The sequence below is a fragment of the Bos indicus genome, chromosome 28 (assembly GCF_029378745.1).
Source record: "Bos indicus isolate NIAB-ARS_2022 breed Sahiwal x Tharparkar chromosome 28, NIAB-ARS_B.indTharparkar_mat_pri_1.0, whole genome shotgun sequence".
Classification (NCBI taxonomy): domain Eukaryota; kingdom Metazoa; phylum Chordata; class Mammalia; order Artiodactyla; family Bovidae; genus Bos; species Bos indicus.
In genome coordinates, this window is record NC_091787.1 from 45,818,548 (window position 1) to 45,962,726 (window position 144,179).

The following is a 144,179-nucleotide window of genomic DNA, read 5'->3' on the forward strand; positions in this document are numbered from 1 at the left end:
AATCCACCTCATTAGAACTGATTCAAATATATTCTTTTTAATGGCTGTGTAATACTCCATTGTGGAGAAGGAAATGACAACCCACTCCAGTGTTCTTGCCTGAAGAATCCCATGGATGGAGAAGCCTGGTAGGCTGCAGTCCATGGGGTCGCACGGAGTCGGACACGACTGAAGCAACTTGGCAGCAATCCTCCATTGTGTATATGTACCACAGCTTTCTTATCCATTCATCTGCTGATGGACATCTAGGTTGCTTCCATGTCCTGGCTATTATAAACAGTACTGTGATGAATATTGGGGTACATGTGTCTCTTTCAATTCTGGTTTCCTCGGTGTGTATGCCCAGCAGTGGGATTTCTGGGTTATAAGGCAGTTCTATTTCCAGTTTTTAAAGGAATCTCCGCACTGTTCTCCATAGTGGCTGTACTAGTTTGCATTCCCAACAACAGTGTAAGAGGGTTCCCTCTTCTCCACACCCTCTACAGCATTTATTGCTTGTAAACTTTTGGATAGCAGCCATTCTGACTGGCATGAAATGGTACCTCATTGTGGTTTTGATTTGCATTTCTCTGGTAATGAGAAAACACTCCTAAATCCAACTTTTGAAGGGAATGCATTAGCTTAGGTTCCTATGAGAAGATAATTTAAAAGTCACTGACTGTCAGTCATAGCTGTAAAGACACAAAGTAACATAATAATCATTTATTCTTTGATAGGACTTATTTTTTCAGCTGAGTACTATGGTATGAGCTACCACAGTAACAAGTTCAGTTACTATGACTGATTATGAATATAATATCCTATTTAATTTAAGTAATTAAAAATATGCAAGCAGGTAGGAATTTAAAATGAAACAGTCACTTTGTAAAACAGTCTGGCCGTTCCTCAAATGATTAAACAGAGTCAACACAAAATTAGTCAGTCAATTTAAAAAAGAAATGAAACTTTTTATTTGAACCGAATTTGAGGCTTATAAACCGAGAAGAACATCTTTAAAAGCGTTAAGAACTGTTCTGCCCAATAGCAGTCCAGGCATAGTTATATAAGTTTTCTGAGACAGAGGGCTGGACATCAAATGACACATTGACAGTTCACACAATAAAGATCTAAGTGGCTCCTTAAGAAACAGAGAAAGGATGCTATCTTTAAGGAATTGTTGATACTGGGAGGATGTTGCTCCTTATGGTTGGGCAGGCATTTCTGCCCATGGAGGGGTGTTTGGTCAGTGCCTGGTGCTGGGAAAAACCATGGACAGAGGAGCCTGGTGGGCTGCAGTCCATGGGGCCACAAAGAGTCAGACACGACTTAGTGATTGAACAACAGACAGGCACAGAATGGCGAGAGGAGGTCAAAGGGCAGAGAAGAGGTTTTATGATTAAATTTTGCTTCTCTTGCCATGAAATGTGAGTTTTATTTCACAACACGTGCTGTATAACCTGGAATTTCCACTCCTAAGAATCGTTGTTGTTGTTGTTGCTCAGTCACTAAGTCATGTCCATCTCTTTGTGACTCTGTGGCCTGCAGCATGCCAGGCTCCGCTGTCCTTCACTATCTCCAAGAGTTTTTTCAAATTCATGTCCACTGACTCCATGATGCTATCTAACTCTCATCCTCTGCCACCCCCTTCTCCTGTTGCCTTCAGTCTTTCCCAGCTTCAGGGTCTTTTCCAATGAGTTGGCTCTTGCATCAGAGGACCAAAGTATTGGAGCTTCAGCATCAGTCCTTCCAATGAATATTTAGGGTTGATTTCCTTTAAGATTGACTGGTTTGATCTCTTTACCATCCAAGGGACTTTCAAGAGTCTTCTCCAGCACCACAATTTGAAAGCATCAATTCTTCACTGCTCAGCCTTCTTTATGGTCCAACTCTCACATCTGTACATGACTACTGGAGAAACCATAGCTTTCATTACAAGGACCTTTGTCAGCAAAGTGATGTCTCTGCTTTTTATTATGCCATCTAGATTTGTCATAACTTTCCTTCCAAGGAGCAAGCATCTTTTAATTTCATGGCTATAGTCACTGTCTGCAGTGATTTTGGAGCCCAAGAAAAGAAAATCTGTCACTGCTTCCACTTTTTCTCCTTCTGTTTGCCATGAAGTGATGGGACCGGATGCCATGATCTTACTTTTTGTGAATGTTGAGTTTTAAACCATTATTTTCACTCTCATCTAGAGGCTCTTTAACTCCTCTTCACTTCCTGCCATTAGGGAGCTATCATCTTTGTATCTGAAGTTGCTGATATTTCTCCCAGCAGTCTCAAGTCCAGCTTGTGATTCATCCAGCCAGGTATATTACATGATCAGCTAACTAAGTTGCTCAATCATGTCTAACTCTTTGTGACCCCATGGACTGCAGCATGCCAGGCTTCCCTGTTCAGCACCAACTCTTAGAACTTGCTCAAACTCACGTCCATTGAGTTGGTGATGTCATACAACAATCTCATCCTCTGTTCTCCCCTTCTCCTCCTGTATTCTATCTTTCCAAGCGTCAGGGTCTTTTCAAATGAGTCAGTTCTTCATATGAGGTGGCCAAAGTATTGGAGCTTCAGCTTCAGCATCAGTCCTTCCAATGAATATTCAGGACTAATTTCCTTTAGGATTGACTGGTTTGATCTTCTTGCAGTCCAAGGGACTCTCAAGATTCTTCTCCAACACCACAGTTCAAAAGCATCATTATTCAGTGCTCAGCTTTCTTTATAGGCCAACTCTCACATCCATACATTACTACTGGAAAAACCATAGCTTTGACTATATAGAAGTTTGCAAAGTAATGTCTTTTTTTAATGTGCTCTCTAGGTTTGTCATAGCTTTTCTTCCAAGGAGTAAGCATCTTTTAATTTCACGGCTGCAGTCAGCATCTGCAGTGATTTTTGAGCCCAAGAAAATAAAGTCTCACTGTTTCCATTGTTCCCCACTTTTTTGCCATGAAACGATGGGACCAGACGCCAGGATCATCATTTTCTGAATGTTGAGTTTTAAGCCAGCTTTCTCATCTCCTCTTTCACTTTCATCAAGAGGCACTTTAGTTCTCCTTTGCCTTCTGCCATAAGGGTGGTGTCATCTGCATATCTGAGGATATTGATATTTCTCCTGGCAATCTTGACTCCAGCTTGTGCTTCATCCAGCCTGGCATTTCACATGATGTACTCTGCATAGAAGTTATATAAGCAGGGTGACAATATACAGCCTTGACGAACTCCTTTCCCAATTTGGAACCAGTCCATTGTTTCATGTCTGATTCTAACTATTGCTTCTTGACCTGCATACAGATTTCTCAGGAGGCAGATCGGGTGGTCTGGTATTCCCATCTCTTTAAGAGTTTTCCACAGTTTGTTGTGATACAGTCAAAGGCTTTAACATAGTCATTAAAGCAGAAGTAGATATTTTTCTGGAATTCTCTTCCTTTTCATGATGTTGGCAATTTGATCTCCAGTTCCTCTGCCTTCTCCAACTCCAGCTTGAACAACTGGAATTTCACAGTTCACATTTTGCTGAAGCCTGGCTTGGAGAATTTTAAGCATTACTTTGCTAGCATGTGAGATGAGTGCAATTGTGCAGTACTTTGAACATTCTTTGGCATTGCCTTTCTTTGGGATTGGGATGAAAATTGACCTTTTCCAGTCTTGTGGCCACTGCTGAGTTTTCCAAATTTTCTGGCATATTGAGTGCAGCACTTTCACAGCCTCATCTTTCAGGATTTGAAATAGCTCAGCTGGAATTCTATCACCTCCACTAGCTTTGTTCAAAGTGATGCTTCCTAGGGCCCACTTGACCTCAAACTTCAGGATATCGGGCTCTAGGTAAGTAATTACTCCATTGTGGTCATCTGGGTTATTAAGATCTTTTTCATATAGCTCTTCTGTGTAGTCTTGCCACCTCTTCTTAGTATCTCCTGCTTCTGTTAGGTTCATACTGTTTCTGTCCTTTATTGAGCCCATCTTTGCATGAAATGTTCCCTTGGTATCTCTAATTTTCTTGAAGAGATCTCTAGTCTTTCCCATTGTATTGTTTTCCTGTATTTCTTTGTGTTGATCACTGAGGAAGGCATTTTTTCCCTCTCTCTTTGCTATTCTTTGGAACCCTGCATTCAGGTGGGTGTATCTTTCCTTTTCTCCTTTGCCTTTCACTTCTCTTCTTTTCTCAGCTATTTGTAAGTCCTTCTCAAACAACAATTTTGCATTTTTGAATATCTTTTTATTGGGGATAGTTTTGATCACAGACTCCTGTACATGACGAACCTCCTTCCATAGTTCTTCAGGCACTCTGTTTATCAGATCTAATCCCTTGGATCTGTCACGTCCACTGTATAGTCGTGAGGGACTTGATTTAGGTCATACCTGAATGGCCTAGTTGTTTTCCCTACTTTCCTCACCTGAAGTCTGAATTTTGCAATATGGAGTTCATGACCTGAGCCACAGTCAGCTTTGTTTTTGCTGACTGTGTAGAGCTTCTCCATCTTTGGCTGCAAAGAATATAATCAATCTGATTTCGGTTTTGACCATCTGGTGATGTCCATGTATAGAGTCATCTCTTGTGTTGTTGGAAGAGGGTGTTTGGTATGATCAATGCATTCTCTTGGGAAAACTCTGTTAGCTTTTTCCCTGCTTCATTTTGAACCTATCAGATTGACTCTAGTGTTAGGGAAATTAAATAGATAGTCTTGTTTAGGCTTCAGAGACAAGCAGAGCAGGCCTCTGACCTTGCTTCTAACCTATCTGGACACTGCCCTGACTACTGCTATAGGTGCCAGCCGCACCTGCTATGAGTGTCAGGAGAGAAACACAGTAGATAGATAGGGATCTTGGAATTTTTTAAGTCCCTGGAGGAGATCTGGCCAATGACTCCCTGGACTTAGCGACATTCCAAGATTTCAGAACAAAGCAAACAACATTATAAAAAATTAACATAATACCAGAGCTGCAGTTTTGCTCAAAGATTGATGATGATATCCGTTTGCTTCCTGGGATTATAAATGGGAACATTGAATGGCAGTCTTTGAAGTCTCACCCACAGAGTGGAGTCACTGCCTGGGACCTTTTCCCAGTTGGAACTCCAGATGTGCTGTGACACAGCACTTCCCAAAGCTGATTGAGTCTGGATGTTGGTCAAAACCCAGTTTGGTGATGTATCCTCTGCTGTTTCTGTTTCTCTTTTCTTTTCCTGTTAGTATATTGAAATTAAGCTAAATAATTCTATGATAAATACTTGTATTATTTATTTGTATATCAGTTCAGTTCAGTTCAGTCACTCAATCGTGTCCTACTCTTTGTGACCCCATGAATCGCAGCACACCAGGCCTCCCTGTCCATCACCAACTCCCAGAGTTCACTCAGACTCACATCCATCGAGTTGGTGATGCCATCCAGCCATCCCATCCTCTGTCGTCCCCTCTCCTCCTGCCCCCAATCCCTCCCAGCAACAGAGTCTTTTCCAATGAGTCAACTCTTCGCATCAGGTGGCCAAAGTATTGGAGTTTCAGCTTTAGCATCATTCCTTCCAAAGAAAACCCAGGGCTGATCTCCTTCAGAATGGACTGGTTGGATCTCCTTGCAGTCCAAGGGACTCTCAAGAGTCTTCTCCAACACCACACTTCAAAAGCATCAATTCTTTGGCGCTCAGCTTTCTTCACAGTCCAACTCTCACATCCATACATGACCACTGGGAAAACCATAGCCTTGACTAGACGGACGTTTGTTGGCAAAGTAATGTCTCTGCTTTTGAAAATGCTGTCTAGGTTGGTCATAACTTTCCTTCCAAGGAGTAAGTGAAAGTGAAGTTGCTCAGTCATGTCTGACTCTTTGCGACCCCATGGACTGTAGCCTACCAGGCTCCTCCCTCCATGGATTCTCCAGGCAAGAGTACTGGAGTGGGTTGCCATTTCCTTCTCCAGGGGATCTTCCCAACCCAGGGATTGAACCTGGGTCTTCTGAATTCCAGGCAGACTCTTTAACCTCTAAGCCACCAGGGAAGCCAGGAAGCATCTTTTAATTTCATGGCTGCAATCACCATCTGCAGTGATTTTGGAACCCCAAAAAATAAAGTCTGACACTGTTTCCACTGTTTCCCCATCTATTTCCCATGAAGTGATGGGACCAGATGCCATGATCTTCGTTTTCTGAAAGTTGAGCTTTAAGCCAACTTTTTCACTCTCCTCTTTCACTTTCATCAAGAGGCTTTTTAGTTCCTCTTCACTTTCTGCCATAAGGGTGGTGTCATCTGCGTGTCTGAGGTTATTGATATTTTTCCCAGCAATCTTGATTCCAGCTTGTGCTTCTTCCAGCCCAGCATTTCTCATGATGTACTCTGCATAGAAGTTAAATAAGCAGGGTGACAGTATACAGCCTTGACGTGCTCCTTTTCCTGTTTGGAACCAGTCTGTTGTTCCATGTCTAGTTCTAGCTTATTTTGTCAACAAATCTTTTGAGCCTGAGACAAAAGTGAAAACTTTCAGCAAAACAAATAGTTCACCCACCAACCTCAAGAAAATTTCCATGCCACAGATACTCTATAAAATGTTACTCAGCCCCCAACCTCTCAGGCATTATCTTGATTCTAAGAAACCCAAGACCTAGGCAAAGCTGTTCAAGTGCATGTAAAAAAAACTGGATGAAATTTTCCCTTCTGTCTTGTTCTATGTCCCGAAGAGTTTGACTGGTTAGCCAGGGCGGATCTGGCTAACTCTCTCTGGTCTCTGCCATCTAGAAGGTGCATTTAGAGGGGGTGCATTTCATGGCCAGTTGAGTAGACTGGGGTTCTGAGACACAGGCACAAGCAGCACTGTCTGTGTCCAGCCATTCCAGCTCCCACAGCTGGCTCCTGTATGTTTGTTGTCTCAACATTTGCTGCTTGTTACTGCTGGAAATGTCCCATTCCAGTAGAACCTGCCCAGTGCCATAACTTAGCGGCTTTGTAGGCAGAGGTACCCCACATTTGGGGCTTTCCTGGTAGCTCAGATGATAAAGAATCTGCCTGCAATGCAGGAGACCTGTTTGATCCCTGGGTCAGGAAGATCCCTTGGAGAAGGGAAAGACAACCCATTTCCGTATTCTTGCCTAGAGAATCCCATGGACAGACCATGGGGTCACAAAGAGCAGGGCATGACTGGCTAACACTCTTTACCCCGCATTTCTGCTGGAGACCAGGGGAACTTTTCACTATGCCACCCTTACCACCTATGCAATGGAGGCCTTTACTTTGTTAGGCTGTTTCTGGAAGTGTACCTTTTTGAATCATAGGGTCTACCTCTGCCGCCTCACCAGGGATGCCTCTTGCATCAGTGGCAAAGATTTATTCTAAACCTGGAAAATTACCTCTGCTTATTTTCATAAATAGGCTTATTGAAATTGATCCTGAAAGCTCAACCTCTGTGCAGTGGTGCTGAATCAAATCTCAGAGACAGAGTTTTAGCTGAGGTAGAAAAGGGTAGCTTTATTGTTTTGCCAGGCAAAGAGGGGCACAGCAGGCTTGTGACCCTCAAACACTGTTTCCTAACCTGGGAGGTTTTGTCAAGGAGTTTTATAGCAATAGTTCAAGGGTGGGATTGCTGATGATATAGGGTATGTGGGTATGCGCAGAGCCTGTACTCCTTTAATCTGGTCTCAGGTGGTCTCCAGATAAACTTCTCTTGTCCTCAAGATTATCAAGCTGTGACCTTCTCTCTGGAATGAGAATTGGTTCATCTTCCATTCTCTGGGGTTTTTAGTTCTATAAATAGCCCAAAAGTTTTTCCCTTGAGGAATATGCCTTGTGTATATCCCTTGAGGTGGAAACAGGACTCTGCCTCAAGGCTGCAGTATTGTTTCTTAACTGTTCCTCCCTTGTTTCTGCATCCCTTCCCTTCCCTGATTAGCGACTGTTCCAACCTGCCCTTTGGAACTCAGGAAAGATCATGGAAGGTGGAGTCTGTCCCCTACAAACAAGTAATAGGGGACACAGAAAGGCTTCCATGCCCAGGAGCCCCGTAGGGCCTGGCTAAGTTTCAGATTGAGTTGCTATTGGAATAAATACTCTAATGGAGCTCTTACTCATCAGTGGCCAAAAGAAATTGGAAAAGAAACTGGAAAAAATTTCAGGGTTAATGTGAAATAAAAATTTATATTTTATGGCAAGACAAGAAAATTTAAACATAAAAAAATCTTCTTTACACTTTGGCCTCCTCTGTCTCCATACTGTGCTGTGTATCTGCATTAGGCATTCACTAAATCTCTCCTGTGGGCAGAAATACCCACTTAACTATAAGGAGAAACATTCTCCCAGCATCAACAAGACAACTCCTTGAAGATTACATTCCTTCTTGATCTTCTAAGGGGCTACAATGACCTTTAGATCTGGATTGTGTAAACTGTCAGTAATATGTCATTTGATGTCCAGCCTTCTGCCTCAAAACACTAACAGAACTGTGCCTGGACTGCTAATGTGTAGACCAGTTCCCATGGCTTTCTGAAATGTTCTTCCCAGTTAATAAGCCTCAGATTTGGCTCAAATGAAAATTTTCCATTCCTCTCTTACATTGACTAACTAATTTTCCATCAACACTAAGCAGCTGCCTTACTGGTATTTTGGGAGGACCAAATTGAAAAGAAAACCCAAAGAAGGGCTATAATACCTAGGCTCAGGGACTCCCTTAATAAAATGAAAGAACACAGTCAAACTTAGAACAAAATTAAAAACTAAATCTGATATAAATCCCCCTTTTCAACAGAAAACAGCAAAATTCTGTAAAGCAATTGTCCTTCAATAAAAAATAAATAAAAAATTTAAAAATCCCCCTTTTCCTCCTTCCTATACTCCCATATGTTCCTAACTCCCTGATTCCCCAGAAGTTCTTCTGGATCTCTGGGTCCCTGGTTTAACCCCCATTGCAAAATCCTCAAACAGTTCCCTTAGATCCTAAGACCCCAGCTTCTACAGAAAACGTCTAACTGCTAGTTTCAACCTCCTTTCCTCAAGAAGACTTGCAGAGGGCATTCAGGCTTGGCCTCTAGCCAGGGTCACAGAGGTTACCTGTGTCAATGCTGAAAGTCAGACGTGAGCTTAGCAGAAGTAACCAAGAAGAGCAGGGCAGCTCCTTTGGCTGTCCCTGTGATTCCTCCTACTCTCCAAGGCTCTGTGGTCATGCCCTGAAATGTTCCCCACGCCAGAGAATTCGAGTCCCCTGGATAGCAGTTGACTTTGAAAATCTAAAATGCTCTTACTGCCACTTAGAAGATCCAACAAAATTCATAGAGGAATTGGAAAGATTAATTGCTATTCATTATCCCACCCATAGACCCCTTGACTGGCTAATAGCCGGCATTCTTTCTGCCCACAACTACACTGTAGCTTGATGGTGCTTGTGGTAAAGAATCTTCCTGTCAATGCAGGAGACCCGAGAGGCACAAGTTCAACCCCTGGGCCAGGAAGATCCCCTGGAGTAGGAAATGGCACTCCATTCCAGTATTCTTGCCTGGAAAATTACATGGACAGAGGAGCCAGGTAAGGTACAGTTCGTGGGGTCGTGAAGAGTTGGACATAACTGAAGGACCGAGCACACATCCTGTAGTTATCAGACAGTCTAGGCAGCCCCCTGAAGAAGCCCTCTACCCAACCAGGGGTAATAGATGGCCACACCCTCTTCCAGGCCCTTTGTCAATGACCAGAAAACGACTTTAATGTTAGTTGCATAGTCGTGTCCAACTCTTTTGTGACCCAGTGGACTGTAGCCCACCAGGATCCTCTGTCCATGGGATTCTCTAGGCAAGAATATTGGAGACAGTAGCCATTCCCATCTCCAGGGATCTTCCTGACCCAGGTATTGAATCTGGGTCTCCTAAATTGCAGGCAGATTCTTTACCTTCTGAACCACCAGGGAAGTCCAGCAATAGCTTTACTGCAAGCTAATATTCAAGGTTTCAATTCAGTTCAGTGGCTTAGTCATGTCCGACTGTTTGCAATCTCATGGACTGCAGCACACCCGGCTTCCCTGTCCATCACCAACTCCTGGAGTTCGCTCAAACTCATGTCCATCTAGTCGGTGGTGACATCCTACTGTCACTCAAGTGTATGTTCCTCGGTACTTTGTCTCGTCACAACAAAGATTTGGAGCAACGGACATTAAAGCCCTCGGCACGTCACAGCTCTCTGGTCTTGGACAAACCGTGCTACAGCTCTTAGGCAAATCAGTGTTACAGCTCCATTTTATTTAGAAGATAGCAGGAGAATCCAAGACTCGAAGAGAAGAGAGTGGAGGAGTGCGTGGGGAGGGAGGGAGAGAGAGAGAGAGAGTGAGAGACAGAGAGAGTGAGAGAGAGAGAGACCGTGAGAAAGCGCTTTGGCTCCTCCTTTTATATGTTTTTTTTTTTTTTTTTTTTTTTCTCCACCTGGGCCTGCCCTATGCAAACTGGGCTTAGCTTGGAGTGCTGTTTGTTCTGCCTGAAGTCTTCACTCTGGTCCTCGGACCTTCCTTTGACCTTCCTTGTCTTTTAGCCACCGCCATTTTGGACTCCTTTTCCCTATTCTACCTACCTAACACTACCATCTCATCCTCTCTTGTCCCCTTCTCCTCCTGCCCTCAATCTTTCCCAGCATCAGGGTCTTTTTCCAGTGAGTCAGTTCTTCACATCAGGTGGCCCAAGTATTGGAGTTTCAGCTTCAGCATCAGTCCTCCAATGAATATTCAGGACTGATTTCCTTCAAGATTGATTGGTTTGATCTCCTTGCAGTCCAAGGGACTCTCAAGAGTCTTCTCCAACACCACAGTTCAAAAGCATCATTCTTCGGTGCTCAGTTTTAATTATGGTCCAACTCTCACATCCATACGTGGCTACTGGAAAAAACCATAGCTTAGTAGGGGCAATTTCAGAGGCATTTCCTCCTGAGTTAATTGGTCAGAGATTGAAATTGTGCACTCTGAAAAGAGAACATCCAAAAGCCTTTGTTGAACTTTAAAAAATTTTATTTGTTGAACCTTTTGTACAAACTTTTCAAAGTCTCACTGCATTTAAATCTGGAAACCCTAGCAGAGGCTTCAGAAATTAGTCTCCTAATTTCTACTTAGTAGGAAATTCTCTCTTTGATAATAAAAAAGCAAATTCAAAATAGCATGGTTAATTAGTCAGGACAGCCATTAAACATAATAGTGGAGGCTATCACGTAATTCTTTGGCAACAACTTATAGGAAAGCAGGAAGGAAAGGAAATTAAAAGCGACCATTCTTGCTTTGCTTTCAGGTGGCTTCCCAGGTGGCCCTAATGGTTAAGAATCCTCCTGCCAATGCAGGAGATGCAGGTTTGATCCCTGAGTTGGGAAGATCTCCTGGAGAAGGAAATGGAAACCCACTCCAGTATTCTTGCTTGGGAAAATCCCATGAACAGAGGGGGCTGGCAGGCTGCACACAGTCCTTGGGGTAACAGAGTCAGAGACGACTGAGCACACAAACACACACGTTCCTGCTTTGCAACTTGAATCCTTAGGAAAAATAAGTATGACTCTGAGGATAATTTAAAGGTCAGGCAGTGCCTTCTCCATGTACCTGCAGGCAATTGCTGGTTTTCAAGAAGGCAGAACCTTGGGAGAGAAACTGCCCTGAATTTACAAGAAAGGAAAGTTTAAAGAAAAACCCTCCTAGGCCTCAGCATCCCCAGAATTTTCATTGTCTCCACCTGAGGGACAGTTTTCTCCAAAGTGAGGATGTCAGCAGATCCTCGGTCAAACCCCAGGGCCTGCCGTTCGATTTAAGATGGAGGCCCGGGGACTGGATAGTGCAGTTGACACTGGTGTGACTTTCTTTTTGCTCAGAGGATTTCTCTCTACCTGTCACTTCTGATACGATCTGACCTGTGGGAGCCTCTGGGCTGGGTCCCCGCACACACCTCAGCTCTTCCCCACAATGTCAGGTCCTCTGAGCACCCACCTTTCTACTTTCTAATTGCTCACCAGCAAATCTTTTCAGCACAGATTTATTGTGTAAATGTAATGCCACTGTACATTGTAATGAGAAAAGCATTTTTTCATCCTTGCTCTCAGACCAAATCTCAAATCTTCTACTTTCCTTACTAGAAACTCATCTTGACTTAAATGTCTCTGAAGAGATGAATTCTTTAAAAATAAAAAAAAAATTGTCCCAGTTAGACTCTGAGCTTCACAAGCAAATGAAGTAGGATTGTTACCGAGTGTAGAACATATTTATGCTACTGAAAAAAGAAGAGACCATTTCCAAGTGTAGTTCAATGCTCCTCTCTAGGGATGCAAAGCCAGGAATTGAATCTATATAGACTTCCCTCTCCTTTTTTTTTAAACTGAAGTAGAGTTGATGTACAATATTATATGTTACAAGTGTACAGTGTAGTGATTCAGAATTTTTAAATGTTAGTAGCCATCAGCAGTGGCTATTGCTGCCAATGGAATTGTAATTTTGCAGCCTTTGCTAAGCTTCTGTATGGATGCCTCCGCAAGACCACCCCAGAGCCCATTTCCTGACCTCCAGAGACATGGACCTCCTTTGAAAACTTAAAATAAGCTTTATCCACACCCCCAGCTCTCGACTTACTTAATTTTGACAAACTTTCTCATCTGTGTTGCTGTTCAGTTGCTGAATTTGTCTGATTGTTTGCAACACTATAGACTTCAGCGTGCCAGGCTCTTCTGTCCTTCAGCCTCTCCTGGAGTTTGCTTAAGTTCATGTCCACTGAGTTGGTGATGCTATCTAATCATCTCATCCTCTGATGCCCCTTCTCCTTGTGCCTTCAATCTTTCCCAGCATCAGGGCTTTTTCCAATGAGTCAGTTCTTTGCATCAGGTGGCCAAAGTATTGGAATTTCAGCTTCAGCATCAGTCCTTCCAATGAAATTCAGAGTTGATTTCCTTTAGGATTGACTGGTTTGATCTCCTTGCAGTCCAAGGGATTCTAACAGTCTTCTCCAGAACCACAATTCAAAACAGGAATTCTTTGGCACTCAGCCTTCTTTACGGTACAACATCACATCTGTACAGGACTACTGGAAAAACCATAGCTTTGACCATACAGACATTTGTTGGGAAATTAATGTCTGCTTTTTAATATGCTGTCTAGATTTGTCATAGGTTTTCTTCCAAGGAGCAAGCATCTTTTAATTTCATGGCTGCAGTCACCATCTGCAGAGTTATTGGAACCCAAGGAAATAAATTCTGCCACGGTTTCCATTGTTTCACCGTCTATGCCATAAAATGATGGGACCAATGCCAAGATCTTAGTTTTTCTAATCTTGAGTTTTAAGCCAGCTTTTTCACTCTCTTTTTTCACCTTCACCAAGAGGCTCTTTACTTCCTCTTCACTTTCTGCCATAAGGGTGGAGTCATCTGCATATCTGAGGTTATTGATATTTCTCCTGGCAATCTTGGCTCCAGCTCGTGCTTCATCCAGCCTGGCATTTCACATGATGTCCTCTGCATAGAAGTTAAATAAACAAGGTGACAATACACTGCCTTGCCGTACCCCTTTCCCAGTTTGGAACCAGTGCATGTCTGGTCCTAACTCTTGCTTCTTGACCAGCATACAGATTTCTCAGGAGGCAGGTCATGTCATCTGGTATTCCCATCTCTTTAAGAATTTTCCACAGTTTGTTGTGATCCACAGAGTCACAGGCTTTAGCATAATCAATGAAGCAGAAGTAGATGTTTTTTCTGGAATTCTCTTGCTTTTTCAATGATCCAAAGGATGTTGGCAATTTGATCTTCGGTTCCTCTGCCTTCTCTAAATCCAGCTTGAACATCTGGAAGTTCTCAGTTCATGTACTGTTGAAGCCGATCTTAGAGAATTTTGAGCATTACTTTGCTAGTGTGTGAGATGAGGGTAATTGTGCAGTACTTTGAACATTCTTTGGCATTGCTTTTTTTTGGCGATGGGGATGAAAATGGACCTTTTCCAGTCCTGTGGCCACTGTTGAGCTTTCCAAATTTGCTTGCATACTGAGTGCAGCACTTTCACAGCATCATCTTCTAGGATTTGAAATAGCTCAGCTGGAATTCAATCACATCCACTAGCTTTGTTTATAGTGATACTTCTTGACTTTTCACTCCAAGATGTCTGGCTCTAGGTGAGTGATCACACCATCGTGGTTATCTGGGTCATTAAGATCTTTTTTTGTATAGTTCTTCTGTGTATTGTTGCCACCTCTTCTTAATATCTTCTGTATCTGTTAGGTCTATACCGTTTCTGTCCTTTATTGTGCCCATCTTTGCATGAAATGTTCCCTTTGTATCTCTAACTTTCTTGAAGAGATCTCTAGTCTTTCCTATTCTATTTTTAATCTCTATTTCTTTGCACTGATCACTTAGGAAGGTTTTCTTATCCCTACTTGCTAGTCTTTTGAAACTCTGCATTCAGATGGGTATGTCTTTCCTTTTCTCCTTTGCCTTTACCTTCTCTTCTTTTCTCAGCTATCTGTAAGGCCTCCTCAGGCAACCATTTTGCATTTTTGCATTTCTTTTTCTTGGGGATGGTTTGATCATGACCTCCTGTGCAATGTCACAAATCTCCATCCATAGTTCTTCAGGCACTCTGTCTATCAGATCTAATCTCTTGAATCTATTTCTCACTTCCACCATATAATTTTAAGTGATTTGATTTAGCTCATGCCTGAATGGTCTCATGGTTTTCCCTACTTTCTTTAATTTAATCTGAGTTTGGCAATAAAGAGTTCATGATCTGAGCCACAGTCAGCTCCTTCTCTTATTTTTGGTGAATCTATAGATCCTCTCCTTCTTTGGCTGCAAAGAATATAAACAATCTGATTTTGGTATTGGCCATCTGGTGATGTCCATGTGTAGAGTCATCTCTTGTGTTGTTGGAAGTGGGTGTTTGCTATGACCAGTGCGTTCTCTTGACAAAACTCTGTTAACCTTTGCTCTGCTTCATTTTGTACTCCAAGGCCAAACTTACCTTGGAGTATCTCCAGGTATCTCTTGGCTTCCTAATTTTGCACTCCAGTTCCCTATAATGAAAAATGCATCTTTTTTTTTTTGTTTTGTTTTGTTTGGTTTAGTTCTAGAAGTTCTTGTAGGTCTTTATAGAACCAGTCAGCCTCAGCTCCTTCAGCATTAGTGTTTGGGGGCGTGGACTTGATTACTGTGATACTGAATGGTTTGTCTTGAAAATGAACAGAGGTCATTCTGTTGTTTTTGAGATTGCACCCAAGTACTGCATTTGGACCCTTTTGTTGACTACGAGGGATACTCCATGTCTTCTAAGGGATTCTTGTCCACAGTAGCAGATATAATGTTCATCTGAATTAAATTCACCCAGTCAGGTCCATCTTATTTCGCTGATTCCTAAAATGTTGGTGTTCACTCTTGCTGTTTCCTGTTTGGTCACTTCCAATTTATCATGATTCATGGACCTGACATTCCAGGTTCCTGTGCAGTGTTGTTCTTTACAGCATCGGACTTGACTTTCACCATGAGACACACCCGCAGCAGGCGTTGCTTCTCCCTTGGCTTGGCCTCTGCATTGCTTCTGGGGCTGTATCCCCGCTCTTCTCCAGCAGCATGCTGTGCACCTACCGACCTGGGGAGGCTTTTCTGTGTCATAGCTTTTTGTGTGCATGCATGTATATCATATCTATTTTTCTGTGTCATATCTTTTTGCCTTTTCATAGTGTTTGTGGGGTTCTCAAGGCAAGATACTGAAGTGGTCTGCCATTCCCTTCTCCAGTGGAGCACATATTATCAGAACTCTCCACCGTAACCTGTCTGTCTTGGGTGGCTGTGCCTGTCATAGCTCATAGTTTCATTGAGTTAGACAAGGTTGTGATCCATTTGATTAGTTTGGTTAGTTTTCTGTGATCTGTAATACTCCAAATAGGGAACATGAATTGATGTCTTTTGAACTAGTATTTAGACAACCAATGCCTTCTGGCATCTGTAAACCTGCCATTCTGGGATTAAATATGCTATGACTCACTAGATATAAGAACTAACAAGTGTAGCTGAAGCCTAACAGTGCCAGCAGGTAAATGGGGTGTGCCTTCCACGGACTGCCCAGGCTTCCATCCCTTTAGACCAGGAGCCTGGGTGTACAGCAGGGTCTTTAGAAGAAAACTCACTCCAGGAATGGTCCAGTGTCATGTTTTGTCTTCTCTCTGGAGTGTCATTTGGGCCCCAGAAAACTCCACAGAAGCCCTAGGGCGGTCTGTCACTTACTCAGATAAGGACAATAGAAACTTTCCCTTCTCACTGAAATGGAACCTGTGACATTCCAGGACAACATTGCAATCAAACTCTGCAGTTTGAGCCATGGGTGGCATCCTCAAACCTCTCAATAGAGATGTGAGCAACTCCAGCACCTCCCTTTTTGGCACAAATGTCTGCCAAATCACATGTTCCGAAGGGCTCATAAACCATCCTTGTACGACCTGGAGGAAATGTACCTACCGTGCATAATTAAGCTGACCAATACCCAGACTATACGTGGGTGGATCACAAATCTGGACTTACTTGGTTAAGTGAAAGAACCAAACCATACATTTACCAAAACCAAATGACAGGCCTCCTGTACCAGCTATTTTGCAAATATGTTTTGTTCTCAAATATTGGCAGAAGCACATGGGAAATGGAGGTCTGGGGACACCAACGACAATGGCCATAGAATGCTCCAGATCCTGGAAATTACAGATTCCATTCTAAATCTGTTGACAAGCCACACTTTTTGTAAAAAAAATTTTATGTGGAAACTATTTAAAGCATTCCCATCTCAATGGTCTGGACAGCATAGACTTGGGCACTTGGTTGCTTCTGTCACCAAATTCTTCACCCCAAATGCCAACCAAGTTACAAACCTGGGCTTCTTTGTTCATGACATTGGTGCCATATAATTGTGCCAGTTAAGAAATTGTAGAGAATCTGCTTGTGTATCACGACTCCGAGTTCTTTTCAGCTTTGAAGATCTTGCTCCCAAACTTCAGAGGTTATTAATTGGAAAAAGTAATCTTAAATCTTTCCATAGTAACAGAACAAGAGTTAAAAACCAGTATGCAAACTGAAAATACTCCAGTTCGAAGTTAACAGCCTGGCCTCTGGGGTGCCCCAAAAATAGCTTGCCCCAGGTACACTGTCCAGCAAAGCACACCCTCATAAGCAAAGGAACTGAGATTTGAGTAGTGAGGAGCCCCTGCTTCAGATCCAGAAAGAAACCTTGCCGTGGTGGGTTGGGGAGGGGCACAGAGGGGTGGGAGATGGGCAGCACTGAGATCCTGTGTTCAGGGGACAGAGGAAGCATGGCTGGAGTCCAGAGGACAGGGATGGGCTCAGGGCGAGGCATAGAGACAGGCAGCAGCTGGCTCGTGGGGAAGCTGCCTGTGGGGGACTTTAACTCTGGGAGGCTCGATCGCGCAGAGCTTTTGTGCAATAGTTTTATTAAAGTATAAAAGGGACAGAGAAAGCTTCTGACACAGACATCAGAAGGGGGCAGAAAGAGCACCCCCTTGCTAGCACTAGCAATGGAGTTGTATACTCTCAGTCTCTGATGTGATTTGATTTCCACTGAGAGCCACATAAATAATAGATGGAAGGGGCAGCAGGGGAAGCAGGAAGCCTGGTCAGAAGGCCTGTGGAAGGAGCCACGCATTTGTCAGACAGAGTTATGAGACAGTCATTTCCTAGGCAGCTTGATAGGAAGTCTAGGGGTCCCCAAGGACAGAAGGGTCTGGAATTCTCAAGGAGGAAGAAAGGACACACTATTTTTCCCCTCTACATTCCTTAAGATTATATAACAATAATGTATCCTGCTTGAGGACAGCCTATGGAAAAAACCTTCTGGCTAATTCTGTTATCTCAAAATGTAAATTAGGGGAGTAGGTCTGGTGAGGTCTTTACAACCTCCAGACATTCTTTTGATCCATTGCAATAACTAATTTGAGAGTATATAACTCCATTGCTAATGCTAGCAAGGGGGTAGTCTTTCTGCCCTCTTCTGATGTCTTGTCAGAAGCTTTCTCTATCCCTTTTATACTTCAATAAAACTCTATTGCACAAAACCTCTGCGCGATCAAGCCTCGTCTCTGGCCCCGGATTGAATTCTTCTCCTCCGGAGGCCAAGAATCACGGTGTCTTTTCGTGGGTTCAGCAACAACCTTTCAGTTACAGGGCACTGCTGGGGCCACAGTCATCTCCCAACCCCCAAAATCCTCTCCACAAAGTAGCTGGGAAAGCAAACACTTTTATTACTGAATAAGCATTACCCCAGAATGTTGTGGGTATCATAGGAAATCTACTAAGGGACTGCAAAAACAAGAAGCAACCTTACCCTTTTTCTGCAGACAAGCAAATATAATCAATCCCATGTGTGTTCTCATGATAAACAGTAATCAGACCTCATGTGAACAGGCCTGATTGCCACACAGAGTTCATCCCAGCTTTACTTGGTAATTGGGGAACCATTTGTGTTGGCCACTTGGCCTTGCTAGTGTTTAGGTGCCCAGTCATGTCCGACTCTTCTGAGACGCCATGGACTGCCTCTCTGTCTCTCACCATCTCCAAGTTTGCCCAAGTTCATGTCCATTGCATCAGTGATGCCATCCAGCCATCTCATCCTCTGATGCCCTCTTCTCCTTCTACCCTCAATCTTTACTAGCATCAGGGACTTTTCCAATGAGTCAGTTCTTCCCATCAGATGACCAAAATACTGGAGTTCCAATTCAGCATCATCCTTCCAATAAGTATTCAGGGTTGATTTCCCTTAAGATTGACTGGTTTGATCTCCTTGCTGTCCAGGAAGCTCTCAGAAGTCTTCTCCAGCACCACAGTTCAAAGACATCAATTGTCTGGTGCTCCACCTTCTTTGTGGTCCAGCTCTCACAACCATAGGAGACCACTTGGAAGACCATAGCCTTGACAATATGGACCTTTGTTGGCAGAGTAACGTCTCTGCTTTTCAGCACACTAAGTTTGTCATAGCTTTCCTGCCAAGAAACAAATGTCTTCTGATTTCATGGCTGCAGTCACCATCCGCAGTGATTTTAGAGCCCCCAAAGAGGAAATCTGTCACTAGTTCCACCTTTTCACCCTCTATTTGTCATGAAGTAATGGTACTGAATGCCACAATCTAAGGGGTTTTTTTAATATTTAGTTTAAGCTGGCTCTTTCACTCTCCTCTTTTACCCTCATCAAGAGGGTCTTTAGTTCCTCTTAACTTTCTACCATTAGAGTGGTTTCATCCACATACCTGAGGTTGTTGATGTTTCTCCCACCTATCTTGATTCCAGCTTGTAACTCATCCAGCCTGGCTTTTCTCATGATGAGCTCAGCATATAGGTTAAACAAGCAGGGTGACAGCAGACAGCCCTGTCATACTCCTTTCTCAATCTTGAACCAGTCAGTTGTTCAGGGTTCTAACTGTTGCTTCTTGACTGGCATATAGGTTTCTCAGGAGACGGGTAATATGGTCAGGTATTCCCATCTCTTTAAGAGCTTTCCACAGTTTATTATGATCCACACAGTTAAAGGCTTTGGCATAATCAATGAAACAGAGATAGATGTTTTTCTGGAATTCCCTAGCTTTCTCTATGATCCAGTGAAGTTTCGCAATTTGATCTCTGGTTCCTCTTCCTTTTCTAAACCCAGCTTGGACATCTGGAAGTTCTTGGCTCACATAACGCTGAAGCCTAGCATGAAAGATTTTGAGCATGACTTTACTAGTATGGGAGAAGACTGCAATTGTCCGATGGTTAGCACATTCTTTAGTACTACTCTTCTTGGGAATTGGGATGAGGATCAACCTTTTCCAGTCATGTGGCGATTGCTGGGTCTTCCAGATTTGCTTACATACTGAATGCAACACCTTGATGGCATCATCCTTTCTGGTTTTGAATTGTTCTACTGAAATTCCATCACATCCACTAGCTTTATTAACAGCAGTGCTTCTGAAGGCCCACCAGACAGTCACTCTTCAGAATGTCTGGCTCCGGGTGGCTGACCACACCATCGTAGCAATCTGGTTCATTTGGATTTTTTGTACAGTTCTTCCATGTATTCTTTCCATCTCTTCTTGATCTCTTCAGCATCTACTAAGTCTCTACCCTTTATGTCCTTTATTGTGCCTTGGGCAAAATCTTCCCTTGATATCTCCAATTTTCCTGAAGAGATCTCTAGTCTTTCCCCTTCTGTTGTTTTCTTCAAGTTTTATACACTGACCATTGAAGATGGGCTTCTTGTCTCTCAGTGCTGTTCTTGGGAAATCTGCATCTAGTTGGATATACCTTTCTTTTTCTCCGTTGCTTTTCATTTCTTTTCTTTCTTTAACTATTTGTAAGTCCTCCTCACACAGCCAGTTTGCCCTCTTGCTTTTATTTTTCTTTGGGATGGCTTCATTCTCTGTCTTCTGTACAACATTACAGACCTCTATCCATAATTCTCCAGGCACACTGTTTACAAGTTCTAATCCCTTAAATCTATTCATTACCTCCACTGCATATTCATAGGGGATTTGATTTAAGTTATACCTGGCTGGCCTAGTGGTTCCCCACTTTCTTTAGTTCAAGCCTGAATTTTGCTATGAGAAGCTGAAGATCTGAGCCACAGTTGGCTCCATGTCTTGTTTTTGCTGACTGAGTACACCTTCTCTATCTGCAGCTACAAAGAACATAATTAATTTGATTTAACTATAGGTCATTTGGTGATGTCTATGTGCAAAGTCATCTCTTGTGTTTTTGGAAAGGATATTTGTTATGTCCAGTGCATTCTCTTGGCAGAATTCAGTTAGCCTTGCCCTGCTTCATTTGTTCTCCAAGGCCAAACTTGCCTGTTACTCCTACTTTTGCATTCCAATCTCCAGTGATGAATAGAACATCTTTTTCTGGTGTTAGTTCTAGGAGGTCTTTTAGGTCTTCATAGAGCTGATCAACTTTGGCTTCTTTGGCATTGATGGTAGGGGTACAGACTTGGATTACTGTGACGTTGAATGAATTGCCTTGGAAATGAACCCAAATCATTCGTCATTTTTGAGGCTACATCCAAGTACTTCATTTCAGACTCTTTTTGTCAATTATGAGGGCTACCCTGTTTCTTCTATGGGATTCTTGTCCACAGTAGTAGATATTATGGTCATCTGAATTAAATTCACTCATTCCCGTCCATTTTAGTTCACTGATTTTTAGGACATCGATATTTATTCTTACCATATCCTGCTTGACCATGTCCAACTTACCTTGATTCATGGACCTAACATTCCAGTTTCCTATGCAATATTGTTTTTTGCAGCATCAGATTTTACTTCCATCACCAGACACATCCACAGCTGAGAGCTGTATCTGCTCTGGCCCGGCCACTTCATTCTTTCTGGGTTATTAGTAGTTCTCCTCTGCTCCTCCTCAGTAGCATATTGGACACTTTCAAACCTGTGGGACTCATCTTTCGGTGTCATATCTTTTTTGATACAGTTCATGAGGTTCTCACGGCAAATATATTGGGGTGGCTTGCCATCCTTCCATGAATCACATTTTGTCAGAACTATCAGCTATGACCCATCCATCTTGGGTGGTCCTGCACGGCATGGCTCACAACTTTATCGAGTTACACAAGCCCCTTCACTGTGACAGAGCAGTGGAAAAACAAACTCACATATTTATGACAGGAGGTGGTTTTGCAACTTGGAGCCAGGTGCCCACTGAACTGGGAGGCAGGGTGCTGTCTCATTTAACGTTTATATTTCAAAAGGAAGAGAAAGTACTTACAATGAGGCATTTTCTAAGATGAATGCTCTGAGAAGAAGGATGGGAAGGGAATCTCTTTCCCACCCTTAACAGGAAGGATTTTAGACTCATATCTGTCCTTGCACAGGTTCCACTGTGTGTTGGAAGCCCAGGAGAGCAGAGGGCAGGCATAATCAGGCTTTTGTGGAGTGTAGGTGAAAGTCCAGGGAGCAGGTGGAAAGTGGTGGCCAAAGGGCAGTGGGGTCTGCAATGTAGTTGGTGGAGAAATTGCAGAGGAAGTGGGCTGCAGGTCAGGAGAGTGTCAGCCTGCCTATGCATTGCTGTTGCTGTGAGCCTAGACAATTAGCTCTGGGGGGATCTCCTCTCTTTCCCCAGCTTGCTGGCTGAGAATCAGGCCACCAGCTGACCTCTAATGCGTGAGTGCAGCTCAGCTAATGCTTAAACTACACTCACTGCAAGCCAGGCCCTCTTCCAAACCCTGGCATATGTTAACTAATTTTATCCTCACAATAAACCATGGAACAGGAATTTTTCTCCTAGGGATTTCATGGAATGCCAAAATGCACCAGATATGTTCTTTGACTTTATCTAAAGAATATATGATGCAAGAGCAAAAATAATTCCTGCACCGAAAGAACCACAGTGCAAATAGTACGTGCCACCCTGTGCTGCACACTGTATGATGGAGGATGAAATGAAGACGTGGATGGAAAGTGTTTGATAAAGATGTCAGGATATCAAAAGTGCCTAGTAAATGACAGCATCTTATTAGTGTTGCTAATATTTCACTGGTTATATTTTCATGCGTATAAATATTACCTTTTCAGCTTGGCATAAGACAGGAGAAGGCTGGAGAATTTCCTATTTTGTATGTGTCCTTAGCACTAGGTCAAGACCTAACATAGAGTAGGTGCTCAATAATGATTCACAAAAGATGAGAATTATTGGTTCTTTACAAGTGGAGAGAACTTGTCATTTTTCCACTCCAGCATGGTGTCTTAAAAGGGGAGGATTTTGACTGAATGTTTTATGTTCTGCTCATTTACTTAGGATTTCTATTTCATCTTGAACCTGTATTGATTATATGGATTATGCATGCCACTTAGGTTTTCCCCCTTCATGGCTTAGAGCTATATTTAGAATTCCTTCTCAGTTTTTCTGATTTCCCCGCAACTGTGGTCTGTCCATGTGCGCTCAGTAAATGCTTGTTGACAGTTGATTGATAGTTTCAGCTTATGGCTGTGGAATAACCCAGTGAGCGCTGTTGGATATCTGCATCCTGGTGAAGACATCTGGGATTCCCAATTTGGTTGCTTGGTGTTATGAGATGCTCTCTTTGCCCTGACCTCGTGGGTCACCCAATTGGATTCATATATGAGAATCAGTTCCTGGCACAGGGGATCTCTAATGTCTGGAGCAGAGAGCTAAGGGAAGTTGTATTTTCCTTTTGCCTAGAATCTTGAGGATGAGAGTCTTTTCTGAGCATCAGAGTCACACCTGGGTACCACTGGTATGAGTTTAGGGCTCCCCAAGGCCTGCTGGGGTTCCCCAAACTCCCACCACTCATCGATCATGGTACGGGTATGACTATGATTATGAGATGGCAACTTTGACTTGAGAAGGACACCAAGACATGATTATCTAGAAGAGAGGGGGAAAGGAAGACTTCTGGGTTTTTCATCCAAATTCCTTATTCCTTACTCAGATAGCCCTGGTATCTTCTTGGAAAATATTTTGAGATCCAAGGGAACAGTGAGGTGGGAAGAGAAGGGTCAGGAGCATGGTACCTGGGCTCAGTGAGGCCCTGTTGAGAGCTGGGGAGTGAAAACAATCTGAAACTGAGGAAGAATGGGATGGCTGACCCTGGGTCGTCTGGACCTTTGTGAGTCTTTCAGGTTGAAAAATATATACAGATGACTCTTTATTGAATTATGGAACAAGGATATTTAGAAAGGATGCCAGAAGAGAGTCACATCATCTACTATGATTAAGGATATAATGAAGTAATATAAGTAGTCAATTAAACCTTTTTTATTTTGTTTCATTATTTAAAATATTGCAAGTACAAACCAAATAGAGCTCTCTCTCACCTTGGCTAGTAGTGTGACACGTAAGGCCAAGTCTTATGTCCAGTTAGCTTGACCATCTGCTGTTGAACCAGTTCTAAGGCAGCTGGTCCCTCTTACGGTGAAGATGACCACAGCGACTCTCATGGGTACTTCTCGCACAGATGTTCAGACAGGAGGGGCTATTCAGCTCTCCGCACAAAACTGTGGGGCTGGGGTGTTGAGGGACCGGACTCCTGCTGCTGTCCTGGCAGTCTTGCCCGCAGCCTGGCAGTGTCAGATCCCCCCACTCTGAGTCCTCTGCTTCTTCTCATTTACAGTAGGAAGGCATTAATTTTTCTCTTTCCAAATTTCTCTGCCATGATTCTCAAAGAAGAGAAGCTGACCATTAAATAAATATTTCTGGAGCGTGGTTTTCATAAGAGATAGCGTCTCAGGCCCACAAGCACAGAATTTCTATCGTCACAATGCTGGGCTTCAGTGGGAAAACGGTGATAACATTTTTCCATTTCGACAGCCACTGCTTATCTAAACTTATTAAATGGTGAGCGGATGTCCTTGGTAGACTTTCCCAGCTGCATGAGTGCCAAAGCACACACGTGGGGTTCAGCCGCCTCACTGGCAGTGGTATGAGGGCAAGAGAGTCTGAATGGAAAAATAGACTTGGAAATAGTATTTCTGTATCTGCTTTCACAGCACCTCACTCTGCTGACACAGAAAAGTTTCTTCAGGTCTGTTCAGGGCCATTTCTGAACTAGGGAGGCACCCACGAAACAAACAGGACACGTGAGGATGTGCCATTTTAAGTGACACTGTATTCACAATTATATGAATCCTAATGAATTCTCATTGAAGAAAGCATTTTCTGAAATAAATTCCCTCATAGCTCAATTGGTAAAGAATCTGCCTGCAATGCAGGAGACCCTGGTTCAATTCCTGGGTTGGGAAGATCCGCTGGAGAAGGGATAGGCTACCCACTGCAGTACTCTTGGGCTTCCCTTCTGGCTCAGCTGGTAAAGAATCTACCTGCAATGCAGGAGACCTGGGTTCGATCCCTGGCTTGGGAAGATCCCCTGGAGAAGGGAAAGGCTACCCACTCCAGTATTCTGGCCTGGAGAGTTCCATGGACTGTATAGTGTCGGACACAAAGAGTCGGACACGACTGAATGACTTTCACTTCACAAGCCAATTTAATTCCTTAATTTCTATATACTGTGGTTAAATCATTTTTATTTTTCTAAAATTAATTAATGAAACATTTTCCATTTTTATTTCTCAGAAGTGCCTTTCATAAGGATACATTCTTTTCCATTTAGAGTTTATAATGAAGAGCAGGTTAATCAATAAGATTCTGTCATCATTCAGTTTTCCTGATAATAGCTTCTGCGATTGAAAGTTTTCTTTTATGGCCAGATACACAATTTCATTTCACTTTTCTTTGTTTCCCCACTTTGGTCAAATCCAGTATCCCAGGCTTAAATTTTTCAGCTCTAAATTTTACCAGCTGTATTTTTTTAAATCAAATTTCATCTGGTAACTAAGTTTATAACGTGATGTTCTAACCATTCTCTGTGGATGGGCAATGTAGACTATTGCTGCCTGTCATATTCGTTATGTTATCTGTTTCTTGTTTGTGTCATTCTATTCAGAATTCGCTGGTTAGTAATCTCTTCATCTAGAAATGAAATGATGTGAATAATACATGAAATAAGGGCTATAAATATAGTATACTTTTACAAAGCTAAAAGGAGAGAGTATGCAAGTCTTTTACTGGCAATCTGAATTAACAGATTAGGTTAGAGTCAACAAGTTTTTTCTAAAAAGGACCAGGTAATAAATATTTTAGACTTTGCAGGTCATATGTTCTCTGTGGCAACCAGTCATCTCTGCTGTAGTAGCTTGAAGGCAGTCATAGACTGTATGAAAATTAATGAGCATGATTGTGTTCCAATAAAACTTTATTTGCACATGGTCCAGATTTGGCCCATGGGCTGTAGTTTGCAAATTCCTGGAATGGATGTTCATTCTATTTGTTTTATAAAAGTATCCTTTACTTGCCAGGATTGACCATGCTGCTACTGCTGCTAAGTCGCTTCAGTCGTGTACGACTCTGTGCAACCCCATGCGGCAGCCCACCAGGCTCCGTCCCCGGGATTCTCCAGGCAACAACACTGGAGTGGATTGCCATTCCCTTCTCCAATGAATGAAAGTGAAACGTGAAAGTGAAGTCGCTCAGTCGTGCCCTACTCTTAGTGACCCCATGGTCTGCAGCCTACCAGGCTCCTCCGTCCATGGGCTTTTCCAGGCAAGAGTACTGGAGTGGGGTGCCATTGCCTTCTCCAGGATTGACCATCAGTTCAGTTCAGTTCAGTTCAGTCGCTCAGTCATGTCCGACTCTTTGTGACCACAGAATTGCAGCACGCCGGGCCTCCCTGTCCATCACCAACTCCTGGAGTTCACTCAGACTCACGTCCATCGAGTCGGTGATGCCATCCAGCCATCTCATCTTCTGTCGTCCCCTTCTCCTCCTGCCCCCAATCCCTCCCAGCATCAGAGTCTTTTCCAATGAGTCAACTCTTTGCATGAGGTGGCCAGTGTACTGGAGTTTCAGCTTTACCATCATTCCTTCCAAAGAAATCCCAGGGCTAGATGACTATAAATAGGGAGCTCCTAGAATACACATTAGAGATGGTTTCTTTTCACCTAGTCATTCAGGACGGCAGCTGTGATTGAAACATTGCACACCAACAATGTATGTATCATGAAAGTCATACCTAGCTTTCTTCCAAGAACTCAAAGCCTTGCAGCATTACATTAAGAACCATAACCTCCTGTGAATGGATATGGGGATGGCAATCATTTTCCAATCTTATTGAAAATGGAGGCAGAAATATTGTCCAGACCCTCATCACAGGGCTAATTATGGATGAAGCATATTATATGATAAAATAAAAACTAATAGCAAAGGAAGGTATAACACTAACCTTGTTATTTATTCAAGGTTTAGAGCCATTAACCTCATCCGGGCATAGCAGATTAAGTTCTGAACTTCATTGGGAAATCGCTATACTTCATTATATTTTGCGTGTTCCCTGTAAAATAAAGCCAACTGAAACAATGGAAAATGGAAAGCCCATTACAAAGAGGCTGAAATTTGACAGGAAATAGACTGTATCAATGGAACTGAATGTTTTAAAAATGCTCTTCTGGCCTCTGGATGGAATTAAAATTTTTGTTATTTAATTATTTATGGATGTTTTCAGCTTCATGCAACCATCTAAAAATGCCCCTAATTGTGTCCGGACGAGTGGATGTTAGAGACGAGCGATGTTGGTACTAGCTTTGCAGCTCTACGCGTCGGTCAGAAGCCCAGGTTTCGTCTGTCCCTCCACTCTCGTGTTCTTGTTGGCCTCGGCCCTTAGGTTTGTTGTTTTATGGTTGAAAGATGACCGCTCTGTCTCCAGAATTACATCAATATTTGAGGGAGGAAGAAGGGGTAGATAGAGTCTGAGCCACTGACTCTGCTAATAAAAGGAAAGCAGAAAGACTTCCAGAAGCCCTCGGCAGATATCTGTTTATTTCCCATCGGCCACAAATCTCTTACTTGGCTACTAATGGTTACAGAGGAGGCTAGGAAAGTGAGTGCTTATTTTTCTCAGTTTTTACGTGGATGTGGACAAAGGAGAAAAGTGTAGGAGGAGGATTCAGTATCCATTTGTATTTGGCATAAAGTTTATCACCACTTTTCACAAGACAGGGGAACTGAATTCAGGAATTTTGTCATCTAATGTTAAAATTAACAGGGACAGACAAACCACTTCTTATTTATACAACTGCACTCAATGACCAAGAAAAGCCATCAGTTTGGCTATAACTCCTGAAACATGACCCAATCACATTTCCCAGAACTTGCTATGCCAAATTACTATCTTCTCCAGTCCATGGCTTGCTGCATCCGAAGCAGCAGCCACACTTCTGCCAGCAAAGGCTGCATACAGCAGTCTGCAGGTGCGGCCCCAAGCATCATTATACGGATGATGAACTGTCTTCTCCCCCTACAGATTCCTCCTGGGGAAATGGGAGGCTGGGACTATTTTGTTTTGTTTACCAGAAATCTAAAGCTCGTTGAGCAAACTGAGAAAACTCTTTGTATTAATATGTGAGTGCTCTTTATTGGAAAGATGGACTTTCCCCTGATGAGCCTTTTTTGCAAAGGCAGGCCCTCGGGTCTGTCCCAGCTCACTTGCTGAAGGTGAGCAGCAACAAGGGCTCAGAGAGCGCGGGAGTGTCCTCACCACAAACAGCGAAGACTGGGTGCAGGACAGGGAGCTTCTCCCGCCCCCTGGTTCCAGTAAGTAATGAGTTTAGTGCTTATGTGTCTTGAACAAAGCATGCTCGTAGTAAGACTGTCTGATTCAGGCAGAGACAAATCCTCTGTGAAACAAGCAGCTTTGTCCTGGGTGTAAAAACAGAAGCCCAGTCCTTGTGTTTACCCTTCTTCGTTTCCTTACCTCCTGCAAGCTGGTTCCAAGCGGCATTGCCTCACATGTGTAAATAAATCACTTCTTCTTTCCTGGATTGGCTGTTGTACTTCGCAGTAGTTCTGTGTTTGTCCCATGACAGGATGTTTGGTCAGGAACTGGGAAAGCTGGAGTTCTGGTTTGGATTAAGGCTCATCTCACAAGCACAGAACAGACTTTGATCCACAAAGACCTGAACATCATCAGCCTGAGGGACATCTTTCACCACTACGTCACTGCAGCCCATGACTGCTGACTGGTCCCACGCTGGGTCTGTGGATCCAACTCTAAGTGAAGTCGTCCACAGCCACCACTTACTTTCATTCAAATCCTTATCACCCAGACATAAACTGTCCCTAACGTCCACTGCTGCAGTGAAAGCACAGGAAATAGCACCTACTGGAAAGAAGTTGTCCTAAATCGTGCATGCTAAGTTGCTTCAGTTGTCTGACTCTTTGGGACCGCATGGGCTATAGCCTGCGAGGCTGCTCTGTCCATGGGATTCTCCAGGAAAGAATGCTGGAGCGGGTTGCCATGGCCTTCCCCAGGGGATCTTCCCGACCCAGAGATGGAACTCGTGTCTCTTGTGTCTCCTGCATTGGCAGCAGGGTTCTTTACCACTAGCACCACCTGTCCTAAATCTGCGTCAAAATTTTGTGGTTTGTTGGAACAGGTGCTCCAAGGCGATGGCACCCACTCCAGCACTCTCGCCTGGAAAATCCCATAGATTGGAGGAGCCTGGTGGGCTGCAGTCCATGGGGTCGCTAAGAGTCGGACACGACTGAGCGACTTCACTTTCACTTTTCACTTTCATGCATTGGAGAAGGAAATGGCAACCCACTCCACTGTTCTTGCCTGGAGAATCCCAGGGATGGGGGAGCCTGGTGGGCTGCTGTCTATGGGGTCGCACAGAGTTGGACATGACTGAAGCAACTTAACAGCAGTAGCAGCCAAGGATAATTTACATTCTTGATAAAATGCTGATAAAGTGCTTTAGCAGTTTTCTGATTTACTTTAATGAGTTTAAAAGCCTCACATAGGAAACCCATCCAGCTGATAGTCACCCTTGAAAGTTGATCAAGGGACTTGAACCAATCCTGCAGAAAGTGTAAGCAGATATAATTTATTGTGTTCTACCTGACAATGATTATTTCCTTATTTTTCCCCAATAACATATCATTACCAAGACAGAAGTTTCTTCATTGGTTTAGAGCCTCTCTCATCATGACGAAGCTGGAATGAACTTTGGTATGAGTTGTGATCCCTGAGAAGCTGCTTCAAATATACTAAAAGATGTATGATCATGGGCAGGCTCCCTCCCAGCTGAGAGTGAGCAGGACTCTCCAAGGAGAATTACTCAAGGGTAGGGTTTGCAGAAGCTCCCAGAGGAGATGGAGGTAACCTGGGTGTGGTGGGCATGGCCAAGGCTAGAGATGGGGAGGAGAGCCTTTGAGCTGAGCCCACAAAGGAGTGGCCATCCAGCAGAGTCAGGGGCTAACCTGGGCATGAACTGGGGAACCAGTGAGTTCCCAGGAAGATGGATAGAAGGGGTCAGGACCAGCAACTCCTGGACTCAGGGAAAGACTGGAGAACACAGGAAGGAATTGGATATTCTTTGGGAGTAAACATGGTGTTTATCCCCCTCCAGTTTAGAGAGTACTGGGTGAAAAGCCAGGAGCCAAACACCTGGGTGAGTCGTCTGGGGAGGATGGGCTCACAGAACAGCCACATGGTGTTTGTGTGGGCGGGGAGCTATCGGCCACTATGCCCAGCTCCCCCCACTGCCCACACCCCACCACGGACATACAGACACACACCACACTGCAAAAAGCCTTTACTGCACACCTACATGTGTATACCACATCACACACACACACTCCCCACCACACATGTACATACACACTAAAACATGCATATACATGTACAACACAAACAAACACACTACCTACTGCACATAAACGCACACAGAATACACCACAAACATATATGTATCCCACCACATACATACGGGGCTTCCCCCATAGCTCAGTCGGTAAAGAATCTGCCTTCAGTGCAGGAGACCTGGGTTCGATTGTTTGATTCCTGGGTCGGGAAGATCCCCTGGAGAAGGAAATGGCAACCCACTCCAGTATTCTTGCCTGGAGAATCCCATGGACAGAGGAGCCTGGCAGGCTACAGTCCATGGGGTCGCAAGAGTCAGACACGACCTAGTGACTAAACCACCATCACCGCCACCACATACATACACAAACACTGCCACACATACGTAGATAGATTACACACACACACACACACATGCACATACATGCCACCACACACACACACACACACATATGCCCCATATGTATATACACGTACCCTGTACACCTACATATATACCACACACACGCATCACACCCTACCACACACTTACATACACGCAGCATCAGTCAGTAAGTTCAGTTGCTCAGCTGTGCACCACACACACTCTTCCAATGAGCCAGTGCTTCTCACCAGGTGGTCAAAGTATTGGAGCTTCAGCTTCAGCATCAGTCCTTCCAGTGAATATTCAGGACTAATTTCCTTCAGGATTGATTGGTTTGATCTCCTTGCAGTCCAAGGGACTCTCAAGAGTCCAACACCACAGTTCAAAAGCATCAATTCTTTGTCACTCAGCCTCCTCTACAGGCCAACTCTCACATCCATACATGACTACTGGAAAAACCATAGCTTTGACTAGATGGACATTTGTCAGCAAAGTAATGTCTCTACTTTTTAATATGCTGTCTAGGTTGGTCATAGCTTTTCTTCCAAGCAGCAAGCATCTTTTAATTTCATGGCTGCAGTCACCATCTGCAGTGATTTTGGAGTCTCCCAAAATTAAATCTCTCACTGTTTCCATTATTTCCCCATCTATCTATCATGAAGTGATGGGACAGGATGCCATGATCTTAATTTTCTGAACGTTAAGTCCTAAGCCAGCTTTCTCATTCCCTCTCCTCTTTCACTTTCATCAAGAGCGTCTTTAATTCTTCTTCACTTTCTGTCATCTGGGTGTTGTCACCTGCCTATCTGAGGTTATTGATATTTCTCCCTGCAATCTTGATTCCAGCTTGTGCTTCAACCAGCCCTGTGTTTCACTCTTATCTATTCACTCATGTAAGTTAAATAAGCAGTGTGATAATATACAGCCTTGACATACTCCTTCACCAATTTGGAACCAGTCCATTGTTCCACGTCTGGTTCTAACTGTTGCTTCTTGACCTGCATACAGATTTCTCAGGAGGCAGGTAAGGTGGTCTGGTATTCCCATCTCTTTAAGAATTTCCCATGGTTTGTTGCAATCCATGCAGTCAAAGACTTTGGCACAGACAATAAAACATCAGTAGATGTTTTTCTGAAATTCTCTTGCTTTTTCTATGATCCATTCGATGTTGGCAATTTGATCTCTGTTTCCTCTGCCTTTTCTAAATCCAGCTTGAATATCTGGAAGTTCTCAGTTCACGTACTGTTGAAGCTGAGCTTGGAGACTTTTCAACATTATTTTGCAAGCATGTGAGATGAATGCAATTGTGTAGTAGTTTGAACATTCTTTGGCATTGCCTTTCCTTGAGATTGGAATGAAAACTGACCTTTTCTAGCCTCTGGCCACTGTAGAGTTTTCCAAATTTGCTAGTATATTGAATACAGCACTTTTACACCATCCTCTTTTAGGATTTGAAATAGCTCAACTGGAATTCCATCACCTCCATTAGCTTTGTTTGTAGTGATGCTTCATAAAGCCCACCTGACTTCTCATTCCAGAATATCTGGCTCTAGGTGAGTGATCACACCATCATGGTTATCTGGGTCATTAAGATCTTTCTTGTACAGTCCTTCTGTGTATTCTTGCCACCTCTTCTTAATGTCTTCTGCTTCTACACATACCATACTACATACATATACATGCACAGCCCAGCACACAGATGTACACAAACCATGAGCACATCACTTCCCTCACACACATACACACACACACACCGTGCTACACAGATATACACACACGCACATATACATACATATACACATGCACAGCCCGGCACACAGATGTACACATACCATGAACACACCACTTCCCCTCACACACACACACACTGTGCTGCACCATACACATGCATCACATACACACGCCACCTCATCACTCGTACCACACCACAGCACACACATAAACCATCGCACCGCACTACATCCACACCCAAACATAAACACACACATTACACCATACACACCACTCATCTGTACACACACCACAAAGTACGCACACACACACACCCCACGTCCTGCTGCACACGGACAGGGAGCCAGTCTCGTGCCGGCCAGCAAGAGTGATCTCATTAGTAGACAGCCTTCCTCTAACTGCCGTGTTTTATAGGCACGAGTCTCAGAGCTACTTGGACATACGATCAACCCTGGTACCATTTGAAGAATGTGTGCCCTGAAGGGGAGAGACAGGAACCAGGGACCACCCAGCTCGTGGTCCTCCCACTCCACAGGTCCCAGGAGTCAGAGAACTTGGAACACTTAGAGGAACGTGCCTGGAGAGCGGCCCGTGGGATCTAAAGGTGGAACTTTTGGGAGGCCTTTTCTAGTTCTGGTCCCAAGAGTCAACTCTTCGGGACTCAGTTTCCCCACTGCTGTTGAGCCATTTTGAAATGATGCAGCAAAATCTAGTAACACACATACTTGGGGTTCAAGGCCCTTCCCCAAATTCACTAGTTCAATAAACATGTGTGTGTTATGATTTGTCTAGATAGCAGATATCCCCCCACAACCTAATACTGTCATTTTTGTGAAACATTCTGGCCCTTTTGAGAGCTAGGCTAAGACCCATTTCAATTCTACACTGACGAGCACAATCTAAATTTTATTTGTGATGCCCAAACCAAGTGCCTGAAGGGAAAGCAGACTGCCAAGTGGGAGAGCACCTTTCTCAGCCAAGACCCTCCCCTGGGCTGAATGCGTCTTTTTCTCAAGATGCAGGGCCAGGTGAGTTTATTAAACAGACAGTAAGGGAGTCCTAGGGCTAGAAGGGCACTCATGGTCACTCAGGGCAGAGAGAGGAGTGAGAAAACACTCACAGCCCAGCAGGATAGAGACCGGCCCAGGATAGTATGGGACTATGTCATCCCTTAGTCTGTCCCATCTCTGCAAGAATCACAGACTGTTATCACAGAGAACAAACTGATGGTTGCAGGGCGGGAAGGATGGGGGAAGGGGTAGTTAAGGAGTTTGGACATGTATACACTGCTGTATTTAAAATGGGTAACCAACAAGGATCTACCATTTAGCACATGGAACTCTGCTCAATGTTATGCGGTAGCCTGGATGGGAGGAGAGTTTGGGGGAGAGTGGATACGTGTACAAGAATGGCTGAGTCCCTTCACTGTCCACCTGAATCTATCACAACATTGCTAATCGACTACACCCCAGTACAAAGTAAAAACTGAAAAAAATCGTTGGCTGTTAGATGTGGGTCCAGGTCGACCCGGGCAGTGCGGGCCCAGCCCCACCAGCACTGCTCCTGGGACCACTCCACCCATCCTCAAGGTCTTGTCCTGACTTCTCCTTTCCCAAGTGAGTCTTCCTGACTGTACAGGCTAGACCAGGCTTACTGTTACATCCTCAGGTTGCTCACGATTCTTTTTCTTCCTAACATTTATCCAAACTACAAATAAATCATTATTTATGTGACTATTGATTAATCCTAACACTTGCAAAACTGTAGGTTTCATGAGGGTGGTGATCATGCCTGATTTGCCTCCGGTTGTCACCTCAGAGATGAATTCCTATCTTGGCATGTAGCGGGTTTTCAATAAATAATTGGTGGACAAATGAACAAAAGTGACATGAAAAGAATGGGTGTTGGTTTCAGGCAAACCCGGACTCGTTCTGGGCGACATTTGGAAAGCAGCTGAGCCTCTTTGGACCTGAGTTTTCTCTCCTGGAAAGTGGGTGTGTTACAGGAAGGGGACCCCTTCCAGGGCCCAAAAGTGGGCTCTTGCCCAACACTCAGAAGTGAATTGTCCGAGGAGACACATGCGCTGACAAAGCAAGAGATTTTACTGGGAAAGGGCGCCCGGGTGGAGAGCAGTAGGTAAGGGAACCCAGGAGAACAGCTCTGCCCCGTGGCTCGCAGTCTCGGGTTTTATGGTGATGGGATTAGTTTCCGGGCCGTCCTTAGCCAGTCATTCTGACTCAGAGTCCCTCCTGGTGGTGCACGCCTTGTTCAGCCAAGATGGACACCAGCAAGAAGGACTCGGAGCTGGTTGGACACACAGTGTTAGACCTTTCCTGAACTCCCCTGGTGGGTGGTGGCTTATTAGTTCTGTGTCCCTGACCAGGACCTCCTGTCGAAAAACAACTCATGCAAATGGTTACTATGGTTCCTGGTGGGGTGGGCAGTCAGTGTGCGTCCCCTGAGAGGTATAGTAACATCTATATCATAGCCATGTTGAAAGATTTATATACCCAGCATGTAGCAACCACTGAATAAATGTCAATTCCTTCATCCTTCTATTTTAAAGTTGAAAATACAGAATAATCGTCTTCTTTCATGATCACATTTCAATAAAGAGCAGCTCACTGTTCAATCTACCTGCTTCTCTTTCCGAGGTCTTATCAAACCATCTCAGCCTGGTCCCTCCCTCATCCTTCCCTGAGGCTGCTCTCCAACTTGCCTATGATCTCGACTCATCTCCTCCTGGCCTTTGGTGAGCAATAAAATGTTAGTAAATGATTGATCAAAAATAGTTTGGGAGGAGACATCTCAGTACTAATGACTCTGCCCAAAAGACCTCTTTCAGGCCCTAAGTCCTCACCTATCAAAACTACCTCCTGGCTTCTTGAATACCACTTCCTGTTTCTTTCACTGCCCGCTTGGATCCCTCCTGTGGTGGCCGACTCCTTTCTCATTCCCTCTCTCGCTAGATTTTCCTCTCCCTTTTCCCCTCTCCTCTCCTTGCTTTGACTCTCCCTGGGTAAAACACCTCCTCCCGCAGGCCTTGGATTACACGGTGGTGCCTTTGCCTTCCACATCTGTGTCCCCAGCCTGGATCTCCCTCTTGAGCATCGGAACCATCTAAGCAAGTATTCAGCACTGAGTTCCAATAGACACCTTGAAAGAATACCATCCAAACTCAGCTTTGCACAGTCCTTCGCCAGAGTTCTTGTACCTCCTGTGTCCCTCTTGGGGTTATTGGTTTTATCATTCTCTCAGGAGCCTGAACTTGGAAATGTGGTGCCTGGACCCTCTCCATCTTTCCTCATGACAGTATTGCTATGAGAGAACATTTTTTAAAGCAGAAGTCAACATCGTGCCCCTCACCTCACCCAGGCATCTTCAGTCCCTTTCTCAGCGTTGTCTCTCCCCTCCTACATGGTGTCTGGCACTAATCAGCGTCCTTCCTTCCCTCACTCACTTTACACGGCCCAGACCCAGCCTGGCATCTCGTGCAGAAGCTCTACTTCCTGCAGAGCCCGGCCTGCAGCTCGGCTCTGCGTCTGGGGTCCTCTCGTCATGGCTGGGGAGGCGGGGGGGGGGGGCAGCCCAGAAGCAGCTTTGCTGCTGCCACTGACCTCCCTCTCAGCCCCTGGGCCTGTTGGTGACCCCTAGACAAGCCCCACGCTTTCCCACCTCTGCTATTGCCTTATTAGCCTTGACCTCTGAAAAGCCCTTCTTTAACCCCAAAGAACCAACTTATTTATCCTTCAAGGTGTGACTCAAATGACAGAGAGAACTTTGAAAGCTTCTCCAGCTCTAGCAGACTAAACCGTCTCACAATCTGAAAGCATCTGTGAGCGCCTTCCCGTCTCCCTGCTGTTGGTGTCTAGTGGCCTCCCCGGATAAATCACAATCTCTAGAGTGTGCTTTGCTGGGTTGTGTGTTTCTCCCCATCTCCATCAGAGGCCTCTACATGGAGTGGGTCCCCAATGGCTATTTGGACAACCACTGAGCCACTCAAGGCCATCAGTCAGGTACCCAGGCTACCTGAGTAGGGCTTTCCCCTTCCTGCTGGGCCCGTGAGCCCACATGTTCTTGGGGCCTCTCAGAAGCACACCCCAAGGGGGCTCAGTCTCAAGGCTTGGGTGGCTGACCTCTGGCCATCACACCCGGGGGGAAAGACACATCACAACCCACATGGGATGCTCCCGTGTCCCATAACAACAGCCCCTACTCGAGCAAACTTCAGTAAATGTGTAACTTGACTGTGTACCATTCAGTGTCAGCAGCAACAGTGCATTGATCACCCTGGATTCCTGGAAGGAGGCCCATCCTAAGAGTCGCCTGGCCTGGCATTTGTCCCTCTAGTTGGGAGGCTGCTGAGGCCCCCACCCCCACGGCCTGGCCAAGTCATGTAAACACCCTCCCGCTGGCCTGAGCACAGGACGCTCTGGGAACCGCTCCATCCCCACCCCTCAGACATAAATAGGGCCTCGGTGGCCCAGCCAGAGGAAGAGGCCACCCTGTTTTGAGGACGAGAGCAGAAGGTAAGTGGGGGCCCTCTCCACACACAGCCCTCCCCAGCTCTCTTCATGCGGCTGCCTTGTTTGCTGGTAGGAGAAAGCTGGGTGCTCTGGTCGACAGGTATGGGAGAGAGCTGCTGGAAGTCTGTGGCTAAATTGCACCCAGGAACCAGGGGACAGCGGTGACCTGGGCTGCAGCCGACATTACCACTGCAGACTTGGAGGGTGCCTCTCCCCTAGGCACGGGCTGTCCCTCCCCGGAGCGTACCATGGATCTCACCAGAGGAACTGCTCCCTTCAGCAGCAGGCAGGCTGGCCAGGTCCTCCGCTCTCTCTGAGCAGGACTGGGTCCTAGGCGGCCAGTGCAGAAGGAGTCCCCTGGGTCCTCCTCCAGCCAGAGGACAAGCAAGGCTTGTGCAGGCAGTGGAGCTGGGGAGAAGGGCAGGCTCAGTGAGCCCGGGGCTGCGTCCCCACAGGGCTCAGGGGAGCAGTGGTCTATCTTCCTGCCACTCTTCTGAGGCAGTGCTGGCTCTGGTCCTGGGTTCAAGGCCCAGGTCTGAGCAGTCAAGCTCATCACTCTGTCTCCGGAGCCTCGGTTTGCTTATCTGTAAAGTGGAACCAACGGCAATACCTGGCCCCCCTCTCTCGGGAACTGTGCTATAAATTAAGAGTGCCAGTGCAGCCTGGCAGTGCAACCCGACAGTGCTCCTAAGCTTTAGGGTGAGCTAGGGAGACACAGTCTTGTTCAAAGTCGAGTAGATCAGTGCTTGAGGGTGTGGAGGATGGAGTCAGGGGCTCTGGGTTCAAATACTAGATCTGCCTCTTACCAGCCGTGTGAACTTGAGCAAGTCTCCGAACTGCTCTCTTCATGTGCAGGACAGCATCATCTAGCCACCACTTATTGTATTTTGGGGAATGTGGGACACATCAGTAAGCAAAACAGAGCAAGAACCTCAGTCTTCCAGGATTTGCATGCGTGTGGAAGGAGACAGGTGATAAATGCCAAACATAAGAAACACGAGTAACTCAGTGATCAGAGCTGCAGTTGACTAGCGCCACAGGGCGAGGAGAGGAGGGCAGGAGGAGTGAGTCCAGAGTGCCGGGCGTGGAGGGCCAGTCGCAGGGTGCAGTCGGTGGTGGGGAGGCCCAGACAGGAAGGTGGGCTGCTGTGAGGGTTCAGACTTGACCCCTGACGTCACTCAAACCGTGAGCAGCCTTGCACTTGCGTTTGCTACCGTCCTCATTAGCCTTGAGCACAAGCCCTGAGACGTAAGAAGCCTTACAGGAGAGGCTGGTTGAGGGGGAGCCCAGGTGTAGGCGGGTGGAAGAGAAAACCCAAGGCGTGGCTGTCGGGCTGGGAGGCTGCGTGCTGGCTTAGCACCTAGGCCAGTGAGACCGACCACAACTGAGAGCAAACAACAGCCTCTGTTCTACCTGGTTAATCTCCTGAAACGGGCCTGGGCCTGAAGGCAGCTGGGAGGCGGCTGGCCCAGGCCCCTTAGGCCTGCTCCTGAAGGATTCAGGCCCCGCCAGTCTCCCCAGGAGCAGTGTCAACGGGCAACTTAGGCCTGCCTGACAGGAAGGCCTCTAAAGAGAGAAGTTTCTGTCCTTTTCTTCCGTGTTGTGTAACTCCTTGTAACAGCTTGGAAGGGGAGTAGGTGGGGGTTAAGATCAGAGGTCAGAGTTCCCTTGGCAATTTGACACTTAGAGCAGAGTGAGTACACGCGCATCATCCAGAGGCTCTCGCCAGGCAGCTGCAGTCACCGCACCTGACCAGGCGTGCATGGGTGTGCAGGAACCAGCTAGGCTTCCAGGCGACCTGGAATTGGTGGTGATGTACCGTAGCTCCGAGGAGCCCCAGGCCAGCTCTGGGAAGGCAGGGGAGAGTGAGGAGGGGAGTGGGAAGGCTGAGCCGTTACCTGGTAGTACGGCACTCCCCTCCCCCAAAATGAAGGAGGTGTCATATAAAAACTGCTAGAGCTGAATGAACCCATCAAGGGCATATTCATCTCTCAGCGAGAACCATCGCAGAAAAAGCCAGCAGAGCCGACCCAGGAGCCTTTTCTCCCAGGAGCTCATCCCACGCCTGTTCTCTTGGCTAGAAGTGAGGCTGAGGCAGAGGTACCGAGTCCCACCTCACCTGCCCCAGGTGAGGCAGGCGGAGGTTCTACACTGTCGCACCTCCCCGGACAACTGGACACAGGCCAGTGAAATCTGACTGTTGGTGAATGGGCTTGGGCACAGATGACTTGGAGTCCCTCGGAGATCTACTCCGCAGGGCGAGTGCGAGCTAGCGAGGGGGTTGAGACAGGCAGGGATGTCTGGGCTTCCCCAGCTTGAGTCTATGGTGCTTAATTCCAGCTGCATGTTAGAACCACTGGTAGACTAAAAGCCCTTTCTCAGACCCTTCCCAGGGTCAGTTAATTAGCATCTCTGGAGGTGAGACTCAGATTGTTAGTTTCTCAGGCTTTCTGGGTGAGTCCTGTGAGCACCGGGATGGAGAATACCCTATGAGAGTAAAGTAGGTTGGAATCGGATCTCTGTTACATCCTTGCTGTAACATGAGCTTGGGGATGTTTCTCTGTATCTCAGAACTCCCCTTTCTGTGTCTGCAAAGAAGTGAAACAATCTTAGCTTACATGACACCTTAGACTGGATAATCCATGGGAAAGAGCTTTTGTGAATTGTCATGTGCCAAATAAATATGAGATCTCCATTCTAAACTATACACCTTAGCTGGGGAAATAGGGGAACATTCCCCACACAGCTGGACTATTTTCTTGTCAGGCTAATTTGTAGCACAGGAGAAACCTCTGTGTGAGTTGGTCTTGTATTCCAAAATGATTTACCACCTACCCTAGAGCTTGGAGCCCCGCAAAGACCCCTGCTGCCCCACATTTTGTTCTTTGGGGAAATTTATAGCCTTGAACAGGTGGGCATATTGGTGTTATGGGCTGCCACCAACAGAGCCACAGACTGGAGTCTTACACAGAAGAAATCTGTATTCTCACGATTCTGGAGGCTGGTAGTTCAAGAACAGGGTGTTGACAGGGTTGGTTTCTCCGAGGCTTCTTTCTTCGGCTTGCAGGTGGTCTCCTCCCCATCCTCCCCTTGTAATTTCATGCGGTTCTCCCTGTGTCCTGATCTCTTCTTATAAGGACACCGGTCAGCCTGGATTAATGCCCATCCTAAAGGCCTCATTTAACCTAAATTACCTCTTTAAAGACTGTCTCCAAATACAGTTGCATTTTGAGGCACCAGGGGTCAGGAGTTTGTTAACAAAAATAATCAATAAATAATCTATAAAAGGAATAGACAACTGTTGTATTTGAGCCACACTGAGGCCTATCGCAGAGAGACAGAGATTCAGGAAGCACTTGAGTCGTGTTCCACCAGACAGCAAAACAGAGGAGGCTTATGAAGGCGAAAACCGCACAATTAGGTACGTTGTTTGTCAAGAACTAGGACTGGAACTGGCAAGAAGTAAGGCTGTTTGTTAAGCAAGGATTGGTTGGGGTTCAAAATGGTTGCATAGTTACAAGGGGACACCTTGAGACCAGAAGGCTGCAGCTGGCAGCTAGGACTACGGTCTTGAGTTTGTTAAGGTTCAGTAAATTCAAGTTTTCAGTGATAAAAGAACATATCTGAAACAACATCCACAGTGGCCACCAGCTCCATTTTGGATAAACCAGAATGATTTCTCCGTACTTGAGTATGTAAAAATTTCTTCCATCAACTTTGACATATGAGTTTTTAAATTTCGGCATAACAACTGTCATGATACTTTTTTTACTCAAAGCATTCATTTAAAAATAAATTAAGATGCTTCCATATTTCTCTTTTGTTAAACATGTAATTATTGACTGAAGCATCATACCACTAACTAAGGTAAAAATGGATCAGCCGCTTACATATTCTTGATAAAAACACCTGCGATATTTTATGAAAACATGTGTTTACATTAAAATAACCCCATTTCATATTTTTCTTTAAAATACACAAATGTCTTAATATTCAGACATCCTTACCACTTTAAACTTTAAACAAAATAAAACCCAAACCCAACCCCGAAATAAAGCCCACCAAAGCACAGGTGAGCCCACGATGGTGCACTTGCAACTGGAGCGTATCTGTAGATTCTTTCACAGAGCTTTGAGCCACTTCTTCTCTTTGAAATTTACGAGACAGGGATGGATGTCTCATGTGCTGACTGGTTGCAGGGAATGTTGCTGGAAGACACGTAATAATCCCCTTTAACTCTTCACAAAATATTTCAGGATAGCAGAAGCAAGTGCCTGGTCAGAGATGGCTCCTGCTGGCCTGAGCCTAGGGGCTGCCATCCTTTGCCTCTTGGCCTGGGCTGGCCTGGCTGCTGGCGACCGGGTGTATGTACACCCCTTCCACCTCCTCGTCTACAGCAAGAGCAACTGTGACCAGCTGGAGAAACCCAGTGTGGAGACACCTCCAGACCCAACTTTCACACCTGTACCCATTCAGACCAAGTCATCCGCAGTGGATGAGGAGGCCCTGTGGGAACAGCTGGTTCGAGCCACCGAGAAGCTAGAGGCTGAAGATCGGCTGCGGGCCTCAGAGGTGGGGCTGCTGCTCAACTTCATGGGCTTCCACATGTACAAGACACTGAGCGAGACATGGAGTGTGGCCAGTGGGGCTGTGTTCTCCCCAGTGGCCCTCTTCAGCACCCTGACCTCTTTCTATGTGGGGGCCTTAGACCCCACGGCCAGCAGACTACAGGCATTCCTGGGTGTCCCTGGAGAGGGTCAGGGCTGCACCTCCCGGCTGGATGGCCAAAAGGTCCTGTCCTCCCTGCAGACCATCCAGGGCCTTCTGGTCGCCCAGGGTGGGGCCAGCAGTCAGGCCAGGCTGCTCCTGTCCACGGTGGTTGGCCTCTTCACAGCCCCTGGCCTGCACCTGAAGCAGCCCTTCGTGCAAAGCCTCTCTTCCTTTGCCCCCATCACTCTCCCGCGCTCACTAGACTTGTCCACGGACCCAAATCTTGCTGCTGAGAAGATCAACAGGTTCATGCAGTCAGTGACGGGGTGGAACATGGGCAGAGCCCTGACAGCGGTCAGCCCAGACAGCACCCTGCTCTTCAATGCCTACGTCCACTTCCAAGGTAAGGCCAGCCCTTGGCGGGGCTCTGCCCCTGGCCAGTGCCGGAGGGTGGCAGTTCTTTCTGTATGAACCCACTGTCCAGCATCTCAGCTCAGCTGAGCAGGGCCATGCCTGGAGATGGGCAGGGGGGCAGATGAACAAGTACCTGGGGCCAGCCTTACAGAGTACCAAGTGGCTGCCCCACTGGGCTCCTTGGATGAGCGTTATCTGAGCACTGGCCTCCCCATCTGCCACCCTACTATGTGCAGCTGCTACGCTGAATCCTTTTCCTTTCATCACTGGACCGCCTTGAGATGCAGTGAAGAGGTATGATTGCCCTTGTTCATCAGTGATGAACAAGACTCAGACAAACAAAGTGACCGCTCCTGATGGCACAGCCACAAGCAGGGCCCTGGTTTCCAAACACATATCTCGTGGCCCAGCTCCACACACAGAAGAGATGCGTTCCTGTCTGTTGAGGTCAAGGGATCTTGTCCTTGAGAAGTTCACTGTCCAATGCAAAAATAACCAGTTTGTTTGCTGGGATCATTTTCATATTGGGAGAAAGTTATTACCAAAATAATGCCTAACACACAAGTTGTTCATTCATTCGGAAATAATGATTGGAGATGTATTACTTGCAAGACTCTGAGCTGGTGTCTCAGAGGGGAGAATAGGGAGGCCACACAAGCCCCGATTCAGCTTGCTGACTGTGGTTAACCAGAAAGCTGGATCCCACAGGCCAATGCCTCAGCCCCAGAGCTGAAGGCAAGCTGCTTTGTGCAGGTGCCCGGGGCTCAGAGTGCTTGGGGAAGAATGTCGCCTGGGAGAGAACAGAAGGAAGGCTGGGCAATGCTGCAAGACTGCAAGGGTCAGGACGAGGAACCAGAATAGGGGTGACTTTGTTTGGCCTGAGCTCAGAGGGACAGAATGGGATCAGTGTTAGGCAAGGCCAGAGAGATGGGTCAAGGCCAGGTTTTGAGACTTTGAATGTGCTAATGGGAGGTTGGAGTTGTGGGTGTCTGGGAGCTGGGCGCCAGGCATTCTGCTCAGAGGTCCCTGGCCTGTGCTATGGGGACTGGAGGCAGGAAGAATGGTTGGAAGGTTATGCAATTGCTCAGCAAACGGTTCCAGGAACAAGACTCTGAAGCTCTGTGAATGGATGGGTGGGCCAGGGAAGCTGTGTGTGAGGTCCCATCAATATATGCAACGAGTGGAACTGAGAGACAAGGATGTCGGCGGCCAGAAGGCAGAACCGTGAGGACAGAGGAAGGTTGACCAGAACACAGTTGTTTTCTTACTCTGACAATAACCTGGAAGTCTGAAAAGCTGCCAAGAAGAGGCAGCAGGCTGCCCCCCGGGAGAAGGAGGAAGGTGATAGCCCAGGATCGCACAGATCCCGGCACTGACAGGTCTTGGGAGCAGCGTCCAGTCAGGGACCCCGGAGCTGAGGGTGGCTGCACCCCATGTAGGACCGAGGGAGCCCCTGGGCTGAGCCAAGAGTCACTAACAGGTGCCCAGGAGGAGAGCTCATTGAGAAAGGCCTACTCCCCAAAAGGCAGAGTCAGAGAGAGCCACTGGCCCCAGAAATGGGCCACACCTGTTGTTCTAACCTGGCGAGATGTTCTTAATCTCTGGATGAGGACAGGATGCTGTGCGATGAGATGAGCAGGGTAGGCGGCAGGTACCCTTGTTTCAGCCTCCTGTATCTTTTTGGAGGTAGCCTCCTTTTTCCCCATAAACTAACAAGCCTCCTGTCAGTCCTGTGGGCCAGCTTCTTGTGTGCAGCCCTCCTGTGAGCTGAACTTGCCTGAAGACACAGGGATCCCAGGCTAGAGGACAAGGCAGGGCTGGGGACCCTGTTACTCCTGTCTCCCAATACCTGGGCACCCTTCCCCAGCTCCCTACTCTCGCTCCTCAGAGAACTCACGGCCCTGACTCACTTAGTCACCTCTGCTCAGACCTCCAAGTGCCAGGGGCCACTTCATGATGGGCTCATCCTCAACTTCACCTTGTTCTCCCAGGAACAACCACACAATGGGCCTTTCAAGGGGCTGGGCAGGCTGCAGAGGGAGGGGGTGTGCTTGTGGAGCAGAGGCTGCTATGGAGACCGCCCGAGTGACAGTGCTTTCAACAGTTTGCTCAACAGCTGAGTCAGCTGGCAGCTCAGCTCCAGGACCCCAAGGCCACAGCCTACTGGCAGGGGTGCGAGGTGACAGGAGCCTTGCCCCTCCCCTCAAGGCCCAGCACAAAGGTTTCACACAGCTCACATCCACTGGTCATCCTGGGTCTCTAGCAGGGAGGGGTACCAAGAAATGTGAAGCAATTCTGTACAACGGCATAATGGTGGATACGTCATTGTGTGTTTGTCTAAACCTGTAAAATGTCCAAGAGTGGACTCTGCTGTGAACCATGGACTCTGGGTGATGATGATGTTCATCAGTGTTAACAAATGTGCCATTTAATGGAGCTGGTGCAGGGGAGGCTGTGTGTTGCTGGGGAGTGGTGGGTATACGGGAAATATCTGCACTTTTCCTCTTAATTTTGCTGTGAACCTAAAACTTCTCTGAAAGATAGTGCCTTTTTTTTTTTTTTCTAAGTGAGCAGGGCAGAGCCCAGGCTTGGGGCCAGGACAGCTCTGGGCCTGAGTTTACCTGGTCTGTTAATAGTGGGGTAGGATTTTCCTCTGTGGGCCTCAGGTTGGGGCCTGGCGTGTTCTACGTTTTCAACATTGGCAGTTGGTGGATTTTGCAGGAGGAAGGCTTTGTTGGGTGCCCTGGGGCTGGTGAAGTTGAGGGGCCAGGAAAGGGCAGAGCAGCCTGGGGCGGGGGGAGGGAGAGCCAGGAAGGAGGCTTTGGTGGTGGTGGAGGCTTTAGGGGCAGCCCTCTGCTCCGCCAGAGCCCCGTGCTTTCCCTTACTCTTCCCTTCCTGTCTCCTGCCGGGTCCCCAGGAAAGATGAAGGGGTTCTCCCTGCTGCCAGGGCTCAAGGAGTTCTGGGTGAACACCACCACCTCGGTGCCAGTCCCCATGCTCCTTGGCACCGGCATCTTCCACTTCTGGAGCGACAGCCAGAACAACCTCTCCGTGACCCGCGTGCCCCTGAGCGCCAACACCTACCTGCTGCTCATCCAGCCGCACCACACCCCCGACCTGCAGAAGGTGGAGGCCCTCACCTTCCAGCACAACTTCCTGACCCGAATGAAGAACCTCTCTCCTCGGTATGGCTCCAGGAAACTGCTTGGACCCTCCTGGGCTGCCCCCCCACCCCAGAGAGCGGGGATCTGCGTGGGCAGTTCTGCCCAGGGAGTGGGGGCACGTGGGTGGGCAAGGGCGCCGTGTCGGCTGAGCCTTGGGCGCCCAGCAGGCGGGGGGCGGGCAGGTGGGAAAGGTGAGTAGAGGCCTGGGCACCCCCACAAAGCAGCCCCTCCAGGCAGGGACTCAGCTCTTCTCATCTCCTCTCTCTGGGCGCAGGAGACTTAGGGGAGGACGAATCCACCCGCCTTGTGCTGACACTGAGCTGCAGGGTTGGGAGGCTCACATCCAGCAGGCCCTCTGCTCTGAGACAGGCACTGAGGGGCACAGGGGGCCTCCTGAGGTCAACACTTTTTAAGTCATTCATGTAACATAAAATCGATCACCTGAGCAATTTCTAAGTGTTTATCAACATGACGTCAACACCTTCACGTTTCTGTGCTACCCACCACGGGCTTCAGAACTTTTACCCCAAACTGGAACTCTGTGCCCGGTGAGCACGAACTCCTTATTTCCCCTGCCCGGCCCGACAGCCACCCTTCTGCTCTCTGTCTCCTTATTTCCCCTGCCCGGCCCGACAGCCCCTCTTCTGCTCTCTGTCTCCTTATTTCCCCTGCCCGGCCCGACAGCCACCCTTCTGCTCTCTGTCTCCTTATTTCCCCTGCCCGGCCCGACAGCCACCCTTCTGCTCTCTGTCTCCTTATTTCCCCTGCCCATCCTGACAGCCCCTCTTCTGCTCTCTGTCTCCTTATTTCCCCTGCCCAGCCCGACAGCCACTCTTCTGCTCTCTGTCTCCTTATTTCCCCTGCCCAGCCCGACAGCCACCCTTCTGCTCTCTGTCTCCACGTGCCGACTCCTCAGTGTACCCCAGTAGGGGTATGCCACGTAGTATTTGGCCTTTGGTGTTGGGTTTATCTCTCTTAGCGTTGTGTCCTCAAGGCTCACCCATATTGTATCTTGTGTCAGAATTTCCTTCCTTTTAAGGCTAAATAGTATTCCATTGTGTGCATCTGCCGCCTTCCGTGTATCCATCCACCCACTGATGGGACACTGGGGTCCCTTCTACTTTTGGGGGGCTGTGAATACACCGCTATGGACACGGTGTGCTGACAGCCACGTACAGTCACGGGAAACATCGATGGGCTCTCAGCGATGCCCAGGGAAGGCAGGGCTTCTGGTGGAGGTGACCTGGCCTGACCTAAGTGGCACGCCCAGAGGCTGACCGTGTGCCCCGTCCCTTTCCCTCCCACGGGGAGCTTGCCACTGCACTGGAAGGTAATGAGACAGGACGTTATTTTAGAGGGCAGCATTTGAGGATTACCCACTGAGTGTGCTTTCAATGCAGCCAACCGAAAAAAGGAACAGGAGACAGAACTGACAACTATTCACATCAATCCCTCAGAGCCCCACTGTTGAATTTCGTACCTCCCTCTCATAGTATTTCAAAGAAAATGAAAGCTTGTTAGTGTGTTTATTGCTGAAAGTTTTCCCAAGACACCCTAGCTGAGTGAGCATGGCAACAGGTCCTCGTTCAGGAGCACATGCTTCCCGGGTCTTCTGTGAGCCCAGCGTGCCCCAGGGCCTCACACTGTGAGATACCCTTGGTCACCATGTGTCGTCTCCCCAGGGCCATCCACCTGACCATGCCCCAGCTGACACTGAAAGCGTCCTATGACCTGCAGGACCTGCTTGCCCAGGCCAAGCTGCCTACCCTGCTGGGCGCCGAGGCAAACCTGAGCAAAATCAGCGATGCCAACCTTAGAGTTGGAAAGGTACTGGGCGGGTGGCATCCATGCCTGCCGTGGCTCTGTGTGCTTGTGCAGTGGGAGGCACGGGCGAGGGGGACACAGGGGAGGCGTCACCGAGGGGGTGGGCTGGGTAGAGGCGGTTAGGATGGAGAGGTGTGAGCGCGTGGCCAGGAGGCTGTTGGCCCAGGGTGGGGGAGAAGTGACCAGCGCTCTCTGGGTCTTCCCAGGGACAGCTGGAGAGCAGTGAAACCCTCCCCTGCATGTGTTCGTGGCTCCGCGCAGCCAGGCCTCGCCTTGGCTCCTCTCCAGATCCTACAGCAGGGCCAGGACTAGGGCCTGGCGAGCAGAGCCTCTGGGCTGGCTGCTGGCCCTGGCACTCAGCTCCTGGCTTCAGGGAAGCACACAGCAGTGGACGGACTGTCCCAGGAGCACAGGGGTGATGCAACCCACAGCTGAGAAGTGCCTTAATGCTGGGAGGCTGAGAAGTGGGGGTGGCTCACAGTCCTGGCCTCGGAGCCCTCTGCCGTTAGCAGAGAGGGGAAGCAAGCCCTGGTGGGCCAGGGGCCAGGGGCCAAAGACTTCGCCTGCCCGGGACAGCAGGGGAAAGTGGAGACAGGTGGGTTTTAGGGACACTTCAGAGAGGAGCCGTTGCGTCCCATGAGTTGGGTCAAGTGAGGGTGGGCAGGCTGGAGAATGGTTCCCCCTGGGGCCCAGGCCTTCAGGAGTGACGCCTAGGCTCACTGCTTTGCAGGTGCTGAACAGCGTTCTTTTTGAACTAAAAGCAGATGGAGAGCAGGCCCCAGAGTCCGTCCCACAGCCGGCCGGGCCAGAGGCCTTGGAGGTGACCTTGAACAGCCCGTTCCTGTTGGCTGTCCTGGAGAGAAGCTCGGGCGCCCTGCACTTCCTGGGCCGCGTGTCCCGCCCGCTGAGTGCTGAGTGAGGCCGCCACCCACGTGTTGCGCCCCCGCTCGATTCCACGGGTCCACCCGGAGCTGAGAGCAGCCGCTCCTCAGGAAACGTGCGTTGTGTACCTTGAGCAGCCTTTGGGTGGTGGTGCTGGATGCAGGGCCATGAGCCCCTGTTTTGCACGGGCCACTGCTTCTGATGAGTTTGAACACATCAGCTTGACTTTGAAACCAAAAATGGTTTCCTTTTTCACTGAGAACAAAATTGGGCATTAAAATTAAAACACCCCTTTCTCATTGCCCCAGGCTTACCTTTGGCTTATTGACGGTGAAGATGCCCTGCAAGTGGGCCCCCAATGCCTTCCTTTCTCTGGGTTTCTCTCTTCTCCCTTCCCCTGATACTTGCGGTTTCTGAAAAACACATTATGAAAAAAACACAAGAGTCTGAATGTATGTTAATCCGTAATCCCCGGCTGATTATCCCTGTGTTACTAATAAATGTCTTGCAACAATAAACAAAAAGAAAACTTCTTTCCCTTGGCAGCAGCAGGACAAATATGTGGGAGGTAGCCAGCAGGCTGTACCAACACAAGGGCTTTCTAGGACCTGGAGCCCTGTTTGCATGGGGCTTTCATGGAAGGCACAGGCTGTCCTCAGCCTTGTCTGGAGAAGTTCTGGGCGGTGGTGACCAGCTGCACAGACCCCGCTGGGCACAACTGGGCGGGGGACAGCTGTCACTCGTCCTCCTGGACCCGCCCATGGAGTGCTGTTCACACCGCCTGGAATCAGAAGATGGAGAGAGAAATCTCCACCCATGAACACGGGCACATGTCCCCATCAGTGGGGACCCCACCTTCTAAATCCTGGGAAGGAGGTGGGCCGCTGCTGTTTTCCCCTGACTGTGAAATGAACAGAAGGCACATTCTCTCCCTCCCTTCCATGAATACTCAGAGGACTAAGTAGGCTTGCAGTGTAGCCACTACCACAGGGCTCAAGGCGCAGGGCAGGGGGACAGGGGAGCTGGGAGGCTGGAGGGCTGGAAACGGGTGGGATCGGCGGTCTGCTTGTAGGAGCTGCCCAGTCTGGGCCATTGCAGCTATTCCAAGGGTTTGGCTCGTCCAGAGGGAGCTGTGAGGATGGAGGCAGGGTCTGCAGCTGGACCAAGGCCAGCCCAGGCCAGCATCTCAGGCTCTCTCCCTACACACCCAAGGGCCCCTTCTGCAGCTGAAAACCCTCTGCCTAGTTCTGACGTCAGGGGTGATGGCTGTCCTTCCCAGCCATCACCTGGGAAGCCTCTGAGGTGGGCCTCAGAGGCTTCTAGTCTGCTGCACCTGGCACATGGGGCAGCATGGGATTGCTTAGGAGCAGGGATTCCAGAGACAGCGGCTGGCAGGAGTCCAGCTCCAACTTACTAACCCAGATCCAGTTCTTTAGCCTCTCTGGGCCTCCCCATCCTTATTTGTAAAATGGGAAACGCTTGGGTGAATAAATGAATAATAACCACCAGTACATCATTGGACCTTAGTCCATACAGAGTTCATGACCTCCACCCTGTCTAGAAGTCCTGTTCCACAGAACCACAGCAGGGATTGGGGTGCCCACCTGTGGGCAACTGTGGCAAGCTGAATAATGGCACGCAAAGACAGCCAGGCCCCCGTCCCTAGCATCCATGAACATGATCTTAGATGGCAAGGGGGGCTTTGCAGCTGTGATTCAAGGTCTTGAGATGGGCTCTGGTGAGGCCTTAGCGCTGGCACAGCCATCATTGTTAAGAGGGAGGAACAGAGAGACTGGAAGAGGAGAAAGCAGTGACTCGGGGCCACAGCGCAAGTTGTGAGCACAGCCCCAAGCAGCTTGAAAGGCAAGGACAGGACCCTCCCGTAGAGGCTCGTGGGAGCACTGCCCTGAGAGCCTGTGAGAGAGGCAGGCCCTCAGGCCCCACCCAGACCTCCTGAGTCAGGATGTGTATCTTTACAGGAGGCCCAGGGATCACACTAGAGTTTAGGGAGCACTGCTTTAAGTGATGCTCAAAAGCTCCCCTCCAAACACAGGCTTCTAGAAGGGAATGTGGCCGCAGCCAGTCAGGACTCACCTCTTGGATTTAGGATCTCAAGGGGACACATGTTCAAACCAGAAACATAACCTTTGCAGTGTCTTCTGTAATTTCTAAGACAACTTCAAACATAAAATGGTTATTTTCAAAATACGTGATTACTGGATTAAGAGCTGCTTGCCAAAAAATATCCTCCCAGGAAATAAATGCCTTTCCTCATTTGACATATATTTGTGAGGGGCCCACTGAAAGTCCAGCTTTGTGCTGGGTGAGGGGACCCAGCCGGACAAGAGTTATCCTGAGTCGTAACTGTGGTTCTGAAGTTGTCTGCATAGACCTGGGACAGCACTAGCATGGCAGAGGGAGGAAGAGGAATGTTGGTGTTTTTGACTTTATTTCAGAAAGCAACTGGAAGTAGACTAATGGACTCGCTGTCCTTGTTGCAGAGCTCTTTTATTCTGACAAAACGAAAGTTGGTCAGGACACTCAATAGCAGCATGTTCTAGATAATTCAACACAAAAATATTAATTGTAGAGATTTCTCTTCAATATTTCTGCAGCAAATCCTATGTCTTCCTGGGGTTGCACAGTGCTTATCCAGTAGATAAGGTCATCATCCAGCAGCCACAGTTACCTTCAATCTGATATTCCTGGTGGGCACGAGCCCTAGCCTGAGGACAGCCAGGGGCAGTCATCTCAAGGCCCCATGAAGAACGTCATCAGATCCCAAACCTCTTACTCATTTCACTGCTTAATTTCTGCTCCCTCTTCTGCAGATTGGGAAGAGCAGTGCTGGCGATGAGGGGCTGATACACCTGACTGCTGTCCGCCACGTTCAGGAACGATCAAGAGAGGTCAAGTGGCCGCAGACAGTGCTGGAGCACACCTCCGCCCAAGGCTGGATGGCACAGCTGCCGGGGCAGGCTGTGCTGGTGCAGAGCTCGGCATGGCCTCAGGGAACACGTGTGACTAGAAGGTGTGACGGTGCAGGGCAGGGTGTGCATGCACCGTTACGCTGCTACAGGCTCACCTTGGAGCATGAGGCTGCGGGCAACGCAGGCCTTTCCCTTAGCTTCTTCAGATCCTAGGTCTGTGTGCCAGGCACCCCAGCGCTGAACATGGAGTCCCAGGGCGACCAGTGTCCCACTCAGTCTGCAGCTGCCAGCTCAGCAGCTCTCCACTGTACACCCAGCTCTCTTCCCTGTCCTGCCCCTGCTGCCCACGTGCCCAGCACCACACAAGGAAGCACAGCCCAGCCTGGCGAGCTGGCTCCTCGGAAGAGGGCTCACGCCCTTGGGGTGGATCCCTCCTGCCGTCTCAGTGTTGCTCCTCTCACCAGCTTCCTAAAACTAAGACACACATCTGTCCAAGGGCAGGGCCCTCCCTGCTAAGATGAGAGTACCTGTTCTCCAACAGAGAGCAGAGATGCCAGAGCACGCCCCGCTGGAGGCTGGCAGCCTGGACAGGGCCCGTGCCCCGCCTGCAGTGCTCACTGCTCTCTGGGGCCCCGCTCCTCTCCCTCCCGCTTCTCCAGTTCCATCTCGCCACTCCTGCCAGCTCCCAGGCCTGCTTACTTCCTTCCCTGTCACTGATTCTTTCTCTCCCCTACAGTTAACCCAGAGGAGGAGGTGCACCTGCTCTCATGTCAGTGTCGGGCTGAAGGGCAGAGCCAAAGCCACGCACAAGTGCTCCGCACTCCTGTGTGAATCTGGGAGGAACAAAGCGACCACGTGCTCCCAGTGCCCCTCCCAGCACTCCCCCTCCTCCCACACGCAGTCAGCAGGGGTCCTGCTGACTTCAGTGGGAAGGTATGTTCGGTCACCCTCCGAGAGCCCAGACCTGCCACATACCTGAAGGGCACTCCATGATGACAGGACCCTGCAGGTGCAAAGGAGAGGGGATGTGGCATCTGACCTTGCTGAATTCACAAATAAGAGGTGCATATGTTTTGGCAGACTCTTTTATTTAGGAAACAGATCCCCCTGCTGCTTCTTACTGTTGACAGAGGTCTGGGCGATGAGCCCTGCTCTGAACACCCAGTGGGAGAATGGAGAGCCACCCGTACAGCCCTCTAGAGAGGCAGTGAGTCATCACCGAGAAGGGCGTTGGTACAGTGTAGCCACCCCTCTGCAGCCAGCCACTTCTAACTGCCGGACCAGAAGATGACTTTTTATTCACACATACACATATTTACTTCAATCATATTTTAGAAATCATCTCTTCCACGCTAAGATTTACAGTAAAAATAAAATAATTTGCTCTGTAAACTATAGTAGAAAGTTTCAAACATCTTAAAATTATCTTCCATACAACGGAAAAAGAGTTTTGTATTCTTTTTGGGTGAAAGAAGACCCAAAGACGCTGAGGGAGCTGCCCTGGCGCACTTTCGGGGACGAGTGGACGTGCGTCCTCGTTGCAGCCTGAGAGACAGCAGAGCCGCTTTCTTCCCTGCAGGCGTGAGGTCCAACTTTCTATTCCCCTGGGTTCTTCCAAGATGCTTAAGGCTGCTCCGCCGTTGCCTGGTCCTTGGCGGCAGCAACGAGCTCTGCAAGAGCTGGAAAGCTTCTTATGTCCTTTGTTCGCAGGCCCATCTTTTCTATCTGTAAAGGCCACAGGAATGAATCAAGTTAGCTAAATGTGGAAGAGACCCTTACAAAGCAGCAAACAAGATAGCCACCCTCACCTTACCCTCCACTAAACCAGAAAAAGGCAGTTTCCTGAAGACTGGTACAATAATTTTTTACTTTCAAATAAATGAAGTTAAAAAGTGTACTTATTATAACATTTATTTCTGGAGGTCATTCTAAGAAGTCAGTGTCGATTTATCTCCATTCACTAAATCATACTCTCACCAGGATAAGAGCCTCTCTTATAGGCTGAAAGAGAAAATTCACACTAAGAAAAGGAACTTTTTAAGTGCAGAATTCTCAAAAAACGACTCGCCTGAGGTCTTAATCTGTTGGCATATCATTAACAACTTTTTCTTAGAAACAACTCTGGCACAGCAACCACACGGAAGCAGAGATGCAGCACTGCGCCCGCCACCCTTTATTCACCACCGCCAAGCACGCCCGCACGCATGCGCAGCAGAGTCCGGAGAACGCCAGGCCGACTGTGCAGCCTCTGCGGGCATGCTGCGGCTTGCCTGGGGGCTGGAGGAACCCATCTCCCTGGTCTTTTGCTTACTTGCTCTTCATCTGTTTATGGCCAACTTTTTTGCCCATAAAAAGACTTTAAGTCTCTTGTGAAACAGAGTAAGTAAACAGAAGAAGGTAATAGACTTTCTGCCAAGATGTCCCTGTAAATTCACCTGAAAAGGGAAAAATCTGGATTTTCAGTGATGACGCTGAGCCGTAAGAAAGAGTGACTAGAAAACCAAGCATCTTTTGACGGGAATGTTATGATATCACTTTTTCTCTAGCAAAAAGCTCTTCCTGGTGGCCCAGTGGTTAAGAATCTGCCTGCCAGTGCAAGCGACATGGGTTCAGTCTCTGATCTGGAAGATTCCACACGCCGCAGAGCAACTAGCCCACAGCCACAACCACCGAAGCAGCACAGGCCTCCGAGCCTGTGCTTGGCAACGAGAGAAGCCACTGCCTGCGAAGCATGTACTACGACCAAGAGTAGCTCCGCTGCCACAGCGAGGGAAAGCCCACGAGCAGCAAGAGACCCAGTGCGCCAAAGATAAATAAATAGCAATTTTAAAAAGGTCTTTCTTGAGCATTTATTGCTACAGAAAACCTAAGCACTTGAGAAAGCCAGTTTCTGAACATTCAAGAGTTTGACACAGTAAGGATGGAAGGCCCTGCGTAGGACCCACACTTGCCCACAGGTGACGATGCCTACGTGACTGTCCACCCCTCCACTGTGTGACACCAAAATTTGTGTTTTACAGAAAACCTAAAAACCGCAGGCAGGGAGGCAAAGAAACTGTGCTGAGATGATTTCTCAAGCACCACAAGGAGAAATCAATGGCCTAATGCTTCTCTAGTTATTCTAAAGCCAAACTAACAAATATCTCAAAGGATCCTCCGCCAGCCAGCACCAATGCCATATCAAGCACGGGTTAGACACTGGACCAAAAGGACACCATCTCTGCCTGTGGGCTCATGTCCCAGCAGCTTTGGGAACATAAATGCCAGCAAGCCAACAGAATGTCAATTCACTGGACCTCAAAAACTCTGCTTTTTCCTTCTCATATTCGCTGGGTGCACATCCTTCTCCTTCAAGTGTCTGGGGCCCTGGTCCTCTTTTCTAGCACCGGGAATGAGCTTTTGGTCCCTCCCAGTCATCGCCGGGTGCCTGCTGGGCCCTTGGAACGCAGTCAGGGCCCTTGGAAGCGCAGCGGTGCTCGGTCACCTGCTCTCCTAAATACGCAACGTCCAAGGCCAGCTGCCGTCGGATCTTGTCATCATCGCTCATGCCGCCGCCACTGAGCCCAGCCGGGCTGGCAGGAGTGGTTCTCCTGGCTTGTTTGAGCCTCTTCAGGCTCTCCTCCATCTTCCGCACAGAGTTCAGGACATCCGACACAGTCTCATAGTACCTTGAACATAAGACACAGCGGTCAAAGAGACGTAGTACCAAACACACCCACTGGACCAAAAAAGGGATTTTTTTAGTTAAAAATTCAATTCCAATAAAAGATCAGCCATAGTAAATATTGTTTAAGACTGAAAGAAAAACAGGGTCTCGACTCTCTAGCATTGTATTCCCTCAGAATTTAAGAACTATGTATATGAATTTTGTTTAAAATGTCCGTCCTGAGCACTAAGAGAAATCACAGGCCAAAGTCTTTCCTATATCAAGGCTGAACAGCAGCTCATTTCCCAAATGTAATTAGCAAATTCATTTACAGTCAGTTCTAGGAACAGCTCATCATTTTTAAAGAGTAACAGTATTTCAAAAATTTTAAATAAAACTAATTGCCTTCAAAATGATTTCCAAATTATAAATGAGCTATATTTAAAAATTTTATTTACAAGCTGGTTACCTGGCATTTAGAATACATTTGCCAACAGAAACCGCATTATAACTCGTTGCTGTGTTCTAAATTAACTCACAAATGCTGCTTAATTCATAAGCAGTAGAAACAAAATATTATTGCAAAATTAATAATTAAAATTCAACAACAAAATCAAATAATATATTTTGATGTAACTCAATGCTGGATTCGGGGAAAATAGTTGGTTGAATTAGAACTGAAGAGACATTCAACCAGACTGAAGACCTCCTCTAGTCTCATTAGCTTGAGGCTTTGACAGCAACCCTGTAAGAGTTACAATTACACTCCACAAGGAACATGTTTGCTTCCTTGATTACCCTGGTCTCCCCAGTGCAAGTCTGCTGACTGTCGGCATGACCGGAGCCATTATGGAAAAAGGAAACAGGACCTGAAAGGAGAAGTGTGCCTAGACCTGCAGAACATCCCTACATGGAGTGACATTAAGGACATCAAAGGCAGCGCGCTCAGGGGCCTGTGGGATATGCCTGGGTCCCCAGAGGTGTGTGAGCTGTGGGAGGCAGGGCTGGCGTGGCTGCAGGCCAGGCAGAGCCTTGGCTGGGGTGGAGTGAGCACAGATGGGAAGAGACTGGGTGCCCACATCCAGCCTCGTCCAGTGACGAGGCCACAGACAACCACTTGTGATGGCCCCAGTGACCTCTGACTTAGGACTTTTCTAAGAAGGTCCAGAACAGTCTACTTGTAAGTCACTTACTTATGCGTGCTCTCAGAGAGGGTGGCTTCTAACCATTGCCGAATCGTGGCTTGCTTGAGCTTGTCCTTGTGCCTGCTCTGAAGCTGGTACAATGGCTTCAGAGCGCTGTCCACGTAAGAGGAGGCTGTCACGGGCACCTCCTGGGTAATGGTGGTAGAGGTTAAAGATGAACAGAAAAAGAGAAAGTAAGTTACTCCAACCTCATGTTCAAAAGGACATTACTAAGGTACCAGTTTTGAGACACGTTTAAGTGTTGTCTACAGAAAGACCCTGGAGACCAAGAGGGAGCCACCGAGGACGATGCCCGGAGCTGACCGGACTCAGGTTCCCTAACCTTGTGTTCACACAAATCACCTGCCCACTTTGTTAATTCTAGGTCTGATTTTGTGTGTGCGTACTGGGCAGGAGGTGAGCGGGGCCAAGTTTTGAGACCATGCATTTATGACCAGCTCCGACCAGTGACCATTTGCTGCTGCTTAACAGACCAGCTCTTAAGAAGTGAGGATCCAGTTTGCTTACTTTGGTCTCTTTATCTGTACATCAGGGCACTGGCACTCACTTCATATGACGAAAGTCAGTAGAAAGCGTTTAGCACACTGTCTGACCCACGAGGCGAGCCCTTGGTAAATATAACAACACCCTGCTGATGACAAAGGGAAAGCTGGTAGATTCCTACAGGAAAAGTAATGAATTTTGCAAACTAAAAGAGGTCTGTCTCTCCCACTTCAGACCAGAACACCAGGAGATTAGATACTCTTGCTGATGTTCCCAGAGGTGGAAATTCTGCTGTATGTCCTAGATTTTAAAAGAAAAAGGAGAATAGCCACAGAGATGAGCTCATCTCGTCTCAGGGCGCAGCCCAGCTGCCCCCTGCATCCAGAGCAGGGGCTGGATGGGAGAAGTAGCAGCAATAGCAGACCAGGCCCTGCACTGGGTGTGCGTGTGGAAACTCCAGGATATTCCAAAACAGCACAATGCTGTGGGACATTTTCACAGCTCCTGGGAATAACTTTAGTTGTAAACTAAAATCCAACTTTACAACCAGGAGAAAAGAAAATTAGAAGGAAAATAAGAACTAGCAAGAATGGAATGAATATAAACACTTGAAAATGAGAGTTCAAGAGAAAAACTAAAACACTGCTAAAAACAAATTCCCCAATTCCTATCCTATAAAGTGAAGACAAAGGAGAATTTGACTTTGAATACCAGTATAAGCTCAATTTTTCACTTTATAAATACCTTTAATATCTTTTAATGTAACGTTTTTATACCATATCCAGTAAAAGACAGAAGCAGGTACTTCCAATGGCAATATAAAAGAAATAAGGTAAATTCAGATCTTCTCAAATATAGACTATGAAGACCAAAAGAAGGGCAGGACTTAAAATGTTTTATTAAAATGCTTTCTTTGAAAATACTATTTTCCCTCAAGGCCCAAAGTCCACACTGCCTAAGTCCAGCTACCTAAATTATGTCTGTGCCCAGGCCCTGGCCATCTTCTCACAATTGAATGAGATGGAGTCTCCCCTGGAGAACCTACTTCTGTTCTCGCTTAACCATTTCTTCCCTCTCTGGCCTTCCTGATACATACTTCCCCACCTCAGAATTCTTGTCAATGAGTGCACTGACCTTATTGGTTCTTCGGTACAGCCTGGGAACCTCCAGGGCACTTTTCAGGTGACTAAAGCAAGACTCACTTAAGTCCTGGGTGATTTTCTCACTCAAGGCAGGTACGCAGGCAGACAAAGACAGCTGGGAGTCCTCCAGGGCTGCTGCGGAGATGGAAAGATGTGTTTTATCACTCTATTCAGGCCCAGGCCTAAAGAGAGTATACAATAAACCAAATCAAATCAAATTATTAGAATTAAAATATTCCTTCAGAGAAGTTAAAAATCACAGAACAGAATACAGAAACAACCAAGGATTTACAACTAGAGAAAACTGATAATTAAATATATCCTAGTCTCCAAAATTCTATTTTAAGTTATTTCTTATTCAAAGATTTGCTGAATCTAAAGACTCATTTTTACCTGAGATGGAGGAAAAATTCTTAAAGCCCATCACTTCAAGTTTTGGCTTGATTGTTTCTAAGAGTTCTGGAAGCTGAAATAAATATGCACTTTATATATTCAGTTACTTTTTATTAGTCAAAGGAGGAGGCAATTCTATATGCACCTACAGCTCCAGAATGTTATTAATTAATGATAAAACTAAACTCAGAACTTTCAATAACTTTCATTGGAAGAAAACAAAATTCTTAATTACTGCTTTCACTAGAAAATAATTCAACGACAAGGAAAATCATATTTTCATGGCTATTAACGCTATTCTGTAGCTTCCCTCAATACCAAAAAAACCTTATGATAAAGACCATGTTTTTGCTCAACACATACAGTATTTGTCCAAGCGCCACAAAACACTTAAACCTGAAAAAAGCAGAAATAAGTATCACAGCACTTAAACACATTCTGTTCTTAAACAAAGTTCTGTTAATGATAAAAGCAAGAACATGAAACCTATGTGGAGGAAATAGGAAGACGTTTTAATTGTTCAGCACTTTTAAAGTATAAGTACTGGGTAAGTAGACTAGAAATAATTGGAATCCAACCCATTAAAGACCATGGCTCCACAGAGTAAGCTGAGCTAATGAGGGCCTGGCTTGCTCCTGGCCTGTGGCGTCACTGCTCAGGGGAAGCCAGGGCTCCAGGCAGGCATGCTGTAGACAGGCTGCTACCCAGGGAGGAGAGCATGCCCGTCGGGGTGGAGGCAACACCGGCAGGGAAGTAAATGGATGCTCTCTCTCAGGGGCCCTGGGCCCACAAGTCTAAACCCCATGAGGCCAGACAGTGAGAACACTGAACCCCCAACTTAGAATCCTCTGCAACACAGGCTTACCTGCTCCTGAAGCCTGTGCAGGTCTGTGACCACATAGACAAGTTGAGTGCTGGAAACGGAGACGATGGGCTTTGTTTCAGCAGGGCCACTTGCTTGGTCTTCGCAATTTCCTTGGGTGATAGAAAGATCTTTGCTGCCAGTTACCAAAGGCTTTTTAACATCCTTAGCACTTTCATTAGAGATGGGCCTGAGTAAAAGCTGAAAAAGGATTTCAGTGACAAAATGTTTCCACCTGCAAGATACATGAGCATGTAACTCAACACAAAAGTATTAAGTGAAAGTAACTCGTGAAAGGACACCGCGTCCCGCCTCTCCAGGCAGGTGTGAAAGCAGGGGCAGGACACACTTGGCCCCGTGTGCACCCCTCCTTGACTTACGTGACAGTCAGAAATCGAGCAAGAGGTCCCGAAACTCAAGGGAGATTAAGATCTGGAACCTCGAAGGTTTTAAAAAGTAAACAATTCACCATATTTACCTGATAAATTATCATCATAAGGGTAAAAAATAAAAGTCTCAACCTCAATCATGCTTCAGATAATACAAATGGCATAATGTTCTCTGCATAATGGATTGCTACAAGGGGAAAAACCTAAGGGAAGAGCACTTGCATCGAGAAAAGAATGGAATATTCTAGGTGTGAGAATAATCACTGGCTGGCATCTTGCTGGGGGTGATGAAGCAAGCCCAGGCCTCACAGAATCATATCAAGTCCATGGTGTCCCAGGAACTGCACGATCTCCGCGAACACCTGCACAGGGCAGGGGCTCTACTGAGACTCCTCTGAGTAGAGGGAGGCAAAGGAGGAAGAGGAGAGGAACGTGGATGGAGCACCATTATCTGCTGGGCACCTTCGTTATCAGTTTGCTGGGCAAGAAATCTCTTTACTCCTCACAACAAGCACACGTAGAAGCTGTTTTCCTATTTTACAGACGAAGAATCTGAGATTCAGCCAATTTCCCTAAGACCGTGAAATTAAAGAGCAGCAGGGCCAAGGTCTGAGTTTGACTTGAAGCCTGTGCTTTTTCCACTGAAACACTCTCCTCCAGTTGACAGAGTGCTTTCGTGTCCGTGGATGATGGCTTCTCCATGTCATCTTTCCTAAACTTCTGCTCATGCTCTCTTATACTCATCACCTTGCACTGGCCGGGGTGTGTGTCTGTCCCTGAGCTGTCTGTGCAGGCATCTCTAAGACCTGGAACAGACCAGGTGGGGCCGGGTGCTCAGCACTGGACCACAGGAATGTTCCTGTGGCTTTATGCACAAAAACTAACCAATCATCATGGGCATGTGAATACCTAATACATCCAAGCTGAAAAGGGTTTCTGAAACGAAGGGAAGGTTAATCAGTTTTACAACCTTCTAATCTCAGCCATTTGGTGTTTTTAAATTTCCAAATATTAAGGAAAAAATATGCATATTTTTATCATCTTCATTAGAACGATCATCTCTGTTTTATGGTGCCTCTGTATTGGAGGCACCATACAAAGATTCTGGTTTTCCTCAAGGAAACTAAGGTCAATGCGGTGCTTTTCAAAAAGACGAAGCAATGAATATGCGACGACTGATGCCCCTAAAGGTCACATAAACAAGAGTGAAAAGGATGGAAACTTGGGAATTTGGACTATAGCCCTTGCATCAACCTCTCATGACCACATGGGCTTTAAAAATCTTGGCACGTTTCCTTAACCTATCTTTAATTCATTTCAGTCTTGATTAGGGATGAGCACCAGCCAGCCCTCACCTCCTTGACAAATATGGAGTACCGCGCCAGAATCTGCAGCGTCAGTCTCCACAGACGATGCGCCAGCAGCGGCAAGAACATCTTGTCAGACCAGCACCTCTGAAGGCTGCTCCACGTCCTATGAGAAGCCAAAAGGCGATACGGGCTCCCAGCTAGAGGTAAAAATGCACAGTTAAGGAGTCGCAGCAGAAGGGCTAACAGCTAAAATCTTCAGTGGACAAGCCAAGAGTGAAGCCAGTGACCTTCTGAAGAATCCTATGACGTCAGAGAGAGTTGGGGAGGTGGCGTGCACAGCCAGGACGCCGTAAGGCGGGCACGCCACTACACCTCTCGTGTAATGCTGTTTGCTAATCTTACATGACTCCTTCTCCCAGGCATTTGATACACATTAAACATATACAACAATCAGAAATAGTCAGTTAACAGGTACTCTATAATAAACTGGCAAATGCGAATTGGAGGGCATCACTTGCAAGGGTTTAATCTTTGGTTTTGGACTTGCCCTGTCTTCTCTTCCACTCCTGAACACGCTATTTAAACATAGAGAGTCAATTACACATGGCTACTTTTGCAAAGACAGCTGAAAATAAACTTTTGAGGCTAAAGGAGCTCAGTTTAGATGGAACTTGGCTGCACGAAAGGGAGCACAGTGGAGTGGAGCTTTGTGGCTACAGGAACAGCCACCTGGGTGGGCAGTCAGCAGGGACGCCTAAAGCATGCCTGATGCAAACGTGTCTGGAACGTGTAGGCTGAGCCCAGTCCCTGCCCCCTGTCCCAGGACTGGCCCAAGGGCTCTGGAGGCCTGAGGCAGCAGTCCGGGCTGAGTCATCCTCTGGAGGGAAGGGTCATTCTGATCCTTTACCTTAGCTTGAGAGGGAAGTGGAGGGTGGCCACATGGCTACAAGAAAGGCTGTCACTTAAGCACAGCAGGGGTTATATCCCCTTGACACATTATATTCAGAAACGAAAATATGGTCTCCTTCCCATGTTCTTAAAGCATCCTTTACATTGTCTCTATACAGCCGGAAGCTCTATAAACCTTTTTTAAAAAAGAAGTTAAACTATATCTTCAGGGTCTAACTTACTTCCCTGCTGGCTCTGATGGTATATAACCTGCATGCAATGGAGGAGACCTGGGTTTGATCTCTGGGTCAGGAATGGCTGCCCACTCCAGTAATCTTGCTTGGAGAATGTCAGGGACAGAGGAGCCTGGCAGGCTGCAATCCATGGGGTTGCAAAGAGTCGGACATGACTGAGCAAGTAACACTACTGGAAGACAGCAGAAGTTCAGAGCGCTCCCGGGCGCTCAGGCCGCCAAGAAGACCTGGTGAATGGAATCAACCCGCTTAACGACAGCCTGCGTCACTGTGAGGGTGTTACCTGGTGCGTCTTCCAGGACGTCTGTGAGTGCTGCTTCTAAGGATCCCGCTATTTCTCTAAATCTGAGAGAAAAACAAGAGTGTAAACTGCTGTTTTCTCTGCTTCAGGTGCCTCTCCCCCAACCTGCCCCCACCCCAGGCAATAGGACCCTTCTCCTGCTTGCTCGTAGGGCCAGTGCCTCAGAGATGCCCCAGCAGCCCTGATGCCTGGCCTCCACAGACTTTTCTTCTTACTGAGCAGGAAATAAACTTATGTGAATTACTTGACCAGGAAGCCATTTCTGGCAAGTCCCACCACCTACAATCAGGTAATCACTTCTGGGCCATAAGACTGGATTTTCCAGTCCTCTTACCTCCACACTATCAGAAGAAAGTAAATGTCCCTCAAACTAAGAAATGGAGAAGCTATATTCTGTATCTTTGTTTGCAGCTTGAGACATATCACTGAAAATAGGCAGTTAAACTAGAACAAGTCTCTGCCTGGTGCTCATCAAATATCTGCTGCCCGCATGCCCACCCTGAGGCTCAGGATCTGCTTTCTCGATGGGTTTTCTGTTTTCTCTGCTGGCTATTTGCCATTGCATACCATCTTCTCACAGACTTCTGTTTTAACACCTGATGTGGACACATTTTTATGACTGTGAAATGAAACTGTGTGTGCATTTATTTCCTTAATTAGCTGCCTACGTAGCATCCTCCTTCCCACCTGTATAACCAACGCTTCCATGCTCATACTTTCTTTACCATGCATTCTTCTGTCACCCCCTAGTTCCCTTGCTACCAATAAATTCTGAACATACTTAACATCAATTTACCTAATCGATGATCTTGGTTTTTTCGATAGTACTTATATGCTTTTTAAAAGCAGTTCTGAAACTGATCCTCAGGAAACTGGAGAGTAGACGCAGCAGCACTTCACACAAAGAGCAGCAGCCCTGCCCTCAAAGGCACAAGCGGCTGAGAGCAGAGGGCTTTGGGTCACCCTGACCGCTGGAGCTGGCCGCTCCCCACACGGAGGGAAGAACTCAGCAACTGCCCCGCGAAGCCTGCAAAAGGCGAGTTTCTCCAAGCAGCAGGCAGAGGCACAGAGGGAACAAGTGACAGAAGCGAAGTGGAGGAAGAGAAGAGAGCATTGGAGACCGCAAAGGAGGCGGTGCTCCTGAGCACAGTGAAGGGGAGAGGGCAGGGGCTGCCCTGCAGTGGAGAGAGGCCAGCTCTGCATTAGGCTCAGATCCCTCATCCCACCTTTTGCCCAAATCATTTAATACACAAAACACAGGAAGTAAGCTTCAACATGGAAAAGGCCTGACACTAACGCAGCATTGTTCAGAACGCGGAAAGCCAGAGGCAACCTTCACAGCCCCAAGGAAGGGAGGTTTCTGTAAGATGCGGCACAGTTCCTACTGAATGCAGCGTGAAGAGAGGTCAGCTTGAAGTTCTGTGGCCATCAGAGGAACAGGTATAATTCAGTGTAAGTAAAGACACAGGATAAAACTATTTGTATGCTACAACAATCTGAAAATCACACAAACGAGAAAGTGCAAGAAACAAATACAGCAGACTCCTAAATTAATGCCTTTTACACAGATGTGCAGGTTACGTGTGACCAGGTGTGAGATCCTTAAAACTAAACTGTCCGTGTCGTGCGGCCCAGTCGCCCCCTCGCCCTGCCCTCCAGGAGCCCAGCACCAGCCCCTCAAGTAGCTTTGCTGGCCAGTAACTTCCAGGATTGAAATGTTAGGTTGTACTTCTTAGAAAATAAACAAAGTGAGATGTTACTTTGCTGAAATTTGAAAAGTTATGCTAACTTTTCACATGTATATGGGATGCCATTCTACTCTTGATAGAGGATTTGTAAGAAAGGCAACCCCAAGTACAAACACTCCTCAACTTTTACATTTGGGTATGGGGATGATCTGGAGACACACACCCCCTTCCCCACGCATGGCTCTACTGACGCACGGACACAACTTGAGGAGGGTGGAGGGGAAGGAAGGCACGTTAGTGCCACACAGACTCCAAGCTGTGAAGGAGCTACACCCTGTGAAGCATGTGCTGAACGGAGCAGACAGAGAGCACAGGTGACCATCCTGGGAGCATGGAACATTCTAGCAAGAGTTCAGTCAAAAAAGACATAACACTGCCTGTAGCATTTAAGGGGCTAACACCCAGCTTCCAGGCAGCCACTGACTTACTACCATTTGAGGCTGTTGGGGGCCGATGTGCATTTAATCTCTTTCTATGAAAACTAATTCCTAACCCTACTTTCCAAAACTCCTGTAAGAACAAATGAAGTGCTGGCACAACAGGGCACCAGAGACAGAAGGGGTGCCCGTGTGCTCACAGAATGGTGGTGGCGGGAGGTGTGCCTTCTTTCCTGAAGATGATGGGGATGTAGGCAGAGGGTCAGACCTGGGACTGTCTGATTGCTACTGAGAGTGCAGTATTAGTACTGATACTCCTTCCTAGAAATCTGTTGAAACATCACCACCCTACTGGCATTTAGGCTTACTTTAAATGACCCTGAAGTGAATCAGACAGCAATACAGCTTTGACACTAGCCATGTCTGCAGAACATTCTGTTATCCCAGAGAATAAATAACCCAACCACTGACAAAAATCAACAGAATGGTGTTCTATAAAGTATTACTTGAATTTCTTTTTAAGTGGAAAGAGCAAATGCACTGAAAACAGGTTCCACACTTCGTATCTCAAACGTAACTTTTTAAATTTCATAAATTTTGAATAAAACTATTTACACAGAAAAGTTAAGCAATTCCTTTGAATGCTTATGGCTAAACTCTGGTGAAGATTAAAAATGTCTTTCATGGGACTGGCTGAGTTTCAGCATAGTTTAAGACTCAATTACCAGCTTTGAGAGAACCTGTGATGAGAGGAGAACGGGCTGAGGCCAGGCTGTGCTACCCTGCAGGGCCCACGACTCCGGAAGGCAGAATGACGTGACAGGGCAAGATCACCAAGTTGGGGGTATGGGGCCTGGGGAAACGACTAGATAAGAGGCATGTGGAGGCAGTAAACAGGAGTACAGGCTGTGATGGTTATTAGATATCTAAAGCAATCTAACCCAAAACGTAGACTACAGGACACACGGAAAGTTTAAATATCATTTCTCTACTGCACTCTTACACTATAGAATGATGCTTCACCATTCTAAATTTTTCTCACAAACCAAAAGGGCTTCTTGCCCTGGCTACATCTTGATCAGCACATAACGATTACTTCCCATGCAGTCCATGAGTATCTCAGACAAACAAATCCTTAATTTCTTACCTACATGATAATATAACCTTGAAAAATTAAGTATAAAGCTCAGTATTGTATGTAAAAGAGCACCATACTAACAGTCTGACAGCTTTGATTTCATCATCAAAAGATGATTATATAGATTCTCAATCATGGCAAGTAATTACAAGTCAAGGTATTTAATATTTTTCCCTCTCTGTAATTATTCCTCAGAACTCCAGGGAAGGACTGCATTATAATTAATGAAAGCATCCAGCAATTTAAACAAAAAGCTTCCAAGTCTTTAAAAACCATTCTAACTAATGGAGGAACTTATTGTGATCTCATTCAAGAGAATCTGCAAAAATGGCTATATTATCATCTATTTTTCTAGGGGAACATACATTGTTAAGAATTTATCCTAAATTGCCCCAAATTGTCTACAGGACCACTTACTGACACTGGTGATATCATTATGCTATCCGGAAGGAAAGTGTCACCATTTTCCAGAATACTCACCAAGATTATAAAGGAAGCCAAAATAATAACTACAATTCTTATAAATTGTAACTACAATTCTTATAAATTGATGGTTGGAATCAGCTACAAACAATATTCAAGAAAGAATACTTTTCCTGATTCCCTCTGAGGATAAAAATGTTACAGATGTGCAAAACTACAGATGAAGGATAGGTCTGCTATTTGAAGCAAGTGATGAACGAGGAAAATGGAGAGGAAGAGCTGCTGGGCGACCCTCTTCGTGGCGAATGGAGACATAGCACCTGGGAATGGAGCTGGACCTGGTCTCGCTCCCTTGGAGTCTAGCGTTCTCAGCGTGCTAATGACAGAAGAGTAGAGCTTAATCCTTTTGTCGTATAAGCCAGAACTTGGGCAATCATGATACTTCCTGCGCCTTTCTGCTTTAAGTTGTTTCCCGAGGAATAATATGATGATCTCCAGGAAGGGGCTGTGAGACGGAGTTCAGTCCATCTGAACTGGTGTTCACATTCTATTTCAGAAGGGTGGAGGTGATGGGAATAAATTACTGACCTTATTTGAAAATAAACAGGCAAGTTCCACTTATTATTGAAGCTGTGATAGGCAGGATGTGCTCTTAATCTTTTTACACTGGCCTGTGATCCACATTGCCGTTCAAATGTTCTTACAAAATCCATACTTATGGTATATTTCTAAAATAAGAACAAACAGGTGGAATTTTCATTTTAAGTAAACTAACCAGAATCGGGATTATATACTGAAAAATGGAAATCAGGATAAAGATCAACACACAGAATCATAGGTTTAAAGATCTCATTAGGACCTTGCAGGATCTTCCTTTGAAGATCCGCACACTGAGTAATGCCCAAAGTGGTTCTATGACTTGTTCAAGGTCTTGGGTGGCGAGCCCATCAAGATGCCCAGGTATTTCCAAGGCCAGTGGTCTTCAAGTCACAGTGCTCGCTCATCTCCCAGGGCCCCCAACCGCCCAGGAGCCACAAGAGACCACGGATTAGGTGGTATATTTTCAAGGCCTTTCGAGAAGAAGTAGAAACTTTAAAAAAAGGAAAGAGAGGGGGGAAAAAAGGAAAGAAATTACTCAAACCATGTGAGTAATTACATCATTTTTATAGATGGGACAGCATGAAGACTGACAAGGGGAATCCAGCAACACCACTAAGAGCAGCAGGTAACACTTACTTAACATGTATCATCTGGACACAGTGCTTACAATTGTATTGTTTAATTTAACCCAGAAAACTACACCACTAGGTTAACTGCTTTTATGATCATCTCCTATAGAGATAACACTTCCTCTTCTGCTCAGGCTCAGAGGGAATTTACTCAGAAACAAAGCAAGGAAATAGAGGAACCAGAAGCCCAGTCAGTCAGCAGTGCAAAACTGTAGCCACAACGTCCTTTGGCAAGGGCTCTAAATCCCCAGGCTCTAGGGAGAACACTGCAGGATTTCCCATGTACTTCTCACTTAAGAGAAGCTCTATTCTGGGTCACCAAACCAATCACCTAAATATGATATCTGTGATTACATGGGAACTGTAGTACAGTAAACACTACTATAGTGTTAAATTCCTTTCAGCTGGTTTTGAGCTGCTGCTGCTGCTAAGTTGCGTCAGCCATGTCCGACTCTGTGCGACCCCATAGACGGCAGCCCACCAGGCTCCCCCGTCCCTGGGATTCTCCAGGCAAGAACACTGGAGTGGGTTGCCACTTCCTTCCCCAGTGCATGAAAGTGAAAAGTGAAAGTGAAGTCGCTCAGTCGTGTCTGACTCTTAGCTACACTTACTGAATTCCCTAAGTGTGGTCTAGATGTGAGGAGCTGAGACAAAGAAAAATATAACTCATCCCCTTTGGGAAAAACTACACCCTTGCATATAATGGATATTAAAGGAATGCAAAAATACTTCTCTCTTCTCAAAAGCATGTCCCATTAACACTGAAAACTGAAAGCATTTCTTGCAAGAAATGTAACCACGAACATTAAGTATTGGTTTAGAATTCTAAAGTCAACATTTCATCAGAAAGCTTCACTTCTGAGCTGAAAAATCTCAAGCCTAACATGATCAATATGATTCTCTAAAGAGGGATGTAAAGGGTCTAAATTGCTAATGCTTAAGACCATTACTTCATTCTGCTTATGGTATCTATTTTTAAAAGCTCTACTTTATTTATTTATAAAGGTCTATTTTATAAAGTCACAAAACTCAGTGTCACACAACTTGTTGAAAATCATATTACTTAATTATATGGTTCAACACACTGTAACAAGGGCCAAGAGAACAGATAAGTGGTATTTCTGGGATAATAAAGTTCCAAATTTGGTTTCTTACCTGTTGTGAAGTTATTAGGCCCAGGCTCACCACACTCAACTTCTGCCTCTCTACACTTTAAAAATTAGTAAGCAAAGCAACCAAGCACAATTAGAAAAAGAGGCAAATAGAGCTTCTAGAAATGAAAATAATGATAAATTTGAAACCGGTGAAAAGGAATTTTAGACACAACCGAAGAAGGGATTCTTGAACTAGAAGAAAAGTCTCAAGAAATTACCCAGAATGTAGCACAAAGAGATGAAAAATAAAAAAGTAAATTCAGGAAACATGAAAGATAAAGTGAGGATAATTAATCAAGAGTTCTAAAAGCAAATGATAAAGGAATGAGACAGAAGCACAATTGAGTTAATGAATAAAAATGATATAGAAACGATTTAAAAAACCACCAATCCTCAGATTCAGAAAACCCAACAAATCTTAAATTCAGCAAATAAAAAGAAGTCCACACTAGATATATCATAATGAAACAGCACACCAGTCACTGGGGAAATTTTAACAGGAGCCAGGGGAAAAAGCCATCGTAACTCCCAAGAAACAACAGCAACTACTCCTTTCAAGTGACAAAGTTCAAAGTGCAGAGAATTCTACTTCCAGCAAAACTACCTTTCAAACATAAAAGGTATAACGTTATTTTCAAACAAATATTAACTGAGGGTTTATCATAAAAAAGTGAAATTTATTATCAACAGAAATTCGTAACAGATGAATTTCAGGAGGAAGGAAAATGATCCAAGAGAAAAGGTGTAACATCCAAGAAGGAACAATAAGCAAAGGAAATGATAAACGTGGAATAATTTTGAGAGGAGGATGATGGCCACGTTAAAGCAATAAAAATAATGCCCAACTTGGGGGCATAAAAATATTAAAACAGAAATAAGACCCTGATATATACTATGGAAGGGCATGGTTGGCATCTAAGATCCTGTGCTGTTTGGGAGGCTGAAGAACACCAGTAACTTTAAATTCTGTTAAGTAACCACTAAGGTTACTTAATACACAAATAAATAGAGGGCAGAACTTCCAAATTAGTAGAGGGGTAAAAGAGAATAAATGAGAAAAACAAATTTCCCAAAGTGCAAAATACAAAGAAGGTGGAAAAGAAAAAAAAAAAGAAGAGGAAAGGAAAAGAAGGAAGAAAAATGGGACAAACAGGAAGAAATAAAACAACCGCAAATATATCAATCACTACGATCATTGTAAATTTAATAAACTACCTAATTATAAGACAAAGATTGTCATACTGAATAAAAGAATAAAAAAACAAAAATCAAAATCCAGAGCAGGAAGAGGAGAGGCACCAAGAGGCTGAGCAACAGGGAACTGAGCAGGAGAGCGCGGCAGACTCAGGCCACTTGGCCTCGAGTCTTCATTCTTCTCCAGGACACTGCATAACATCTTTAAAAGCGGAAAGTTAACATATGGGTTTACTTTTGATCTATCAACCACGAAGTCCTTTAAATAAAAAACATGATTTTTTTTTTAAAAAAGAAATATGAAGGCCTCCTAATCTTTCAGATTACAGAGGAAATTTTTATACTACGTTAATAATTATAATATTAATTATATAAATCTCTACAGTTGTTTTTGATGAAAATCAAGTTTGTAGAACTCTGCTATATCACTTTGAAGGAAAACAAGAAGTAGTAATTGGATATAATATATACTGACCCTAATATATACTACAATCCAATTACTACTTCTTGTTTTCCTTCGAAGTGATATAGCAGAGTTCTACAAACTTGATTTTTCATCGAAAACAACTGTAGAGATTTGTTTTCAATGGTCCTTAAGATCTTTTTAAAAATTTAGATAAAAAACATCCATATCTAGTCATAATTGCTTCTCGACTGAATTCTACCTTACATTCTAAAAAATATTCTTAGTCCCCCAAATATCAGAGACTATGACTTGAATAAAACAATGTGTGTATTTTTAAGGTAAATGCTGGCTCCGCAACTCAGATTGTGATTTTCAATAAACCACAGAACCAAGACTGTGTGAAAAAGACATGATTATCTTAACACCGTCAAGAGTCCAGACAACAGAGGGGAAGGTACCTGGTGAAATGCATCAGGATCCCCAGGATTAAACAGCGACGGTAATTTTTCTTCTAATCCTCGTACTATTTCTGGCCAGACAGAATTCACCAAAAAATCATAGCCGGGAACAGTATTGCCCTTTTCACTGTAAGATAAGAGAAAAATTTCAGTCAAATACAGCAGAAACATATACTTACAAAAAGCAAAATTCCATTGTGGTGTTTTATTAAAATAAAAGTTCCTCAGCCTAAAATTTACTTCAATCTTTTAAAAACAACTATATTTGTCAATTATTTTGCTTTTAGGCCCAAACTTCTATCTCACTCCTGATCTCATTCTCACCTAGAACCTGATACATCCCCTGTGTCCTGACTCCTACAATTATCACAGAGCAGACAGCTGGGGTCAAGGATAAAGGAAAACTGTGCGGACTTGCCCTGGCGCAGTCTTCTCCCCTAAAATGGGCTGCCATGTTTATACACTACCCTGAAAAAGCAGCAATCTAATACCACAAGAAAAGCAATTTTTGCATTCAACCTGAACACCACTCAATGCTAAAACACTGTAAATCACACTGATTTACCAGTTACTAACAGCTTTGTGACTCAGCTATCTCTGATTATCTTCAGGTCTAATGTTGTATGACTATTTCATGTAAAATCTGGATTACAAATCTTAATACAAAAACACTGATAACATTCATGGTTTTCATATGCACGTGCTTTATTTTGCATTGTCAGCAAAAAGGCCAAATTCTGAGTTTCTAATTCACACACTTAGGTGAGAGAGAACACTGAGATAAAATCATGCTCTCAGGAGCCACAGCACCTGAGTTCAAATCTCGGGTCATTTAACTTCTCTGAGTTTTGGTTTCCTCATCTTTAAAATCATGGGCCATTATATGGAGTGAGATTTGTGAAGCATTTAGGGTGGTGTACGGTTGGTAAAGCATTCAGCACTGACTAGCATATGGTAGTTAGCAGTGTTATGCTAACTTATGCTATTAGCAGTGTTAAATGCATAGCACATAAATAAAAGGTGGGCTCTGTAGGCTTCTCTGAACTTAAAGATCTGTGAGTACCTTTAGGCAGCATCATCTTACTGACCTACCCACTCTGCTCATTGCTAACATGCTCTATATTAAGGTGATTTTCTTTATATTCAACGAGGGAAAGGAGATGCCTATGTCCCACATACCCAATTCTATGTATCATATCATATACTTTTAATCACAATAAGAACTAGCTCTAATAAGGCATAGGAAGAGAGAACAAAATTGAAGATTTTATAATACAAATGCACTAATATGAGCAACAATGAATTCCAAGATCACCTCATTTCCAAACTAAATATACAATTAAAGCCTCAAAAAGGAAATTTAAATATGCAAGATCAACAATTAGAAAAGCTAATTTACGTTCTCTGGAAAATAACTCCTGAACATCATTGGTGTTGCCGGGTATACAGAGCACCCAAAGGCAGATGCTGAGCAAGGGAGGGTCCAGGGCAACAAGACGATGGGGAGTGAAGCAAAGGCAGATGACCTACCAAGGTACAGTCTAGACACTCAAATTTCTGAGCTTTCTACATGAGTTCTGCCACACTGAAAACTGTGGAAAAGAACAAACATGTGAGGCATGAAACTTGACATTTCAGGACCAAGACTAGGCTTGTGAAATCTAATGATAGGTTGTTTCATTACTGTGGCTTCTTTAATTTCACATGATGACTTCTATTAAATTCTTACCCCCAATCCAACTAAATCTTCATGATTATTAAAAAGTGGCAAAACAAGCCTTCATCTGAAATCATCTAGTGGAAACAGAGAGGGTACTTCACAGTCAATCAGCACATTTATTCCCCAGGTTTCTCCTTTCAAAGAAAAAAATCTTAAGACTAAAAATAATTTTTACTCCATGAAGAAAGGGACTTTATTTGCCTTTCTAATGCTTCAAACTGACTGAGTGTTTCATTTCACAAACACTGGATAGTTGCTGTCTTAAGACACTGTGCCAAGGGTGGGGAGTATGGGTTGTGCAGGATGGGAGCAAGCTGTTAAGATGGAAATTGGTCCTCAACAGAAGTGAAAGCAGCTTGCAATCGCCTGAAGAGAGCAGGATTAAAGCTAGACTTCAGGACGAAAGGTGGTCTCTTGAAGGAAGTGGCATCTGAGTTGGGGCTTCACACAGAATGACAGATCAACAAAAAGAAAGGGAAAGGCAGAGGACTCTGAGGAAAAACACAGGCCTGCCAAATGTGTGCTGGGGACCAGCGGAGCAAGGGAAGCCCACAGAGTGCCGCACGCAAGGGCCACTGAGGCCAGAGCGCGAAGGGCCTCGTCTGCTGCATCAGGAGCCTGGGCTTTCCCCGCTAAGCAACAACAAGTCACTAGGACTTAGGAAGAAGGCAGTGCCTAAAGATCAGAACTGTGGGTAAGTGTGACAGCTGAAGGGCAGAGGGAAAGGCTGAGAAGGGAGAGGGTGGAGGTAGGGAGAGGAGGTGGGCAGATCCCGTTATTCTGGATAAAACTATGACAAACGCCTGGATCAGGCCAGTGGTGATGGTGAAAGGCAGTCAGGTATTTATGAAACAAAGCTAAAAGTGTGGAAATCAGGCAAGAGGAGGGAATACTAAAGATGACTTTAACCACAATTAATATAAAACTTGTTGAATTAAACTGAATTGATATTTATAAACAGATTACAACATTAGAATAATGTAAGGAAACCAACTTTTATTTCACATGTAATTAGGAAAAAGTATAGAAAAGGGGAAAGTATGGGTTGTGAATTGAGAACAATGTTCCCTTCACCTCCGCCCTACTCATTACAGTTTCCTTCTAAGATGATGGCCTTCTGGGGCGATGACCCACGCCCACCTCACAGTGCTATGCTAATAGTTCACCAGGGGAGTGCACAGGGTCCCGACCCACAAATCACCAGGGGAGTGCACAGGACCCCGACCCCAGCGAGGCAGCAGCGATCAGCAGGCACAAGTTCTAAGCACAGCTGCTTAAACTACCTTGAGATGGCTCCTCCTGTGACCTCTCGAAGAAGGCGGCAGTGATGGGGAACGAACTCCAAGAGTTTATCATACATGAGCTGGAGATCACTCAGATGACTATCAACAATCTGCTCTAGGATCACCTATTAAATGAACAGCATTTTTTAAAAAGCATCTAAAAGAGAGATATGAATTACACATTACAGGAATAATAGAGAAAACCTCAAAAGTATGCTTCCTCATGCCCCCTCCTCCCCAGCTAACATGTTTTCTAACAGTAACAGCTATACTCAGAACTCGTTTCAGGATTTGGAAGCACAGCTCTGACCCAGGGGAGACACAGGCTGGGTGAGAGACTGGCCTGAAGCTGGAAAGCCAAGCACATTTGCCTCCTCCCCTCCCGAGATTGAAAACAAAATAAAACGACAATTTCCCATGACAACAGCCCCTCCCTGAACTGACCTCGGCCTTTTCTTCTACTATAATTTAGATCAGGAGAAGGTGTGAGACAGAGAAAGATGGAAATATATATTTTATTTTACTTTATTATTTTATCTTTTGTGTTAAGGTTGAGAGTCAAGAGGTTAATGACAAGATAAGCATATGAATTAAAAAAATTAAAATGTGGCCTTGGTTTATTTAATATGCCACTGAAACATCAAATGTTTCTCTAATTTAGCACATTAGGTTCAGTTCAATGAAAAACAAAGGCATAAGTTATTAACGATTTTCACTTACTGATAAAGAAATAAAGTAGGTAATTTGTCTTGTTCATGAAATATAACAGGATAGGAAGAGAGGAAACTGACAGATCATTTATTTTTAGTAACAAAAGCTGAAAGGACTACTGAAGTTAATCCTTACATTTCATTTTTATCAATGAGATTCAATTTCCTCCATTTATAAATGGGAGACTTTCACCCCAAAGTCATGGTGAACAGGGCTGTGGGCCTACTGCACAGAAGGAGCACCCACACGGACAGCGGACTGAAGGGAGTCTGCCGACACCGAGGATGCGCCTGTGACTTTTATCAGTTTGAACCAGATGAAGCTGCCGTTTTTGTGAGTCAGAAAATGTTGAGTATTGGCAACTTCATATGGTACAGTCTATATTCTGGCTGCTCAAAGGCAGAATATGCTTACTTTCCAAAGTTTAACTGTATCCTTGTAGATGAAGGACACTGGACTTAGGGTATATGCTGCTCATTTGCCTATGAAAGTCCTACATCAGTGACTATTTCCTCCCTCCCACCTTCCTGGCTAAAAGACTCCTCAGTATTCGAGACTTAGAGCACATCTCTGTGAAGACAGCCTTCGGCAGACTCCCACGCTCAGGGTCTCAGCAGGCCCCTTGCCAGGAGCCGCAGCGCTGGTGTCTGCTTACGTGTTCCCTTTTACCCACTAGGCCGGGAGGTAAAGATTCATTTTAAGAATTTAGTGGCAAACAATGTACATAGCATAAAACTGACCTAAAAACGTTTTGATACATTCCTTCTCCCTAGGCAAGACCCTCCTCCCACTAAATTAACATGATCCCTGGGCTACAGCATCAGAAAAAACACTTGAGAAGGTGCCTGACTCCTGCATGCTGGTTGTAACCACCAGGGACGAACCTTTTCTTACAACTGATGGTACTACAGTAACTGAGAATCTTTACAGAAAGGCCTCGAAACTACCCCTTACACCCAGTAAAGCATCCAAAGACAGAGCAGATGCTCTATGAACATCTGCTGAATGAAGGCCTTAGTCGTCAGTACACAAACCTCGTCTACGTATGGTTTCACGAGGACTTGACCAACTAACGCCTCTGCATCCCGGGTCTTGTCAATTGTGGCGTAAGTGCGTAAGCAGTGCCGAATAATATCAACACTGGAAGTCTGAAGACCTTCTAATAGGAGGCCTTCCAGTGACTGCTGTAACATGGCTGTAATACCAGCTATACGCTGCAAGACAGACAGGTTAAAAAGCTCCAGTTGTAATAATTTCTAAAGATCCAAACACACACATAATACATTTCTTATTCCAACAGAAGATATGTAAAATTAAATATTAACATTTTCTGGAGAGTAACAATGAATCTCTCCTCCTCCTCACATCTCTTTGTAAGTTAATCTTTGCTGTATCAAAGGAGGATCTAAATAGCACTTCAGAATGAGGTTCTTTTAAGTTACAGAGTAAATCTGACAAATATCATGATTCTAAAGTCCAGTCAAGAGTTTTAGATAAATTAATTCTGACTAAATCATATAGTGTGTCAAGTTACATGAAATTTACAATTAATTTTACCCTTATAATTCAGAGAATATGCCTGTGTCTTTACACAAAATCTATAATGTGCAACACTTAGGAGGCAGGAGCCTAAAAAACAAAAACTGAAAGAGAAAATTCAAAGCTAGTTTCAAAACCCTGCAGATCAGCAACTGTCAGAACAACACAGGCACACCCTGGCAGTCCTGCAGGCGTGGCTCTAGGCCATCACAATGAACTGACTGCTATCACAATAAAGCCAGTTACGGGGGCTTCTGGGATTCTCAGCAGATATTAAGGGGGTGTTTATACTGTACTACATACAGGATACTGACTTTGCCAAAGCATTATGTGTAAAAAAAAAAAAACAAGATACAGACCTTAAATACTTTAATTAAAAACTGCTTTATTGCTAAAAAACGTAATCATCGTGTGAACCTTCACTAGGCTACAATCATTCTGCTGGTGGAGGTTTGAAATACTGTGAAAACTACCAGAATGAGATACAGAGATAACAGCGCTTGAAGTGAGCAAGTGCTGTTAAAAGGGTCCTAGCATGGTGACAGCAGAGCTGCAATAAACCATCCATTTTCTTAAAAAAGAAGTGCAATACCTGTGAAACACCATGAATCTCAGGGCAATAAAACAAGGTCTGCCTGTACCAGGTAAACTCAAAATTATTTAGCAAATTCCTAAATACTAAAGCGTGAAAATCTCAAACAACACTTACTGGTCTTACTTTGTCCAAAAGAGGCAAGCCTTTGCTTTGAACAGCATGAAACTGTAACTGATTAAATTCTGTGGCAATTCTCTCCAAAATCTGTCCAGTCAAAAGCGGGCTAGTGGAGACAGTTAAAAAGAGTTAATTCCTAAAGGTTTTTAATTCCCAAGAATATATCACATGATCAGCAATCCTGATGCTTTCACTGTGCTTTGCCATAGCCCCCTTGCTATAAGGTAGAAGCTGTAGCATCCTTTGTGCCACGAGCTTCTACAGCATGTTCTAGGACAGCGGAAAACTATAATAGTTAAGCATAAGCCCCTGACACTGCCAGGCCGACCACAGGGCCCAGCCGAGAAGCAAGAGCGGCCAGGCCAGTGTGGGTGTTTGCATCTCCTCCCCAGGCTCTCCCGCTCAGGGCCTTCTTCATTTTTAACTTCCCTTCCCTCTCTAGCTCTACCCTGTTATTTATATTACACTGCCCTGGTTGTCTCTCCTCTACAACTCAAAGTTGCTGATCTGAATTTTTAAAAAGTCCTCAAAGGTGATTCTGAGCAAGAAACAGCATACTATCTATTACATTAAACATGGAATATCACAAAGGAACAGTATTACAGAAAAAGTCATTGTGATGCATTTCTATCAAAGGAAGAGTAGGAATGGACAAAACTGGAAAGAAAACAGGAACGCAGGTACAGTGGATGTCGAGTGAGGATAAGCTGGCAGGAGCTGCCAAGGCAGCTGAGGGCAAGAGACTTGGAACAGTTGGAGACAAACAGCTCCCCTGGATGGGTCAGAAGGGATGACCCATCAAATGGGGTCACAAACAGTCGAACATGACTGACCAACTGAACTGAACTGAGGGCCTACTACTACATGCCAGGTGTGGGCTGACGGTATCTCAGTGTTGACAACCCTGCCAGAGGAGTTCCCATTAGCCTTCCACTGTCAATGACCCCAGGAGTGGAGTTCCATGGCTCAGGCTGCTCCGTAGAATATACAGCACACATCTGTCCACGGCACCACGGTGCTTCCCATGGTGCTGGTATGAGCTGCTCATTTTCTGAGTCACTCACCTACCTGGCTGATTTAAAATTCAGACTAGAAAGATAAGACAGTTGCAGTATGTAACAAAGAAAATGGTCATCCTTTTCTAATTTCACAAGCTTTTTTCTTCTTGTTGACAAATGTTAACTAAACGTGCCTATCCTGTTTCTTAATGATGTAATCCTAGGGTAAGACACTTAAGTGGCAATATTCTGGGCATTACTCTGGTCTAAATGACTTTAGGAAAGAGGAAAGCTATTCATATCTTGAAGATCAACAAAATTTTGCCAGTGCTTCTATAAAGCAATTCCAAAGATAAAATTCTTGCAATAAAAGCACACTCCTCTGATTCCCTGTGAAGTGATGTATTGGAACTGTGGCCCATAACCATAAAGGCTTTATAAGGATGTATTATAAACTTTGCCATCTCACACCCTCCACTTTCCACAAGCTACACTCAAAAACACTGAACCATAGACTTGGCTTTTCTCCTTTTTCAGAAATGAATTTTAACTACAAAAAAAAAAAAAATTAGGCTAGATGTGAAGTATTAATTTATGTAATATTTAGTAAAGAAAATACTTACCTGCTTGCTTCTAGTGCAGATGTTTCTTTAGAATGTTGAGAATTTAAGATTTTTTCAATTTTCTCAACTGATCGAATAACCTGTATAAGCCGCAACACACATATCTATAAAATAATAATTAAGGGAAAAAAAGTTATCACGATATTTAATCTTAATTATCTTATTTCCCCATTCTAAATACAGGGAAATACAAAGCAAAAAGTCAACTTAGGCTATGTAGGGCATTCTATATTTTGAATACTTCTACATAAAACTGAATTCCCAAGGATGCAAATCTTAATTTTAGGTATCAAGAAGCACATTTTCAATATTCTACTATAAGTTTATAGTTAAAAAAAGAAGAAAACTAGACTTCTTGTTTTCTCATTTCCCACACTTTTATTCCTTTCTTTTCCTATCTTAAATGAACCTCTCTATGGGTACTACATTTATTTTCTTATGACCCTTTTTCATGTTATAACTGTAGCTTCTGATCACCTTTATCCTATTTACATGTATATGACACAATTATATGCTTAAGCATCAATTCATTAACAACATTATTACACAACATTATCAAAGAAGTTGAGCATTATAAAAAAATCCCATCCTTAAAAGAACAGAAAGATATAAAGTCACTCATTAAACAAACAGTTACCAGAACCTACTGTACAGCACAGGGAATTCTATTCAATGCTCTGTAGTGACCTAAATGGGAAAGAAATCTGAAAATGAGGGGATATATGTGTATGTATAACTGATTCACTTTGCTGTACAGCAGAAACTAAAACATTATAAAGCAACTATACTCCAATAAAAATTGATGAAAAAAAAGACAAAATAAAATATGTAAATAGTTACTGAGCACCTATTGGACACCAGACACTGTTCCAGACGGGGAGGACACGAGGGGATGGAACAGGCGGGGTCCCTGCTCTCACAGAGCTGACAACCTTTCTAGAAAGGCACTACATGCTTGAAATCTCTGGACAAAAGCTGATAATTGTCTCAAATTCTAACCCTATTATATCCAATATTAATGGATATAATATATACTATATATTATTATTATATATATATAATGGACATATAATAATATAATGTATTATTATATCCATTAAAGTCAGAAAATAAAATCAAAACATAAGACTGCTAAAAATTAAAAGTAGTGCATGCAGAGGTACAGTTAAGAAGCGGAAGCAAAAGAAGTAAACGTGGCAGAATGAGAGAGCAACACACCAGTGTCTCAACCTGCAGCACAACATTCCAAGAGCTGGCCTTACAGGCCTACTTGCTCCCTAATCACTAAAATTTGAATATCTTCTTTACAAGGGTGCTGAGAAATTAGTTTTATGCCTGTTAAACTGTAAAATGCTTCACTGATACCATTATTACGGTTTCTTATTCTGGAAAAATTGAGGAATGCTAATTTTGTGTCCATTTGGGTACCTCTAAAATTCTGCTTTATTTCAAATAGTTAACATGACATTATAAGCACAGAAACAGTTTTGGGAGAAAAAAGAAAAAAGGTTCATATGGTGAGTTGAGAAGACATGAGGCTTTCAGCTGGCGTGTAGCATAAGAAATCTGTATTTAAAACTTTTAATGCTATCATTAATGAAGCACGAGAAGAATATGCAACATTGTCTTTTTCTTCAGTTAGTTACCACACCGTTCTTATTAATAGAACTTTAATCAGCCAAGGAATGAGAAGACCTGGGCCCCAGCTCTGGCTGAACCCCTCAGGAGCCTGGCTGAACGCTGATCCCTAAAGAGAAAGGAAGATCCCACACTCCTCTCTGCAAAGGCACCAAGAGGAGGCCATCACACTGCATCCATGAAAGTGCCGTTAGCTCCCAGGTGCCACCATAAGCCCATGTTTAACAGTCTGACACTCAAGGATACCTTTTTTTTCCTAATGTCCTCTTGTTTAGACAGTCGTTCATCTACTGCCCGAATTCCTTCACTGACAGATGACCGAAGACTCTTTAAAAGAATAAAGAAAACGTATTACACAAATTGTTTTGTGGCATTACGAAACTTATACATTAAATTCCATGTAACTTAATTATCTTGGGGCCAGTATTATGTAGATATTGACAAAAATACATAATATCAAATACAACTGGTGCTGAGGGTACTCATGATTTGAGGGCAAAATGACATATAAAGCCATGATCACAGAGGACTAATGGCCAAAAGAATAACAATATTGGGTTGGCAAAAAAGTTAGTTTACTTTTTACCATAAGATGGTTCTAGTAGTGCTTGGCTGTCTTTAATTTCATTAGAAATAATTTTGTAAGACTGTATTGTGACAGCTGTCATATCAGTGTGCATTAAAAAAAAAAAAAGACTACTGAATTTTTGTGTAGTCATTTTAATATTAAAGGAGGAAAAAAAATCAACATTTTCTGTGTATTATGTTTTATTATTTCAAGAAAGGTAAAAATACAACTGAAATGCAAAGTAAGATTTGTGCAATGTATGGAGAAGGTGCTCTGACTGACTGAAGTGTCAAAATGCCTTGCAAAGTTCTGTGCTGGAGACTTCTAACTGGATAGATTTCGCCACGGTTGAAATGAGCAGTTGAAGTTGACAGCAATCAAATTGAGACCTTAACTGAGAACAATCAATATTATACCATGCAGGAGATGGCCAACATACTCAAAATATTCAAATCAACTGTTGAACACCATTTGTACCAGCTTGGTTATGTGAATCGTTTTGATATTTGGGTTCCACATAACTGAAGCGAAAAAAGAACCTTCTTGACCATATTTCCACAGGTAATTCTCTACTTAAACATAACAAAAATGTTTAATTTTTAAAACAAATTGTGACAGGAGAGAGAAAAGGGGATTGCTGTTGTTCTTCAGTTGCTCAGCTGCGTCCGTCTTTGCAATCGCGTGGACTGCAGCATGCCAAGCTTCCCCGTCCTTCACTGTCTCCCAGAGTTTGCTCAAACTCATGTCCGTTGAGTCGATGATGCCATCCAACCATCTCATCCTCTGTGGATATTGTACAATTATGTGGAATGGAAGAGCTCGTGGGGCAAGCAAAATGAACCACCACAATCATATGTAAGGCTGCTCTTCATCCAAAAGTAATGCTGTGTACATGGTGGGACTGGAAGGGAATTCTCTATTATGAGCTCCTTCTGGAAAACCAAATGATTAATTCTAACAAGTACTTGCTCCCAATTAGACAAACTGAAGGCAGCACTAGACGAAAAGCATCTGGAATTAGTCAACAGAAAACGCATCAGCTTGCATCAGGATAACTCAAGACCAGGTTTCTTTGATGACCAGGCAAAAACTGTTACAGCTTGGCTGGGAAGTTCTGGTTCATCCGCCATAGTCACCAGACACTGCACCTTCAGATTTCTACTTATTTTGGTCTTTACAAAATTCTCTTAATGGAAAATTTTCAATTGCCTGGAAGACCATAAAAGACACCTGCAACAGTTCTTTGCTCAAAAATATAAAAAGTTTTGGGAAGATGGAATTATGAAGCTGCCTGAGAAAAACGGCAGAAGGTAGTGGAGCAAAACTGTGAATACACTGTTCAGTAAAGTTCTTGGTGAAAATGAAAACTGTGTCTTTTATTTTTACTTAAAAACCAGTGGAACTTGCTAGCCAACCCAATACATATACAATCACCGTCAAACGTGGTCAGGGAACAGAATCATCTGAATCAAAGAATCAGGAAAATCTGGCACAGGGGATGGAACTCGAGTCTGACTTGGAGAGCCTGTGGAGGCCGACAGAGGAGGGGAGGAGTCGCTAGAAGACAGAGGGTGGAGAGGCACGGCTGACAGGGCACAGGCGGGGCTGGAGGGTGCACCCGCGTGCCCAGCAGCTGCGTTTTGGACAGAAGTAGAAATAAACGGGTGGGGGGATGATTTAGGAGAATTTTAGACTAGATTCTATCAGGAACTAAACAATCCTTAAGCACCGATACATCACAATGCCATGCTGTTCTAAGGATATTACGAATCAAGGAGTAAGGAACAGAATGGCCAGGAAAAGGCAGCTCGTAGGTGGAGAAACATGTCCAGAAGCTAATAAATTAAACAAAATATGAAGAATCAGGCCAAAACAAAGGTAAAAGAAACGATTAGAATAAACTAGACATGGCAACCCACTCCAGTCCTCTTGCCTGGAGAATCCCATGGACAGAGGAGCCTGGCAGGCTACAGTCCGTGGGGTCGCAAGAGTCAGACACGACTTAGTGACTACACCACCACCACCACCAGACAAATCACAAAAATTTTATAAAAAGTGAATTAATTCATTCAACAAATATGAAATGTCTACTAACTGTCAGCCAATGAGGATACAACGATGAATTAGATAGAAACAGTCTTATCCCTCAGTGATCTTAAAATCTCAGAGAAGCTTCTTGAGTTGAGATAAAAAGGCAGGTGAGGTCTATGGCTGATGAGGAGAAGGATGGTTATAAAGACAGCTGCAGAGTAAGGGATGGGAGGTGGTGCTGGCAGCTGGCAGTGTAGGACAGGAGCCTGAACGCATGAGAGCAGTCGAGGGAGTTCAAGAACAGGTCAGCAGAGTGGAGACAGTTCAGAGGAAGAGTGGAGGGTTAATAAAGGACGGAGCTCAGGAAATGTCATGGCTACACATTGGGAGAAGTAAGAGGAGTCCTGAAAAGGAGGCAGGAAGGCCATGCAGAGGCTGGTGTGGAATCCAGCAGCAGACCAAAAACTTCTTTCTCTTCCATTCCAACAAAAGGCACTTTAATAAGCTTTGTAAAATTCAAACAAGACACAAACTTTCAAACAATCTGCTAGTTCAAGGCATAGCTCACAACTTAACCTCTTGTACGAATTTTTTCTTGCCTACCCTACTCCGGACTTGTCAGCCCTGACATTCCCATTGTCCTGCATGTCCTACAGCTTTTATCCAAGCAGAACCTCTGTACTACGCTATCTACTGAGAGCCTTGCATGTGCCAGGTGCTGTCTCAAGGCAAGGTGCATAAGGCCACTTGGTCTGGCGTGCTCCAGTGCTGACACACGCGGAAGTGACGGTGCCGTCTTCACCGCTAAGGCGGAGTGGAAGGCCAGGTGCCAGCACAGCCTAGAGGGTGAGGCGGACAGGGCGGCACGGCTTTCTGTCAGAGGTGATGCCAAAACTCCCCCTCCACTGTTCTCCCGGATGAAGTCCTTGTTCTCAGGGCTTAGAGGCAGACGGTTCCATTCCCAAGGGAGAGGTTTTCTCAGAGAAACTAAGTATTACATGACATTTATTTTATCCTGCAGTTACATCAGGGGTTAAATGGCTGGTATAAACTGGTCCACGAATCTAACTACATATAAAATACTGTCTGGGAAAACACTTGTGAAATGACAAACTCTAAACTGTAAGTAAGGCAGTTCTAGGCTGGAACCCACCTACACATGGGGAAGGCGGTATCAGCAAGTTTAAATCGGAAACACCCTCTCCTCCCCGACGTTCAAAGTGTCTACTCTTGAGAATTTGCCATCTTCAAACCAAATGTGTTCTTAGGTTGTAATAGCACATGCAAATCATTTACATTTTAAAAGTATTATACTATAATCATGGAACATTGAAAAACACCAACGGCAACAATCGCAACAATATAACAGATTAATAAAAGAATTCCTGGAGAAGGCAAACAGTGTAATATGCCTCACGGTAGATTGTTTACTGTTACTTGGGGACTGGACGGAGGAGCCTGGTGGGCTGCAGTCCATGGGGTCGCTACGAGTCGGACACGACTAGGCGACTTCCCTTTCACTTTTCACTTTCATGCGTTGGAGAAGGAAATGGCAACCCACTCCAGTGTTCTTGCCTGGAGAATCCCAGGGACGGGGGAGCCTGGGGGGCTGCCGTCTGTGGGGCCGCACAGAGTCGGACACGACTGAGCGACGCAGCAGAGCACAGCATTTGGGGACTTACCAGCACCTCTTCTCGTAACTGTCCCAGAGGCACAGAAAGCTGACTGAGGGCCTTGTCCATACCAACCTGAAGGCGAAATCACGTTGGCACAAACACATCAGGGCCAGGATTAACAGTGAAGCCTGTGCTTAATGATCACAGCAGCATTAGACTTAGGTTATTCTTTCTGTACAATTATATGCTGCTAGTAACTACATAACAAAAATGTTACTTTGCCATAAATATTGCTCATTGAATGTGAGAAACCTGTTGATATATAAGAACTATAAAAATAAGGAAAGTCATAATAAATCAAAAATTTCTATGCACAATTTGTCTTTGGATGAAATTTTTTAAATGACTTAAAAAACTAACAGGAAAAATAGCTATCTCTGTTGTTTATGATATGAAAGTCTGATGGACTACATCTCTCCTAAGCATTATTACAACCCTTCAGAAAAATCCAAGTTAAATAGGATGGAAATAAAATTTTCAGGGTTTCTAATCCTACTGGAACATTTATCTTAGTGGTGTATTTCCCAAAAGCAAATATGGCTCATTATTCTCAAGCTTCTTGAAATTCCCATAGAGAGGGCTATTTTCCATACCTCTTTTGACAGACTTAAAAACAAAATATGAACAAGACTTTCACAGCTATGAAAACTCAAGTATTTCTAAACAACTTTTTCCAAGTAATTGACACGCTTCTTATAAACAATTCCTATATTTTTATAAAATGTATAAAAATAGGCTTCTTAATGATCAATACTGGCCAATGTTTTCTCAACCTATCTCTGGCTAGCACACGTACTTGAAAGTAAATTAAACATTTCCTTAAGAGGAGTTGGTATCTGCTCTCGGAAATTAGTCTAAACTGGTGAGATTTCATGGCAATCAATTAGCAACTAACAGAAACAAACACTCTTGGTACTGCTATCCTTTACTTTTCACCACTTCTTAATAAGTCATTCAAAAAATAATCAAACTAAAAACAAGAAAATGTATGCAGGGGGAGGGGCTCTGTAAAAAAAAAAAAAAGAAAATGTATGCAGAAAGTTTAGTTCCTTTAATAATAAGATTAGCAACCCCTTCAAATTTCTGGGGGAAAAAAAATAACTAAAAGGTTTCTAAAAAGACTCATAGCTGTTAAGAATAAACATGACTGAGAAAAAAGGTGTGCAGTACATGTGTAAATACACTGACAGGTAGGAAGTGTGGATTTCAAGTTTACCAGGTTAGTTGACAGGTTGACAAAGTCTGCGTAGTCCTTGTTGATGAGCTCAACCATGGCTGTTTTAAGCAGCTTGTAGTAGAGCTCCAGGTCATCTCTGAGTGCTTCCAGCTGGACTCGCTTCCGACAGTCAGACACAAAGTGATCGACATCAAAGTCTTCCTGAAAATAAAACCAGAAAAAAAAGAATTATTGCAACAATATCACGTTACATATAAAAATAAAAGGAGAGAGAATAACAGAGAAGCACCATTCTGTTCATTTGAAAGCTTAACTGCTGTCAGGATAAAGCACTTGAAAACACACAGGACGTAAAGGTGCTGGCACACCATCAAGGTGCCAAGAGGGAGGCCCTGGCCCACAGCATTCTCTCCTGCTGCCTAAATCCTGAAAGGCGTCCATTTGTCTTTAACTGCACACGTTAAACAGGCTCTTCTCAAGACACAAATAGTTGCTTTTCCCTTGAGTTTTAAAAGTAACAAATATTCACTGTGACAATTTCAACCTATAAATAAAGCCATCCCTCCTTTTAAAAGTAACAAATATTCACTGTGACAATTTCAACCTATAAATAAAGCCATCCCTCAGCATCCATAGGGGCCTGTTTACAGGACCTCCAAGGACACCAAAATCTAGTATGTCCTAGTCTCTAATATAAAATGGCACAGTATTATATACACTTTAAATCATCTCCAGATTACATAATACCTAATGAAATGTAAATGTTATATAGATAATTGAAAATACTATGTAAATAGTTGCCAACTATTTGTTGCCGCAAATTCAAATTTTGTGTTTTGAAACTTCCTGGAATTTTTTTCCCAAATATTTTCACTGTGAGGATTGATGAGGTAACATCCATCACACAGTTACAAATTTCCTTTTCTTGCTATGATAAATTTTAAGATTTACTCTCTTAAACTCTCAAATATACTGTACAGTATTATTGACTATAGTCACCATGCTTCACACCGCATCCCCATGACCTATGTAACTAACTAACCAGCAGTCTGTACCATCTGACCCCTCACCCGTTTCGTCCATTCCCCAACCCCTGCTCTGGCAACCAGCCATGTGTTCTCAGTACCTTTGAGTTAACTTTTGTTTTAGTTTTAGATCTCACATAAACGTGAGGCCATGGCCATCTCTCCCTAACTCATGCAGCATTAATGCCCTCAAGGTCCATCCACGTTGCTACAAATGGTAAGATTTCTTTCTTTTTTAAAAATATTTGTATTTACTATTTTTGGTTGTGCTGCATCTTCATTGTTGCGTGCGGGCTTTCTAGTTGTGGCGAGCAGGGGCTACTCTGCGTTGTGGTTTGCAGACTTCTCATTGAGGTGGTTTCTCTTGTTGTGGGCAATGGACGCTAGAGCACAGGCGCAGTGGCTGTGGCTCAGAGGCTTATCTGCCCTGTGGCATGTTGAATCTTCCCGGACCAGGGATCAAATCTGTGTCCCCCGCATTGGCAGGCAGATTCTTAGCCATCGTACTGTTGTAGAAAACAGTAATCGAGAAACCAAGCACCACACTCGCAGAGTTGGAGAACTCACGTTTATTACACCAGCGGGCCCCGAGCAGTTGACACTCTAAGCTCTGAGCCCCAAACAAAGGGGTTCCAGAGTTCTTATAGACAGACCACAGTGGGCAACACTAGCTCGTTTAAACCAAATAGGCTGGTTTAAACTAAGCAGTTTCATGCGCACGAGAACAGCAGTCAAGATGGGGAGGGGGATGCCTGACCTTTACACAGATAGGCATGATTAAGCAGGTTTACAGGGGCTGGGGAATTGCAAAGAGCAGGACAAGGGTGGTGAGATAAGCTCCAGTTCCTAGTATTTTAAGTCCCTAGTTTCTGAGACTACATGACCTATGTGATCCAGACTTTGCAAGGAGCAAGCTGAGTTACAGAGGCAGAATGAGCAGGAGGTTATGTAAAATTTTAACTTTTCCTTTTCAGTACCACCAGAGGAGTCTAGATTTATTTCTTTTTCATGGCTGAATAATATTCCTCTGTGTGTGTGTGGGGGGGGTGTGTATATCATGGTTTCTTTATCTATTCATCTATCGATGGATACTAAGCCTGCTTCCATGTCTTGACTATTACAAATCATAGTGCAGTGAACACTGGGGACCTACAAATGTAAGCCTCACTGGCCACCAAAGCCAGGTGACCTAGAGTTGTTTCTGGGCAGCAACTGCAGACATCAGGGCACCAGACCAGTAAACAAGTTCCTTTCTAGGAGATACTGTCCAGCTGGAATGAGGCAGAGAGAGCAAAGACAGCTCCTGCCAGCCTCCAAGCCCCCAGAGACTGTTAAATTAGAGGCCGGCCCCTCAGGCTGATGCTTTAAGATAAACAAGCCTCTTCCACAGAAAGTCTGGGCCCTTTTCAGCTGCTGTCCCTGTGCCAGGCCCCAGGAGGGTGACCAAGTTCATGCTGCCCTTCAAAAGCTGTTTCTCAGATGATGAGCCTGGTGGGTCTTTCAGGTGCCCAAAGGTAAGATGTTTGGGGGCTCATCTCCCAGGTAAAAGTCTTTAAAGGAGGGGTGCCAAGCTTAGGGTTCTGACCCTTCACTTCTCAGGGAGCAGCTGGGGATGGGAGCTTCCTTCCGATTGTGGGTCACCATGCTGGGAGTGGGGTGGATGGCGAGCCCATGTCTCAGCCTCTCCTCTCCACTTTGATGTGGGCTGTTTGCCAGGTGTGCAGGAGTTGCTCAGAGGAGGAAACTATGCCATGTGTAGCTACTGATTGCGTGTGTCCGTGGGAGGAGGTAAGTGTTGTAGGGTCCTCCTTGAATGAAAACCTTGACCTTTTTCCATGTTCACACACACACGCACAGACACACACACACACACACAGAATCTTAATAAACTTTTCTAAGCTATTTTTCTCCTTTTACATATAACTTCAATGTCTTTTCATAATACATATTAATTGGTATTGACATTTTATATGGATGTTGAGTATTCAACTGAACAGAATCATTATGCCCTATTTCCCTTTGTAACATTCTGATGCCCCTGGTAGGCACACAGGCATATAGACAGCAAATTACTGTCTACTTATGACTTCGGTACTAACTGAGCTGTTTAGTTATCAAGTATCAGGTATGATGATTCCCAAACTTGTTAAGGCCACTTATACTTGTCACCAAAATTACATAATTTTATTAAACATTGTGTAAACCAACAAAATATAAGTACAAAATGATAACTGTTTTTCATGAAAACTAAGGCAGATGCTTTGCAAAGACCTGATACTGAGAAACTGATAAGCCAATTTTTGCTGAATTATATTAAATATACGAGATGACCATGAACCAGGTAGTACTGTGGGAAGGAGGATCACATACATCTTGAAGGATTCTATACCAGATTCTCTGCAAATGCCTTAGGGTTCTCATTCAACTTAAAGTACAACAAAACAATCTAATTCGCAGACACATTTTCAGAGAAAAGAGTTTCATGCCACATCAATGTAGAACAAATGTACAAATATGTAAGGACAACATGCACCATTCCATAAGAGTACTTATGAAAACTGACTTTCTTAACTAATCACCCAAACACCTGCTATAATAGTGTCAGATAAGAGATTTCTTACCAAACTATCATTTCACAGCCACCTAGTGAAAAACCATCTGTTTCTTTTACTTCTTGAGACCACCTCAGATAACGCCTTAGACTCACAGTAACACAACAATCACAGAAAGAATGTGGGGCAGGACTCAGCCGGACATCTTGGCCTTGGTGCTGACCAGCCATATGACTCTATGCAGAGCACTCGGCTTGTTACTTTGAAAGTATGAACTTCAAATGGATGAAGTTCAGATCTGAACTTCATGATGGCATTCTAAATCATATAACTTGAGCTCTAACAAATGCTATTAGGCAATATCAGTGCTCAATTTGACATTTATATATTTGTTCTTGGATAAACAAATGTTGCACTACACAAGAGAAAATGACTTAGAACATCTATGAATATTGGACCAGGCAGCTTTTGCCATGAGAGAAAACAACTTCAGACTCACAGTGGCAGGTAGTAACTGCCACATTTCATTTACCAGAAAGTCTCACTTTATACTGTAGATTTACTAAACATCCAGCAATTGGTATTATTATCTAGAAAATATCCACATGGAAGAGAATGAATTTAGATACCAACCTCACACTATACACAAAAATTTAACTCAAGATAGATTAAAAGACAAATAGAGCTAAAACAATAAAACTCTAAGAAGAAAAGAGGTGAAAATCTGTGTGACCTTGAATTAGGCAGTCATTGACAGAAAAAGCATCAAGATAAAAGATAAACTGAACTCAATCAAAATTAAACCTTGTGTGTCAAAACACATTATTTAAAAGGTGAAAAGACAACCCAGTGAATGGGAGAAAATATTTGCAAATCATGTATCTGACAAGGGTCTAATATCCGGGGTATAAAAACTTACAACTCAACAGTTAAAAGACAAATAGACCAATTAAAAAATTAGCAAAGGATCTGAATAGATATTTCTCCAAAAAAGATATACAAATAGCCAATCAGCATATACAAAAGTAAAAACAACTCAAGAGTTTGGCTGTGATGTGGAAGAGAGTGATATGAAAATGACTAGAGGCAGGAGGGTCAAGAGGAAGAGACCAAAGCAGGAGCGTGTGTGAAAGCCACTGGGGCTGAGGTCAGAGGAGAGGTGAATCAGAGGGTGGGGAGAGCCCAGGGAGTCTGGGCTGCAAGCTCGGGGAGGAGTGGGGTGGGAAGGACCAACCTCAGGAAGGAAACCCCTTCCCAAACAGGCGAGGAGAAAGGGGACGGGCACACATGAAAGAATGGAGTTGTAAGCAGTGAAGATGAAGAAGTTCCCACCTGATGGCACTATTTTTTCTATAAAATAGAAGTCACATGCTGGGATAGAAGGACAGATTTCAACAGCACACCTAGGTGAATGGGTCTAACTTACCTTTGTTAGCAGCCTCTTCTCTCCCGTACTGCTAGTATCTTACGTCCTATTTCATGTATTAGTTGGCTATCAGCCCTCACTAAGGATTTTTGTATTTTTTAAGCTGACAAAACTAATGATATGATGTCATCACCACCTCTATTACCAAGTGATAGAGGTGCCCAAGTGATGGCACCTCCACTACCATCTGCCACTCTTGGCTTTTGATCACCTACATCTTTCACAAATCTGTCCTGTGCTCTGTATTTCTCATTAGATCTTACAAGGGCCACTGAAGCATTTTAAGTAGCCTCTTTTGTCTCTGTGTTCAGAAAGGTAGTTGGTTGTTTCTTAAGCATTTATTAAATAACTTCCTAAAAGTCTGAGATACCACTACGACATTGAGTTAGGACTGAAATACACGTGCAAGAATGGCCCAAATCAAAACACTAGCTCATCAGTTCAAATCCAACATAATTTCCCCTTGAAATAGAACCCTATATTAACCCGAAGTAACCAGTGGCACAGCATCCTGTAACACGGGTTCAATGCAGCAGACACGACTACGTATTTCCTGCTTTACACCTGACTGTAGCTCATCAAGTGCAAACCCCTCAGTGCAGCGCACAGGCCAACTGGCGTCCCACCCAGCTGTCTCTCTACTTCTCCCGTCTCAATTCTGGTCATCCTCCCAGCCTCTCTGGACTAAGTCCAGTTTCTCAGCACACACTGTGGTCTTTCTGTGACCATACTCAAAAGCCTAAATCTTATCTACCCTTGTACTATCCAGTCTAGACCCAAAGCAGGTGATCAATGAAGTGAAGTGATAGTCACTCAGTCATGTCCAACTCTCTGCAACTCCATGGACTGTAGCCCACCAGGCTTCTCAGTCCATGGGATTCTCCATGCAATACTGGAGTGGGGTTGCCATTTCCTTCTCAAGGTGATCCATGAGTGCATGTTTAGTAAATGAATGACTGCTACCATTGTCCTAACAGGCCCTCATCATGTGTGCGACAAAGTTTCCAATGACTGGATTTTTTGAGCAACCTCCACTCTCCTAATGCAAATCGGACATTCTCTAACTTTCTCACAGACACAAATTACAATATGCATTGAATCAGACAGACTTAAGAAATATAACCCCAAAGGCAAACTCTCTACCTAACATTTCTGCCATGTGACCAAAACTTTTAAAATGTCTCTCTGAAGGAAACATAAACTGCAAGTAACCTTTATCTCCAAGTCTCACCTAGAAAATCAACATCTAACACAGGGCAGCTGTCCTGTGTATTTTTCTTTTACACGTGAAGTGGTCACATGTATTAGCACTACAACTTACAAAGCACATTCAGAGGCGTGAAGAATATGGAACTGCTGCCATTTCAGCCACCTCCCCAGTGCTCTCTCCTTCATCAAGTTCTACTTTAGAACTTATTTTGAGGTTTCTACTTTCTGAAGCCTCTCTTCCCAAAGGCATTCTATCAGTTCAGAGCAAGAAACATGGTGAGGCTAGCAAGAGCCTGAAGGAAGCCTTGAAGGCAAAAGTTGGTCACGTTAAGCTCTCTGTATTCTGAGATTCTTGACCAGAACAAAGCCCCTAATCTCTGCTTGTGCCCCGGCTTCTCTCAGCACACCTCGCCTCATCACGCTCTTTTCTTCTACTCTTGCTCCAGGACAGTTCTCAGCCAGGAGATGGAACCAAGTGTTTGTGGATCAGCAAGTTCACTTTGTACTCCCTTTCAAATTACGCCCTTCATAACAGAGGTTTAGCAGAAACATCACTGTACAAGAACAAGAGCACATTATTCCTGGGTCTAGATGGCCTGCATAATAAAAATGACATGGCCACACTGGAGAAGATCCAGATGGAAATGCTTTTTTTAAAAAACTTCATCACTTAATTTTTTTTTTTTTTATTATAGTTGACATACAGTGTTGTGCTAGTTCCAGGTGTGCTGCAAAGTAGGCCATTTGTGTGCACACACGTATCCACTCTTTTTTGGATTCTTTTCCCATGTAGGTTACTACAGAGTGCTGAGTAGAGTTCCCTGTGCTATATAGTAAACCTATGCTAATCTATCTTCTATATAGTAGTGTGTATATATTAATCCCAATCTCCTAATTAATCACCTCTTCCCGTGTTTCCCCTTTGGTAACCATAAAGGTCCGTCTAGGCAAGGCTATGGGTTTTTCAGTAGTCATGTATGGATGTGAGAGTTGGACCATAAAGAAAGCTGAGCACTGAAGAATTGATGCTTTTGAACTGTGGTGTTGGAGAAGACTCTTGAGAGTCCCTTGGACTGCAAGGAGACCCAACCAGTACATCCTAAAGGAGACTGGTCCTGAATATTCTCCGGAAGGACTGATGCTGAAACTGAAACTCCAATACTTTGGCCAACTGATGCAAAGAACTAACTCATTGGAAAAGACCCTGACGCTGGGAAAGATTGAAGGCGAGAGGAGAAGGGGACGACAAAGGATGAGATGGTTGGATGGCATCACCAACTCAATGGACATGAGTTTGAGTAAACTCTGGGAGTTGGTGATGGGACAGGGAGGCCTGGCATGCTGCACTCCATGGGGTCGCAAAGAGTCAGACACGACTAAGCAACTGAACTGAACTGAACCATAAATTTAATTTTGAGATCTATGAGTCTGTTTTGTAAATAAGTTCATTTGTTATCACTTTTCAGGCTTCCCAGGTGGCTCTGTGGTAAATAATCTACCTGCCAATGCAAAGAAACATGGAAGACGTGAGTTTCACCCCTGGGTTAAGAATATCCCCTGGAAAAAGAAATGGATTCTTTCCTGGAAAATCCCATGGACAGAGGAGACTGGCAGGCTACAGTCCATGAAGTTTCAAAGAGTTGCTTAAGACTGAGCATACATGCATGCATGTATCATTTTTATTACAGTCCAAATGTAAATGATATATTTCTTTCTCTGTCTTACTTCACTTAGTATGATAATCTCTAGGTCCATCCATGTAGCTGCAAATGGCATTATTTTGCTCTTTTTTATGAACAATATGGAAGCTCCTTTGAAAACTAAATATAGAACTACAATATCATTCAGCAATCCCACTCCTGGGCGTATATCTGAAGACAATCATCATTTGAAAAGATACACGCACCCTAATACTCACTGCTGCACTATTTGCGATGGCCAAGACATGGAAACAATCTAAAAGCTCACAGGAATGGATAAAGAAGATGCGGTGGTGTTCAGTCCCCAAGTCACGTCTGACTCTTTGCGACCCCATGGACTGCAGCACACCCAGCTTCCCTGGCCCTCACCATCTCCCCAAGTTTGCCCAAGCTCATGTCCATGTGGTACATTCTGCTGCTGCTAAGTCACTTCAGTCGTGTCCAACTCTGTGCGACCCCACAGACGGCAGCCCACCAGGCTCCCCCGTCCCTGGGATTCTCCAGGCAAGAACACTGGAGTGGGTTGCCATTTCCTTCTCCAATACATGAAAGTGAAAAGTGAAAGGGAAGTCACTCAGTCGTGTCCGACTCTAGCGACCCCATGGACTGTAGCCCACCAGGCTCCTCCGTCCGTGGGATTTTCCAGGCAAGAGTACTGGAGTGGGGTGCCATTGCCTTCTCCGGTGGTATATACTACTCAGCTATAAAAAAGAACAGATGTAAATACTTTTTAAAACCAGAGACTATGAACTGAATGCAAGTATGAAAAAGATAAACTAATGAAGCTAAAAAGAAAAAAACATACTATGACTTGAAGTCATCAAAAAAACAAAAAAAGTAAGACTTAAATTCAGTTGCTCAAAAGTTTAAGTGTCTACTGAGCAAAAACGTTTAACTTTTTAACACTGAAAGCAGCCGCTAAGTGATATAAAAAACCCGAATCCTTAGAAATAAAGCATAATTGTATTTCTTGATGGTGTATGTACAGTCCCAGAGCATTACACCAAAAAAATATGCAAAGTTTCTCCCAGCTCTGATTCAAATCTTAGACATTTTCAAGGCTGCGCCTGATAAAACCTTTAATATCCATAATATTTCAATTCTGTTTATGTAACCTCATGTCCTACATTTACCTGCAGACCAACTTCAAGTTCACCTTATAAAAAGTAGAGTAACTTTAGAAAAGCAAAATGGTTTGCTTTGTTGTACTGCAACAAAATCAGTAATAAGATTCTAATCTTCTAGATATCCCATTCAGAAACTTTAGGCGAACGTTAAGGAAAAACTTTCGATTGCCTTTTCCACCCACCTAATCCCTGGGTAGGGACGTGGGTCCAGAAATTTGGTCCATACATTCGTACTGGGTTTCTAGGTGCAAGGCGGCGGTCGACAAACTTCTGTCTGCCCAGGATCTGGCAACTCCGACTGCACTGCATGGTAACGGGCTCGGATAATAACAGGAGCTTTTACACCTAGCTCAAAACCACTTGCTCACAACTTCAGGCCTTTTCGTCACTATGCACAATTTCACAGAAGTGCCTTCTCACAGAAGGCTGCCCCGGCCACACTTGAGGCCAAAAGACTCACTGCGAAGGCAGCGAGGTCCCGCCGGGGGCTGATCCGGGGCGTGCGCGGCCCAGGACCCAGCAAGAGCAGCCCGAGGAGGCCCCGGAGGGAAAGGAAGGCGGGCCACCCGCCTCAGCTCGGGGAGCGCAGCCCCGGCGCGCACCTTCATGAACTCGTCCTTGTCGAAGCACAGCGTGTCTGGCCCCTTGGGCAGGTTCATCCTACTTTTCTCCATCCCGCCGGACGCCGCCTCTCAGCGCCAACCCCGGGCGAGGGGAAGAAGGAAGACCCTGTGCGGACCGACCGTGCAGCCGCAGCCACAGCCACAGCCACAGCCACTTTCCGCGGCACAGAGAGCGCCACTTCCGCCAACATGGCAGCGGCCGCCGGGGCCAATCGGCGAGGGCTCCGCGGGCCGGCCTCCGACCGCCGCCGCCAAGAGGGGCGTGGGGATCGGCGCTGCCATCGCGCTGCAGGTCATGCTGCCTCCATTCGGCGGAGGGCGGCACTGCAGCTCAGGCAAGCTGGGTTGGGCAGTCTGGCTCCCATTGAGGTAGGTCTGAGGCTGAAGACCACTGGCTGGAGGAGTCTGGGGCTCCCTCTCCAGCCACCGTTTCCACTGGGAAAAATCTGCCTGCAGCATTCTTCCAAGATCTTCTCCCTGATCTTGCTCTAGGGTCTGGCTCAGATCCAGGTGGGAGGTCGGAGTAACCTTGGGTCTTCACTCTTCTTAAAGAGCACCTCATCACCTACCTAGTCAGAACATAGCACACAAAATACATGTGCATACATATTTATTTTTAATCTAAGCCAGTGTCTACTTAAAACCATTCACAGCCTAAAAGTTGAGAGTTATGTTTTATTTGGTGAGAATTTTTAGGACTTCAAGTCCGGAAGATAGCAGCTCAAGTGACCCTGAGAGAACTGCTCTGAGGAGGCAGGGAGGTGGGGGACAGGTTATATAGAAGTTTTGCAACAAAGTGTAGGTAGTCTGAACGTCAAAAATGTTTTGTAACTTAAAGAAAACCAGATATCCCAAGTTGAGAAATTTAGTGCTTTTCTATGTAAAGGAAGATGCAAGAGACTAGGCTTACTGAGATTATTCCTTTGATATGCCTCTCAACTATCTGGGGCCAGTAGTCTGTTTTCACATCCTGAGCTTCCTCAGGACTCACCATAGGGAATGGCTGCAGTTTGATGGCTACTAGATGGCAGGCACTATTTCCGTCCTGAATACCCTCAGGGCTCACTAGCTCACCTTCCATGGTGGCTGCAAGTGCTGATGACTGTGATATCCTTTGTTTATTGATATGGCAGAAATTATTCCATATCTCCTTCCTCAGTGATCATTTCAAAGAAAGGAAAGCCTTCCTTAGTGATCAATGCAAAGAAATAGAGAAAAACAATACAATGGGAAAGACTAGAGATCTCTTCAAGAAAATTAGAGATACCAAGGGAACATTTCATGCAACAATGGGCACAACAAAGTACAGAAATGGTATGGACCTAACAGATGCAGAAGATATTAAGAAAAGTGGCCAGAATACACAAACTATACAAAAAAGACCTTCACGACCCAGATAATCACGATGGTGTGATCACTGACCTAGAGCCAGACATCCTGGAATGTGAAGTCAAGTGGGCCTTAGGAAGCATCACTATGAACAAAGCTAGTGGAGGTGATGGAATTCCAGTTGAGCTATTTCAAATCCTGAAAGATGATGCTGTGAAAGTGCTACACTCAACATGTCAGCAAATTTGGAAAACTCAGCAGTGGCCACAGGACTGGAAAAGGTCAGTTTTCATTTCAATTCCTAAGAAAGGCAATGGCAAAGAATGCTCAAACTATCGCACCATTGCACTCAGCTCACACGCTAGTAAAGTAATACTCAAAATTCTCCAAGCCAGGCTTCAACAGTACATGAACCGTGAACTTTCAGATGTTCAAGCTGGTTTTAGAAAATGCAGAGGAACCAGAGATCAAATTGCCATCATCCGCTGGATCGTCAAAAAAGCAAGGGAGTTCCAGAAAAACATCTATTTCTGCTTTATTGACTATGTCAAAGCCTTTGACTGTGTAGATCACAATAAACTGTGGACAATTTTGAAAGAGATGGGAATACCAGACCACCTGACCTGCCTCTTGAGAAATCTGTATGCAGGTCAGGAAGCAACAGTTAGAACTGGACATGGAACAACAGACTGGTTCCAAATTGGGAAAGGAGTACGTCAAGGCTGTATATTGTCACCCTGCTTATTTAACTTATGTGCAGAGTACATCATGAGAAATGCTGGGCTGGAAGAAGCACAAGCTGGAATCAAGACTGCCTGGAGAACTATCAATAACCTCAGACATGCAGATGACACCACCCTTATGGCAGAAAGTGAAGAGGAACTCAAAAGCCTCTTGATGAAAGTGAAAGAGGGGAGTGAAAAAGTTGGCTTAAAGCTCAACATTCAGAAAATGAAGATCATGGCATCTGGTCCCATCACTTCATGAGAAATAGATGGGGAAACAGTGGAAACAGTGTCAGACTTTATTTTTTGGGGCTCCAAAATCACTGCAGTTAAGTTCATTTGCTCAGTCGTGTCTGACTTTTTGCCACCCCATGAATCGCAGCACGCCAGGCCTCCCTGTCCATCACCAACTCCCGAAGTTCACTCAGACTCACATCCATCGATTCAGTGATGCCATCCAGCCATCTCATCCTCTGTCGTCCCCTTCTCCTCCTGCCCCCAATCCCTCCCAGCATCAGAGTCTCTTCCAATGAGTCAACTCTTCATGTGAGGTGGCCAAAGTACTGGAGTTTCAGCCTTAGCATCATTCCCTCCAAAGAAATCCCAGGGCTGATCTCCTTCAGAATGGACTAGTTGGATCTCCTTGTAGTCCAAGGGACTCTCAAGTCTTCTCCAACACCACAGTTCAAAAGCATCAATTCTTCAGCGCTCAGCTTTCTTCACAGTCCAACTCTCACATCTATACATGACCACTGGAAAAACCATAGCTTTGACTAGACGGATCTTTGTTGGCAAAGTAATGTCTCTGCTTTTCAATATGCTGTCTAGTTTGGTCATAACTTTTCTTCCAAGGAGTAAGCAGTCAGTATATCTTAATTTTCTTCCCTAATTCTTTGATCTATACTTTTTGTAAGAGTGTTGTAGCCATGCATTCTGGGAAACAAACTCACTCAGAAGGAAAATGCAGATAGTGGAGTGCAGTTTATTAAACCGGCGGGCCCAAGGCAGAGTCTTCTCTTAGCCAAGGACTCCGACCAGCACTTGTGAAAGTCTTTTATACCCATGTGTACATGTTCGAACTCACCGCCCAAATTCCTTGAGACTTACATAAACAAAGGAAGGGTAAATACCATCATTCATGTGTTATGTGTTCAAACAGTTAAACAACTGGCCAATAATCAATAAGACCGAGGTTACACTCTGATAGATACAGAAAAATTTATGGCCTGTCCAGAGACAGGGGTGATTAGTGTATGTTTTCTCTTAGACGATGAGAAACCTGGATATCTCCAAGGTTCCCCTGTCTGGAGGGGGTCTTATCCTTCTATTGCTGTTTCCATAGGTACTAAGCACAGAGTTTGGAGTCCACGGGAGAGGTGGCTGAGCATGATCAGCATGAACAGGCCTAAGATGGGGCCCAGGCCCTATGAATTCCCTCTTCAAGAGTTGGACTTCATTTTGACATTGTTCTATCTTCAAGTTTCTTTCTTATATTCCCTAATTTCATTCTTCTGCCCTTCATTTCATTCTAGAGCTTGTGCCTGCTGCTCCATTTCTAAGTAATATTAGCCCCCTTTGACTTCAAATCTCTGAAAAGTTTTTAGTTCCCTATTTTCAGTGGCCTCATGACAGGTTCCCACTTTTCCTTCCCACTCTTCCCTATTTATAGTTTTCACATTTTTGGTAGACTTGCCACAGAATACTTAGAACTTGCAAAGAGAAATACTCTTCTGGGGGAATTCATGGGAGCATTTTCTCCAGTAAACATTAAAGTACTCTCTTTTCTGAACTGTTGTTCTAGAGTAGCCAAATCTTTCAACTAGAGTCATCCTGGTTCACTACCACAGGAGATGAGGGTTTCCATTTGTAAATGGATTATATGCTTGAACTGGAGGCCAAGTATATAGTCTGACACGCTCTCACTCCAACAGAAAGGGAGCAGGGGCCAGGAGGGGTGGGGGTGGAGGAAGCCTCCTAGTTCAGGTCTCCATTCACTTGGCAAGCTCCCAGCGAGCCAACAGGGCTCTGTCAACATCTTCTGTATCTGATTTATACCCCTCTTCATTCCAAAGTGGATTTGAGGTGGTTTGGTTTGATTCTTAAAGTTTCCCATTCTAACCAGGAGACAGATTAATCCTTGTTGTTCAGTCTTTCAGTCGTGTTAACATCAACATCTCCTTTCTAATGGACCATTCCCATCAGCATACAAGCCAGCTTCCATCTAAAAAAGAGCTCCCCTTGACCCCACATTTTCTCCTTCACAATGAACTTCTAAAACGTTTGCCTATACCTGTGGTTGCCCAACTGGGGTAACATGCACTTGAAAACTCTCTGAAGAATCCTGTGCACACAGCAAAGGAAACCACGAGCAAAACAGAATGACAACCTACAGACTGGGAGAAAATATTTGCAAATGATGTGGCTGATAAGGGATTAATTTCCAAAATATACAAACAGTTCATATAGCTCAATATGAAAAAAACAAACAACCTAATAAAAAATCTAAACAGATCTAAATAGACATTTCTCCAAAGAAGACATACAGGTGGCCAATAAACACATGAAAAAAATGCTAAACATCGCTATTAGAGAAATGCAAATCAGAACTATGATGAGGTATCACCTCACTCCAGTCAGAGTGGCCATCACCAAAAGTCTACTGTTAGGACCTTCTCTGGTTGTCCAGGGGCTAAGACTCCACACTCTTAATGCAGGGGACCTAGGTTCAATCCCTGGTCAGGGAACTGGATCCCTCGTGCTGCAAGTAAGAGTTCATATTCAGGAATATAAAGATCCTACATGCTGCGACTAAGACCTCTTGCAGCCAAATAAATAAATAAAATATTTTAAATGTCTACAATGAATAGAAGCTGAAGAGGGTGTGGAGAAAAGGGAACTCTGTTACACTGTTGGTGGTAAGTTGGTACAGCCACTATGGAGAACTGTATGGACATTCCTTAAAAAACTAAAAATATAGGGACATATAATCCTACAATCTCACTCCTGGGCATTTACTCAGAGGAAACTACAATTTGCAAAGATACATGCACCCCAATGTTTATAACAGAATTAGTTACAATATCCAAGACATGGAAGCAACCTAAAGGTCTGTCTACAAAGGAGTGGATAAGGAAGATGTGGTGCACGTGTACAGTGACATAAATGCTCTTTCCCTGGTTCTCGAGCCTTTGGGCTCAGACCGAATCACACCACCTGTGTTCCTGGTTTCTAGGCTGCAGAGGGCAGATCCTGGGACTTCTCAGCCCTCTTAGTTGCATGACTCAATTCCTCATAATAAATCTCTCTCTCTCTCTCTTTGGTAAATATATATTTGTGTGAATTAACCTCTCTAGCTCTCTCTCTCTAATTATATCTGTCAGTCTATCTATCTATCTATCTATCTATCTATCAACTGGACCAAAAATTCTAAGACTTGCATGAAAACCATGATAGTAAGTGGATGATAATGTCCCCTCCTCCCTTTTAAGATTCAATTTATTTAAAGAGGGGAACCTCCACACCCGCCCCCCCCACCCCAATTTATCCATTTTTCCATCCCCTACTTCTGGCAATCACCAATCTCTGTATCAATAAGCTTGGTTTTCATACACACATATACGTACACATACATATATATATATATGGGCTTCCCTGGTAGTTCAGCTGGTAAAGCATCCACCTGCAATTCAGGAGACCCTGGTTCAATTCCTGGGTTGGAAATATTCCCTGGAGAAGGGATAAGCTACCCTCTCCAGTATTCTCGGGCTTCCCTGGTGGCTCAGATGGTAAAGAATCCGCCTGCAGTGCAGAAGGCCTGGGTTCAATCTCTAGGTTGGGATGGTCCCCTGGAGGAGGGCATGGCAGCCCGTTTCAGTATTCTTGCCTGGAGAATTCCCATGGACAGAGGAGCCTGACAGACTATAGTCAAGGGGGCTGCAAAGAGTCAGACACGACTGAGCGACTGAACAACAACAAACAAAAACGGCAGCCTTGCCAATTTGAGAATTTACCCTTGTGAACTGGTGTTGCAGGGCTTTCAGCATTACAATGGTGATGTGCAAAGCAAAGAAGTTGACACTCTTTTGAACAAAGTATAAGGAAGAATGAAAGAATTGAGTCAGGCAGTACAGAGCTGGTGAAGTGATTCCCACCCATATTTTGCGGAGGGAACATCGAAAGATACTGGCCCACTGCCTGGTTGACTACGACATAGAGACGTGGTGTGTGATGAAGACTCACCTTATCAGAACACTGAAATTTTACACTTAAAACTATTTGGAAATAATCGACAGATGAATGGATGGAGAAGTTGTGGTACATATATACAATGGAATATTACTTGGCCATAAAAAGGAATGCATTTGAGTCCGTGCTGATGAGGTGGATGAACCTAGAACCTATTATACAGAGTGAAGTGAGTCAGAAAGAGAAAGATAGATATAGTGTTCTAATGCACATATATGGAACCTAGAAAAATGGTACTGAAGAATTTATTAACAAAAAAACAGTGGAGAAACAGACATAGAGAACAGACTTATGGACATGGAGAGAGGGGAGGAGAGGGTGAGATGTATGGCAAGAGTAACATGGAAAAGTACATTCAGTCAGTTCAGTTCTGCTGCTCAGTCGTGTCTGACTCCTTGCGACCCCATGGACTGCAGCACCAGGCCTCCCTGTCCATCACCAACTCCTGGAGTTCACTCAAACTCATGTCCATTGAATCAGTGATGCCATCCAACCATCTCATCCTTTCGTCCCCTTCTCCTCCAGCCTTCAGTCTTTCCTAGCATCAGGGTCTTCTCAAATGAGTCAGTTCTTCACATCAGGTAGCCAAAGTATTGGAGTTTCAGTTTCAACATCAGTCCTTCCAATGAGTATTCAGGACTGATTTCCTTTAGGATGGACTAGTTGAATCTCCTTGCAGTCTCAAGAGTCTTCTTCAACACCACAGTTGAAAAACATCAGTTCTTCAGTGCTCAGCTTTCTTTATGGTCCAACTCTCACAACCATACATGACTACTGGAAAAACCATGGCTTTGACTAGACAGACCTTTGTTGGCAAAGTAATGTTTCTATTTTAATATGTTGTCTAGGTTGGTCATAACTTTTCTTCCAAGGACTAAGCGTCTTTTAATTTAATGTCTGCAGTCACAATCTGCAGTGATGTTGGAGCCCCCAAAATAAAGTCTGCCACTGTTTCCCCATCTATTTGCCATGAAGTGATGGGATCAGATGCCCTGATCTTAGTTTTCTGAATGTTGAGTTTTAAGCCAACGTTTTCACTCTTCTCTTTCACTTTCACCAAGAGGCTTCTTAGTTCCTCTTCACTTTCTGCCGTAAGGGTGGTGTCATCTGCATATCTGAGGTTACTGATATTTCTTCCAGCAATCTTGATTCCAGCCTGTGCTTCATCCAGACCAACGTTTCTTATGATGTACTCTGCATATAAGTTAAATAAGCAAGGTGTACTCCTTTCCTGATTTGGAACCAGTCTGTTGTTCCATGTCCAGTTCTAACTGTTGCTTCCTGACCTGCATACAGATTTCTCAGGAGGCAGATCAGGTGGTCTGGTATTCCCATTCCATAAAGAATTTTCCAAAGTTTGTTGTGATCCACCCAGTCAAAGGCTTTGGTGTAGTTGATAAAGCAGAAGTAGACGTTTTTCTGGAACTCTCTTGCTTTTTCAATGATCCAGTGGATGTTGGCAATTTGATCTCTGGCTCCTCTGCCTTTTCTAAACCCAGCTCGAACATCTGGCATTTCACAGTTCATGTATTGTTTAAGTCTGGCTTGGAGAATTTCATGCATTACATATGGTAATTGAAACTTACATTACAGTATGTAAAATAGATAGCCAATGGGAATTTGCTCTATGGCTCAGGAAACTCAAACAGGGGCACTGTATCAGTCTAGAAGGGTGAGATGGGGTGAGAAATGGGAGGGAGGTTCAAAAGGGAGGGGTTATATGTGTACCTATGGCTGATTCATGTTGAGATCTGACAGAAAACAACAAAATTATGTAAAGCAAGTATCCTTTAATAAAAAAATAAATTAATAAAAAAATGAAAAAATAAAACTATTTGGAAATATTCTTATCCTCAATGGGGATGTTAATTTGGTGGAAAGTGATTTGGCATATACCCCAGGCTATCATTGTGGGATTCCCTTGTGGTTCAGCTGGTAAAGAATCCTCCTGCAATGCAGGAGACCTGGGTTGGGAAGATCCCCTGGTGAAGGGAAAGACTACCCACTCCAGTATTCTGGCCTGGAGAATTCCATGGATTGTATAGTCCATGGGGTCACAAAGAGTCTGAAATGACTGAACCACTTTCATTTTTCACTTTTCAGGGTATCATGGACAGTGGCAAAGAAGATTACACTGGAAAATATGTACTCATTCTAGGAGGCAGAGATGGGGGCATATTATGTGAAATAGTCAAGCTGAACCAAACATGTTCACTATGATGGAGACTGATGTGAAATACATCCAAAAAAAAAAAAAAATGTGTGGTGATGTCTTAGGCAATCTTAAAGGAGATTGCTGTCAGGTTCTAATAGAAGACTATATTACAATACTGAAGATGTATGCCAAAGAGAGTGTGATTATGTGATTAATGATTTGAAAACTGTTGCAATCTCCAGTGTTTGAGCGTCTTGTGTGGACGTACAGGTCAGCGGTGGTCTGCCAGAGGGATAGGGGCTCTGGGTGCAGCAGACTTGGGTATGGCATAAGCCCTCTTGAGGACGTTGTGATTAACCCCACCATAGAGCTGCCAGAACTTACACCAGACTAGGAAATAGACCCCTGGACAGCAAAACGGAACCTTGTGCACCAGGACCCACAAGAAAGGAGCAATGACACCACAAGAGACTGTCCTGGACATGTCTGTGGGTATCCAGGAGTTTTCGGTGGAGGCGTGGGTTGGTGTTGGCCTGCTGCAGGGTCGGAGACGTTGAGTGTAGCAGTATATGCATGGGATCTTTTGAGAGGTGACCATTATCATCATTACCTCCACCATAGTTTCAGTCAGTTCAGTTCAGTTGCTCAGTCGTGTCCGGCTCTTTGTGACCCCATGAATCGCAGCATGCCAAGCCTCCCTGTCCATCACCAACTCCCAGAGTTCACCCAAACTCATGTCCATCGAGTCGCTGATGCTATCCAGCCATCTCATCCTCTGTTGTCCCCTTCTCCTCCTGCCCCCAATCCCTCCCAGCAACAGAGTCTTTTCCAATGAGTCAACTCTTCGCATGAGGTGGCCAAAGTATTGAGTTTCAGCTTCAGCATCAGTCCTTCCAATGAACACCCAGGACTGATCTCCTTCAGAATGGACTGGTTGGATCTCCTTGCAGTCCAAGGGACTCTCAAGAGTCTTCTCCAACACCACAGTTCAAAAGCATCAATTCTTCAGTGCTCAGCTTTCTTCACAGTCCAACTCTCACATCCATACATGACTACTGGAAAAACCATAGCCTTGACTAGATGGACTTTTGTTGGCAAAGTAATGTCTCTGCTTTTGAATATGCTGTCTAGGTTGGTCATAACTTTCCTTCCAAGGAGTAAGCGTCTTTTAATTTCATGGCTGCAGTCACCATCTGAAGTGATTTTGGAGCCCAAAATAAAGTCTGACACTGTTTCCACTGTTTCCCCATCTATTTCTCATGAAGTGATGGGACCGGATGCCACGATCTTCGTTTTCTGAATGTTGAGCTTTAAGCCAACTTTTTCATCTCCTCTTTCACTTTCATCAAGAGGCTTTTTAGTTCCTCTTCACTTTCTGCCATAAGGGTGGTGTCATCTGCATATCTGAGGTGATTGATATTTCTCCCAGCAATCTTGATTCCAGCTTGTGCTTCTTCCAGCCCAGCGTTTCTCATGATGTACCCTGCATAGAAGTTAAATAAGCAGCGTGTCAATATACAGCCTTGATGTACTCCTTTTCCTATTTGGAACCAGTCTGTGGTTCCATGTCCAGTTCTAATTGTTGCTTCCTGACCTGCATACAGGTTTCTCAAGAGGCAGCTCAAGTGTCTGGTATTCCCATCTCTTTCAGATTTTTCCAGTTTGTTGTGATCCACACAGTCAAAGGCTTTGGCATGGTCAATAAAGCAGAAATAGATGTTTTTCTGGAACTCTCTTGCTTTTTTGATGATCCAGCGGATGTTGGCAATTTGGCCCCAGGTAAATAGCAGAGAGGGAACACAGCACCAGCCATCAATAGAAAAATGGATTAAAGATTTACTGAGCATGGCCCTGGCCATCAGAACAAGACCCAGTTCCCCCCTCAGTCAGTCTATCCCATCTGGAAGTGTCCATAAGCCTCTTGTCCTTCTCCATCAGAGGGGAGTCAGATTGAAAACCACAATCACAGACAACTAGCCAATCTGATCACATGGACCACAGCCTTGTCTAACCTAATGAAACTAAGCCATGCCCTGTGTGGCCACCCAAGAGGGATGGGTCATGGTGGAGAGGTCTGACAGAATGTGGTCCACTGGAGAAGGGAATGGCAAACCACTTCAGTATTCTTGCCTAGGGAACCCCATGAACATTGTGAAAAGGCAAAAAGATAGGACACTGAAAGATGAACTCCCCAGGTTGGTAGGTGCCCAATATACTACTGGAGATCAGTGGAGAAATAACTCCAGAAAGAATGAAGAGATGGAGCCAAAGCAAAAACAACACCCAGTTGTGGATGGGACTGGTCTCAGAAGTAAGGTTTGATGCTGTAAAGAGCAATATTGCATAGGAACCTGGAATGTTAGGTCCATGAATCAAGGCAAATTGGAAGTGGTCAAACAGGAGATGGCAATTAAGGAGGAAACAGACAGAACAGGCTCCATCTTGAAAGCAGGACTCCATCTTGGGTCGGACCGTGGATTTTGAGCTATATTCCCAGTATCTATGGAAACGACAAGCCAACTGGAAAACCAGGCCCCCTGTATGGAAGAGCCCCAGGGGTTGTACCTAGACTCTCTGTTGCCCAAAGAATACCCTAATTATCTGTGTAACCGAATAGAGTCATAAATTCTATTATGCTTATTGGGGTATGACCACAGGCCTATTGATAATTGCCCGCTGTTAACTACCTAAGCTTAAGGTTTATGAATCACGGGTTAACTTTGATTGTATCTTTCTTTTGCTTTGTTCAGACTAGTTTCAGGGAATTTGGGGAGGTGAGTTTGGACACGTACACTTAGAGTATATAAGGTTTTCAGAAAAACTGGTCAGGGTCCTAGGCTAAGAGAAGACTCTGCCTTGGGCCCGCCAGTGTAATAAACTGCCCTCCACTATCTGCATTGTCCTTCTGAGTGAGTTTGTTTCACAGAACGTGTGGCTACAACAGCAAGAATGAACATAGAGTTGGACTATTAAGAAGGCTGAGTGCCAAAGAATTGATGCTTTTGAACTGTGGTGTTGGAGAAGACTCTTGAGAGTCCCTTGGACTGCAAGGAGATCCAACCAGTCCATTCTGAAGGAGATCAGCCCTGGGATTTCTTTGGAGGGAATGATGCTAAAGCTGAAACTCCAGTACTTTGGCCACCTCATGCGAAGAGTTGACTCTTTGGAAAAGACCCTGATGCTGGAAGGGATTGGGGGCAGGAGGAGAAGGGGACGACAGAGGATGAGATGGTTGGATGGCATCATCAACTCAATGGACATGAGTTTGAGTAAGCTCTGGGAGTTGGTGATGGACAGAGAGGCCTGGCGTGCTGCAGTCCATGGGGTCACAAAGAGTCGGACACGACTGAGCAACTGAACTGAACTGAGTTTGTATTTGGGCCAGGCCTTTTGCAGGGTTAAATTTTCCAGTTTCTGAGAATGTAGCCAAGGGGTGACTCTGAGAGAGGCTCCGAGGACGTACCAGAGCTCACTCTTAGCCTATCTGCCATAGAAAGGGGTACTGAGAGTCACCGGCTGACAGAAAGGCATCCCTTTTGTCCCAGTGATCTCCCCGTGTGACTAATGCACGAAAATGGCCGATTGACCCAACAGTCGCGCCCGACCGTGAGAGGTGACCCCTGAGAACCATGCAGCTAGGGCACCGTGTGACCCGGGCAGAGAAGATTCCATACTTTTCACAAGTGCACGGGGAACATTCTCCAAAATTGACCATATGTTAGGCCAGAAAATAAGTCTACTCTAAATACACTCAAATCATACAAAGGAACTTTTTCCTGTCACAATGCAATGAAACGAAGTTAATAGTAGAAGGAAAAGTGGGAAAATCCACAGTTATGTGAAGATTAAACACACTCTTAAATAACCAGTAGGCTAAAAAATAATACTAATAAAAAAAGGAACTTAGAAACACCTGGAGACAAATCAAAATATAAACAGAACATACCAACATGTATGGGATTCTGCAAAAACATCACCAACAATGAAATATAAATCTGTTAATGCATACATGAAAAAGAAAGCTCAAATAAGCAACCTATCTTTACATCTAGGCAGAAAAGGGAGAGCAAACCAAGCTCAAAGCTAGAAGGAGGAATGAAAATAATAAAGATTAGCTCTCAGATAATTATACAGAAGAGGAAAACCAAAGAAATCAATTTTAAACAAAAGTTACTTCAACCAGGTTAACATAAGAAACAAATCTTTAGCTATATTGACTAAGAAAAAAGACAACTAAAATCAGTAACAAAGAGGAGACATAACTGCTGACATGACACAATAGCACAGTAAGGGAGAGCTCTGAGCAGCTGAGCGCAGCCAGATGGGATACCCTGGTGAAATTCTATTATTTAAGCCTCGGTCTGTGATATTCTATTCTGGCAACCCTAGCAAACTAGCACAGCTTTATCCTCTTTCTTGCAAATAAAAGTTATGAAAATGGTGCCAAAACCCACAAAGTATATAAAGTATCTGAAAGGAGGAAAAAAGAAAAGGACGAACTATCTAGGGTGTTGAGAAAAATCTTTTTCTTTGTTTCTTACCAAAGTTAAAATAAAAACGTCAAAACCACCAGAAAAGACTCATGAACAGACATTTTAGAGAAGCCAAACAGCAACCATGGTAAAACAACCAGAAAATCATTCAGTTGGTAAAAACAGTAAAATAATATAGTAAAATAAAAACAGTAAAATGCATTTTATTCTTTGGAAGTTTTAAAAAAATTCAATTTATTGAAAATTCCAAAGAGGTTATAATACAGGTACATGATTCAAGATACTGAAAATACACTTCGCCTTAATCTGTTCCTTCTCTCATTTAGCCTGTGTGTCCAGGGCCATCTGCCTCCACAGGTAGTATTTTGTTTCTTACAGATCCTTCTAGAGTTCCTTATAAGCAAACACGAAAATATATTTCTCCTTCATGCCCTAATTCAAAACACAAATAGTGGTATATTAAGCATGGTGTTTTGTTACATGTTGCTTTTATTTATTTGACAATGCCTTGGAAATTGTCCTCTATCAGGACATAATTTCCTGCAGAGCAGTGCACTGAGTGGATGACGTAGTATTATAATACACTTTGCCCATCCACAGTGGGATGAACACTGATATGCAACAATCTGTTTATATTACAAACAATGCTGTAACGTAGAACTTTGACCTGTGTTATTCTGCTGCTAGCAAATGTGTATGATATATTTCCAAAGGATTTGTAACCTGGAGTATTTGTAACAGAGAGAGCATTTGATAAGATGCTACCAGTAAGATCCTTCTGAGCCAGCAATGAGCCTTTCTCTTTAAACTGCAACTTCTCCATCACACCACTCCCCTACCTGTGTTTAAAACTGCTTTCCAACGTTTTCTAACCTTCAGAAACCCTCTATAGTCTTTCCTATCATCAGCACTGCCCTTTATTCTCAGTGTAGTTACAACCTCACCGGGTACGTACCTGTTTTCTCCACTCTTCTCTGGGTCCATCACTGCTCAACTCACTCCATTAGAGCTGGAGCCAACGTGGCCAGATAACTCCTTGAGTGTAGAGAAATGGGTCATGGATGATCTGAACCAGGGAGCCTGATGCCCAGGAGAGAGGGAGTGTCTGTAAGGGGTATAACTGGGGAGAAGGAAAGGTATATTAAGTTTGATCCACAGTAATTATTCAGGTGAAGATTCTACAGAGCCCACACGTGGGAGCAGGAGTCTTGGTTGGAGATACATACTTGGGAATTTGTCCCCAAATATCACAGCTAAAATGGGAGGCAGGGACTCCAAAGGGAAGATCGTGTGAGTGAGTCTGCTGTGAACCTGCTGTGAGTGCCAGGGAGAGACACACACGGGAAAGGACGCAGCAGAGAGGCAGGAAGGCAACATCGGGCATTCCAAAAGGAAGCGGAGCATCATGGCAATAAGGACGTGTCACAGAAGCTTGTGCCACAGAAGGGTGGCGGTAAATGGAAAACGGGATCACAAGTCATTAATAAGTCCTGGCAAGTTGTTTCATGAGAGACCAAGGGCAGAATCAGACCATAGTATACAATAAAAGACAGATAAAATCGGTAGGTAAAACCCACTCATGTTCAAATCAAGATTTTGTTAAAATGTTCTTTTAAGGAACATAGAAATACAATCTCAGACGGGAGGACGTTGAAGTTTAGGTGATGGCTGACAGAATGACTCCCTGCCTAAAAGAGATGCCATCAGCAACAGTTCTGTGCAGAGTTGGGCAGAGAGCCCATGACACCGGTGGACAGATGTGATAGGAGACACGTGTGGAAAAGGCTGGTGACTGGAGGTCTTCAGGGAAGAGAGGGTTCTTTCATACTACATGTGCCAGTGTGCAGATAACATCAGGGGGGAGCTATTTGGGTCTTAGGAATTACTTAACCTGAAAAATATTACTTAAACTGAATTTTAAATTGGCACCATGTAAAGTGCAATGGCTTCCCTGGTGGTTCGGGTCGTAAAGAATCTGCCTGCAATGCGGGAGGCACGGGTTTGATCCCTGGGTCAGGAAGACCCCCTGGAGAAGAAAATGGCAACCCACTCCAGTAGTCTTGCCTGGAGAATTCCATGCACACAGGAGCTTGGCGGGCTACAGTCCATGGGAAAGCATGGTAGGAATAAACCCAGCAAGGTGAGGAAGTGTGCTGTATGCTGGGTTTTTCACCAGGACAAAGCCTGCCGGCTTTGGATCAACCCCTTCTGTCTCTGAACTTTTCTTGTCTTTTAGTGTCTTTCTCTTTTATAATTAAAAGTCACATTCCTTAAACTTTCCAAGCAGTTTTCCCGCTGGCTTTCTCCCTTGGAAGTAGGACTTCTAGGCATGGGTTCTATGTATTTTTTTCTACATAAATTTATGAAAATCCCAACTTTTTTTTTTGAGGCAACAGTTCTGCAAACTGTAGAAATAAATTCATTTTGGTTCATACTGGCCAAGACTACAAAAATTGCTCCTCAGTCTCCTGAGTTTAAAATAGGCTCTGTGGTATCATCAAGGTTCTGCTGATCTCAGATCCTGTGATCTTGCTGGTGCCTTGACTACTGCATGCACTCTGTCTGACCGCCGGGGCCCTGCGTCATCCATCTGTGTGGGCACATGGCATCAATGTGCTGTATTTATGTGAGAAGTATTCAGAGCAGGATCAAATCCCGGGATCAGGGACTGGCAGCACTGAGCTAGCACTGACTCCGCCCCCCGCCCCGCCCCCCTCCCCTTCACCGCGTGTGCGCTCACTCATGTCAACTCAGCCCCCATATGTTTCCACCCTCCAAGTTGGTGCCCATCTCAGGGCCCTTGTCCCTGCTCTTCCCTCTCCTAGAATGCCGTTGTCCTAGAGCTTAAAGTGGCCGCTGTTTTCTGCTCATCTGGATGGCAGCTCAGATATTAACCTCTGGGATGGGCATTCTTGGACCAGCCTGTCTAATGCTGGTGTTTCCCCTTTACCATCCCTCGTGACCCTGATGTTTTCCATCAGTGTTGTTGTTTAGTCACTAAGTCATGTCTGACTCCTGCGACCCCAGGGCCTGCAGGCTGCCAGGCTCCTCTGTCCATGGGATTTCCCAGGGAGGAATACTGGAGTGGGTTGCCATTTTCTTCTCCAGGGGATTTTCCTGACCCAGAGATTGAACCCATGTCTCCTGCTTGGCAGGTGGATTCTTTACCACTGAGTCACCTGGAAAGCTCAGTTGTGTGTGTGTGTGTGTTTATAATGCTAATCAAAACTTTTTCCCCAATTAAAAATTTTATTTATAAGAGTCTGTGTACTCCAGAAAGCCACATGAGGGCAGGGTCCATATCTATTCCATTTATTAATGTGCCTCCAGTGATTACAATTCTCAGTTGATAAGTATTTATTGAGTAATGAATGTAAAAGCCTTAAAGTCCCTTTAATTCTAATTCATGGATTAGAAATGTGACATGAGCTGCCAGGTGTCACACAGGTGGTCACCTCAAGCCAATCCAGAGATAGTGAACTGCACACTTTAGAGCACAATGAACTGCTAGTGGCTGAAAAGGAAGATGGACACTGGGATTCAGGGAAAAAAAAAAATTCTCCACAATATAAGCTGTGGGAAAATTTAGTGTGACTTATTACACCAACAGATCTTATGAAAACAGGAGCAAAAATTGCCACAGTGACTTGATAGTACCTGAAGGATTCAAATTCAGAGACTCCTAAGACCTTACCCAGGATTTATTGGCACAAAGTTCTTCTAGGGGGTGGGGAAAGCCATCTAAGTGTGTCTCCTGATACTTCATTTTATTTTAACATGTTCAGGAGCAAAACAAAGAATATGAAACAAAAGACACCTTTCAAGCATGTGTGGTTAGGTGATTTTAAATTATTGATGCAAAAGTATAATTTTCTCTTAAAATAAAATTTGATTTCTGCTTCCAAATAAATACAAAGAGTGTCTGGACTTCCTCACCAATATTAACTGGTAATTAGAGAGCTGAACAAAATACATGAAATGAACCTTGAGTCAGAATTCTTGGCCAGAGACATCCTGGAAACCAACCTCATCATCATAAAACCTGAGACTGCAGGTCACATGGCAGAGAAGTCCCCTGGGCTTCCTCGCCCTGCTGCTGTCCTCCTGCCTGCCCTTCCCAATCAGGTCTCTTGCTTTGTCAGCACGTGTGAGCCCACTCTAGGGCCCTGGAAAGGGTTCCTCTTCCTGCAGCAATAAGAGGAACAGTGTCTAGACTTGCTCACCTACCATTGGGAATTAGAAAGCTGAACAAAATAGGAAACGGTTCTCAGACCCTGAACAGCAGGCAGTGTTAGGCTCCAGGGCTAGGTTCCTCGAGTGAAGGTGAGCACACACATCAACCTTATGACTCCGCCGCTCTCTGCCTTCAGGCGGTTTTCACGCTGCAGCTGCAGGTAGAGGAACCATAAACATTCTGGCAAAAATCTGAATTGAGAACACTGGTGAGTTGGGAGGCCAGGGAGGCTATAATCTGTGTGCAGGGCATCAAAGAGGAATGAGCTGTTCAGAGAAAAAGTTCCACAACTGCTTAATGATCCCTTTGAGTCTTTATCGAATATCAATCTGAGGACACACAGGTGAGATTCCATAATGAATAAAAACACAAAAACAGAAAATATTGGTCTCACAAGCAAAAAATAAAACAATTCCTTCCATATTATTTTTTTCAAAGTATGGCAATTAACTGAAGGCTAGTGAGCAGTACACATATACATAAATGTATATGTTTCTAGAAAGCAATTTTTAAAGATGTCAATAAACCTCTTGTCATGACAATTTTAGAATTCTACTAAAAAAGTAAAAAAAGTAATGTGGAAATATGTCTTTGCAATCAAAAGGCATTCGAATAGCTTTAGTATTCTTTAAAAAATTTTTTTTAATTGGTGGAAAATTGTTTTACCATTTTGTGTTGGTTTCTGCCATACAACAATGCAAATTATCCATAATTATTTATATATATGTATATCACTTGCTTCTGGAGCCTCTCTCCCCTCCTTGAATAACTTTAGTTTTAGGATGGAAAAGTTATAAGGAGCCCTATATGTAATGTCTAAATAGTAAGGAAATCGTTAACAATGTCACACGTGTTTCTAACTCAATATCCTTCCATTACCATGTTTATGAAGATTTAAAAATACAGATCAGTAAGTGCATTGAGCAGCTACTATTTGCATTGCGAGGGGTCAGCCAGCACCACTTGCATTAGGCTGAGACTAGGGGTACGCATAAGAGCCGTAGCAAAACAGGAAGGCACGTCCTGCTTGGAGCTTGTGATGTAAGGAAGCTGGAAGCAGGCTCATGGGAAGAGGGGCGCCCATGGGATTGCTTAGAGGAACCTGTTCTCACCGATTTGTTTCTAATTGGAAAGGATACAGAAGGAAACAGTCACTGACCCAGACCGGACCTTGAGGCCTATTGCAGCAGTTTGGGGGTGTGGATTGCCAGAATGATTGCTGGGGGTTATGGCCTCGTGGGTTGTAGAGTTCCCTCTGCTTTGAAACAAATATTTAGACATACTGAAACTCCTCTTTGGTCACCTTCAACTGAGCAGCTGTTCTGTGGATAAACTTTATAATTACAGACAACGGTAATAATTACAGTAACGTCAACAACGATAATAGTAATTTTCATGGTTATAGATTTCAGTACTTTGATCTACTAAAACCTGCTGCTGCTCCTAAGTCGCTTCAGTTGTGTCCGACTCTGTGCGAACCCATAGATGGCAGCCCACCAGGCTCGCCCGTCTCCGGGATTCTCCAGGCAAGAACACTGGAATGGGTTGCCATTTCCTTCTCCAATACATGAAAGTCAAGTCAGTCATGTCCGACTCTCAGAGATCCCCGGACTGCAGCCTACCAGCCTCCTCCGTCCATGGGATTTTCCAGGCCAGAGTACTGGAGTGGGTTATCATTATCTTCTTTCCACTAAAACCTACTACAGTAAATTATAAAGTACCGAAGTTGTCTGGCCATCTGGTCGACCTGTTGGCGGCCCAGCTACAATCAAAGCGTGAATGCCACCGGGACAAATTCGGATCGTAGGGAGAAGGTACAGCATCACCACTACCCCACGTTCGTTCCCTCCGAGTACGCAGCAGGTTACATTTCTCGCCCGCGTCCTCCCTTTCACGTGTGTTCAGAGGCTCTTCTGAGACTGAAGACCGCGCCAGGCTCCGTTTCCCCAGGACCCTCACCGTACACTCTCACAAACATTTGGCGCTTCTGACCGCCGAGCACAGGCAGGACTGGAGCCGCGCATTGGGCGACGTCCTTGCTCGCCCGCCGCGTTCCCTGTTGTCAACCACGTTGAAAAGACTCGTGTGCGTGGGGTCCACACAACCGCAGCGGCCTCAAGGGGAACAGAAGGGACCATAGGTGGTCCCCACGAAAACGCAGCACGGCATGCGGACGATCGAAGAGCTTGGAGAAAGTGTCCGTCGTGGAGCAGCTACCCCCTTCCCGGCCCCGGTCGGACCTGAACCCCAGGCGGCGAAGACGCGGGCACGGGGAACGCGGTGCCGGCCGGGCGCGCAGGCCAGCGCCACCTTGTTCCACGCGTTCGGCACGTCCCTACTCTAAGGGAGGAGGGCCGGGATCCAGGGACGGCCGACGTAGACACATGGCCACTCCCAGCCGAGACGGGAAAACTGGACAATGTAGCCCCAGGACACCGCTCGCGGCACGGTCACTCAGTCGCGGGCTAAGCGGTACCCGCGGGCAAAGGAAACTTCCCGATCGCTCTACAGCTCTTAGAAACATGGCCCGGCTTCACCACGCAAGCCTGCATGCTCGTCAAGCGGGAGCAGAACGCGCCCAGGAACGACCACTCCAAGCACGGACTCAGGCCGGCTGGCCAAGCCCCGGAGCCTAGAGCGGGTGTACCGCGGAGGGGAAATGAACGCCCTAAACGGTGACCCAGGAGCACGGCCGCCGAGCCACAAGCGCTCTGGCGCGAAAGACCCTCTCCCTGCCCGCTCCGAGGCCCCGGAGGATGAAGGGGCGCGGGGAGATGCTGGTCGACCCGAGCGAGAAGCCACCCCACCACCACAGCGCGGCGCCGGCCCACCTCATAGTGCTGCAGGCCCAATTTTCAGCACGAGCAGGCATGCCCAGGTCTCCGAAACACCGGAGTTATCTCCACCAATGATGCCGGCCTCTGGAGCTCTGTGCCGGGTTTCCCGGCTGAATCGCAGCCCTTGTGAAGGTCGCCGAAGGAAAGGAACGCTCTGAAAGCGGCCGCCGGGGGCGCCCGACGACCGGTTCGAACGTCCCCGGGACGAGGCGCCGTGGCCGGCAGGCTGCAGCGGCGCCGACCGCCCGAACGCCCGAGCTCGCCGGGGGCCTCTGCCTCGGAGAGGACTCACCACTTGGGACAGCACGGCGCCGAGGGGCCCAGGCGGCCCAGGGCGGGCGGAGAGCGGGAGGCCGCGGCAGAGAGGCCCTCCCCGCGAGATTGCAAGGCCCAGGCCAACCTGAGCAAGGGAGATTCTGCAGGGGGCTGGGCTGTGTGAACTGTAAGCTCAACAGTGAAAGCAAAACAGAAAGAAAGCAAGCACGGAAGACATTTTATTCTGTAATTTCAGAGTTGAGATGTTACTGAAGTATTAAAAAACAAGGCTCAGAAGACATAAAGGAAAGGACTGAAAATTTGACTATGTAATTGGTCTTTAAGTTTTTACCAAAGTCAGATGACAAGAAATGGGTGTGCGGGAACATTTGTGCAACTATACACATAATAAGAATGTTGATATCAGCATTATTTAATAACACAATATTTAGAAAACTTAGTAGGGGACCAGTTAAGTAAATCTTCAGTGCATTCACATAACACAAGACTATCAATTTACTTTTTGATTTATTGCTGTTATTTAAATGAGTTAGATCTATAGGTATTGGAAAGATGTCTATGGCAAACTGTTAAATGAAAACAAAGTTTTAGCACTTCCAGTGGTGCATATATATATATATACCTTTTTTTTAAAAAATGAAGTAGAAAAATAAAGAGTTAGAATAGCTAAAGCGGATTTAAAAAGCAAGAATCAAGTCTGCCCTGTAGCCTGGTGTCTGGACAGAAAGACGTGCCAGAAACAAAGATGGGCCACACTACGTGCTTCTCTGCTCCCTCCTACTATAGTCTTGGGACAGGCAGCTGGCATCTCAGCCCCTCCACGTCTCTGCTCCACTAACACCCACAGCCCCTGCAGGCAATCAGAACTCTGACTCTGCAGGCCTGGGATCCCTTTGTCCACAGTCTCTTCCTTCATGTCAGGAGCCTTGAGCAATTCACTTGGTTTGCCCAATCATCCATGCCCAGAGCTGCTGGCTCTAACATACACCTGTGTAGTCCTTCTCTCCATAAGCTTTGAGCTGATATCCCAAGGGAAGACCATTCCCCTCACAAAACAGGTATGAACCATGGGAACAACCGGAAGTTTGCACCTGGACCCAGTATACAAACTCTGTGTGCACACTCTACTCCCAAAGAAACTATGCTTTTCACTGCGCTGTTTGCATGGCATGGCCATTGCTTACTTGAAGCATCCAGACTCACTTATGTGGCAGGAAGAAATACGAAGTACACAGACACACAAGTGTGCACATGCACACACGCACACACACCCACGTATAAACATAGAGGCACACACACACCCCAGGAGCTAATCTGGACTTCTGCTAGGGCTGGCAATGGTGGGAGCAGAAAAGAAATCATTGTTGCTGCTTCTCAGGTCCTCTGCGCTGGCAGGCCCTGGTTGCTTTGCTGATTTCACCGTGGGGAGTGCGGGCTTGGAGCGCACTAGTTTGCAGTTTGCTGTCCAGTGACCTGCGCTTTATTCGGTCCACTCTACCCTTTCTCCTCAATGCAGAGTCACCATTAAGAAATAAGAATCAACACATGTTGCATTCAATTTTCAAATTTTAACAAAGTTTAAGAACACAGAGAGAAATTGAGTTATTGTGAAAAAGGTAGTGAGAAAATTTTATCTGTTTTGTAGCTACCAAAATGTTCAAATATAGGCTATAAAAGCTTAATATTTTTTAAAATTAGGAAAAGTAAATAATCCCTCATTGCTCCTTCTTACCCATCACCACCTCTGCCGCAGCTTCTGTCACACTGGGCTCACCTGACGACAGGCCTGTTCTCCTGGTTTGGAGACTTCTTTCACACTCATCACTATCATCTATGCTCACTACACACTTGAGGCCATGGTAGCCATTCACATGGTAAATCAGGGGATTTTTCTCTAGTGAGCCTGCGGGTTGTAGTTTTTTTTTTTTTTTTTTTAATTTGATAGAAACCTCTCCCATCTGTCCTGTAAAGTCACAACCTTTACGGATGCTGCAACAAGCAGGTGTGAATGACACAAAGAGGGTGTTTCCGTATCCGTCCCTGAGCTGCATATGCCTAACAGAGTGGTGGATGTTACTGGCATTAATATTTCCTGGGTGGTGTTAGAATATCCAGGCTGAGAGGAGAAACCGGACAATTTGGCAAGACACAGACCAAACCAGGAGCTAGAGCAAGTCCCTCTCATTGTTTCAAGGTCAAGAACTCAGCCACCACTGTCCTCCTCTGCATCCTCATGCAGGACAGTTGAAACTGACCAGATAAAGCTGAGGAGATGGAAAGAAGTCATGAGAGCCAAGCCTCTAAAGCCCTGCTAGATACTCCAGGCATGAGTCCCCAAGCATTCACCTGGGGGTGACCCCTCCCACCAAATCACGGGCATGCAGAGAAATAGGGAACCCTCCTCTCTTTGGGGTCAAAGGTAAAACACTAGGGGCTGCTGCTACTGCTGCTAAGTCACTTCAGTCATGTCCGACTCTGTGCGACCCCATAGACGGCAGCCCACCAGGCTCCCCCGTCCCTCGGATTCTCCAGGCAAGGACACTGGAGTGGGGTGCCATTGCCTTCTCCAAAAACACTATGGGCTATTCCCCACATAAACAATGTAGTAATATTTCCATTTTACACAGAAAAAAATGAAAGTCATGAGCTGTTATACTCTGATAAGACCTACTTCTTCAGAGTTTTTTAATTAATATTCAATTCCTATGATTTACATCAAATCCCAGGAAACCCTCACAATGACCACTTGGGGAATCTTGACTCCACAGAACAAACACCACTCTCAAACATTTCAATAACTAATTCTTGATCAAATGCATCAGGTGTTGTTCTCCAGTACCCACCAAAGTGGTTTAGAGTTCCCCGTCCTTCCTGCTGTGCCCTCCCCTGACCCTCTGGATGCAACTGTCTTCAGTCATCTTGACTCCCCGCCCCCCACCCCCACCCCCATGTGGGAATCAGGCAGCTTTGGAGCCTTAAGCTTAGTTCCATCATCCATGGCCTCAGATATGTGGCCAAGCGACTCTGAATCTTTTCAATAGTGGGTGAAACAATCTAAGGAGTCATGTCTTGGTGGAAGGTCAGGCACTCTGGCTGCACAGATAAGCTCTTAAACCCCCTTGCACAGGAAAGAAGCAGGAGCATGTACATCATGAGTCCCCTGGTGGGTGTCACAGTCCCACAGGGCAGACACGCTCATCAAATGCAGAGGAAGCTTACTTTGGGGTGAAATCTAGTTGACACCTTCAGAGACATGGTGAAATACTACATGGATTTCTGCCCTACCAAATATTATTGGCAGAAACAGTCATCATTTCACAATTTTTGTTTAGGAAAGTATTTGTCTTTAAGGAAGAAAAAATAAACTAATTACATTCTTCATTGAACAAATTTATGTGCCCACTCAAAGCATATTCTGACATTAGTTGACGGTCTCCATCTTCTAAAAAGATAAGAAATATAATCATTTGTTTCATTTCACCCTGCTCATCTCCAGGTTTCCCATTTTCCCAAAAAGGTGTGCTTCCTCTGAGTACAAGTCCCACCTACTCTCTTGTCTTCATAAGAGAGTCAGGCCTCAGCCATAAGTTCACCCTCGAAATAAATACCTCAGATGATCTAGTGGCCACAGGAGAATGAGAAGCTCTCGCTAATGTGGTGAGAACTTGGGTTCCCTCCCCAGCTAATCTTCTGCCAAGCCTCCCTCCCCTCTGGGTTATTATCCTAAAGATGTCTGTGGGCAGCAGCTGATGTGAAAGAGAAGAGGGTCTCCAGAGGCCCAGCACTGCCCCATCCTCTCCCCCAGCAGCTCTAATTCTGGATCTGGTTTCTTTTTTTGCTTGTTTGTTTTACCATGGGTGCTCTTTCCAGCCATCCTAGGACTTCCTTTAGACTAGTTCTTGAAAGATTCCCCAACCACCATTGGCCTCATTTGCCACTTCTATACTTCCCTTCTGAAACTAAATTCAGTTCTTTCCAAAAGATTGAGTCCAGGGACTTCCCTGGAGGTGCAGTGGAGGGGACATAGATTTGATCTCTGGTCTGGGAAGATCCCACATGCCACAGAGCAACCAAGCCTGTGCACCCCGAGTACTGAAGCGTGCACACCCTGAAGCAGGTGCTCCACAACAGGAGAAGCCGCCACAGTGAGCAGCCCAAGCACCACAGTGAGGAGCAGCCTCTGCAGCACGAAGGCCACAAGCACAGAAAGCGGTGTGCGGCAGTGACGGCCCCAGGCAGCCAAAGGAAGTAATTAATTAGCTGAATTTTTAGAAGACTGAGTCTGGAAAAAAAAATTGAATGACATTTCATTTCTCTTTATGTTCATTCTTCTTCTGACATTCTGTACCTGGTTCTGTTAGATATTTAGGATGCTTACAAAGCTCCAGGTCACAGAAAAGGAGGAATTCCCAGTGTGTTTAGTGTCTCAGGGAACAGGCACACATCACTTGTGCTGAATAGTCCAAGGAGATGTGAGGGGAGCAATGAACAAAAACCACCAGAAAACCCCACGAGGAGAGCAGCCCATGGACCCCGGAGCAGCTGTCTGCGTGCTCACTCAGGGGCAGCAGAAGACCCGCAGGCTGGCCGGACTTCCTGAGCCCCCAAACTGCTGGGGAAGGTTGCCATCTTTCAATGATGATTCAGACTCCCCATCAGGAAAACCAGGCCTGATCTCAGCATCTCTGACTCAGTAAATACCTTCAGGACCCACCCCAAGTCCACCCTCTCCTCCTCTCTCTCAGGCAGAACGAATCAACTGCATTCAGTGCGGGCTATGTCACAGATCATCCTGGGGTGCTAAGGCCAGGGCTGGCCACATAACTCACCACCCGGGGATTCTCGGGGTCATAAGAACTTACCTACTTCCTCATTCAGGGTGAGGAACAGCAGTGGCTGTCACAGGCAGGACATCCCAATATGGCAAAGGGACAGGCAGAGTCAAGGTGAAATGACAGGAAGCTGTCTGTGTGGGAAGCTGACCAGAGCAGCATGGCCAGCTCCTCTGTTCGGGGACAGGTGGATGCCCTTGTCACCAGAAGCAAACACAAATCAGCTGGGGTCCCAGGGCTGTGACACAGCAGATAATGACGTCAGCTTTTTGGTCCTTGAACCAGGTGGGCACTTGTGAATCTGGGATGGCCAAGGAGAGCCAAGCCAGGTGGAAGGTCAGCCCATGGAGCCTGCAGACCTTGACACCCACTGGGTGGAACACAGAGAGAAGTGCTGACCAGTCACCAACTCTCAGTGAGGGGAGGCGGCAGGAAGCTTTTCCCTGAGTCTCATTCCTAGGACCTACCTACAAGGTTAAAGACTGACCTGACTGTTACTAGATTCTTTTTAACAGAAGCCCAGGGTTCCTACTATACCCAGTTTCTAATGGGCCAAGGTGAAGATGGAAGAAAATGTTAGCATCATTCCTTCTTGGATTCATTTGTAAATTCATCCAATATTTACTGGACATTTTTATCACTAGTGATAAAGAACAAAATCTCTCTTTGAGAAGCTCATTCTCTGCTGGTAATACAGAAAGTAACCCCCATCACAGGGCAGTGGAGAGTCCACTCGCTCCACTCAGGAGTCTGGGGGCCCTGACAGTCTCATAGAGGAGGGGAGGTTCAGGTGAGTCTTTAAAAGTGAGACTTTTTTTTACCTGGAGGTGGAGGCAGCTCGTGTGAAGAACGGGAACATTTGTGAAAATGAACCTCATCCCCCCACCCCACCCCACCCCCACCCCCCCCCCCGCCCTGCCCGCCTTCTCCTCTCAGGTGCTGGACCGCATGGCACCCCGGGCTGTTCTTTGAAATCCTCACAACCCCCTCCAGTCACAGAGTATTTCCCTTCTCTCTGATTCCCCTGATTCCTCTTCCAGCGACAGACAGCTCATTCCTCCACTGGCTTCAGGCATTTACTTAAATGCTGCCTCCTAGGGGAGAGACCCCACACCACACATGGAAGGCATCAGCTCCATCCTTCTCTTCCACTTGTCCTGCTCTCTCACTCTCTCTTATTTCTTGCATCTCTGACAGCCTCTAGGGATGGGGCTGTGGGTGAAGGGAGATGTGGGGAGAGGGTAGGGTGGTATCTTCTCTCCACAGGCTTTGCTGGAAAAGAAGCTGTTTTTCTGCAGAGACAAAGCATGAATATAAACTGCAGGTAAATTGAAACTTAAATTGAAGGTATTAATACATTAAACATTAAGTGTGAAAGACAAAAAAACATGAAACCTTTTGGAGCATACCTAACAGAATGCTATTATGATGTCTGGGGGATGAAGAACTTCTTTAAAAAGCCAAACAAACAGGTAAGCAAAAGATGGATAAATATGATCCTGTTACAAGTAACAACTGCTGCTCATCAAGAGACATCATAAAATGAGGGAAGCAAAAGCCAGGGAGTGGGAAGTGACATGTGCAACAAGTGTAAAGATCTTTCACCAATAAATATTTTTTTTTAAAGTAGATGTCAAAAACACATTAACGGGCATTGCATGGAAGGTGAAACATGGAAGTCCAATGAACACTTAAAATGTGATCAATTTCATTTGTGATAAATTAAATACTAGTTAAAATTGCAACAAAACACCATCTCACAGCTCACAGTTGAGCAAACATTTGTGAGTGACTATGAAAAGGCTGGCTCAGATGTGGAACAGAAGAAGCTGTCGTTCCTTGTTAATCGGAATGGCAACTGTTGTAACACAGCACAGCTGGACAGGTGCACACCCTAGGTTTCATTAATTCCCATCCAGCTCATAAAGCAGATACATGTGAATGATACTCTTAACAGCAAAGAGCTGTAAACAGCGCCAACATCCAGCAACGATAGGATGGACAGATTTGGTACATTTAAAGTATGGACTACTATATAGCTGCTGCTGAGTCGCTTCAGTCGTGTCCAACTCTGTGCGGCCCCATAGACAACAGCCCACCAGGCTCCCCCGTCCCTGGGATTCTCCAGGCAAGAACACTGGAGAGGGTTGCCATTTCCTTCTCCAATGCATGAAAGTGAAAAGTGAAAGTGAACTCGCTCAGTCATGTCCGACTCGTAGCGACCCCATGGACCGCAAGCCGACCAAGTTCCTCCATCCATGGGATTTTCCAGGCAAGAGTACTGAAGTGGGGTGCCATTGCCTTCTCCAACTATATAGCAGTAAAAGTAATTCAATTGCATACATACGAATGAATGAACCCAATACCACACACAAAATAAATATTATGTCACAAAAGGGTAATCACTGTGATTCTACTTACATAAAGGGACAAAAGAGTAAAAGCCTGTCTACTGTTTAGGAACTCATATGCATATGCAAATCTCAAATAAAAGGCAGGGAATGACATAGAATTGAGATATACAGAAAAATTAGAATTTTTTAAAATGAGAGTGGGTGTTGAGAACATGAGAATTTGCTTTACTATTATTCTGCAAATTATGTACTTATATTACCTACAAGCTTTTCTTTGTATAATCTATTTCTCAGTAATATTTGCACCACATATCAAAATAAATTCGAAGTGGCATTTAATATAAAATTTGATAAAATAAACTTTAAGAATAAAGTATAAACATTATGCAGTCTTGAGATGGGGGAGACCTTGATAAACTCTGATGGACTGGGTTGTGTCCTGCCAGGTAGATGTGTTGAAGTGCTAACCTGCAGGGATTCAGAATGTGACTGTATCTGCAGACCGAGGTTTTAAAGAGATAAATAAATTGAGGCCTTTAAGTTGTGCCCTAATCCAGTATGACTCTTGTCCATATAAGAAAAGGAAATTGAACACAGAAAGAACTCCCAGGAAGGGTGCACACAGAGGAAGGGGCAAGTGAGGACCCAGAGAAAGTCATTGTCTGCAAGTCAAGGACCAAGTCCTTGGGAGAATCAACCCCAACCACACTATGATCTTGGGTGTCCAGCCTCTGGAGCTGTAAGAAAACAAATGTCTGCCATTCAAGCTTCTGGGGATGTGCAATTTTGTCATGGCAGCCCCAGCAAACTAATATATAAGCATTACATTGAAGGCCAAACTACATAGAGAAGTTTTCATGGGTTTTACTACAACATTGCTAAACACTTACATGTCAAAAAGTAAAAGGAAAATTACAAACTCAAAACTATAATACACTTGACAAAAGTCTGACATTACCAACACATAGCTCCTATAAGTGTGTAATAAAACAAGGAATCGAGCAAAAAGTTTGGCAAGATCCATAAACTGAAATGTTCATATAAAGAAATAAAAATGCTTGTTAGAAGACAGAAAAAAAATGTCAACTTCCCTCAACAAATTAAGGCTGAGATACTAATTTGTCTTCTATTAAGAGACAAGTGCCTCATAAAATAATAGCATACACATTTAACAAAGATTGTAGCTATCATCCTTAGCAGATCTAAGTATTCAACATTCCCTCTTGTTTGGTCCTTTGACAGTACATACAGATCAAAGAGCGGTAAAAATGATTTATGTTTGACATGGAAATTTTAAGTCTCACTTATGGGCATTTATACCAAGTAATTGGTAAATATTTTGACTATTAGAATATGTACTCTAAAATGAGAAATAATCTTTACTCTCAGCATAAGGACTTGGTTAAACAAATTATAGCAACTTTCACACCATGGAAATGTTTAAATTGGAAAGGAAATAAACCAAAATATGGAGCGAGATCATCTCTGATAGGTAGATTTCTGAATTGTATACAGGTAAATTTAAATGTCTTCTTTCCCAGTTATCAATATTTTTCAAAGTTTGCTACAATAAACTATAGATTGCTTTGATAATAATGTGGTGGTGGTTTCATCACTAAGTTGTGTCTGACTCTTTGTGAACCCATGGACTGTAGCCCGCTAGGCTCCTCTGTCCATGGATTTCCCAAGCAAGAATACTGAAGTGGGTTGCCATTTCCTTCTCCAGGGGATCTTCCTGACTCAGGGATGGAACCCACATCTCCTGCACTGCAGGCAGATTTTTTATAGCTGAGCTTTCAGGGAAGCCCAAGAAATCTATAAAGTCACTTCAAAAGAAACAAGAAAGCAATTGCCAAGGTGATCTGAGTAGAATGGGAAGCGGACCTCCTGTGGGTCTGAGACCCAGGGACAGGATTCATCTGCATTTGAATCGTGGTCACTCTCACTTGCTCTAATCTTGGCTGGGTTTCTAAAAGTACCAAAGTCTGAGTTTTCTCAGCTGCCTCAGAACCTTGTTTCCTGAACTCAAAGGGCTCGGAGTGGGCACAGAGAAAGGCTGCTTCTCACCAACTCCTCCAACCTTGTACAGTGAAAAGTAGATTTTTAAAGTTGAGAGTAATAAGGTCTTTTTGAATCAAGGGGGATGCAGAAGTAGAAACAGGCCAGACAGATGGAAAGAATCCAAAGCAGGACCGGAATCCAGAGGATGCTAAGCATGATTCCCCTGTGCTCAGTATCACGAGTCATTCCCTGGGATCTGGGGGGATCGCTAGCTATGCTCAGTTTGTCAGATGTGAAGAACTGACAAACTGGAAAAGACCCTGATGTTCGGAAAGACTGAAAGCAGGAAAAGGGGACGACAGAGGATGAGATGGTTGGATGGCATCACCGACTTGATGGACATGAGTTTGAGTAAGCTCCAGGAGTTGGTGATGGACAGGGAGGCCTGGTGTCCACGGGGTCACAGAGAGTTGGACATGACTGCGTGACTGAACTGAACTGAGCTACCCTCATATAAGTGTCAGTACAAGTCTTATCTCATGTAATTTTCCACACAGCTCTATGATGCAATAGGATTGTCATTTCCACTCTAGAAGTAAAGAAACAGGTGATTAAAGAAATTAGGTGTCCTGTCCAAAATCACACAAGTAGACAGGGGTATCGATAGGATGTGGATGTTTGTGTGACTCAGAGCCAGCTCGTGCTCACCCCGACTCACACAAGCACAGTTTACTTCAGGCTTGTGCACTGAGAATGCCTGGCTTCTTACCTCAGCATTTGATAACATATTGCTGTCACTTTCAGCTAGGTGTCAGAAGAGAAAGATGCAAAGCTAAGTTTCCATGGGGCACGTTGTGATATAAGGTCATTTTTTTTCCTGGTTACTCTTTCCCTCCAGTGGGACCCCCCCTCCCCAGTTCTGGATGCTCATCTTTGAGGGACGGCGCTCACCTGGTGGTCAAGATGCAGGTGCAAGGCCCCAGGACCCCCTTGTGCATCACCCTCTCTCAGCTCAGCTGTCTCCAGAGCATCTCCAGATCTAAGTAAGATCAGGAGCACACACCCTCCCAGCTGTTTCCCTGAGGCTCCTCTGCCCCCAGGGAGGGCCTTTCATATCTACCCACATCTTCCCTTCCCTCTTTCTCAGGAGAGTGGCTCCTGAATTGCCTTTCAGAGGATACATATTATCGAATTACCTTCCTCATTCTAACTCCCTGATACAAAGAAATTCTTCCTACCAGTAGGGGGGCCATGTATCTTTTAAAAAGATACATTTTTTAAAGAAAACATTTTAAATTTTAAAGAAATTCTTCCTACCAGTAGCGACCCATGTATCTTTAAAAAAGATACATTTCCCTACCTGTATTCATTTCTTACTGCTGGTATAACAAATGAGCACAAGTTCACTTTCTCATCCATCTGGAGAAGTCCAATGTGGATCTCGCTGTGCGGATATGGAGGTGTCGGCGGGACTGTGTTCCTTCTGGAGGATCTGGGGGTGTTCATTCTAGGGGTCGCCACACGGCTCAGTTGTGGGCCTAGCAGCCACTTCAGCCCCGCTGTGGCTCATGTCCTCACATCTCCTCACCAGCTGTGACCCTCCTGACTCCCTCTCTGACTTCTGAGGACCTTTGGGACTACATTGCACACTCACCAGTAACCCAAGGGCCTCCCCAGGCATAGATCCTTTCTTTAACCACACCCACACAAGTCCCTTTTGCCATGTGAGTTAACAGTCACAGGTTCTGGGGATTAGGACCCAGACGTCTTTTGGGGGGAGGGAAACTGTTGATCACACTACTTTTTCTGCACAACTTGAGAGAAAATTACTTTAAACAATTGCAAAGTACCTTCACAACAGCTCAGAGTATAATCGCCTACTAAAATATGATATACAGATAATACAATTGGGTCATAATGTGGGTCACAATAAACAGGCCTAGAAGAATGCTTTCCTAATTTTTCACCAGCGAGAAACAACGATCAGATTGTATTTGGGTGACACCTGTCGGGGTCGTTTCCTGAAGCCTGAGGTCGGGGAGGGTGGGTGGGGTCTGCACAGACAGGGCTGAGCCTGGAGAGGTCCCGGTGAACACAGGCACAGAATCCAAGGGACAGCTAGGCCTCTGCAGGGTTCAGGCAGGAGGAGCCCCAGACATTAGAGTGGGAGCTGGGTGGGCAGGATGTGGCTGCGGGTGTGGGGGTCCCTGAGAAGCCGAGTCTTCTCACCACCTATTTGTGCAAATGCCCCACCCTCTCTAACTCCTAGTTACCCCGTGATGTCCTGATCTACAGCGTCCATTCAACACAAAAGCACAACGTGGTAACAGCAGCGTGGCAGGACTGCAGAGGGCGGTTCGGACCGCTGAGATCAAGAAGCACTTGAGAAAGAGCAGCGCTGCTGAGCCCGGAGCCCCGGGAGACTCCTTCCGCCCCGCCCCGTCGGTGATCCCCAGTCCTGGAGCTTCCCGCTCGGGTCCTCTTCTGGAGAGGGGCCCGGGCGCCCGCACGTCTGAGCCCTGGGCCCCGCGACCGAGCTCGGGTGTGCCGCGCGCGCCCCTTCTCCCGGTCCTCCGCTCCCGGTTCCCGCAGCGGCCGGAGGCCCAGGGTCGGGCCCAGGGAGGCCAGGGGGCGGGGACGCGCGGCCCCATGGGTGGCCGCGTGCGGGGAGAGGGTGCAGTTTCTCCCCGCGGGGCCGAGCCCGGTCGGTCGGAAGCCCTTAGCCCGGAGGAGGGGCCGCCGTGCCGCCGGCGGAGTCCCGGGTCCTCCACATCTCCGGCCCGCGGGGGATCGGAACCGTCTCCGGGGCCCGGAGACCGCCCCGCTCTCTCCTGCCGCCTCCCGGCTTCTCTGGGCTCATCTGGCTCCCGGGTTCCAGCGGCGGCCAGGGGCCCGGAGCTCCTGCGGGGACGGGACCCCAGATCCCGCCCGGCCCCGGGCCCTTCGTGCGCTTCGCCTGCTCCGCGGGCACGGCCGGCCGAGCGGCAGCCCCAGCTGGGGAGATGCGGCCGCTGGCGGCGCCGTCGGACGGGGACACGGGGCCGCCTGGGCTTCTGGCTCCGCCGGCCGCCCCGTCTGCAGCCCGAGGGCCGGGGGACACCAAGCGAGGGGCTTCGCCGTCTGCCCGCAGAGCGCAGGGGCGGCCCCGAAACTACGACTTGGGGTCAACTGCATGCGCGCCGCTTCTTTGATTCATGTCTCTGGTGTGAAAGAACCCAGATTTCCCACCCTGGGCAGAAGAAAGGTTCTTTATAAATGTTTTGTAGAAGGCGTTCTTTCCCTGGCCAAAATAAGGCGGTTGGTGATTTGAACCGCCACCTTTACCCACACAGTTGGCGGTGAGCCTGAAGGGCGGGTCTGAGCCCGACCCCCTGTGGGTGCGCGGAGCACAGAACACTGCCCGCCTCGGCTGGTCATCAGCCGTCAGAGTCAGACTCTCAGGGCTGGACTCCAGCTCCAGGGCTGGGGCTGGGAAGGCGGCTTCTGTCCCTCTGGGAGCCTCAGCAGGTACTGACGACTTGATGGGTGAGGAACTCTGCCCAGCAAGCAACTGCTGCTCAAAACTCAATGGGCGCCAGCGCGCAGCAGGAAAGCGGGTACCGGACAGGGCAGCTTCACCCCCTGCTGGAGGCTGGGGACGCACAGATGAGGTTGTCGCAGCAAAAATAGAAACGAAGTGTTTCCTCACCTGAGAACAAGGACAGTAAACAGCGAAGACTAGAGAAGAAACATGACCGGTCGTCAGAGAGCTATTCGCTCCTAGACACTAACCTGTAGTGTCTGTAACCACAAGTCCCCTAATTCTACGGAATTTTCATCCTGTACTGCATTTTTGCTCTCCCTGCACCCTCCTGTAGCAAGTCACCCCCTAGGGCTGTTTGCATTTCGGAAGGAAGGTGGCAGGCTGAGGGACCCAGGAGACCCAGGCTGTGTAGAGTCTCTCAGGTCCCCCGGGTGGGGACAGGGCACTGTTCCTGGGGTGCTAGCCTGCTGTGTGCTCCCTTCGGCCAGCTGAGGAGTAAAGCCGTCTACTTCCTCCAAAATCCCATCTCGGTATTTTTAAATTCGGCATTGGTGGGCAGAGAAAGGCGAGATTTTGGCAGTAACAGGGTGGCCACCCATGAGTGGGAGGTGGGGGGTGGGGGAGCATCCGGTGGGGGGAGGACTTGAACCCCTCACACCTCAGGCAGCTTTTGGTAATTTGGGTTTTGTTTTTTGAGTATAGGTTTCATAGTCACAGCACATAGCTCAGTCACTCTGTTTTGGAATGGCGGTCCCTACTATAAATGGATAGAATAGGCCATTGCATCTTACGTCCCATGGACCAAATTCCATCCCAGATTGTGCTGGTAGGGCCTGAAAGCTAAAAATGGTTTTTATATCTTTAAATGGTTGAAAATAATTCTTAAAGATAATATTTGCAGCATGAAAATTATATTCATTATACTCATATTCATCCAGATTTCCTGGTCTATAAGCAGTGTTTTCTTGAAACAGACTCTTTCATGTACTTTTTATCTGTGGTGCTTCTTGGATACAATGACTGAACTGAGTGGATGCAACAGATGTCATATGCTATGCTATGCTAAGTCACTTCAGTCGTGTCTGACTCTGTGCGACCTCATACACGGCAGCCCACCAGGCTCCCCCATCCCTGGGATTCTCCAGGCAAGAACACTGGAGTGGGTTGCCATTTCCTTCTCCAATGCATGAAAGTGAAAAGTGAAAGTGAAGTCGCTCAGTCGTGTCCGACTCTTAGTGACCCCATGGATTGCAGCCTAACAGGCTCCTTGGTCCATGGGATTTTCCAGGCAAGAGTAGTGGAGTGGGGTGCCATTGCCTTCTCCACAGATGTCATATGGCAAAGCTAAAATACTTACTCTCTGGATCTTTATAGAAGTTTGCCCATCTCCATTGTAGAAATATGGTAGGTTTTTTGTTTGTTTGTTTGTTTGTTTGTTTGTAACACATATGCTGAGGGCTATACTTTAGAAACATTGTGGATTTTGTTCACATTACCAATTAATGTGAATTTAATTCACATAACACTGTGAATTTTGTTCTTTGAAACAAACCTCCTGTAGGCAGATGTACTGGTTACATTGCTCTCAGTGATCTCAGCCAGAGTGAACACTGAGCCTGTGTACTCAGTTGCTACTCAGTTGCTAAGTTGTGTCTCTTTGTGACCCCATGGACTGTAGCCCTGCAGGCTCTTCTGTTCATGAGGATTCTCCCGCCAAGAATACTGGAGTGGGTTGCCATGCTCTCCTCCAGGAGATCTTCCCAACCCAGGGATCGAACCCAGGTCTCCTTCATTGCAGGTGGATTCTGTACCATCTGAGCCACCAGGAAAACCTCTCAGGAGAATGGTCAAGCTGAATCGAGTTCTCAGAGTGATGTTTACTCTACTTTCTGTCTCAAATGTCACCCCTTAATTGAATCCCCCCACCCTTTTCTGCCTTGATTTGTCAAATTTTCCATCTCTGCCTGCCCCTTGCCCCCAAAGGGTCTCTCTGCATTTCTTAAACCTATCCTTCCTATAACAGAAAATGTAACTAAAAAAATAGAAACCAAATCCTCCTTAAAACTTTCAGTAGTTTCTCACTACCACCAGGCCCAAGATTCTAGGACGTCCATGAGTGACCCCTGTGTTTCTCCTCACTCTAATCTCCCTGCCACCCTGGACTTATTTTAGTGCCTGGCACCATACGTTTCCCCCTGAGGCATTGCTTTATATATGCTGTTCCTCCTGCCTGGGGAGCTCTTCTCCCTACCCCTTTTTCCACCAGCTCCCCATCATTTTATCTTGATGTCCAATACTCCTTGTTCAGGGGAGTCTTCCCTAACCCTTCCATCAGCTCCCAGAGCACCTGTATTGACCCTCTGTAACATTCATCGATTGCCAGTTCTCGTGTGATCTCCTGCTGGACTGAAAACTCTGTGAGAGCAGGGCTGTGTCTTGCTCACAGTTCTCTCCTGGTTCCTGACATGAGTTGATTCTTGGTCACTGTTGAATGGATGATTGAAGGATGAGTGACGGGGGTGTGCTGGGAGGGGCCTGGCTCTGCGATGATCTGGAGATGCCACACATCTTCGGAGGATTTGGAGACTGGATGAGGTAATCGCTAATGTTCATCAGCTCAGACATGTATTAGTCTTTAGGCTTACCCCCAGCCTGTTCCATTTGCTCCTAGATATTTGGTTGAACATTCGTTGTCCTGAACTTGAGATTCAAGATTAGGCTGTGGATGAAAGAGTTAAAAGTGACAGCTGTTTGCTACACACATACAATAATCTGCATAATTTCTGTGATCTTTCTCCAGTTACACAGGTCAGAGAACAGCCACCAAAATCACATAGGTATGCACTTGGCCATAGTTTCCTGGGTACTAAAGCACTGTAGCCAAAGAACCAAGTGTTATCTCTGAAGGTCTAGGAACTAGCCATGCTTGGACAATGGAGAAGGTAACTTATGGCAGTCTTTATCCTCCGGTAAATACTGACACTGGAAAGGGATTGATGATCAACTGGCTTTAATTCCCTCACCCCAGGTTCCTCTGGGGGGACTAATCAAGCAGGTTGAAACTTGTACTCTAGAAACACAAGGGGTCCTCCCCATGGGAATTTCACTTTATTCAAAGCTTTCAATGATCTTTGAAATGGGAACTCTACAGGGCAAAATTCTGCCAGCCATACGTGCAATTAGAATTTGAGAAAGGGTTAAGATCTTTGCTGGTGGCTTTTTATATGGGTGAATTCTCATTCCTATCTGTCCATAGATTCCAAGAGCACAATTAATGTTCCCTGAGTTACAGAAGTCAGTTCTGCATCACCTAGGATTAGGGCAGGTTCAAACCCACTCCTGTAGTTTAATTAATGTAAAAGCAACCTTCTGTAAAGGCCTATAGAACATGTGAAGTTTTCATGGTTTGCTGACTCTGTGACTAAAATCTGGGGGAAAGTCTCCTAGGGAGTTGTTTTCCTGCCAGATGTTTGATATTTCAAAGGGAGAGATTCAAGCCTGGACTTGTGTTTCCAAACAGCAGTTGCTCTAATTAATGAAGTGTTTATCAAAGGTGATGTCCATTATCATGATTGTTGGAAACAGAGTGATTACTGAGTGACCACACACTTTACTGATGTGGAGTGGAAGTGCCCCAGAGCCACACACCAGGGCTGGGAGAATCTTCCCCACGACAGGCGGTGGGAGGAGATCATATTCCCATCTTACCAAGTTTACCATCCACTATGATCATTCTCACACAGCAGCCCAAGACTCCACATGGAATGTTGAGAGGGTAACAGATCCAGGACCTATTAAGACTTGCACCAGTCCTACAGGTGCACAGAAAAAGGGTGAGCTCACTTACATGTGGCATCTTAAAAAATAAATGAATAAAATAAAAAGCAAAGCACCAAGGTCCTCAATCCAGGGCACAGATTGGTGTTTGCAGAAGGTGGGCTGTGGGGGTGTGTGAAGTAGGTGAAGGTGGTCAAAAGGTACAAACTTCCAATTATAGAAAAGTAACTCATGGGATAATCATGTGTAGCAAGGCAACTATAGCCAATAATACTATTTTTAAAAATTATTTTGTATATTTGAAAGTTGCTAAAAGAGTGGATCTAAAAAGCCCTCACCATACACACACAAAAGATGTAACAATGTGAGATGATGGACGTGCGATGGACTTACAATGGTGATGATTTCACAATACATACAGATATTGAGTCATTACGTTGCTCGTCTAAAATGAATATGAAGGGATATGTCAACTATGTATCAATTTAAAAAAAGAAAATGGTGGAAGGATGATACGCGCTCTCACAATTGCTGAGAAAGATGAAGCACTAGCTTTGCCTCAGGGTCTGCAGTCTCCCCTTCCTCTCAGTGATGTAAAGGATACTTACAGCCTTGAACGGAGCAGATGGGATAGGCCTGGGGCTCCGCATTTCTCACAAGCTCCCAGGAAATGACAATTTCCTGCAGACCCCTGGCTGCACTTTGAGTAGCAAGGTGCTAAAGCTCCTGAGGGTGGAGATTAGCTGGGCTGGTTTCTAAGGGATCCAGTAACACTTATGAGTACAGCACAGGGGCTTTTCTGGCCTCCATTCCTGACAGTGTGAAATAGCTGCGGGGTGAGCCAAGGTGGTGTTTCCCTTGCAGAGAAGAGGAAAATGGCAACTTTCATCAGACTGGAAATGATGCTGTTTCATGTTCATATACCGATCTCCTCAGACAAATGGGGCCCACCTGCAAAGACCTTCAGAAATAAAGGCAAAAAGACCATTATGACTTTTAAAGTATTATTTTGGAGTGCTATCCACAATGAATAAACTAGATTAAATGAAATGATTGTATGTCACAGCTCAAGTGGTTCAATTGCCTAGGAGATTCTTTTTTTAAAGTTTTATCTTGAACCCTTCTTGGAAGTGTCTACAATTACATGAGGGCTTGACGGAGTGTGTCACTGCTTGTTCAAAGCTCTGGTGGCAAATAAAATATACAATGACAGGAAGGACCCTTCACTACACTTGTTAAAATATGGAAGGGCCCTCCTTGGGAAGCTATAAATTGTTGGTCACTGTGAGGAGTAGAAAGTGAGCTGCAGACGACGCAGCTGGGCCACAGGAGAGGAGCCTGCCGAGCTCCTGCCCCTCTCAACCCCTCTGATAAAGGCTCTGTCTGACCCCCAGACCCTCAGACACGCCTTCGGGGGGTCACAGACCCTGAGAGGCCTGGCGTAGGTCCCGGTGCTCTCCTCTGACCTGGGGGAGGAAGCGGTGGGCTCAGGAGAGACCCTGGGTGTGGAGTGAGGACCCCGGCCCGAGCTGCGCCACGCGCCGAGGGACACCATCTACGTGCTCCGCTGGTGTCGGCTTCCACGTGTGTAAGACGAGCGGCCCTGCTGCTCTTGGGTGTTTCTTGATTCTTCAACGGTCCTTGGGCCTCAACAAAATTGGCAGAAGTCAGAAATGTGTTATCTCAGGCATCCCTGCTGACTCAGTGGTAAAGAATCTGCCTGCCGATGCAACAGACACAGGTTCGATCAAGAAAGATCCCACACGCTGTGGAGCAGCTAAGTCCGCGCACCACGACTACTGCTCCTGTAGAGCCTGGAGCCACAACCCCTGACGCCCGTGCCTCCCAGAGCCTGTCTCTGCAACAAGAAGGAGGGGAGCTTTCTTGGAGTGGAAGCCGCTCCCCCACAGCACGGACAGTGCCTGACATGAGACCCAGATGGCCCTGCAAGCCTGATGGGGGAGCCACAGCCTTCAGTCACCGTGCAGGTGAGCAGTGAGCACCTCCAGACCTGAGAGAGTTGTGGAGAGTCGTGGGGCCTGGATTCCTGTCCTCGGGAAGCCCTGGGCCTAAGAGGGGCGTCAGACAAGACCCCTCACCATGTGGCACGTGCTCACCGAGAAAAGGCACACAGGACCAGAAGAAAGACAAGTAGTTACGACACATCCCGAGGGAGTCAGGAAAATCAGCAGAGCAGATGATTTTCAAGTCAAGGCCTCAGAGGAATGCAGTTCAGCAGCCAGGAATTCAGAGCCGGGGCCAGTGGTAGGTGCAACAGAGAGCAGGTTCCCCTAGAAAGGCAGCTGTGAAGGCAGAGCATTCATCTCAACTCCTGGATGATGTCAAAGGCAGTTTGCACTGCAGGGTGGATGCAGGGGTTGAGGGCTGGCAGAGGAAGGGCACAGAGGAGAGATAGTGAAAGGCATTTAGAGCCTTGCCTGGGATGCCACTATCCTTCCTAGGGAAGTGGGAGCCACTCAGATGCTGTGAGTAGAGAACGCACATGTTCAGAACTGCAGTTAACGCAGATCAGTTATCACAGAGAGAAAGCGAACAGGAGGGCGGAGAGGCTGCAGTCAGAGGGGGGTCAGGAGCCCAGCAAGAGCCCTGGTGAGAGGAGCCCAGACTGAACTCAGGAGGCAGAGCTGGAGGGAGGAAGCCCGTCAGAGCAGGGGGAGGAGAAGGAGAGGGGATGGTAGGAACATGGAGAGCAGCTCCTGCAGAGGCTGAGGATCCTCGTTTGGTGATGAAGGGAAGCTCAGAGAAGTCAGTCCCTGAAGGAGGAAACCTGAATCCTCATCCCTGTCCAGATGTTTGTTTGCCTACAGACGTTAGAAGGGTGAGAACCAAACAAAACTCAGGATAAGACGTGTTTCTTGTGTGAATTCTTAAAAAAAAAAAAAATCCTCTATCAATCACAATGTTTAAGTTGGAATCTAATTCACATATCATAAAATTTACTCTGTAAAGTGTGCAACTCACTGGAATGGATTGCCATTTCCTTCTCCAAATGATTCACCATCTGTTTGCAAAGCTGTGCATCTATCACTGCTATCTAAGTCAGAGCACTTCATCTCCTCACAGAGAAAGCCACTACCCACTAAACAGGCACTTCCCCTTCTGCCTTCCCCCAGCTTTTGGCAATTGTCTGTGTGCTTTTTGACCCTAATGATTTGCCTATTCTGCATATTTAAAGTACATGGATTTGTACAACTGTGGCCACGTATGCTGGTTTCTTACACTTGGTGCTATGTCTTGGAGACTCATCTATGGTTTAGCACACGATTCATTCCTCTGTTTGACTTGAAAATTTTCCTTTCTAGGTCATTATAATACATACACACACCCCCGAGTTCTTTTCTTTTTAATTGTGAAAAACTCACAGAATATAAAATTACCATTGTCGCTCCATCCACATCACTAGGAACCATCTTTGTGCAGGGAGGCTCTTTGCCTCACTGACCCTAAGCCACCGGTGAGCACAGAGCAACCAGCCCAGCCATGACACGCCTTCTCGGGACCCTCTGTGCCACCCTCCCCACTCGGACTCCACACAGGCCTCCCCACGGCGGCCTAAGAAGAGAGCTACATGGGGGGTGGGGGGCAGAGGTGGCGAAGAAGAAAGACCAGGAGAGAGGAGAGCAGAGGCAGGTGGAGGAGCCGCCCATGCTGAATTTCTGTCTCAGCCATTTGCCTGCCAGACCATACCTGCTTAACTGCTGGTATCAGAAACGATCAGATGGCTGAGGGAGGTGTGACCACGGATGCCAGCAGCTTCAGCCAGACACCCGACAGTCTGCAATGCAAACCCACCAGCCCAGCTTCACTCCCCGGGCCAGCTTCTGAGTCCCAGAGCCCCAGCCTCATGTGAGGGGCTATCCCAGCCCCATCCTCCACAGCTCTACATCCCAGCTCTCAGGAGAGTCTTCTGAGCTCCCAGGAGGTCGTGTCCACTCAGGGTGTATGACAAGTGGCATTAGGCTGGAACCAGTTGGAAGTGGCCAGAGTGAAATCCAGTTTCTCTGTATCTCTTCTGCCCCTGAAGTGCCCACTGTCTCCTACTCGCTCATGCCTGTTTTGTCCAGGTGTTCCCTGAACACAGCCAGGCTGCAGGGAGGTGTTTCAGGGCAGGGCAAGAGCTGCAGCATCTCACGGTAAGCAGGGCTGGCCACCAACTCACACCTGACTCTGGGAGAGCATCACTGTGGGTCAGAAACTGACCCTCTGAAGGCACAGATGACTGCTCCTGGATCACACAGGGGCCCCAGAACTTAAGTTTATCTTGTGACCTCTACAGCTGGCTCTAAAGGACAGAACATCTAGCAAGGAGACATCTGGACCCCCGTAATCACAGTCAGATCAGTTAAGTACAAAGGGGGTGGGGCAGGGCAGTGAGAACCGGGGTGGGGACCGCCTACCTCTGCTGTTCACCACCCCCCCACTCCCCTGACCTTCTCCTCCTCAGCATCCTACCCCTGGGGTGGAGCAGTGAGGACGGGGGTGGGTGCCACCTGCCTCTGCTGTTTCACCACCCCCTGCTTCCCCTGACCCTCTCCTCCTCAGCATCCTACTCCCGTATTGGGCTTTCTTGGCCCAGACAAAACAGAAGTGATCATTAAGTTACTCAGTATTCAGTGGAATAGTCACGAAGTGACTTCATGTGTAAAAAGAAATAAAATTGAAAATAAAATCCACTCAGACTGTTAACGTTTTGGATAAGATTAGTGTCAGAGAAGATCCTTGAGCTCCTGGTAAATCTCCCCCTGAAACTCTGGCTCTTGAAGGAGGCAGAAGAAGATGATCTTTGGTGAATGTGGCCTAAACCTGGTTTGTGTTTGACCAGCTCATTAATTTGATTATTGTCATCTTCACATTTTCTGAGCCCCATTCTGCATCTGTTCGACGTCCTCACAGGGCTCACAAGCTGGAGAGCTCATCGCAGTGTGCTTGAAGACTTGAGGGGTCCTGGGTGAGGCAGAAAATGGTGCGGGCAGAGCATGGGATCAAAAAAGCCGTCGTGGACCCTGTGAGGTCTGAGCCAGGTCTCCAAGGGTGAGTTCAGCAGGGCCTGGCTCTGAGCAGGACTCAAATACATGAACAATGACTAAATGAATGAAAATGGAAATCTTCCCAAAAGAGCAAGACTGTCAGCTCTTCTGTAACTGAGTCCAAGCTTGTCCTGCTCACCTCACGACAGGCCAATAAATTGAGAGATGAGTTCTTGGGGCAAGGAACAGTGACTTTATTCAGAAACTCAGGACTCTTGTCCCAGGACCCATCTTGCCTGAATTAGAATTCAGGCTCCTTTTATCTTAATTCTCAAAGGTGGTGGGGGAGGAAAGTCAAATATTTCCTCATTGTGATCAGGATCCAGAGAGGATGTGTTAATGTCTGCCTCCCTGCCGTGATTCACAAGTGAGTCTGGTCAGGAAGTTTCCTGTGAGCTAAACAAAGTTATTATTTTAGCTTGGTGCTCATTACCTGGGATGCAGGGCTCCCAGAGATGGGACTTTATGTACAAGCTTATAGGCAACATTCCTTTAGTGGTTAACTCGTAATAGGTAGAATGCAAAGGCTCCTTCTTTATGATGCATTCAGGCCAAAGCTTGGAACTGCAGGGCACCCGGGGACAGCGGGAGAGGCCGCATGGGGTGCCCATTCCACCCCTCATAGCTGGCTTGCTGACAAAGCAGCCTGTGTCTTGACTTCTGGGGAGCACCTGTTTGCCCTCTTCTCTTGGACAGTGCTGGATGTAAGGTATAGACTGGGCTGAGGCAGAAAATGAGAGACGACCTCAACGGAAGTAGGTGACCTTTATTCAGGCAAGGAGGGGTGGCAGTTGGCCTAAGAACCAGGCTGAGCCTGAGAGAGATCAGGGAAGCTTCATATTTAAAGGGAGCTTTGTGGAGGTGATAAGGGAAATGTTAGTCAGGCGGGATGTTTTGGGTATTCTTTAGTTGAGATGGCATGTGTAGTTGGGCAGGGGGTGATAAATCCTCTGGACAAGGGGTGATAAGCCCCAGGTAGATGCAACCAGCCTGGAGCATCAGGGTGGGACCTAAAGTTTGGTTTTGTTTCCCCCAAGTTAGATGATTCAGCAAGGGCCTTTGAGACTGCTGTTTTCTTTTCTAGGCCCAAAGCCTCTTTCACTTGTCAGAAGCAACACTCACCTGTGCCCTTCCCTGATCAGGCCCAAGCAAACCAGCTGCCCTCACCTGAAAGGGTGTTAGTCTCTCAATCACGTCCCTGTGACCCCATGGACTATAGCCCACCAGGCTCCTTTGTCTGTGGGATTTTCCAGGTAAGAATACTGGAGTGGGTTGTCATTTCCTTCTCTAGGGGATCTTCTCGATGCAGAGATCAAACCCAGGTCTCCGACATTACAGGTGGATTCTTTACCATCTGAGCCACCAGGGACATGCATAAGAAACTGCTACCTCCCAAAACTGGGGTCAGAAGGCTGGGCGTGTGGTTCAGGCTCTACAAGGCATTTCCCATCCTCCTAGTATCTCCTCTTGTCTCCCTAAGAAGCTTTTACATCTCAGGACACCTCTAACCAATACCTTCTTTTGGTGGGAGCTAGTGCTCAGCGGTTAATATTTTCAGCCCAGAGAGACACAGCCTGTGCTTTAGACCATGGAAACCCTCCCAGCTAGCCCCAGTCCATCCAAATCTCTCCTGTTCCTCAGATCCCATGGCCAACAGACAGTCCCTGAGTCTGTTCAGAGGACAGGCTCCCACAGTGTCCAGAGCTGAGGCTTCTCCCACCCCCGTGTCCCCTTGGCCCTGCATGATGAGCCCGCACCCCTGGAATGGAGGGTTCCCTGTGCGCTTCTTCTGGGGCTGCTGCTGGGCCTTCTTCCTCCTTCAGCCAGAGCAGGGAGCTGGCTCAGGCAGGCCCATGAGTAGGGGGAGGAGGGGACAAGCTGTCAGTCCCTCTGTCTTCTGCAGGCCGTGGCCCTGTGGGAGGAGGCGCTGGGGACTAAGAATGGGCTTGGCCTGCTCAGCAGTCAGGACTCAGGGCGCCTGCGGGGGAGGCTGAACCTACTGGGGAATGAGACAATGTTGATGGTGACAAGCTGTTTCCATCTCTGTCGAGCTGGTCCAGTTCACCAAATTCTCTCAGAACTAACACCTGTATATAAACACTCTTCCTCTGGCAACAGGGGGTGGGCTGAGTGTTTTCCAGGAAACTCCTCACTAACCTCTGGGAAAGATTCTGACAGAGTCTCTGATGATGCAACAAATGTCCGCTTTGGTTAGGAATCAACAAGGACTCACTGTGTGGCACATGGATGTCACTGCTATGTAGCAGCCTCGATGGGAGGGGAGTCTGAGGGAGAAAGGACGCATGTGTGTGTTTGGGTGAACTGTTCCCCTTGGTGTCACTTGAAACTGTCACAACACTGTTTGTTAACCGGCTACACCCCAAATACAAAGTAAAAGGTAAAAAAGAGAACAACATGTGACCAAACACAAAGAGAAGACACTGGATGATTTGAACGTTTGCTTCAAAAGTGCACTTTGGTAACACAGAAAACTACAGTATTTTAAAATCCTAGTTTATGATTTAGAGTCTATGATATTTAGGTGACTGATCAATTGTTTAATACAGGCACTGATAAGAATACAAGCTAAAGGCTAAGCAGTTTTAATATCATTAATTTCACACTACAGTCTAAAGCCAGGGCACATAAGTCTACTTATCTGTCTCCCTCCCTCCAACTCCTCTCTACAGTTTTAAGATTTGTGTCACCAGTGAGCTCGTTCCAGCTCTCCTGCAACACACACCCTTCATTCTGTGGGAGAAGTGATAACACTCGTTTACACTAGTGTAAGTGAGGAGGTGACGCATGGTGACAGAAGGAAGGAGACTGGCGGGGGCTTGGCCCGGCCTTGGCCTGGGGGCATTGCCCGGACCCTCACTCCCTCTCTCACTGCTGACAGTAACAGGGGCCTGGAGAAGCCTGTGAGGAGTCCTGGCCAAGAACCTTCATGCACGTCTCGCCATTTACATCGTGAGCATGAAGTTTTCTCAAAGATCTTCAAATTTCTGTTTTTTTCTGACTTCTTTAGTCTTCATTAGTCTTCTCACCAGGGGTGTCGTTAACTAAATCAGCCTATATATTATTAATATTAACATATATCATTGATATATAAATATTATATTAAAATAACAATAGTACATAACATTTTATATTTATTTACATTATATGTGCATACATTTATGTAGCATTATGTTGTACTAAATTAAATTAATAAATATAAATAAACTAGCATAGCGATATGAGTATATATTACTCCTCAGAGGCAGACCTTTGCCTTTTATGCAGTCAGCTCTGCCTGCTGACCATATTTTGTTTGCCAGAAAAAAATGAAGACTGAGGCCAGAGTGAAAAGTGAGGGGAAGGCAGGCAGAGAAGACCCAACCTGAAATTACAGGGAGGCATAATTGAATCACTCAAGTGCAACAAGAAGTGTCTTCCCGAGACCAGCCTGAGGTGAGGGGAGTGGATGCGACTGCGCACCTGGCCTGGCCGGTGGGCACCTTCTGGGGTGGGGTGAGCGGGAGGGCGCCTCCTCTGGGTGTCTGTCCACTGGCTCCTCTGAGGACCCGCTCTTCCTCCCCAGGCTCTGCTGCGACCTGTGTGCTTTGCCTCCAGGAGGCCCGTTTCCTGCCCTCCACTGTTCTCCTACCATCTCTCTTTCCTGGATTCTCTGGGCTGCTACCGGCCAGGCTGGAGACACAGGCATCACAAGACCTTCCCCGCAGCCCATGAGCTGTCCTCGCCATGCCCTCCTCCTTTAGAGCTGGGTTAACGGGGTGCCTGCTGTTCATTGCTGAGACTTTTCTTGCTCACAGTTTCCTCCATTCCTGATGGTGGGATGCGCAGGGCAACTAAAGAGATTTCTGAATTTCCCCGAATGTGGATGCTAGATGAACCTAGTTTGCTTATAACAGAATCATGTTGTTCTATAGAAAGATTTTCATATTCGTATTGAAAACCACTGGAAAAGCTCCAAACAGGAAATGGTGACACCTCAAAGTCATACTGTTACATGACTAAAGCAAGTTGTAAAACAACACACATTATTTGTCTGACTGAACTAAAAATGAACCTATATTATCTGCGTGTAAATAAATATATATTTGAAAATGTTTTCTAAAAAGCTGGAGGAATACATACAAGTGAACCACAGATACTTTGATAAGGATGAAAGAGAAATGTTACTTTTACTCTAAATTATCCAGTTTCTTTTTGGGTGTACTTTTAACTCAGGAGGAATTTGAATGAGAGTGTATATTGTTTGCATTTAAATAAAAACTTTACATATGATTGTACAGAGCCAGCTTATCATAAAAACTGAACCAATGTATTTCAGAGTCAAACAAATGATAAGCTGCATAGAAGAGCGTGAATATCTGCTGAAGGGCTAGAGACAGAAAGAGCACACGAGCAGCACAAACAGTGAAACGCGGGCTGCACGCTGCTGTCCCCTCCAGTCACTGGGTCATTCCCTGAACGCTTGCTGGGTTTAAGGCAGCCTGGAAGTCAGTCACGTGTCCAAGGCACATCTGAATTGATGCCAGGCCCATAGTAAAGACAAGTTTTATTTAGTAGCTCTCAGAGGTAGACAATGTACACTGTATTCTCTAAACTCACTTTGGCCCGCTCTATGATGGATTCTTCCACTAAAAACAAAACACTCAAACCAACATTAAAACCACCTTTTTGGTGTACCTGAAAGCTTTTGCCATTTTAGAGCTTTCTCTTTTGCTGTCATCTCTTAAACATGTAAAATAAATACAGTCAAGTCCCCTCAGGAGGGGCTACTTAGGGAGCTCTGGGCCTCAGTCGTTCCTAGGAATAAAAGTGGCAAAGAGCAGTTTTGCTCCAGAACTCTCAAGGCATTTTGGTGTGGGATAATCGGGACCCATGGAAAGCATATGAAAGCCTGATACTGTTTCTTACATCTGCCACAGCTCAGTGATTTTCAATATCTTACTTTCTGTAACCAAAGATTGAGAATGCTCAGGAGAGAGCGTAAATATAACTACATACTCGTTATAAATAGCATATAAGTAGAAAGTATAGTTAGATGTGAGTCTAACTTAGCTTAATATCCTAGTTCCTGTGGCTCTCAGTCCATAAGGCTCAGACTACATTCCTCGGGCACCTCTGCAGATTGGACAGTAGGTGGCGCTTTCAGCCTGTTTGAAACAGTTCACGGGCTTTGGCTTGTTTACTTGCTTTTTAACTGTTTTACCACCATTGCACAGAAAACAGAGTAATTTGGTACATAAGTGTATGAAGTCCAGATCAATGTCATGGGAGCAATTTCAGAAGAACACAAAGCCATATAACTGGATCTGCAGGAAGCATTTACAAATATCCACAGAAAAGACTTTACCTCTCTGTAGATCCAAACTGAAAACAGAAAGTGAAAGTCACTCAGTCCTGTCGGACTCTGCGATCCCTTAGGCTGTAGCCCGCCAGGTTCCTCTGCCCATGGAATTCTCCAGGCAAGAACACTGGAGTGAGTTGCCATTCTCTTCTCTAGGGAACCGTCCCAACCCAAATTATCCAGTAATAAAACGCTTTAGGGTTTGTGTCGCAGATGCTCTTTGCTACTTTGATTCCTGGTAATGACAGAATCTCAGGCCGACCTGGGACCCGCCCTAAAGTAGTTTGTGTCCTGTGACCCTGGTCAGGCACATAGACTTTAGTTCGGTTTTCTTGTGTGGAAACAATTTGACGTAGCTTGCTCACAAGCGAAAAGCAAACTACTATACCTTAAAATGTTCCAGTAGAGCACAGTCAAGTGCTCTTGATTCTAGGAACTTCAAACGATGTTTTTAAGCCTTGTCAGCCACCAGCTTCTCTTGATTCTGAAAGCTGGGTTTACTAGGGACCGGCAGCAGTGGAAGTGTGATGAAATCACTGCAGCGGTGTTGCGCTTCAAAGCACAGGATCTGTACAGACTAGGAACAAAGATAAAATATTCTGAAGGGGTGAATCCAGGGCATTTACTCTTATCTGAACAAAAGCTTGTGCACAGATGCATTTTATGCATCACTTCAGGGAGGGCACAGGCTCCCTGGGCTCTCCAAATCCCTCAGGTTAAGAGCTCCTGGCCCGGGAGTGAAAGAAAGCAAAGGCAGCCCTTCCCTCTTCTCCATTCCGACCTCTAGTCCCATCACATTCCGACCTCTGGTCCCATGAGAGGGACCGTGGACGCTCAGCACGCTGTCCCAGCCGCACGGCTGCCAGAGGAGTTACAGGAGCAGACCTGCCCAATGGTGCCGCTGCTTGCTGCCTGCTGCTGGGCCTTGTGAGAAGGCCCCAAGGAGATCTAGGAAAAGCAAAGGGGAGTCCAGCTCAGCAGAGCAGCCCCGAAGCACAGGGAGTTAAAGAAACAGGAAGCACGAGTCAGGTCAAGGAAGGACCCCTTTCTGAAGGCTGCGCTGATAACGGATGTGGCTGAAGCTTCCCGCTCCCTCCCCACGGGTCTCTGGGTCTGCAGGCACTTCCGATTTGTCTCACCTTGAGAGGCAGCTGCTTGTCAGAAGGCAGATCTTTTCTACCATCAATAAACTGTCTTTTCCCCGCTGTCAGCCCTGTAATCTGGCACTATATGCACCTTGCTCCATTGGCTGCTAACACTTCTGTAAAAAGAGATCTAACTGTCCAGAGTTCAAAATTCCAGGGGTCTGTGGAGCCCCGCCACCAATTCACTCCCCAGAGCTGTGTCTGAATGAAGTAAAAACGCTCATTACAGGCTTAGGATTGAAGACACTAAAGTGAGAACATGAATGAATTTAGAACGTTTGGAAAGTCTGATTTTAAAAGTACTTGTTTATCTTTAAAGTCCAGTAATAAAAATTTACTCTTGCTTGTCTTGTCTGAGGAATAAACATGGAAAGATACTTACTGAAAAAAAGCTACAAAATCTGAGGCTTTGAAGAAGGGAATTAAAAGAGAATGGGTCTCATGAAGAGTAACTCCTTTCAGACGGAGAAGCTGAAAGGAGAAAGAAATTGATTTAAGAAAAGATCTTAATATTAGAGCTGAGGCCATCTGCCATTTAGTCAAATTTGCTTTTCTGCATGCAAGGTCACCTTATACAGACTCGTACAGACACACAACACAGCTACCTTCTCCACTGATACACAGAGGGGTGCCCTGGCCACCGCTTCAGACCACCTTGTGGGCACTCAGGATGCTCAGGACTCTGTCCTGTGTGTCCCTGGGAAGTGACTCCCAGGAGGTCCATCCACTGAGCCGAGTTCCACTCTGTTTTCAAGCAGCCCTTTAAATCCCTGAGGCCAGCACCCCTCTCTCTCACCACATAAAATGTACCCCCCACAACCCCATATCACTGCTCCTCATCAACATGGCTGCTGCTTTTATAATCAGTCTTAAGATATGGTCACCTGATTCTATTATTTTTTATTATGCTGAAGTCAGTCAAGTGTTTTATATCTTACTAGCATATTAATATGTCAGATTCAGAGAAATAATTCACGTATGAAATCAACTGATTATCCTCCTATCCATATGAAGTATAAATATAATCTCTGGAAGATGGTGAAGGACAGGGAAGCCTGGTGTGCTGCAGTCCATGGGGTCGGAATGAGTTGGACATGACTGAGTGACTGAACAATGATAAAATATTATCTCAATTGATAAAGAATGTACAGTGCATAAGGGAAAGTGGGAGAAAAGTATTTTAAAAATTGGACAAGCTTAGCTAATAAAATTAGTGGTTGCAAATGTTGTTTGAGGGAAGAACATAATGAATTATGAATTAGGAAATTTTCCTCTTATGTGAAAGGAAAACAGCAAAAGTCACAGAACATTCTCATGAGTAGACATATTTATTTATTTAGAAACTGCTTATTTTCTGTGAACCAATTTCCATTTTAAGAGTTTGTGGGGTTTCCATAATGGCTCATGGTAAAGAATCCTGCCAATGCAGGAGACATGAGTTCAATCCCTGGTCCAGGAAGATACCACGTGCCTTCAGAGTAACTAAGCCTGTGAACCACAACCATCAAGCCTGTGCTCCACAGCCTGGGGGCCACAGCTCCTGATCCCACGCTCTGCCACCACTGAAGCCTGGGGGCCCTGGGGCCCATGCTCCATAACAAGAGAAGCCGCTGCAACAAGAAGGCCAGGCACCAGAGAGTGCGCCCTGCTCACCGCAACCAGAGCACACCTGTGCAGCAGCAAGGACCCAGCACAGCCCCCACCGAAGAGAAGAGCCTGTGAAAGAACAGCTGAAGCCCACCCAGTGCTGTGTCTACCCGCCCAGTGGCCTGAGCAGTGGGCGCTGCAGGCCAGCCTTCGGGGGATCTGCGGAGTAGGCAGCGAGCTCGCCTGCCC

General features: G+C 45.5%; 2 protein-coding genes and 1 pseudogene across 6 annotated transcripts; 1 reads left to right on the plus strand and 2 right to left on the minus strand.

Annotated features, from left to right (window-relative positions):
* The first annotated feature begins 36,613 nt into the window (after positions 1-36,613).
* On the plus strand, positions 36,614-48,045 carry AGT (angiotensinogen). Its single transcript, XM_019953850.2, has 5 exons — positions 36,614-36,751; positions 41,005-41,861; positions 44,790-45,057; positions 46,719-46,863; positions 47,591-48,045. The coding sequence occupies exons 2-5, from the start codon at positions 41,033-41,035 to the stop codon at positions 47,777-47,779; spliced, it is 1,431 nt and encodes a 476-aa protein (XP_019809409.2). The 5' UTR covers positions 36,614-36,751; positions 41,005-41,032; the 3' UTR covers positions 47,780-48,045.
* Positions 48,046-51,739: 3,694 nt separating this feature from the next.
* Positions 51,740-114,438, minus strand: COG2 (component of oligomeric golgi complex 2). Of its 5 annotated transcripts, none has more exons than XM_070782187.1 (19): positions 114,321-114,438; positions 107,913-108,062; positions 84,388-84,549; positions 83,178-83,243; positions 79,143-79,223; positions 77,259-77,362; positions 75,635-75,743; positions 74,421-74,600; positions 72,676-72,800; positions 69,673-69,799; positions 65,820-65,959; positions 61,528-61,589; positions 60,148-60,299; positions 58,407-58,604; positions 57,542-57,614; positions 57,141-57,283; positions 55,512-55,651; positions 54,157-54,340; positions 51,740-52,397 (listed from the first exon to the last, which is right to left on the minus strand). In XM_070782187.1, exons 3-19 carry the CDS (start codon positions 84,442-84,444, stop codon positions 52,296-52,298), a joined length of 2,043 nt encoding a protein of 680 aa, XP_070638288.1. In that variant the 5' UTR covers positions 84,445-84,549; positions 107,913-108,062; positions 114,321-114,438; the 3' UTR covers positions 51,740-52,295. The 5 variants fall into 5 exon arrangements, with proteins under 5 accessions (XP_070638288.1, XP_070638287.1, XP_019809411.2 ...); XM_070782186.1 differs by having other exon boundaries at positions 107,913-108,077; positions 114,023-114,402; XM_019953852.2 differs by lacking the exons at positions 107,913-108,062; positions 114,321-114,438 and adding an exon at positions 93,990-94,197 and having other exon boundaries at positions 57,141-57,280.
* A 29,214-nt stretch (positions 114,439-143,652) lies between these two features.
* LOC139180386 (small ribosomal subunit protein uS2-like) overlaps positions 143,653-144,179 on the minus strand; it is a 13,972-nt pseudogene continuing 13,445 nt past the window's right edge.

Bases quoted from the DNA above. Each gene is read 5' to 3' on its own strand.
- COG2 (XM_019953851.2), bottom strand. From the start codon at position 94,061: ATGGAGAAAAGTAGGATGAACCTGCCCAAGGGGCCAGACACGCTGTGC. The intron at 61,590-65,819 runs GTCAGTAATTTA...TTTTTCTCTCAG, and splicing joins CCTGTTTATTTTCAAATAAG to ATTTAGAGAAATAGCGGGAT. The intron at 57,615-58,406 runs GTAAGCCTGTGT...TATTTATTTCAG, and splicing joins TGCACAGGCTTCAGGAGCAG to CTTCCAGAACTCTTAGAAAC.
- AGT (XM_019953850.2), top strand. From the start codon at position 41,033: ATGGCTCCTGCTGGCCTGAGCCTAGGGGCTGCCATCCTTTGCCTCTTG. The intron at 41,862-44,789 runs GTAAGGCCAGCC...CCGGGTCCCCAG, and splicing joins TGCCTACGTCCACTTCCAAG to GAAAGATGAAGGGGTTCTCC. The intron at 45,058-46,718 runs GTATGGCTCCAG...TCGTCTCCCCAG, and splicing joins ATGAAGAACCTCTCTCCTCG to GGCCATCCACCTGACCATGC.